Genomic DNA, 126,299 nt, shown 5'->3' on the forward strand with positions numbered 1-126,299 from the left:
AATTATGTATGTAATGCAAGCCAATCTTCTTAATTTCACAGTCAGTACAAAAATAAACCTTGTTATTTTTACTCTTTTCCAGTCAGTATTTCAAAACACCAAACACTACAATACCCATGAGTTATTTGCGCCCCTTGTGGTGCATTGTGGGAGCATTGTGAAGAACCCAGTTTAAACTAGTTTGGACTGAGCGCCATCGAACTTGACCAGAAATTTAACGTGAGGACCGAAAAATTCAATAAGGTAAGAATAAAGGGGTTTGTTCTTCTTTTTTGCTTATTGTCGACAAAAGATTTAACCGGATGCTTTTCGTGTTATCTTAAGATACCGTACTTTGTTTAGAGCCAGGCAAAGGAGCTAAGTTACACGACTTGCTAACACGGTGTTGTGGTGTGTCCTGCGCAGTTTTAATCAGAGACGGTCACCTTGCTTAAGTTTATTATTGAAACGGTCGTGACTGGTGACTGGACCGTCCTCACTAATGTAACTGTGGATACAACGTAAATCATGCCGTCCTCCTGCTTCCGCAAAATAGTTTAATGCGCGCAGCGCGATTAACTGCGAGTCGCGGCATTGCACAATCAATAATCAACTAATAATAATCAACCAGATCCAGTACACCTGACCGGATGGAGTGGAAAAATTTACAATAGAAAACAAGCGTGAGAGCGTGAGATTGAGGCTGAATGCGGCCAATGCGTGAGAGTTGGCAACCCTGACACACACACAAGCTAACATTGTAGGATAATCAAAGGCCGTTTCCCGACGTTTGCCCCAATCAAAATAGAACGTGAGTCGCTACCGACACAGTGAACGGGAGCACACAGACAGCTGACACTCTGTGTATCACCGTGAATACAGACGCCTGAAAACGCCTGCTGCTTCCCTTCACTGAAAACACGGAGTTATAAAGACCCACGGTAGGCAAAAAAATCAAAAGATGCATTTTTGTTTTGTTGTCCATGCAGCTGTCCCTCTCCCGCTACCCGGGACTGGGGAATACAGCACGTTAAAATATTAGTAGATTAATCTTTCCCTGGTAAACCTTGTGCCCCACCGTAAAACTAGAGCGTTTCAATATGTAAAGAAAAAGTTCGACCGGCCAAGAGGCCTGTTGCTCTTTAGGAAATACAAATTATATGATCATAATTAGAGAAAGAACAAGGTAATAAGTATTTGCAGCTGCAAATAGACCTACCGTTCAAAGCAGAGAGAAGCAAAGGTAAAAGACATCAGCAACAGAATAATAATGAATTGGTCTGTAATTGTAGGCTAATAATCTGTTGTGTAATTTAATTGGTAGCTGAAATTGGCTAATTAAATTGCAAATGCAAGACTACAATATTAACAAGAGGCACTAAAGTTACCATTAACCTTACAGGTGAGCAGTGTTAATTTCATCAGAGGAGACTAGACGAAATACATTTGTCAATGATGGTTTTTTGAATGATTTTTTTCATGACGAAAACGAGACGAAATCAGTACCCTTAAACACTGACTGTGACGAAATTAACATGCATTTTTGTTGACGAAAAAAGACAAGACCAAATCATTAAATGAAAACTTAATAAAATGTCTTTACTTTTTCGTCACAGACTTTTAAATTACAATCCAAAAATTGCATTCATTGGATGCCCGTTTGTTTTTCTCCTGTGCTGCTGTGTGTTTGTGTGTGTTTGTGTGTGTGTGTGTGTGTGTGTGTGTGTGTGTGTGCGAGAGAGAGTGACTGAGGAGCACACACCCACAGGTGCTGTCTGAAGCACAGCGCAGCTAGAACAAAGTTAAAACAGCAGTGCACTGACATAGATTGTGTAACAAAGTGAAGAGTTGCCACTCTGCTGTATTTTCACTGGCTAACAGCAGCACACTGGCTTAGCTTGTCTATTCAGAGAAGAGGTATCACTTCGGCTTATTTTTCAATCTATGTTATCGCATGCACGCTACTGCTCGTTCATTGGTAGCTGAATTGTTAGGTCTGTTTGATAAACTAGTTAATTTTTTAAAATAATAATAATAATATAGCATATTGTTAAATTAAAAAAAAAAAAAAAGCCAACATGATGCGGGTCAAAGACAAAAAAAAAAAAGACTATTGACTAAAACTAGACTAAAATACTTTGCCAAGAATGAAATGTTTAAGTCAGGTTGTGAATGATATTTAAACAAAAACATCTGCTACTGTGTTGGATTCTTTTATTGGCAAGTTATTCACTGTGACATTTTATCTCTATCAGGTGGTTCTCGGATCAAGAAAGCTGCACTGATTGAAGGTATGTTAAAACACTTGGTTAATTGTAGTGGAGAAAGCGGGGCAACAAATTCATTAAATTAGTTTATGAGCCACAAGACAAGGCATAATTTCAGATGTCCAAGGTTTTGTTATCCTAGGTTTACTCTATGAATCCATGATGAATACATTCTAATCTACTCCTATTACCTGTGGCAAATTATCAGTGTGTTTACCTCTTGAGGTTGTCCAAATAGATTTTATAACTTTCCCTGTTAAAGGCTGCCAAATTTAAGCTCTCTTTATTTTCTCGGTTCTTCAGTTTCATATGCTCCATCAAATCAAAAACACTTATGTTTTTGATTATTGTTTTACATAGAGAACTGATTAAATGACAAAAATATCCCATTGTAATGTATGTTGTGTTTTATGCTTCAGTTTAATCAATATAGATATGGTTAATAAGTGTGCACAGTGGGACATATGTGTGAGTTAAACAGCTATCTGTATATTTTGCTTAACTTAGATCTTATTCTGTTGTACTCAGATCTTATTCTGTTGTACTTAGATCTTATTCTTTATTTTTATTTTTTTTATTTACTTAATCTGTAATCTGTGGATACTGCTGAAAAAATGCGAATTTCCTGCGGGATGAATAAAGTATCTATCTATCTATCTATCTATCTATCTATAGGCCTAACAGTAGACTGAGTTAGTGTGTATTGGATGATGGAACATATACCCTCCTCTCGCATCATGCTTGTGTCACGCTTTTGGAAGAGTCCTTGTAAAAATTGGTTGTGTTGTGGGTATGTGTGATACAAAGATTCCATACAGATTTTTGTAAAAATCATACAAGGATTTACACACTCTACAGACATAGTCTACAGTTTTAAGATTAGTTCCTGATTAAAGTATAAATTAATCACCATCAGTGGTGAAACAATAACTGAAGTTCACAATTGAAACAAGACACATTCTGGTATTGTAGCATTACCATTTTTGTAGGCAATTCCAGTTTTGAAGAAGCAGGGCAATTAGCATGTTGACAGGAGAAATTTCCTGTGGGTCACGCCTTTACCTATTGTGCAATTGACTAATGTAAATGATCTACAAGATAAATGAGCACGTTTTTTTTCTCGCTTTTCTCCCCCACTATTGAGGTCAGACGAACAATCAGAGGAGGTTTAACGCTGTTAAACAGAAGCCGAGCTCCTGACCGCAACCTGGATTCACACAGACGGAATAAATCTATCAGCTAACCTCCACTGGAGAAACCACAAAATTTGCTTCTCCTGGACACACATGACATGGATTTGCAAGATCTGTGCCTTTGTTGCCCCTGAAGCAAATGAACTTTTGAGGCACTACAGGTTAAGGCACGACCACAGCGAATTTCTTCCCTGTTTACATGCTGATTGCCCCTGCTCCTTCAAAACCTGGAATGCACTTAAATCCCATTTGTCAAGGAAACACTCAACTAACAAATCAGCAGTAGAAGTAGTTAGTTTCAGTTGTGAACTTTGCAGTTCTTGTTTCTCTGGTGAAAAGGATTATTTTCAACATCTTGGAGTTCATCTAAGGAAAAATGAAACTGTGCACTGTGTCTTCAGAGAGTGTGATTTTTCCACAAATGTTTATGGAACGTTTGCATCACACAGATCCCGACAACATGAAGTGCATTCTTTAAGCGATTTCCGGGCCCAAATTCTACATGAGTCTGTAAATCAGTCAAATATTACAGATGATGTTGCTGTGGCACATTGTTCTAAGGCATACGAGTGTTCAGAAGAATATGAGTGCTCAGGCGAGTATGAACCTGAAGAATTGAAAGAAGAAGAAATTGAACAGAAATTAGGCCACCTTTTATTAAAATTAGAGAGCATTTATAATGTGCCAGGCAAGTGCATTACTGAGGTAGTTGCAGAGCTCCAGTTTATATCCACAGCAGTGTCAGGTTCTCACATAAAAAAGACTGTAAACTCATGTTTAAGGAAGCATGACTGTGTTCTTGATGACCACGTCGTGTCAGATTTAGTCAAACAGTTGAGTGAGTCAGATCCCATTAGCACAGCATTGAGAGCTGAAGGCCCTCTTTCCACATCTTATAAAAGACGAGAGTTTTTTAAAAAGACATTTAACGTGATTGAGCCTGTGGAATACTTTCTGGACAAGAGGGAAGGTCGGACCTTACAGTATGTTCCCATACTGCCATTATTGTCACAGATATTAAGCCTGAAAGACATACAGGACAAAGCTTTCAACTCTTCATACACTACTCAGGAGGGACAGTATAGAACATTTCATGATGGAACTCATTTCAAAGAAAATGCACTTTTGTCCAGTGAAGATATAACTCTCCCTCTCCTTCTGTACATTGATGATTTTGAGATTTGCAACCCGCTGGGAACGTCCCGAAAAAAACATAAGATCACCGCAGTTTACTGGGTATTGGCAAATGTCCCACCACAGTTTCGGTCTACACTGAAGTCAATTTATTTAGCTGTGCTTAGCAAGGCTGTGGATGTAAAGTCATATGGTTACAAAGCAGTGCTAGAGCCACTCTTAAAAGACCTTGTTCATTTGGAAGAGGAAGGAGTTTTTCTTCCTGTCTTTGGAAAGAAAATCAAAGGCACAGTAGTTAGTGTAATAGCAGACAATTTAGGTGCACATTCAATTGGTGGTTTTTTGGAAAGTTTCTCTGGGTCTTATGTCTGTAGGTTTTGTTTGGGAGGGCTTTCTGAGTTTCAGGAAAAAGAAGTAAGAACTGGATCCTTCCGTGCCAGAACAAAGCAGGAACGTTCTCTTCATGTGCAGGGGGCTTTAGAAAGCCCTTCTCACAAACACTGCTTTGGCGTGAAAAGGCAGTGTGTCTTAACTAATGAACTGAAATATTTTCATGTCTTGTCTGGGTATCCACCAGACTTGCTTCATGATCTCTTCGAGGGAATAGTACCCCTGGAGTTGGCTTTGTGCCTTGATGTTTTCATAAAGAAAAAATACTTCACTTTGTCTCAACTTAATGACCTAATCAGAGCATTCCCCTTCAAGTGGACCGACAAAGCTGACAGCCCGCAACCTGTCCCACTGAACTTCACCACCAGAAAAAGTGTAGGTGGAAACGCTCATGAAAATTGGAGCTTATTGCGTCTGCTTCCTTTCATCATTGGATTCAAAGTGCCACAGAGTGAACCAGCATGGCATCTTCTAATGGATCTTAAAGACATTGTTGAACTGGTGGTTTCTCCATTTCACACAGATGACACAATTAGATACCTTGACACCAAGATTTCAGAACACAGGCATAGATATAAGCAGGTTTTCCCACAGGCGACATTTCTCCCAAAGCACCATTTCCTTGAACATTATCCACAACTAATCAAGGCTTTTGGACCAGTTGTAGCTCTGTGGACAATGCGCTTTGAGGCGAAACATACATTTTTCAAGCGAGCTGTTCGACATACAAGCTGTTTTCGCAATATTTTACTGTCTCTTGCTGTTAAGCATCAATTAATGCTTGCTTACCACCTGCATGGCACAGACATTCTGAAACCTGCCCTAAGTGTCTCAAATCTCTCCAGAGTTCATGTTGATGTCCTAAAGGAAAACCTACAGGAAGCAGTACAAAGAAAATTTCCTGGAGAGACATACATTCAGGTGGCCAATACAGTGACCTGCTATGGCACCAGTTACTCAGTGGGAATGATCTTGCCCTACGGATCCACAGGAGGGCTTCCAGACTTTGTTGAACTGAGTCTAATCTTTATTGTGCACGGCTTACCTGTATTTGCTGTGAAGTGTCTAGGGTCATGGTACATTGAGCATCTTCGGGCTTTTGAGTTGGAATCCACAAGACAAGTGACAGTCGTCCAGCAAGAAGAATTAACAGACTCAAACCCTCTTGCAGCATATATTGTTGAGGGAAAGCGATATGTCACTTTGAAGCGTCACATTCCCATGCAGGATTAGGTACTTAAATACTGTAAATGTTAATATGTTTTTAATTCTTCCTTTTTCTTCTGTTCATTGCTATAACTTTGCAATTCAGGTGATTTTAAAATTTCCCAGAATTTGAAAAAATGCAAAAAAAACTACTCCCAAATGTCACCTAGTTCCCTCCCTGAAAAGTGACCTGTTTGTGATTTGTGTTTTTTTTTAAGTGATTTGAAGTTTGAGTCCCTGCTTCAGTCTGACACACAAAATTAACAACAACAAACACCTCTATGTCTGAAGGGTGGCTGTTGTACTTTTGTTAGTATTATGAACTTAGTACTTCAGAAAAAGGTTTTTCATTGTTACTGATATTAACCACTTCTGTGTTATTAATAAGATAACAGATAAAGCATATTTTAGAATAGAATCACTACAATATTTAGCCTTTTTGATAAGGCTGCTTAGAAAATTAAAACAGTTGCAACTAAATTTACAAATTCACTTGCTCCTGTGATGTTATTGAAAACATAAAGCCTCTAAGCATCGCAACTTTTACCACAACTTTTGAAAAACCTTCCACAAAAATCAGGAACTTAAGTGCCTTTTGTTTTGAAAGTACACAGACAGTACTTCCGGGAAATCATCAGCAGACTGAATAAAACATCTAATAGAATGGTTAAAATGTTCAGTGTATTAGCACCCCTTAAACAGGCATATGTCCTTATGATGTTTTGGAAGAGAAATAACACTTTGAAACATCAGTTTAAGTGTTGACCCGTCTTTCAGATGGATGTAAGAAAGCAGCAGAGGAACTAGTAGCATTCTTGCCTACGTTTGCAGGTTGAGCAGGTGGGGATTGCGTTGGGGTGGTGGGCTGCCACTCCATTTTTATTATTTTTTTAATCAGTTTGGGTTTTATTTTTTTTTCTAAAACAGTTGTCAGGGTTGTGGAAAAGCAGCAGGAAACACTGAGTAAAGTTGCAATGACTGATTAGTTATCAGCTTTTATATTACTCTGCAACAGTTTAGCTTTGGGTCAGTGCTTAATTCGTTAGGCTTTGTTTCAAACTAAAATCATAAAATTGATAATTTTTCACATTGTAATAAGATGTACCAGTAATCTCATTTCCCTTTTTTTTCTTTCTACAGACTCAATATGTCTGCCAGACTTCGGGTCATATTTCAGGAACAAATACGCAAGCTTAACTTGCCTTCTGGAATCCCCCAGACCGTGGAGGAGTTGAAGAATATTGTACGAGAGACATTTGAAATTGAGCAAGATTTCAGTTTGCAGTTCCAGGACCAAGAGTTTGATGGACAGTTTTTCACTCTCTTTGAAAGTAAGGAAATAAAGGACAAAGACACCATCAAAGTGGTTCTTTTGGAAAAAGAGGTCATCTTAACATTTGAAGATTGTCTGCAGTCTCCAAGGCTCCGAGAGAGCTTTGGAAGCAGTTCTCTTGATTCATCAGAAGATGCTGGTCCCTGTTCTGCTGCATCCAGTGATGTCACAATTCTGAGTTCTTCAAGAAGCACCTCCTCCCTTCGTTCTGAGTTTTGGCCTGCTCAATTTGAGATACCTACCTTCTCCCTTGACACTGAGCTTATTCTACGAGCTGCCAATGAAGCTTATAATAAGGATGGAACTCTACTCAGCAATCCTGCTGTTAAATCCAACATTTTGGACAAACTAGCAGAGTCCATCTTTGTCTATACTGCCTATCCTTCTCGAGCGCAAAGGGAGCAGGTTGCAGAGGCCCTGGTCAAGAAGCACCCATGCCTGAGAGACCCAGTGTCCTTTAATGGTTTATATGCTTGGCACAACAGCTTGAAGTACAAGCTCGGCAATTACAGAGCAAAGGTTAAAAATCTTGGACTGCCAGAGCTAAATGTAAACTGTCTCAAGAGAAAGTCAGCTACTGATAAGACTCCAGCAAAGAACTTAAAAAAGGCAAAGAAATCTGAGGTTAACTACCTCCCACCCCACCCTCTAGGGGAAACTGATGAGACCCTTGAAAAAGAAAGAGTAGAACTTCTCTATGAGTACAAGAAGAGAGATAATGACAGAACCATCAGTGAGAAGATGGCAAAAACATTCTCTCTCCGTCGAAATGACATCATCCTGAGTAAACCACATGTGATTGACTTTAAAGCCCGATGGCCTGCCCTCTTTGAGCCTTCTCAGGTATGAATATCTAAATAATTTTGTCTCAAAGTATTTTTGTAAACCATTTGGAGGCAAGTGGCTTAGTTGGAGGTAGCTGCATAGGATTTGCATATATGCATGTATCCATACATGCAAATACTTCACTTGCTGAAACCAAATGGCTAAGAAAACTAGTCTGACCCCATTAAATGTTGCCATTACTGTTGTTTTAGGGTTAATTTTTCCACCTGTCTTGCCCTGTTTTTTCTGGAGTTCTTTCTGTATCTAATGATATTTTTTTCTATCTCCCTCTTGGTCTCTCTTCCAAGATTGAGGAGGAGTTCCGAAGAATCACACTGAAGCCATTACAGTCCACATTCCTGGGGAAGTTGGACCAGCACTCAACTAAACTGCTCAGCCTGTACAGGAAGAAGGGAGGCGCTGTTGGGAAGAAACTGAATTCAACTCTTGACATGTTAAATGAGGCAAGTACTTAAAACTATTTAGATGTTAGTTATATGTTGTGGCTTTTCTGATGTTTATACATAACATTATCTCATTTTTTGTAGGACAACAGCATTGAGTCCCGAAGAGAAGCTGTCATAAGAGGCCTTATTCTCTATCTTGGAGAAAAGATGGAGGATTTAATCAGTGACTACAAGGTAAATGGATATATCCCTGCCATTGTTCTGGTTTAAACAACAGCCTGTATGAGACAAGTCAGTGCCTTCTAGGATACCTGATGGTGGTTGTGATGAAGATGTAGCTTGGATTCTCTGTGGTGTATTTCACAGATTTATGATGATGACGATGCTGCAGCTGTCCAGGAGGCCCTTCCTACATTTGTCCTCAACATCTTTGTGGTCAGCAAAGCTGGGAACGAAAGCCAAAAGCAAGCTGGAATAGCCATTGAGGGAGCTGAGGTACTTTTTGGTATCCCCGATGTGGCACATGCTTGTGCGTACCTCATGGGCCTCATCTATGCCCTGGAACTACAGTACCCTAAGAAACTGAAATACACCTTTGAGGTCTTTCAGAAGATTTTCCTGGAGCAGGAAGATGGGAATAAAAAAGTCTCCTCAAAGGTACATGATCTCAAGATCAGTCTTCTTGCCTGAAAGACGCACAGAGGTCATAGACGGTAGAGGGTTTGTGGGAGCTCCCTGTAAAGCTTGGCACCTTTTGGCACTTTTTGGTTTTATACTACAGTTTCTCAGGTTATACTATATACTAAGACTGGTGTTTACTTAACGTTGTGGAGTCATTTTTTTTTTTTTTTTTTTTTGCACTTTAAATGGCTCCAGTCAGCTAAACCAAAAAATTTTTTATTCTGCTTTATGAGACTTTCTAAATGAGACTTTCTAAACAGTAAGACATTCCAGCAACAGGGCTGGGCGGGCTGTACTTCCACTTGTATGGTCACGATATTGTCTCGACTTTGGTAAGATCAACCAGCAAAGTCTAGGAAAGTGGAAAAATATGCCATGTTGTTGGAGCTGAAATGGCTAAAACATCCACTTTGGAGGTTTGTTGGTTTTTGTCTTTGCATTATACTGTTAAGATAATCCTCAGTAAAATATTGGATTTTTATTGAGGACAAAAGCACAAAATGAGTAAACAACAGGTGCAGCTGAAGAATTTATCAAGCGGTGACAGGAGGAATAAAGTGCTCTGATTGGCTCATTCCATTCTTACATGTGAGAGCAGCTTTTTAATTCCCAGACACTTTTGACTGAGGAGAAATCAACCAAAAGGCCTCTCTCTGCAAAAAAAGGACTTCAGATTCATGATGTTTTCCACACCCAATAATGACAACAAAAATATTTCAGTGAAAAATTACATATTTTAGTTTACCTTCCCTTTTAAGGCATGTTTTGTACATGTCTAAGTTTCAGCTGTATTTTCTATAGAGCTAGTATGTAAATACCTGCTTCTAGCATCAGTCCTGCACCTGTGAGATCTGACCGAACCTTGAAGCTAAACCAAATTTCTTTTATTCTGCTTTTTCATATATATATATGGTCCTTGTGAGCCTGTTTGTGTTTTAGTTTGTAAATACATTTAGGCAATGGACTTTTCACAATTGAAAAAAAAAAAAAAATTGTTTGGAAAAGATTTTGTCATATTTTTTCCATTGTGCTATTTTGAATGGGGGAAAAAAAGAGCTGACAAAGTTCGAATATTGGCTGGGCTATGCCTTTAAGATTTTTTTTGCTCTCAGTTAAATTGATAAAATTTAAGTTTTTAATTGGTAGCACATAATTCATGACTAGCCCGATTTTTTTCAAATTTTTCTTCTAAATGTTTTACAGTCTCTGCTGTTTGTTTAGCAGTGTAGACAAAATATATATTTCATATTTTCTAATGTGTTTGAAAAAAATCAGTTGTAGCCTGAAAACCAATAGAATCTGCCGAGCTCATGTTTTATTGTCAGATTCACCTGGTCCCTCCTCTGTTCAGGCAGACAACAATTCTGAAAAGATTAATGAATGTCGAGACAGGAATGCAGGCTTTTCAACTGAGTGCAGTTTTATAATGTACCATTTAGATGTGCATCTTTTTCTTTCTGTACTCTGTTAATAAAGCAAGATGTGGTACAAAATAAAGTGAAAAATGTTTTTTTCTTCCATTTTATTATGCTGCAGTATCCACAACCCCAGGAAACACCAAGGTAATGGCTTTGTGCTTGTCAACAGGCATTGCTATTGGCACAGGAATTAACACTTAAATAGTAAATGTTATGTTAAAAATAAAAATAATGTTTGAAAAATAACTATATCCCACTTCATGTAATAGGGAAAGTACTTGATATGAAAAATTAAGCTTGATCTACATAATAAAAATCAGTTGACCTTACTTGCAGAATTTATTTCAAATATATAAAAAAAACTAGTACATGCAACAAATAGTTATGCTTGATGTACATTATAAAAATTAAGCCAATTGTACATGGAAGTTTCATTAATTATGTTTAAAAAATGAAGTATGTTAAACAAAAAATAGTTTTGTTTGATCCACATAAGATCAAGCTTGTTTTACTTGAAAATTTCATTTCTTACATTGAAAAAATACAGCAGTTTATACAAAGACTAGTTTTGTTGAATCCACAAAATAATATTAAGTTTATATTACATGAATTTTATTTTTCATGTACAAAAATAAATGAGTAGTTTATACAAAGAATATCCTGGCTTGATCTACATAAATAATTTATGCAAAAAGTTGCCTCAATTTTTTTAAGTAGATGTAGTAGGATATTTTTATCAGTGTGTGTGTTTCAGAGGCACTGCAGCTTGTTACCTGATGTAAAGCGACATCAGCTCCCACCGGCAAATCTGATGCAGCGATTGAAGAGAGCCCCTACGATGAACTACGTCGGAGTCTCACAGGTGGCGAAGACTGACATCTCTATCTCAGACGGCGACTATGAACTTCAAAGGAGCGCTAGGCAATTTTAGAGCGAAGCTTCATCTTTGTGTTTCACCTGAATAGGCTTGACGAAGCTCCCCTTTGTCCTTGGACTTTCGTTTTTACCCGACAGAGAATCTAATCCCACTGTCAGTCAGTCTGGACCACTCAAACGTCAGCTTTTGTCTCGATAGCCAGTTGTGTTAGCTTGGCTTTCCTCAACCATTTTGTTAAAGTTAGGAAAAGGTCTTTTAGGAAAGGTTCGGTCGTGACGGTTATGGTTAAGAAAAGGTAGTGGTTAACAACACCATGTTCACTAAGGTTAATTAGTGTGGAACATTCTTACTGAACTAACATAGTTATTTAAATGACTTGCACTTGCAGTTTATAACCTGAAGATGTAATCATTTTTTATTGAATGTCAAATGTCATTATTATTTTTAATTTAATTTTTAATGGTATAAATAGCTTCTTACTGACTGTAAAAGTAAAAAAGGCAGGAGGAGCTGAAGGTGAAGCCCCACTCTTGGTGGGGTTACTGAAGCCTATAAAATGAAGTGTAATACTAACTTGAATGAGCTTCTCCATGGACCAGATTAAGATTAAGGTGATATAATAAACTTATTCACTGCATCAGATTTTGAGGTCATTTTGAGTTATTTTATAGAAGTTACTGGACAAGAAAAGTGTGGAGAGGAACCATCACTCATCCGGCCCAAGTGGTAGGTTTATTCAGCCACGCTAGCTAAAAATAAACACAGTTCTGGCTTTAGTCAGGACTCAACCCAGGGTTCTGGAGTGAAGGTCCGTATGATTGACCCATCCCCCACCCTCACAATGTCCTTCCATGACTGACTCTGCTGGTCTTCATGCATCATGGTGCGTCTGGCTCCAGGCTCCCATCTGACTGGTTAAGACGCATTGCCAATAGGAAAAGTTGACCTTCTGACCCACCACTAACCCGTACCTGTACCTGTAGCGGCGATTATGTCCGATAACATCCATTCAGTGGAGTGATAACAGCTGAATTGGGTGGGATTTTGGTTTGTTTCTGTCTCTGTTTCCGCCTGCCCTGCAGAATATATTCCTCAAGGGAGACCATGAAGGCAAAAAATGAGTGGTTGCAGAAATATGGTGCTCGTGGAGGCAATATTCAATCACGCTATTGAAGCGACTTGTAGAATTATTGAGATGAATAACAAGTTCAGCTCTAACTTGGGAGGCCAATGATGAGAGGACGTGAAGGGGTACTATTAGCTTCCTCACTTTTTCCACAGGAATCAGGGGCCTTCCTCCAAAGCATGAGAACGAGTTTATACTTGCATCAGTAGGCCTTTAACAGGTAGCCCATTATATTATCACATGATTGAAATTTTACTGTGGTCATTTTGCATTTCAATTATTTTGCTCCATTCAAAATTCAAAGAAATTTTAGAAATGTTGCAACAATAGAACACATATTAGGTGTGTTTCCACCAGCAGTTGGGATGAAGAAGAGTTTCTTTCTTTCTTTTTTGGAGCATATGGCATAATACAAAATAAATATTGAAGCTTTCTCATGAAGAAGCAGCACCCAGTTTGTAGGGTTTGGCTTGTTGTGGCCATTTTCTTCATTTTGATGTGTCTTTTTCAGTACTTTCTTTGTGTATTTGTGCAATATGCCTTGTATGTTAAAGTCGGTCCTGCCATGTGTTTACAAAGCTTGAAAGGCTTAAAAGGGAAAGAGAATTTTCATATATTTACATGTTCCAGTGCTTACACCCAATGAATGGATCTTCTTCAGAATAAGGTGTTTGTGGGCTCTTCTAAAGCCAATCCCACCCTTTCCCAACATTTTTCTGTCACAGCACCCTTTAAAAGTATGCAAAATCTCACCTCAGTCTAAAATGTATTAAAAAAATGTACACTATGTGTCCCTCTGACGGCCAACACACACACGCACAGACCATAAGTGGTTATTGAGAAAGAGAGAGAGAGAGTGTTGAGTTAAATGTGACTTACCGTCAATGGGAAACCTGAGCCCGGGACAATGCACACAAGCGCCCTATTCTGGCAGGGATGGATGAGCGGCAGACACGGAGCTCCTGGTCCACAGCCCTCAGTCGCTCCCCGTCCTTGTTCCTGATGCAAGTTAGCCTCGAAAAGCCGAGTTGGCACAAATTTGTCATAGAAAAGGGTGTCAGAATTGCAATGGCGCTACTTGTAACTATTGGGTGCTCTGTCTCCAATGATATCCTGTCCAAAGCCATGTTTTGAAATTTTATTTTTAATGTATGATCTCCCCTGATCTCTGCTCCTGTTCCGGCAGTGGTGGGTTTTCAGAGTTTTCAAGCGAACATGAACTCCAGCTGTCACGGATCCAGTCAATTCATCATCACTTGCTCTTGTTGGCCGTGTTGATTTTTCAAACAAATAAAATCCTCTGCATCCTTGAAGGCTAATGATGGATAATTTGTTGTCAGGTGCGTTTTACGTTTGCTCAGAACCATTGTTTGGTTTGACAATTTCATACCACACACCAGGCACATAGCAAGAGGCATGATGGGCCTTAAAAAAAGAGAAACCATACAATAAATAGCTGTCATCGCGCCGTCTTTTCCTTGTCTTGAAGCTGGCCTCTATTACGTTGGCTGCTTAGCTACTGGATGATGAAGTTGATGGCTCAGATTCAGTGTTATCTGATTCTAGAGCCCGTCTTGTTTTTTAGCTTCATGCTACACTCTTGTAATGCATCACACAGTAAAAAGACATTGTAGGATGTGACGCTGACCTCGGCACTGACATTATGATGTGTGATGAGGAAAGAAAGGGTCATGTGAGACACATTTAGATGACATATGAGAAGGAAAATGATTTACATTTTCATGATAAGTGATGTAGATACAGATTTTTGGAATCTTTATCCATTTTATTATGTCAGCAACATCAGAATATTGAGTTTTAATGGCACCCCTGATGAAGCCAGAGTGCACCCCGGTTGAGAAAGGCCGGCCTGTAACTGTAACCGTGGCATAAAATGAGCAAAGAGAAGGACAGTTGAATACATTAATCACTATTATTTGTGTCATAATTATTCTCCAGCTAAAATTTCACAATCGTGACAGCCCATTTGATGTTGAAACTGACAGTCGTCATGTCCGATGCTCAAAAGATGAGAGTCAGTATATTCAGAGCTCAGACTGGAGCCATCAGTAAGTCAGTTACTCATAACGTCAGAAACTTTTAATATTCATAATTTAATGGATACAACTGGGTGAACATAAACACATTTTGTATGCATCGGTGTTCATTGGAGTTTATTTGACCCCAGGCTGTTTTAGGCTGTATAAAACATACAAGAAATATCAACATTTTACACACATTTCTTTTGATTGCTGTGGATGATACCGAGGGAACTAAAACCTGCGATTTACAATCTTCAAAACACTCCCCTCTGCTTAAGTGCCGTAACCTAACATAACCACTGATAGCTAATACAACATGGGGGAGGGGAAAACATGATTCCCACTAGTACTTTGATGTATAAGGGGTTGATTTGGGGAGCTTAAGTTTAATTTAAAGGGCTATTTGGGTCATCAAGAAACAAAGTATCTGACTCATAAACATGGGCTACAATTTTAGGTATAATAATTTTCTGGAGGTTTAAATGGCTGGGTCAAATTGACCCCAAGAATGAAAAATGTTAGTAAATTTGAAGATGACAGGAGGGTTAAATATAGATTGTGAACTGCTTGATGGTCTAATCATCACTTAATGATCCTAAGTACCAACTCCAGTTGAAATCAGATCAATGAATTACTATGACAACAACAGCACTGGACTGGAGCGGGGCTTCAGAGGAAGTACCATTTATTACACTGATGTGGGAAAAGTACAGCCACTGAGTCACTGCCATTTTCACCATAAGAATAAGGTTGCAGGCCTTGTCCACTGAGCATAATTTTTTATGTCAAGCTCCCTGACAATCATGTAGTTCTCACCATGGTCGCAGAAAGATGAAGCCCTCACTCCCATTCTGAATGGCCTCTGTGCTTGCAGGGGCCTTTTTATAGCCTGGCTCGCCCATTACAGGCTGGCATGCCTCTGTTTCTTTTTCGTAATGATGTGAGCATGAATAAATATTACAAGTGTGCAAGTGTCCCGATGTGTGTATGTGTTTGTGGGTGTGTGTGTGTGTGTGTGTGTGTGTGTGTGTATGCTTGTGCAGCTGAGTAGGTTTGTGGTTTGCGTGCGTATATGCATGCTTGCACATGACATGCGTGGGTGTAAGGAAAAGTGTCTGTGTGCGTCTGTACAATCACATTTGGTATTTCAGCCGTGTCTCTTGAGCATTCAGCAGACGCATCCGACGCTGCCCACTAGAGGCATTTTCCCAGAAAGTCTCCGTACCAGTGAAGCAAAAACTCCTCAAATCAGACTGGCTGCATTCTGTGCTCTGGGCTATGTGGCATAGATATCAAGATGACTCCAGTCTTCCCCCATGCAGCCTGTTTTCATTCACCCTCGAGCAGAGATGTGTACCGCCCAGCATGGCAAATCTCTGCTGGTCGCCTCGTGTTTTCTCATCACCATTCCTCACCTGGGGAGTTGCATCCAGCGGTGGTTGCATATGTGAGGAGAGCGCAAGAGGAAGACAGAGAGCGGGAGAGGGAGAGAGAGAGAGATGAAACTTTCATGAGGCGCGGGGCTACTGGGGGCAACACAATGAAAATGCAAAGATTGAACTTTTCTCCAGGGCTGAGGGTGGGGTGATGGGAGTCAGGACAGCCTGGGAGGGGAGTAGGAAGGGGCGAGGCAGGTGCGGGGCTGAGGGAGACGGGGAGTAGAAGTGCGGGGCGAAGAAAGCCCCTGGATGTGAAGAAAGAGGGCAGACTTATCATTGGCATTCTCAGCCCACGGTTCCTCTTGTCCTTTCTCTGTCCATATGGCCCCTCTTATTGTTTCCCCCTCCTTTAATCTCACATCCTCCATCACCTTCGTTCCTCAGTTACTTTGCCCACCAGGTCAGCTGACCCACCCTCCCCTCGTTATTCTGCTCCATGCTCTGGGGTGTTGTGGATCCGGGGACGAGAGCTCTGACCGCAGACTGGTGAAAGCGCCAGGAAGCTGGGCTGGGAGGTGGCAGATGTCTGGGTGTCACCCTGGAGGATCTGGGTCTCCACAATGTCTTCAAGTCCTTCTTTTGTATCCACACACACACACACACATACACACATACACATCCACCGGCTCCACTGTTGTCCCTCCCCACATCATCTTGTCTCCCTCTTCCAGGAAATGTGCGGTGCCGCGTTATGATCGATGGGTTGCGTTCAGAGACGGAGCGGCCCCCACTGTTTGTTTGTCTCTGTTACGCACGGCTGCAGAATGACAGCTGGGACCAATGCGCGGCTCTGAGTCTGTCTGGCAAAGAAAAGTTGGGCCTGTTTGGTTTTTCTGATCTTGTGTCGCAAAGAAAGAAAGAGGAGAGAGTGTCTCTGTGTCATTTGGCTCAGAGATGAATACCCTTGGTAAACCATATTCATTCTGGGCACTTGTGGAATTCTGGATATTACATGCTGCTAGTCGATTTATGACATCCAGACTTGATTATGCAGCAACAGAAATCAGCGTGATGTTGGCTTTGTGTGTGTATTCATGCATGTGGGCACTTGTGCATGCATGTGTGTGCGTGCGTAATGGAGTCTATCTGAGGAATAAAGAATAGAGAGAGCAGGGGCCATGTGTGTGTAATTTGTGTTTGTGTATGTGAGCGCATAACATTATTGCTCATCTTTGCTTGTTCATTATTCTAATCTCTTCTGTATACATAAGTGCTAATTAATGTAGTTAATATATGAGCATGGGTGTTTGTGCGCGTGTTTTATCTGTGTGTGCGCTCGTGTGGTTTGGCAAGGCATTAAAAAAGTGTGTTATCAGCAAACAAAAGAGAGGAGAAAAAAAAAAAAAGATGAGAGATGTATTTTCGATCTGTAACTCTAACCCAGGAAATAAGGGAGGTCTTATCTCCTGAGCTCATCTAGCAATGAATTTCGCTGTTATTACCCAAAAATGAAACCCTAAGCATTTGCTCATCATAATTCACAATGATAAACTCATTCAGTAATTCCCTTTATGCAGGCTGGTCTATTGGAAAGCAACAAAACCTACACTGGGAAACGCCCACACTATAACTCTGCACTGCAGCTTCTTTTCTAATGGCCATTCTTATGCGATCTACTGTATGTCCGGTCCAATTTGAGGGACATTTCTTTAGTGATGTGTCCGTGGCATCCTGATTTGTGAGGCAGAGAAAGATCAAGATGGATTTTTATACAAAACCTGTGAGAAATAGCTTTCAAACCTTCACTTGTGGAAACCGACAGCCTTGAAGAGAGCAGAATACCAGGGGACGATGACTCCGGTTTTGTTTTGTGTGCCGTAGTCGAATCAGTGTTCATTTAGTGTTAGCTTCTCCCAGAAACGGAGCGTATTGAACAGAGAATAACAACTGAGAAAAGGACGGTGACCCTGATTTTGCTACTGATTCTGTTCACAGTTAATTATGAGACTTGATTTCCCAGAAACATCTTCAGGCTGACGGGGTGTTTATTAAAGGATACGGCCGTGTGACCCCCAGCTTCATCAGTTTTATTACAGTTTTTTTTTTCTTTCTTCCTTCATTTTGTGATTGCCTTGGCTCATTTCTGCAGTTTCAATGTGTTCAATTCTTTGTGCAAAGAACCAAAGCGGCTTGCCAAAATCTGACTTTGGGGGACCAAATGCTTAAAAACAAAGTGCAAAACATTAAATCACAGCCAAATTTCTCACAATGCCCCCTCTGCTTTTAAGTGCAATATTAAGATATTCTACCATAGAGATTGGTTGCTGAATATTGCACATTTATGCAGTAACTTTACATTATTGTAGACATAGAGAATGTAACTGTTGCCATATGATACAATCACTGAAAATGTATAATCTGAATTTATTTAATTTATTTTAAAAATCAGTGATAACTAACAAGGACCAAATTCGGTGTTCTGGTGCATGGATAAACATGATGTATGTTTTTGTATGGTGTGAGGGATTCTGAGCCCACAGTTGAAGTTATATGCTATAGAATTTTATGTTCTATAGCATATAAAAGCATATATAGCATATAATACAGTCATGAAAAACTATGAGAAAGAACTGAACTTAGAGCAGCTTAGTAGTTTTTTTTTTTCCTTGAGGGAAAAAAAAAAAACATTGCTGAAACATTAGTATTTATTAAAAAACACAGTGAGGGGGTAAAGAGTGCATGACTCTCTTATCCTGTATTATGTAGCGTCTCCACCGCCCCTGCCCACGGAGACATCAAAGGATTTCTCATCGCAGCGGGAAAAGTTTTGAGGTTGGTAAAAAACGGACCGCTGAACACAGTTGTTGTATCATCATATCATCATCCTCATGAAATATACACAGAGAAATGCTGGCTGGCAAGCTGGCTACACACTGCTTTCATCATGGAGCTGCCTGATAGATAATGCATGATGCTACGGCATTCCAACACAATATCCTGTGATATTGATGTAAACATTTGCCTACGGGGGGTTTTATGCTGTATGCATCTTGTATGCCTGCATGATAAATACTATTGTTGCAGGGATGAGAGAGAAGGCTGAACAGATAGATGGACAGACACAAACAAAGAAACAGTTGGATCGAGTTTTCTCCAGGATCTGTGTTGCAAATCACTGTTGCCTATCCACACATACAGCAGGTTCTACTGTTTATACTGCAAGATCATAATATACAGGTATTTTTTTTCTTTTTTTCACTGGAAATATCTTCTTGCTGAAAACAATTTGTCAGTTAAAAATCCCACTAAGCTTGAAAGCAACAAATCATTACTGGCAATATTTCAATATCAACCAATAACTGACAGGAAAATGATTGAGGTGACCTGTCTGTTATTGTATATATTTTTGCATTTATTCTATTTAATGTATCTGCTTTATATTGTACAGTGTGCTTTTTTAGGTTTCCATTGATGCTGCTGTAACATAATAATTTCCCAGTTTGGGATCAATAAAGTAAATCTATCTATCTATCTATCTATCTATCTATCTATCTATCTATCTATCTATCTATCTATCTATGTCTCAATAGCTCAACTGTCAAACAAGCATCTAAAAGTAATTAATCTGCAAGTATGTGTGTTTTTATGACCAGTTGATAACAAGAGTGTAAATTCTGGAGAATTAAAATAGCTGGTGAATCTATTCCACTTCAAGAGGAGCTGCCATAACCGCAGTTGTTATTAAATAGTAAACATGCAGGAAATATGTATTCCATACGTATGTTTAATTCAGCGAGCCAGATGTTGTTTGCCAGTCAAATAGATTATAAGCCTATAATTTACATGTTCTGAAAAAACAAACAAGAAAAAAAAAAAAAAAAAAAAAAAAAAAGGAAAAGGCACACCTCAACCCCAAATAATTTACGCGGGTGCTGGTAGCCCTAAATCGAAACAATATCGCGTTCAATCATATAGTAAAGGACCGCATGGAGACTTTCCCTTTTTTAAGATTTTCCTCTCTTTGCAAAGAGAGTCTTAAACATTTTGGGCTCACGTCTTCATCAGGCTCAAAAACAGAGATGATATCCCCAAAACAATTTATATACAACACTTAGGATGAAATTTCAAGGCATGCCATTAGATACAAGTTAGTGCACTAATTATACATTTCACATCACCTGCATAGTTCACTGGTTGCATTGATTGGTTGACTGGTTGATTGACTGATTGAGTTCACTAAATAGAACCCTGGTTATCTAAAAGTGATTGACTTGAACGCTCAAATCTTAGTGGATGATGAGGACAGTACTCAGGAAGAATACTAAACAGGAAAAATCTCCGTTTTTAACTGGGTTTGCCGTCTCTTTAGCAAAATGGTTGGGCTAAATTGTTAACTTGTCAGTAGAAGAGATGAAACCAAGATGACAGTGATGACAGTTTCCATTATTTCATCCATTTTTAACCGTCATATCTGTCAGGTAGTGTTGCCCGTTGCCGAGTCGCTCATACTCTTTGCTTATTGCTGGCAGGTTTTTCCCCAAACGTGTCCTAAAAAGTGTCCATGTATCATCAGTTTAGAGGAGATAGATACCTGACTATACCTGGTTTTGGAGTTCTTCAGCGCATAATGAATAATTACATGAAACGAATTCACTGCGCACAAATAGTTATGCGTAGTTATGCATTCAGATAATGAACCTGCATATTTGCATGCGCACACATGCATGTGCAGCCATTTGCATACACACAGCACACATATTTAAACAATAAAATGTGCTTGAAAGAATATGTAAATCAATATCCTTTTCCCCTTACACACACACCCACACACACACACACACTCACACCTGCACAAGCAAATAAAGACCTCCTCCCTTGAGACACACACGCACATACTTACGCAGGTAGTCGAGTTTCCCGGGGTCCTCTGCGCACCTTTCCTCTTAACCTCGATGTTCTCTCCAATTCCCACACATCTGCTAAACACATGTAGCCCTGAGCGCTCACTTCTGCCTGACAAGAGAAGCGGGAGAGATGAGAAGAGTGTGTGTGTGTGTGTGTGTGTGTGTGTGAGAGAGAGAGAGAGAGAGAGGAGCACAGAGGGATCAGGTGTCTCCAAAGGCTCCAATTGGCATTCAGAACCACAGCTTCCAGTCCTCGTGCCCAGCATCCCGTAGAGCTGCTCTGGGCCTTTGCCAGGTACCGAGACGGGGGAGGGGGGGATTTGTCAGATGTACCATCACAGAGGTCCCTCAGTCTCACTCCGGCGCGAGAATCCCCACTGACTCATTTGTTTTCAGCAAGCAACGTTTTGGAGTTCAGGTGTTCATCCTCATTGTATTGCGTCGTACACCGTTAGATATTAATTTGTGATGCCGCATTGTAATTTAGTGTTTTTTACGATATTCACCTTCCCCCTTGTCTGCCTCCACTTCCGTCAGTGGCTCCTTTCTTTCCACCAGAATGACTTTGGACAGAAAAGGTGGATCTGCTGCATGTATAGATGTGGAGAGCGCAGCAGCATGTTGACCTTTTCCAGCTGAGAAAAAGTGAGAGAGGAGAGTTCCTGGTTGTTCAAATGCAAGCTATGGCTGCAATGCATTCTGGTCGACTGACACTGCTCCAGCACTGAAATGTGTATCTGTGCCTCTTCTGTGATGGATAGGATGGATAACATCAAAATGGTGACTCCCTAATTCCCTATCTTTGGCCTTTTATCCAGATGAAGAAGAAAAAACTACCAAATAACAAAATGGGGCCAAAAATGCAAAGTACATACACAAAGCCAATTGCGGCTTTTTTGTTTTAGTGTTATACTGATTTTTCTTGCTATAAGTGCTGCGCCTTCCTGTGCTTTTACTATGCTAAACAGGTTAGTTATGCCCAAATGTTAATATCATTGGCTAAATATATGCTAAATATTTTCCAAATGAAGTGCTCTGTTGTACTGAATGAAAAAATACCATAGATAGATAGAAGGATAGATTAAAACCTCAGTGTCTTGAGTGCTGAGTGGAACTATTTATTTCATCCCTGGAAGACTTTACCGACCTCAAAACAAGAAAGCAATAACTACAACAGTTTTGCTTTTCAAAGAAAGTGGGAACCAGATAGAAATATCTTGGGTTACAACGCGAGGCACAAACTGTGAATGTTTCTGCTATTGTTTGTTTCTGTGTGTGTGCGTGTGTGTGTGTGTGTGTGTGTGCGAGAGAGTGTGTGTGTGTGCGTGCATGTGGAGGGGGGTGTGCGTTATTGCTGAGGGCAGAAAATCAAAGGGATGAGAAAACAATACAGACAATTCTCTCCATTCTCTCCCTCGGTGGTTTTCAGAGAGACACAGCCCTCTCTGCGGAGATGCTCTTTCTTATCTTAATGTTTCCCTCCTTCGCTCTCTCCATCTTTCTCTCTTTCCCTTCCTTTCCTTCCCTCTCCCTTTCTTTTTTTTTTTTGGTCCTGGTTCCTCCTCACTCCCCCATATCTCTCTTTCTCCCTCCGTCTCTCTCCCCCTAAGTCTGTTTCCCTCCGGGGAATAAGACTGAATCTGTCTCTGCTTACTCAGGGGTTTGCAGCCTGTAAGAGAATGCTGCTTGTGCCTGTAACTTAAAATGGCACCTAAAATGAATGAAATTAATAGTGACATGTCCCCAACCCACACACATGGATGAACACACACACACACACACCATCTAACCCTTGTACAGTAGTTTCCAGAGCATCCCGATTCCAGTCATGCCCCCTTTTTGTTATAACACATCCTGAGGTAGCTGTTCCCATCTCACACACACTCGCCTCGGCTCCCGGGCCACATCAACGGCGCTCGTCATCTTGCAATATCCTCCATGTTCCCTCGACTTCCTGCGCGATCCGGACTCGGTCGCCGCTCCATCATTCTCGCACTCCGTCGCCGCGGCGTGATTCTGTGCGGGAAGGGCCTCCTCCTTGTCAAGCGGGTCCCTGTCCAGCCATTAGCGTGGCTTGCATGAGCCTAGCCCACGCGGCGTCACTGGTTTCACACTACATTTCCCTTCATTCACTTTAACACCCCATTGGGTCTCAAACAGAAAAAAAGGGATGAGGAGGGGGGGGCATAATTGCATTTTGAGTGATGTTTGTGTCATTACCTTGCTTCAAAGTCAGCAACAACACATTAATAACAAACACCCCCCCCCCCCTTTTAAAAAGTTGCAGCAGCTGGTCGGAGCAGAGAAATGAGGAGCACCGAGTTCAGTAGTCACTTTTAACGTGTTGCTCCCAGCGGCACGGCGCTAATGGAATTAGATCGTAATTGATACGGTATCTTTAAACGGCATTTAATACTGATCAAAGATCCTCTCCAGTGGATTCAACTACTGACAAGTTACCTGACACTGTTGTGGTGGTGGGCGTTTTTACAGCAAATGAAAAAAGATTTAATAATAACTGTGGGATTTATGGAACAAGCAGAAACCCTAAAGCATTTCACTACTGAAGGTGATGTGTCAGCAGTCTAGTCGGCAACATTTGAAATTTATTATTCTCATGCAATCTTCAATAGTGCAGTGTTCAGAGTGCAGTAAAGTTACATCTGAACTGCGCATAGAGACTTTTCAGAACAGCGGAAGAAAAAAAAAACTTCAGCTCGGCTCTTATCGTCGTCCTTAGTGCTTCTTAATTATTAGGCTGCTTGATTTGTTGATTATACATGAATATTGCGACTAACAGCGGAATGCTTTTTAACTTATTCTACTTTAATGGAAGTGCTGTTTTGTGCTTTGCATTGCTTATCATTTGGCTGCATGCAATATTGGTGGTACATGAATTTAGGCTTAGTCTACTGCTGCTCTTATTGTAAGTTGGTCCTGATATTAAAAATGTATTTAGGTTTGTTATAATGGGACATACAGCATTTTTTAAGGCAAAGTGGAAAGTGGAAGCTTGCCTTGTTGTAATAACCCTTCAGGGTCCTGCTCTTTTAACAACACAGCTGCAGTCAGTGTGTGTGTTTACACGGGCTTGCAAGTGCCAGTTATTCCTCAATTTCACTTTCGAAAGCTCATAAAATAATGCGCCCAATTTCTCCTCCAAAACACTGAGCACTTTACTTTCCCTGATAAATGAGAGAGTCATTTGCCAAGGCGAGAGATGCTCAGCTGGGCTGACTCATCAAATGATCATACACCAACCCAAAATAGAGCTTTGGTTCATTCTGTCAAGGATCATCTCATCTTCTTGATTTTTCTTTTGCCAAAAACACAGGGACTGGTGGCCTGCAGCCCCACAGCAACCTGGCACCGGTGCTCCATATAGGCCATCCATGTGTTCATGTGTGAACTGGTGTGTCAGCGTGCGTGTGCGTGTGCAAGTTTGCGTATGCTTTTACTGTTTCAGTGTGCTTTGCCGTGCTTTAAATGCTAATCTGGTGAGACAACAGGATCAGTCATGTCCAGGGGCTACGGACTAAGGACAGAAGGACCTTGACAGCATCGAGTGTGTGTGAATGTAAGGATGCCTCCGCCGACGTTGGCCAGCCTTTCTCACTGCGTGGCTGTCAAGACAATTATGATTGCGCCCGTAGCTTGGAATTAGATAAATAAGGCTCGCGGACATAATTGCCTGAAAATGTACACAGATGTCTACTGGATATAGGCTCAGGAGTAGGATGGGCACTGAGCAGCGACAGGGAGCAAACTTTTACATCACTATAAAAAGATGGCAAGAAAGGAGTAAGATAAACTGAAAGACAGGCAGGCTTAATTGACTGGCAGGAAAGAGAGACAGATAACAGGATGCAGGGAATACAGACAGGGTACAATAGAGAGAGTGACAGGGCAAGAGAGATAGGGACATAGAAAGATGGTGGGAGAGGCAAATGGAAAGAGCAAGAGAGCGAGAGAGATGGACACACACACACACATGCGCACACACACATGCACACACCTGTGCTCCTGTGGCTTAAAGGCAAACTCCAATTATGGCATAATAGAGCTTCACCCTATTGCTGGAGCCAAGCCACCTGGATATTGGATGAAATTGAAAGGCTGAGTTGTTCAGCTGTGCGTAAGAAAGAGGGAACCAGCACGGCAGAGAGACAGTGAGAGGGAGAGGCAAAGAAACAGGGTCTTCACATGTATATCTGTATGGTTTTCTAATCAGTAACTTCCACAAAAAAAAAAAAAAAAAAAATAGTGTGGGTCAGTGCAATATTGGCAAGTCCACACGGTGCAGAAATCACATGCATCAAATATAATAACTCTCATTCATCACAATGCCCACTGAGGAAGAACAAACTCATGCATCCAACGGTTTCTGCCAAAGACTTATTGCTTGTTGTCAGCGTGAGGGGCACCTCATAGATTAGATTCATCATCGACCTCATCAACAGCACAAAGAAAACAAATTGGTGGAAAATGTACATTGTTTGTCTTTAGTTTGACGTCTGGCCTATTTCCCCCTCTTTTGCCCACCCATTGCCACTCACTAATTTGCAGTATACAGCTGCAGGCTGGCGCACAATGCAAGGGAATTTTACAGCCCAGCTCCGACAAGAGTGTGCTCAGACTTGTATCTAGACAAACAAATCGATAAGCAGTTCACTCTGTTCCATTATTGGGCGGAAAAGTTAACCACCAGCACCAACAAGAGCACACAACAGTGAATAGTTGGAAGGGGGAGGAGGAGGAGGAACAAAACAAGACGAATTCCCAATTCATTTTCAGAGCAAAGACTTACACTGGCATCTTATTGATTGAGGAAAAGTTGGGTGGAAACTATTAGTGTTTTAATGCTGAATTCAGCAGGGCTGACACGAGCGCGCTCTCCGCAGTGGCACCGCCGCTGCCAAATTTATCAGCAGCGGCTAAAGTTATGATGATGACAGATTGGCGGCGAGTTCAGACAAAACTCTGAAAGTTGATGTGGCATTTCGCTCCCGTGTTCAAACAGATGTTGTCTCTAAGAGTGCACTTAAATATCAAGAGGCGGCGTTTATCTGTCTCGGGCCATCTGTCATGTCTTCAGGTGCTGTGTTTGATTTCATATCCCTCATCATTACCACGTAAACTCAACATGTGTACTGGAAGGCTTCTTCTGCGATACATCCTGGTAAGAAATTTCTTTATGGAGTGGCTCTCCTGCCTTTTTTTTTTTTTTTTTTTTTTTTTTTTTAAATAAGGACGGATGCAAAACTGCTCATAATATTTGAATAAGATATACAGAACATGTGAGGAAAAATCAGTAAACTTTGCAATTTGAATAAAAGTGCTTGTGGCTGTGATCTATGTGAGGCTGCCATTTGCAGTGTCACAGCCTATGCAGCCGAGGTCATTGCTAATCAGCCAAGCAGGCAAAGGCATATAATCAGTCACCTACACTGCTGAAAGTTGGGCCTCTTTCAGGGCTGATTTGACTGGCACATACTTCCCTGCCTCTTTCCCTCCCTCATTACCTCCCCACCTCTCTGTCTCTTACAAGCCCCGTCTTTTTTGTCTTTCCTCTCGTTGCTGGAGTTACTATTTTTACCATTCTAACAAGGTTGCTTGGTCACAGAGGACTGCGGGGTGCAGTTAAGGAAAGCGTGTTCGCTGAGATCGATGATGCAGACGCGGTACTTCTGTAACACCTGCCCTCAGAGCAAGGCCCCCCTAGGGCTCAGAGTGCAGCCCCTCGAGGTGGAGAGAGAGGAGAAAAAGGAAAAGAAAAGGGGCACGAGAGAGGCTACAACCTGGGGCAACGGTTTGAGAAAACTCTTAACCTTGAAGACAGATGAAAAGATTCAGCCTGAAGAGAACGGAATGTGAAGAAAATCGGGGGTTTAAAGCGGCGCTGTGTAGTTTGGGGAAGGAAAGGCGAACCTTTGAAAACGTCAAAAAGGAAAAGACTTTGATACATCTTTAGCACTGAATACATTGGTGTCCAGAGATATCAACGGGACTTTTGAACATAGTTTGAAGCTGCAGAGTGAAGTCTTTGGTTCGCCGTGGTTTCACTATCAGAGGAATCTTGTGGGTTTATCACTGCTTCACCCTGCTTCAAACAGCAATGTCTCAGATTTGTGTGGTCATGCCGAACTGATTCCATGCTACACATATTGCACAGTAGCTTCCTTCATAACTTATAATAGGTCTGTTTATATTATACTGCGATGCACCATCAAAAATGTGTATGTGCGTGTCCGTGCTAATATTGCAGAAGTGATTTTGTGGTGTATTATGTGGAGTACTGGAAGTTTATTTCAGATATTAGACTCGGAGAAATATACAAAAACACATGATATGAGTCCACTGTGGTCCTTGAGATGATTTTATTTTTCGTAGAAGTGTGTGAACAGCGTCGTACCGAAAGAGACCAGGTTGTATGGAATCCAATATCTTCCAATTTATGTAGAGGTCACACACAGTCCATTTGATAAAATCCACTGGCGTCCACGCCGTATGAATAACTCATTGCTCAGAGGAGACGGAGCAGACTCCAATATACAGAAGTCATTCTCTGTCTGTCAGACATGGCGACCCTTTCAAATCCATTTAACCGCTCTCCACATTATGTCTAGTCAGCAAAAATAGGGGCAGCCAGATCTGGGAATGATCAATTATTCAATAGTTTAATGAAGGTGCACAAGGGTAAATTTGCTCTGTAAAATGGTGCGTCCCTGTGAGAGGAAGTTCATTGAGTGACAGGGGACAAACAGAATAGCTGTAAGGTCATAGAATATCAATATTAATAGATGTAAAGACCACAGGGAGCCGTGCAAGTCCCCACATAAGTTAAAGCTATAGGTTGGTTACACAATGTGGCATCCTCCAGTCTGGCTCTGAGAGAGGGGCTGTATTTAAAGCTGCCCTCTTACTGTGGCTGTTTTTTTTTTCAGTTGTGGTGGGGAGAGCAGGGATAAGTACATCCACAAGCACAGACAGAGAGGATAGAATGTGCTCAAATCGCACAAATTATATACAGATTCCCACACACTTCCCAACACATTTGAACCTAAAGTGATTTCTTGCTTCTTTTCTCAGCTCCAGCATGACAGTTCAACCTTTTATGTGAGACAGAAATAATTTGTAATATACAAGTCTTCGCATGAACAAAGAGCAATGTGTATAGTTATATACAGAGGAGCTATAGAGACAAGCAAGAGTCGTCATGTCATGCAACCCTAACCGGGTATGAAAATGAACCGGATGATCTGCACACACAATTTATATTACGCAGTTACACATAAGGTGCTGTTACATCTCCATTTTCTGCGAAGCTGATCATAAACTCAGTGAGTCATATGATCTGGTGGCATTGCTATATTTTTTATTCCGATTTTATTTCTGAAATAATCTACAGGATTTGTTGCACCGATGATGCCTCTGCCGCATTCCGCTCCAACCTCAGCAGTGGCGTGTTTACAAATTCTCTCTGGTGAAGACTTTGCTGTATATCCATTAGATTGGCATTTCATATATAAAAAATGAACATGTTGAGTTAGATAAATGCTGTTCCCCATGATTTTTTTTTTTTTTTTTTTTTTTTAAGAACTTATAATGTTCTGCAAAATATATCTTTGGAATCCAAAGCCATGCCAGCACTGCCTTTGCATTAGTCCTACTAGAAGTGGAATTGGATTGCATTAGAATTCCTGCAGTTGGAGATTTATTTATTCATTTATTTTGCCTTTTTTAGACAAATCAAAGTGGGTGAGGGCGCATTCCTATATTACCTTTGACTTTTTTGTAAATACTGATGCTCATTTGGCTTATTATTTTTCCAAAGGTATATCTATATACCTAGAGAGAGAGAGAGAGAGAGAGAGAGAGAGAGAGAGAGAGAGAGATGCAACAAAGGTCCCGGATTTCTGGATTTGATAGGAGAAGTGGGACACTTCACACTTTATATTCCTCAGCCCACTGAGCTACCTGGACATCCTCATTTTGCATGCTGCTTGTTCTCCCTTGTTATCGAGGTGTGATGCAACCATGTGGTACAGTAGCAACGCTGTGGTTATAGTTGTTATTTTACAGCGTGTGAAAGGCAAAATTGACATGGGTGTCATAAAATCGCTTATGTTGTCTCAGTGAGTCACATTTCTCACATTTTCATGTAGGTTCGCCATCAGGCCTCTGTAACCATGTCAGTCAGTGGTCCTCCAACAGGGGCTTCAGCAGTAGGCACTGGACTGCTTCAGAAAGGGCCTACACACATCTTGAGGCTATAAATTTGTGTACAAATCAGTGGCTGAAAACAGACAATGCATCTGCACTCTAATATTCAGATATTTTTTCCCCACCTGCTTTTTGCTGATTATCTTCCACTTCACAAATCATGCGGTGGTAATGCACTTTTTGGCAGAAATGTACAGTCGCAAGCTGACTTCATCTCCCACCATCCATTTGCGGTTGCAGTCCCATTTGAAACCGTGGCTTCACACTGTACTGGTTGGTCTGGTTCTCTGGTGGCGACTTCGGCTTTGTACCTAATGAGATGTGCTGTGCTCCACTGAGATAAGCTGTTTGATGTGAGAAAAGCTCGCTATCCTGGAATACATCCATTTCCTTGCTGTGTGTCGAGAAACAAACACACATTCATGCTCGTGTACACAGGTAGAGATAGAAACCCACATGCGGGCTTTTTGTCATTTTGGTTAAGGTGGCTGACTTGAGGTTTAGAGGATTACCAAGCTCAGCTACCATAACAAATGAGTCAGTCACAACAGCAAGCTGAATGTCACCATTGTGCTAATGCCACTGTCACAACAAGGATGTGTCACAGACCATATACAGGAAATATTTTATATTCAGCACGCCCGCCCGTGACCATTTAATAACCTTGCGGTGAGATTTGACTGTGGTGGCAAGATGAAAGAAGAGCCGATTAACCTCAACATGCCCTGGTGTCGACATGTCAGGTGGCTAAAGGAACAGTTCACTCAAAACAAAGACTTTTTCACTTACTCCAAGAGCAAGCTGTCTATCTATATGTTTCTCTGTCTGATTTGGTGAGGTTTCCAGTCCACTGAGATCTTCCCTTATGAATTACACCAGCAAATTGTAACAGAAAATAGTTCCCAACAAAACTGTTTGTCCCTGAGGGATGTGGATTATGTCAGGTGTATGTGTCAGTCTTTTCAGAAAGAACTTTTGGACAGACCGCACAGGGTTTAAGTAAGAAAACATCTTTTTCTGAGGTGGAAACTTTTCCTTTAGGGCAGGGGTAATTTTAGGAGGTTCAAAGTTCCTCCTCAACACAGGTCCATGCCATCATATCTAACATTTCTGATGATTTGTAGGCCTATATGGATATAGTATTTAGGGTCTACATGTGTATAGGTGTGTGTACATAACTATGAAATACAATAAAGTGCAATTCAGCCTGCCCACTCACAAATGAAAGCATCAGTATGAGTTTCCCTCAACAATAGAAATGAAAATAAAATGCTGCTCAATACAATATTTCCTGTATATACTCCTCAGTCTGCAGTCTTTACCCTGAGCATTTATCAGTAATCTACCAATAACATAAAGTGCCTGCTGCAAAACTGAGGTAACATTAGGCATAACAAAAACACAGCAATTTTACTGGATGAAAAACAAAGTGATTATTTTGAAACAATACAAATTTATCTTTTAACGTATCTTTGGCATTTTTCTTTTTCTCCTACATTTGCTCCTCTATCTCACTGAATACAAGCACTTCCTGCTGTACAATTGCTTTGATTGGTCGAGATGGTTGCGTGATTTATAACATACAAGACTGGACAAGACATGGAGATACAGTAGCCACAACAAACACTGTAAAAATTTTGGGAATTGTTTTGTGGAATGGGTGGAACCATTACTGGGCCCAGACCTGGACCGGAGTCTGTTAATTGGCGGCGCCTGCTTTAGAGTCATCTTCTTTCACACAGTACTGCTTCACATAACAAGGACTTGAAAGCAACTCCGTGCAGTTGCCTAGAAGAACTTTGCTAAGAAGTCTGTGTCACGAGGTGGGTTTTGAATTATCTTGTGAATCCAAACATGCCTTCTGCGCTCCACGTCTTCTCTTGCATTCAGCGTCAGCCACCGGAAAATCATGTCTGCCACTTTGGTCTCTTATTGTATCGCACTGGGAGGGGAAAAAAGGCTCCGTCTTGTCCCCCGGGGCGCTGCTGTCAAGGACACCTGTCTGCAGCGGTGCTTCGCTGTGTTCTGCTGCACTCCAGCCGGCGCGCTGCATGATTACATAAACTACACTGAATGCATGAAACTGTCCAACAGTGGGACGCCCGAGGCTTTGACAATCATGATGTGCACCGCCCTCCCACCCTGATCCTTCTCCCTGCCAATCCCAGGCTCACTCCACCTCTGGCTGGGTGCCCATCCCTTTATGTCTCTGATCAGTAGACATGAGCAGGGCGGTCACACGGAAGGGTAGCATGGTGGCAATGCCAGCTTGAACCCAAGTGCATGGCTTCTAGCAGTTACCCTGGTCAGCTTGTGTGTGTGTGTGTGTGTGTGTGTGTTTGTGTGTACTGTATCTGTCTAAGTAACAGAGAGGTCGGCTCTAATTAAAATCATCATTTTGTTGCCGCGGGGAACGGTAACCATCGTCGCGGCGACAGGCAGCCCACTCAGTCCCCCTGAGCTGCAGAGCTCCGGCTAATGAGAGACGAAGAGATAGCTGGAGCTCGAGCCGCTCTCTCATCTTATCCTCCCTCTGCTCTTGTCCACAGCCCTCTCTCCTGCTTTATTTCTCTCCTCTCTGTCATGCTCTCGCTGACTCTAATCTCTTTACATCAGGTTCATAAACTGTTTTTGTGCTCTGTCTTTCTTTGACTGCACTTATCTGTCTCTCTTTGGCTCCCTCCTTTTTCACAGGCCTGAAAGCCTACGCACAATGCTTTTGTTTTCCTTCTTTCCGTCTTTCTTTTTCTTTCTATGAACATCTCCTCTTCCCTGTCCCATTTTCCAACGTCACCTCCTAGTTTCTGATTGCATCTATTTTTGTTCGCCTTTCTCCCTCTCCTTTCTTTTTTCTCCTGTTCCCAGCAGTTTGTTTTGTCCTCCCCTCTCTCTCTCCCTCTTTCCCTCCTCCCTCTCTTATTCTCCTCTCATCTCTGCCTAAATTCGCAACTTTACATTTCTTTAACCTCCGCCCCCCTCTCCAGTCGTTCCTCGCTCACCTTGATGAAGTATTAACATTTATAAGATGCTGAAATATCTTTGGAATGTCTGTGAGCGCAAAGATATTTTGAAATTCAATGCAACATTTATCTGTCTGCGGTCTGCGGCCTTATCTAAGTAACTTCGACTCTGGTTGCCTGAAGAAATACCACCATGTTAATAATTTGTGCTGCAATTCAAATGCTAAAATGTGTTAAGAAAGCCATCGTGGTATTTGTGATGAGAATACAGATTAAGCACTTGAACATGAGCAACAGAATGCTTTAGCTACATCCACTCTCTTTTGTGAGGAACTACAGCACTCAAGCTGCTACAACATTATATCCCTGCCTACCTAGCTGGATGATGGCTTGTGAAATGGGTGACATGAATAAATTGTTCCCCTAAAGCAGAGGCTGAACAGAAGGTAGCAGCTGAGTGTTCATTTAGCTATAGTGTGGATAGATATACTCTCTTGCTGTTTGTTCCAACTCTAAGTGTGCCGGGAAAAGACTAACAACACACTTAAGCTGACAATGAACAGCTATTGTAAAAGGACAAAACGTAATCCTAAAAATGGCAGGAATGCCCTAATTGCCTTGTCGACTTAAGAGCCACAAGGTCAGCTGCTCACACTGAGTGAGAATGGCCGTCTGCGTCTCCTATAAAACTGTTGTTTCGGGCTTTGCATAATTTGCTTTGTCTGTGTGTCAGTCAATGCATTCCAGGAGATGAAAAACACAGCATGGAGCTCATAATGATAACTCAGTCCAGTATGTCTTTATCAGTGTTTCAACCAGCGCTATATAATTCACCTTCCATTCAAAGGCCTGATATATGCAAAATGTTGTCTGCCGTCAAAATGCACATCTAGCAATTTTCTTGTTTTCCTCCCCCAATTATCCTATTTTCCCTTTATCCGACGTCTAACCAGCCATCAATTTGTCAGCGAGCTATAGCTACTGTCTTTGTCAGGCCTACAATCTTATTTATTCACCTCACTGGTTCGTTGCTCTGAAACGAAGACCAAAAATGGCTTCAACCACGGATAGCTTTTTTTTGAGAGTGTCAACATGCTCCTTCAACATTATTAGAGGAAGTGCTGAGTGTTCATCTTTCTTTGTGGAATTAAGTAATATCCCAAGTCCCAAAGCTCCTTTGGCCTTAGCTTGCAATTAGTGGGAGCCAGAGTTACCAAAGGTCTCACTTTAAATTTGAAACTAGGAAACAGAGTCAGATGGGGAGTAGATAAAAGTTTTTTTATGCTGCTCTCAATTCAAACATTGGTGAATTTTGATTCAGTTGTTTGGCCGGCACTCATCTGTCTTGTCTGTCCCCCTTTTTCCACCGAAGACATGTTTTCAAGTGCCAAAAGTAAACATGATAAATGATTATTGTAGGCAGTCTTCTTTCATTTACCAATATGCATAATCTGATGTGACTATCCCCTGTGTGTCAGATCTTCTGTATTAGTAATGAAAAGGACTTCCTGCCCAGCACGGCAGCACTCAGTATGAGCTTAAATTATCACTTTGATATCAGGCTAATGCAACATTAACCTTAAAAGCAAATTTTGCAGGCTGACTTGAATGATTAGGCAGCATAATGTTGCAGAATTGGTGGTGGTCTAAAAAACTTTGGCATTATAGGCATTTAGCTATGTTTTGTTAGGTCAAAGTGAGCACTTGTGGTGATCACAGCTTGCTCATGGTGTCGGTCCAGTGTTGTAGTGCGGCTAGAGTTTAAGAGGGCACACAAACTTACACCAATTGGGAAATCACACAAAATATTGACACAGTTATCGGCAGCCTTGCCATAGCTGCATTTTAAAATACAGCTATTGCCGGTGGTGCCAACTAATTTATGGAGGGAGGTAAAACACAAGGAAAGGGGGAGTTGGATTATGAAGGTATGATACAGTACATTACATAATTAGATTCATCATGACTAAATGTTGCAAAGGAAAAGCAGTACAGTTTATGTCTGCAAGATGCTAGATATCAATTATGTGAGTGGGCAGATTTAATGACATCCTCACTAGCATTCAAGATACAACATGAAGTGGACTTGGACTCGATTTGGACAAAGAGGAGTATTTCTATGAGGAGGGAGAAAAGTTCAACTGAATTCTCCAACTCGCAGCACCCATCCCCCTCAAGTCTGGCCACAGACTGCAACAGCAGCCCCAGCTGGAACACTCCATGTGATCCAGGTCACGGTACCACAGTTGTCAGTCATGCTTGCAGGGACTACAGCTTCCTCTTGGGGTGAGTCCAATTCACAGACAGCCGCAAGTCCGTCCTACACTGCTGGCAGTATGACAGACATTATGCCACTGCACCAACCGAGCCAAATCAAACATGTGTTCTTGATCTCTATCAGAAGACGCCGTCATACTAGCTTCTCCACCCCTGGTACATACAGAGTTACATTGTCTTTGAGTGGAGTGGAGAATTCCTATCACAGTTTTTGATCTGAGGGGGTTGGTGCGGTTGGGGGTGTCACATCGGTTAAAGAGACACTCCTTTAACTGGACAAGTGCAGCCTGGCAAATATCTTCCCTGCTGAGCTGTGTTTAGGCAAGTCAACTAATCCCTATCAGCAGCTGCTTGGGGTACTGACCCCTGACCTCTAGATGTGTGAATCCTGCATCTGCATCATACAGCTGCCCGCCTCTGTCCTTGGTGCTGATGTTGGGCGCTGCACATTTCACCGCCCAGACAGGTATTTGTGTAGTTTATCAAAAACCACATCTTTGGGCGGATGAGGATGCTGGTGTTTCAGCCTTGTTGGTTTTCCTTATACACAAAGAGCAGAAAAAGGTGTCATCGCTGGTCGATAACTCGCAGCATCCTCTCACCGTTTTCCACCACACGGTGGCCCTGTGTCTCTCCCGGTCGACGCTCCTCCTCGCCACCGCCGCCGTAAAGCTCAGCCTCCCTCCTCCCTCCCACCCTCCCTCCTCCTCCTCCTCCTCCTCCTCCCGCTACTTCCACTCCTTCCTCCCGTCGCGCTGCGCAGAGCCAGAGAGCCGACGGTCCTCCGCTCCACAGCCCGGTGCGAAGATGGTTGGCGGCTTGTGCGCTCGCAGGTTGGCCCGCCGGTCGCGGTCCGCCTTGATCGCAGCCCTCACCGTGCTGCTGGTGCAGACGCTGATCGTGTGGAACTTCAGCAGCCTCGACTCCGGCGAAGACAGAGAGAACGGCGGCTCCAACGTGCGAGAGAAGAGGGACCGGGTCGCGGGCAACAAAGCCACTGGCGGCGACTATTTCCAACAAGGGGTTCAGCGGCAGCGGCAGCAGCATCTTCCTCCGCCTGAGAGAGGAGCAGCTCGCCACATACAGCAGCCGGTAAGACAGAGGCGCTGCCGATCATTAGATCATTCCGCCAGTACGCGGTTGGAGTAAAGAGATTGTCTCGTTAGGATAAAGCCCAGAGGGATTGCCAGCCAGGTCAAACATCTCCAATCTAAAAGCCATCGCTCGCCTCTGTTAGAAGACGCGCACACGGCCGGGCCCTAAAACGAGCAGACGACTTGTGTTTGATTGTCACTTAGGCTAAAGGGAGGCTGCCTCATAGGGGAATGATGTGATTTCGGCTCTGTGAGGCTAGACAGATGAAAGCGAGCGCTCTTTAATCCGATATTGGGAGAAGGGCATCCGAAGCAATGCTTTTCATTAGATAGGAGCCACATTTTGCCGTTTGAATGAAAGCAGTCCAAGGGCTCCGCTTCACATGCCTATTGGCTGGGTGTGAAACCCGAACTCCCTGTCGTTCACTCCAAGGCAACATTACGGCATCGTAAACCCTTTCATTAGACAGTTGAAGGTGCCTAAATAGCAGCGTTTTCTGTGTAGTCTGGTAGTCACTGGCTGGGGTTTGTAGCCTTCGGGTCAGAGCCGATTTGGAATTTGAGTGAAATGCGCAGCAGAGCCCAGCAGCACCGTGCAAGGCCAGATTGAAACACACAACCCAGTGTGCAGACTGCATGTCTTTATTTTAATTTATTGTATGTTTTGTTTTTAATGATCACTCCAAAACAAACACCCGAGGGGGGCAGTCATTACGCGTGACACAATTAATAGCAATTTGGAGCAGAACGGCTGATCCAGATGTGATTGTGTGTTTATAAACAGACAGGCCTCCTACACAGAGGATCCAAATTGATTGAAATATCGAGGCTATTTGATGCTGCGTGAAACCAGGCGCACTCAGAGTTAACTTTATTGACTGGTGCTAATGCTCTGACTCGTTCAATTAACTGAAAAACGTGACTATGGAAATTGACATACTTATTTGTGTAGGTATTCCACACTGCGCGCTGATTGGCTCCCCTTCGCAAAGACTGGGCACATAACAAGTCAGCCTGGCAATGCATGCTGTAGGCTACCCGAGGCTACGCACTGAATAGGTTCTCTTTAATAGGGTTTTAGTGTTTGATTAATTTTCATAACCTGAGGTCTGGCATTTTAAATCCTTCACAATGGAACCTGCTGCTCGTGTGGTCAGTCAACCAGTTAGTCCGGCCTGCAGAATTTGGGCGCAATTGGCTTTGTCACAGTGTGCACTGTGCTCCCCGCCCCTCCATAATATTGGCCAAAGCTGCCTGCCACGCCATCACACTGCTCGCCCATTCTTCAGCCACCATGCAGCCAGTTGATAATTGCCTTTGATACAGTTGATACACTGTGGGCTCCGCATACAGAGTCAGTCACTCAGAGCCGCGCACTATCATCTGTCTCCTACGGTGATTTTACGGTGACTCACTCAATTCATCCAGTAGGACTCCTCGTCCCGCTTGCCTGCCTGCCTGCCTGCTCCTCCACACAGTCATCACGATGCAATGTAAAGAGGGAAAGTCATGCCAAGGATATGTTTAATTTTTTTTGACGTTGAGTTTTGTTGAAGTTTGGGATATGCAAGCCCACACTTGCCACAGGTTGTTGTGTTTTAGAGGTGGGAATTGTCTTGACCGTCCAACTCTCTCCAAAGCCTGACAGACAGATGAACCCCCAACCAAAAATAACCATAATATCCAATAGTGTATCTGTATGGCTTTACTGTATCAGTCTTTGTGGTGTGTATAGTGTTCCAGGCTCTCGTGGAATCACTGACTGTAGTACTCCTATAATATGCCTATTTATTCATTCGTTCATTTAATGGTTAATTTGTCAAGTACAGTGCACATCAATCAACAGCAAAATTATAAATGAGCCTGAATTTGCTTGAGGGTTTCATTTTCATCTGTTGTCCTTGGCCATGCACAGGCGAGATTAAGCAAAGCAACATGATGGACATGGACAATCACAGTGACACAGATTCAACAAAGGACAGTTGAATTGCACACATAAGCAGAGGTTAAGATTACAAAGGGCAAAATATTATTTCTATCATCCTCTTAAAATCTATTATGTTCAAGGCAAGTTGTTTCTATAGCCCTTTATCACCTCAGGAGTACTATAGAGCAATTCCTTTTGTGTATCAACAGTGATTTTCCTTCCACCAGCATTCTGCTGTGAAAACACAGTGGATCTGCACCCATAACCTTTTCAGTGTAATAAGCGGGGCTTTGGAGTCAAGCCTTCCTCCCTAACCTGAGGGCACTTCACATACATGCCAGTCCACCAGTCAGCGTGCCTGCTGCCTGCCTGTCAGCCCGTCTCCTCGCTCTCTGCAGCTCTAACATTCAACTGGTAGCCCTTGGCCACATAATTCCCTCAACTGGTTAATCACTGTGTTTCCATTCTCCCCTTGTGCATGTGTATGTGTGTGTGTGTGTGTGGTTTAACAGCGTAGAGTTGTTCAGCCTAAGGGTGACACATAACCGCCAACTGATGCTATATGAGGCACATTGCCACAGAGAGGGAGAGAGAGAGGGAGAGAGAAAGAAGGGATGGGAGCACTTTGATCAAGAATAGAATGAGCCAGAAGCTACAGAATGACAATAACAGGATTTCTATCTGATAAATGGTGTTCGATGGAGACATTATGCATGTCTGTGGCTGTATCATCACAGCGGGCAGGGGCCACAAGTTGTTATTAGTGATTGTCTCCCCATTGTGTCTCCTGAGGGAAATAGACACAGAGTGAGCTGTTCTCTTTCTGTAGTTCAGTAGGCACCAGAGTAATTCCCAGAGAGGAGATTATCACCTCCTCACCAAACTGCTGTCTCGCTCTCTCATCTTGCACGTATGGAGATGATTACCTGTACGGAAATAATGTTGGGAATTCCTCGTCTTCGCTGAGCCTGTGGCTACCTGTTGCAGATTCCTCACTTGGAATTTATATTCTTATTAATTAGTCTGTCATTTTTTTTGCTGACATCAATTTATTACCGGAGATAACATCATAATTATTATTAATAGGCGCTTATTAAGGTTGGGCATGTGATGGATGTGGAAAACAGTTGACGTGCCAGGCTCAAACCTATCTACCTGCTGCAGCAGACTGAGGAGAGCACTGAATAGCGTCTGGCACTCTCTCCTCTCTACAGATCTTAGTCATCACCGTTTTCTTTCCGTCTGCCGTCGTAGTCATGCCGTAGTGTCATGATCCTATGTTCCCAGTGGTTTTCCAGCTCATACGTGTGTCAAAGTGTTTCCCTATTTAGTCACTGCAGTATGCATATCCTCACCTCACATGTATATTTTTTTTCCGCCTCCACTCTGCTGTTTTTCTGGTGGTTCTCCACAGCAAACTAAACAGGTACAGTTTCACAAGCTGTCTATAAATGCATTTCAAATAAACGCTTTCTTTCCTGTGTCTTGACAAAATGGTGATACATCACGATACTAACACAAAGCCAAAATGTCCCACAATGTAAATATGTTCTTGTTAAGCTTTGCATGAACTCTTTGGGTTTAGATGATGGGCTATTATTCAAAATCTTAACCAGTTTTACTGTTTGCAAAATGTTGGTGTCCTGTTTGGTAGTGCTGAATGGTACCATGTGAGTGAGACTTGTGTGTTTCATAGTGGCTGAAGGCCTTCAACAGCACAAATTATAGTCGTGTACCAGGGCTAATGCGCGATGCATCTGTTTTGCATTTAGGAGCTTTGCTGCAATCTATTGTTACTACCAGCCTATTCTCCTACAACTACCACCACCACACTCTGATTCATACCACTGTTGTCTCTGATCACAGTGCTGACTCACACACACACACACATACACATTCACGCACGAAAACACAGATGCACACAGATTCACACACACTCACACACAGAATGATGCTTGTAAACACAGAAATAGAGGGGCAGGGCTGCACACAAACACACCTACATGCATGTACTCATGTGCACGGCTACACAGATGCACACACACACGCACGCACGCACACAAACACACCGTCCATTCTGTCACATTTCCTTCTTTCCCCAGTTAAACCACCACAGAGCAGCCACAGTGCTCAAGTCATCACTCGGAGTGGGCGTTTAGTCATAGCTAGCTAATGTAGAAGTCATAGCAACTGTGTGTGTGTGTGTGTGTGTGTGTGTGTGCGTGTGCATACTGGGGAGGGGAGTTATTGCTGAGGGCAGAAAATCAAAGGGATGAGCGTATATAAGACCAATAGGGGAGTATGAGCACCCACCTTCAGATTTTGCACGTGATCTCTGCACTTAAACACTTTATGTATTTGGCATTTTTTTCACTGTCTTCATTTAGTGATCTTGCAATTGTGCTGTCTAGAATCGTTGCATTAGCCATAAGATTATGTTTTTTTATGATGAATTTGACTTTCTTTTTATATATATATATATATATATATATATATTTATATACACAGTTTACCTGGCTGCAATCAGATTTCCCCTGGTGGGATAATAAAGTCTGACTTGACTCGACTTGACTTGATAACATTTTTAAGAGCCAGCATTATGAATATCATTTCTCATTTTCAATTTCCTGGCAGCAATTCATTGTATTCACTCTGTTACAGATCGTCTTTTGTCACCTTTCCCACTTTTCAGATGCAATCTCTCTCATATTGCCTCTTAGACAGTCTAGTTTGTTCTCGTGCCATTTTATGTGCCAGTCAGTGTCAGTGCTGGTTTTTGTATCATGGCAAATTCACTTCAGCTCTTGTAATTGGCAGTTAAATTGGCACTCCCAGAAAGGAAACCGTCTTCGAGCGCGAGTTATTATGCTTTAAACAGACCTTTGAACATGCATAATTATAGTCCAGAGAAACCTAGAGAAGCACGTTATGATTTAAAATTCCAAATGTCCCAATCATTTCATCAATAAAGTGTTATCCTGTCTGTAAAGTCTGTAATGAGAGGAAAGTAAAATACAGCTTGCTGTTCACTCCATCCATCTGTGCTTGTGATTTTACTTACAGAGCTTCTTTTTCTGGAGTGCCATAACATTCAGAGAAAGGTGGGAACATATTCAGATCTGAGAGAGGTAATACACACCTCAGACTTGAAAGAGGCAGATTGAAAACTCAAGACACTTTGATGTTGAAGTGTAATTTGTACACACAGGAGCATCTCTCGTGGAAACCCGCGAAGGAAAACTATTTTCTGAGTATAATAACATAGTGTGTCATAGCCCAAAAAACACCTATTATGAAGAAGGCTGAATTCAGTATACTCGAACCCTTTTGAATCCTAAGACTCTGGGCTAAGATTTGGGTGTCCCTAGCACCATGGACAACACACCTTGGGGTTTGGGAATTTTGCTGTGGTTCCATCAATTCTAAATAAATTCCAGTTCTAGGAAATAAAGCAAAAATATTTACCATGCCGGAAATGGTTCTGGGGATGATGGGGGAAAAGTGTATTCGCTGGAAATTAATCCATATTCCATGTAAGTATGTGACTTATGTATTGCTTTTGTATTTATGATGATCAGTCTTTTTGTTGTTATTGAAAAAAAAACCCAGCAGAACCAGGCTTTTGAAATCTTGAAAGGAACCAAACTGATCAGACTAAAACAACTGAACTCAGATTAATTCAACAACGAGCTCATTTAAATGAAACTACTTTTTTTTTTTTAATCTGGAGTTTTGACATCAAGAATGTGGCTGGAGTTAATTTCGAGCCCTTTTATTTTCAGATTTGATTATCAGACTTTTGCTCGCTTGCTATTATGACCGGACCCCTCCCTGCTAAACAGTACTTATAGTCCAGGTGCCGGATGCACTATAGGCTTCTCATGTGTGATCTCCATGTAATCTAGTTAGAGCAGAGGCTGCAGTCTCTCTCCTATTCTGTTCTCCTTGTGATTTCCTGTAAAGGAGGAATGGCCATTCAACTATTCAGTGGACAGCAGACAGTCTACTCAATAGTTGAACGGCTTTTTCTACCTACTCAGATGCAGCAGCCACGGCAGCGTGATTCACACAGTCCTGTCAGCTGTGTTGACGCTTGTTTAGGAGACAAGAATAAAGCATGCTTCATTATCATATTATATTTAATAGGATAATGCGATAACTACATCATCAAGTTAATGGTGAGCAGCATGTCGGGGTTTTGCAGCACAGTATTCTGCATCAGTATATGCTTTCAGCCATGAAGGATGCCATTACTGAGCTCTGTCTATCTATCAATCTATCTATCTATCTATCTATCTATATTTGTCTTTCATGGGTGCACACTCTCTCAAGAGTGCATGCATCTCTGTGTCTCTGTGTGTGTGAGCATGTGTGTGTATGTGTGCATGCGTTTGTGGTTTATGCTTCGCTTGACACCTTTGTACGCCTCAGCTGCAAAGCTGCAAAATCAAAGATCCTAACTACTGTTCATCTCTTCCTGTCAAGTCTATTCAAACAAAACCCACCATTACCACCAATTAGTGATGTATCCCCCCCACCACACACACACACACACACACACACACCACCCCACCCCCACCATCACAACAGTCTTTCCTGCCTCTGCTACACAGCCAGCCCTCTCATCCTCCGCCGCCGTTACAGATGGTTTCATCCCCCCCAACACGTTAATAACGCATCATCCAGATGAATGAAGCTATATAATACCTAGCGTTGCCAATAATCCCATAGGTAAGAGGCTTAGCAGACAGCCCTGAGAGACAGAGAGGGAGAGAAAGAGAGAGAGAGGGAGTGAGGGTGAGAGGAGGAGGGTGGGGGGGAGCTAAATTAGTTTTATCTAAAGACTGGCATCCATGTTGATATTCAGTGCAGGCCCAGATGGCTTTATGCTATGTCAGTGAGCTCGCATGAATGCATGTGCATACAAATACGCAGACATATACACACCCCATACTAGAAAACACACCTAGTAGAGCACAGACCTCCGCCAGCGAGGCAGATCAGGCATTGCCTCATGTCTGTGGAAAACTTGATTAAAAATGAGCAGTTGTCTGCACAAACAAAATTGACAAGAAACTGCAGTTACCTTTTTACTGATTACCAAAAACAAAAGAGAAAAGAAACAAATGAACCAGTGTTTATGTAGCTTGTCCTCACACAAATAGATGAGAATGACATATTATTAAGAACTGACACCTTGAGGCAGACAGGTGCAATTTTTGTCAAAATAGCCCATCATCTTTAAAATTAAATTAAGCTGTCGATAGGGAACTCAAAAAACAGTTGAATCCAACAATCGCTGCCTTATGTGCTAACAAACAAGTTCAATGCATCATGCTGCAAGCATCATAGAAATGCATCATATGCATCATCGAGTAATAATTTTATAATAATAATAATAAGATTCTGACAGTCAGTTCTCTCTTCTTGCTGTTACTGTTATCACTTTGAGATAGTTTTCATATCGAAAAACACCAATCACTCCTCTTCATGGCTCAAACCCATTTTTCTGTCAGGCAACAAGCTAGCCATGTGACTTGACCACTTACAGCTGAGTGGCTACAAAACCTCCCCATCCACATAATCCTGTGTGAAAGCTAGCTGGCTTTATGATGGAGAGAAGTTAGTTGTCCATCTAGACTCGTTACATAAATTCTCTGCCTTGACCGGCTGTGCTGCCACATCGAAGCGCCAGTGAGGGCTTGTTGTTTTTTTTCTCAAGGCTTTAACCTTTAACGATCTTTGCCGTGCCTGTATGGAAGTTACTCCCCGCGAGCATGCGTTGGTAGAACGGGAGGTTGAGGAAGGTTTGTTGTAAAATTTAAAAGTGAACAGTAGATGCTCTGACACATTTTTTCATGCTGGCACATTTTGTACATTAAAACATAATAGCCTCGTTTCCTGAGCATTCCTGAGAAGACAGATACCAAGAATACTCGGATCGGAGAAAGGAAGAAAAGAATGCACACACTTGGAAACCGCCTCCCAAAATGGTGTTCCACAGGTGCCAATTTGTGGAGTTTCGGAACAATACAAATTGGCTGAGAGTTGGAGTTTCTTAACTTTCAAACAAGGTTTTATATGACCAGGTATCACTTATTAAACAACGTGAAAATTTAAGCAAATCTTCCTTGGATCAGGACAAATCTTTCTACGAAGTTTCACGTAAATCCGTTCAGATCTTTCGGAGATATCTTGATAATGGACAGACAGACAGAGAGACAAGACGATTACATTACGTCCTTGGCAGAGGTAATAATAGTGAGAGCTCTGGATGTTTGGACTAGACTATCACCATATGGTCGGGTTATTAGACCGATCCCTCGCTGTTTACTCGGTCCAGGGTTATCCCTTTAAACAAATCTATTTTATGGAAAGAGATTACTGCTAGAAGAGACTGTATTTTAGTTGTACAAATTTGCCGTGCACATACAGAAATGTTGCATAAAAAAAAAATGGATATTTGAAAATTGTATTTTTCAAAGCTTTCATATAAGGAGGGCAAAGATTCAATCCTCAAACATTTGAGGGTAAACTGGGGTTCCTATTGCTGGTAGTTTTCACCAGCCACTGTGGCCAATTTTGGACATTTGCTCACTGACATGGTCCTTGTGTGCAGATTTTTCAGTAAGAGCCCAATCAAAAGGCAGCTCGTGAAAATAGCTCACCAGTGAAAAGTAGCCATAGTAGTGCTAGTAACATGTCACATTCAATTTTAGCTGAGAAAAGTTGATTTGAACTGAGAAAACAGTTAAAAGTTAACCGCGTTGTTCACTATGACATATTGAAATTGCTGCAATTAAAATTCAATCTGTGCCGGCACTAATGTTATTCATTAGAGCTTTCCCAGTATCCTAATAATGGCTTCTCTTACTTATATGCAGTGCGACAAAGTGTGAGATATGTGCTATGTTATTTATTATGTTTGATACGTTCCCATCTTACACTTCTCACACTGCATGCGTTGCCTGCAGCATGTGTTCAAATGTATTCCATTTATATTTCACCAATCCAAATTCATTAATTATCATTTGGACTGCAGAGACGATTAAAATGTTAGTGGACCATAAAAGATTTTTTTTTTTTTTTTTTTCTACTGTGGCTGGGATGTGTGACATGATGAAATGTTGCACAAGCACATTCCTATCAGGTCAGATCGCCTGTAGTGACAGCTTTTTTTTTTTTTCTTTTCATTTTTCTGCCTTAAATGTGAGTCACAGCATGAAGCAGTCCCACAGTATCTACAGTATATACCATGAATAGACTCCTTGTTAGGCCGTGTGGAGTGTGTTTGTCTCTGAAGCGCAATGGTCACATCTCGCTGCAACCACTTGACAGCCTTGTCATCGGAGAAACGTACGCAAGATTGCCCACTTACTGGCAATCACCATGATGCTGCCACATTGGCATGCAACACGCAAAATTCGCATGTTACACAAAAAAATGCACATGAACATATAATCACACCCACGCAGACTAATGACATTGAGCGTGAGCCACTTCCTTGCTATCTCCTCCTCAACATGCCATACACTAATCCCCTTGTATTGTGTTATCCTAATAAGACAGGGGGGTTTGTGACAGAAAGAGAAAAGAGAGTGTGGCAGTGTGGTGAAGACGGAGGGCGATGACACGTTGGTTGGGTGGAGATAGAGGCGATCCGGCCTGTCAGGGAAAGCTTTTGTCCCTCAGTCCCATGGAGCAAGAGTAGAGGAACTGACAGCGGCGCTTTTCTTCTTCTTCGTCCTCCTCCTCCTCCTCCTCTTTTCTTCTCCTCGCTGCTGGAGCTGAATGCCAACAGCCCAGAAGACCTGTCTCCATCTGTGATTAAGAGAGAGAGAGAAAGAGAAAGTGAGAGGCGGAAGAGAGAGAGAGAGAGAGAGAGAAAGAAAAAGGCCGACAGAGACAGGGAGAGAAAGAGAGGGAAGAGTGAGAGAAAGATATGCAAGGATGGATATGCATGACGGGAAGGAAGCTGGTGCTGAAAAGAGGGAGAAATGGAGAAAAAAAAAAAGAGAAGATAAACGTCTCATCCCTTCTACAAATCCGACGTCGACTCAAATCCCGGCGTAATCCTCAGGGGAACCCGGTTCAGTTTGAAGGCTCGTTAGTGTAGCCGGGCCTGGCTGGCAAAGACAGTGTGGTTGGAGACTGTTCCTGGAAACTAACCTGAGCCCACATAGCCGCTGCACATAGAGGGATCAGGTCTGTAATTTTCCCCTCTATTGGTGAAGTTTAGGATTTAGAAGGGAAGTAAGCCGATCCCAAGGCACTGATCAAGCTGGTTTTATCAAGCATCTCTAAATAGGAGCTCTGATCTAGGATTACAATGAATAGCACGGCCGAGGGAATCTGCCAAATAATCCCGGTTCCACACTGCCACTTAAAATGGGTTGTGATTCCATTTGTCGTATTTTTCATGCTGATGGTTGAGGTCAGGGTGTAGGACAGCCCGCTGGAGGGCAAAGCTGTTCCACTAGATACTCGCTTGTTTGCGTCAGCCCCGCTTGGATAAGATTCTGCCTAACTCTAGTGGTTGATTGATTGATTTTATTGGGTAAAAAAGCACAGATACATGTACATCCAAGAGGATGACACAGAAAAGCGTACTCAAAGCTGCCCCATGATGGAAGACAAAACAAGTCCAAAACAGTGCAGCAGCAATACATAACACATACAATATGACAATAAAACCTCAAGTAAACATAAACATACATCAGAATTATTTTAAGTGCATGTGTGTTAGAGAGTGTGCTCACACACACAGTCTAATATGCTTCGAATCTACCAGAGATGGGCTCTGAACATTTTTACATGATGCCAGCTTGATTTTCTGTGGAAGGCTGTTCCATAATAACAAAAAAAAAAAAAAAAATGGAGCTTTGAGCATCAGTGCTATTACCTCTAGTCACTATGCAGGAGCCTGCACTTGCTCTCGTGTTGTGGTCATGTTGGGAGCGCAGCAGCTGTTTATGGCTCTAAACATGAGGTTCAACTTGAGCTGTTTGTCTCGCCTCGCAAATGGAGGCGTGTTGACTCTCCTGAATATCATGAGCTCCACTGTGGGTTCTAGGGGGAGCGTTCAGCAAGTAGCGCATCATTTTGTTTTACATTACTGGAAGGTGTACATTTGGCAGGTTTTGGGAATTCAGTAGGACAACTCACATTAATATGTTTATTAATACAATGAAATGTGTATACAGACTTATATCATTGTGTCATCGAGGCTCCCTGTGAGCATGTGCCTGAGCAAGCCGGGAGACACAGGGAGTGGCAGTGTAGGTATCTTACCCCCCCATTTAGTGACCTATAATCAGAGCCTACAGGTGGCTGATGGGGTGGAGGTGGGAGAGAAAATTGCAGTGGCTGAGTAGCTGGCAGTGAGAAGCAGCAAGGAGGAGCAGAGGGTGAATAAACATGTTTTGCTGGTTTAAATAGACCACCTTATTGGGATGGAGTGTTTGTTGTGCATGTCTTGAGCAATGTGGTTTTTGGTGATGGCAGAGCGACTCGAGTTGTCAGCCTGAACTAGTTCAAAGGCTTGTTTCAGTAGTGCTGCTGTCAGGGCTGGGCAATATATCAAGATCCTATTGATATGATATGAAACTAGATGTCGTCTGAGATTTCAGATATTGTAATATGATGATGGAATAAATGTTGTCTTTTCCTGGTTTTAAAGGCTGCAGTGCTTTAAAGAAGTTCAGTTTTCTGAAGTTATTAGACTAGCTGTTTTATCGTTTGTTTGGTTGTTTATCAAAAATCTCTTGTGGGTAAGTATGTTATGAAAGCACCAACAGCCATCCATACAACATCGTCAAAATATTGAAATATTGAGTTATTTGGTCAAAGATATCGTAATATTTGATTTTGTTCATATCGCCCCGCCCTCGCTAGCTACCCAATGACCTTATTCTTCACCTGATATGAATCAATCCGGGTGTTTTCAGACCTAGTTTGCTTGAGTTTTGGTAAAAATCAGCCTTCAAGTTATTAAACTGCAGTCATTTTGTTTAAGTGGAGATTAGTTTTACACACTACCAAATGGAAAAGGGCAATGCCAACATAATTATGATGAAAATATAAATGTAGCCGAGACTTTGTGGTTACAGTTTTTAATAACACATGTAATGACATTTATTATACTTAATGATATTTATTATACTAATGACATTTCATTATGAACATACAGCCGACAGCCGAACAGGGTCACTTCTTAGTAAGCTGAATATGAAGATATGAAGGTTATACATACATATGAATGTAATAAAGTGGGCATTCCAAAAGTAACATCATGAATGCGGTCAATGAAATTTGTTATCATATCAGCACTTAATTTATTTGCGTTTCCACTTAAACTAAACCGTACCCAAGTTTGATGGGTCCTGTGTCATGACCACCTGATGATTTTGGGATTGACTCGGCTCGCAGTTCAAATAGCATGTGGCCAAATGAACTGAACTTAGGACGCACCCCGACCAATATGTCAGGTATGAAAGCTCTCTTACACTTCACCTAATATTTCACCGGTTATCGTCAAGGTTCAGGTTATGCTGAAGGTTGTATTTAATTTCCCGTTGCTGTGGTGTGACTGAATCACAGGAGGAATTCAGTGCGGCTGAGATTGGTCCCTGCCTCTCAGCAGGGGTCATATGGGATGTTGGTAGGTATGTTGAGGGCAGTTTAGTCTTATTATTTGATTCACACGCACACACACACACATGCACAACTACACACACTCAAACTCAAAACACACTCTTCTTGCCGCACCACACAAATTTCTCTAACCTTTTAAACATACACACACATACACACTCACCCACACACCCATTTTCTTTCTGCTGCTTCCCCTTGGCTCGTACATAGCCCACACACATTCAGAGTAAATAAAATCATAAACCACTCTGCATCACATGAATAACTCCTCTTCAGTATTCATGTTAAAGCACCACGTCCAGCCAGAGAGCTCACACTAATCACGGAGCAGGTGTTTCCTCCATCAAGACTGCTGCATTCAGATCTTGCCTGTCCTTCCTGTCTGTTTCCACTTTGCCGAGTGCTTTTCCCTTCGCCAAGTACCACGCAGCTTGTGAGGTCTGACACGGCCCCGCGCGCCTACCGTCACATTTGCATCCTTCTTGAGCACTTCCTCGCCCTCTTCAGCCCCGCACGCTCCCACTCCTCCTCTCCCCGGTCGCCCTCTCCCGTCTCCACTTCTTCTCCTGTCTCAAGTGGGAATGTCGTGCCGCGCCGCTGAGTCGCTTGCTGGTCCTCCAGCGCGCTGCGGGCCTCCTAAATCAGCCTCAATGAGGAGCCCTGCAGCGGCTGCCGCTGCCGGGGAGAGATTGCACTGTAATTGAGCTGCATGATAATGATACGTTCCTCTCCCTGATTTCCTACCAGCGGTGAATCATCGACACCATCATCATCGCGCCATCACACCAGAAACGCTCCGCGGATAGACACTTCCGCGCGCGCCGCCGTCGGAGTTGACCCACTCTTCCACTTGATTTTGCTTTTGCTCTTGCTCAGCCCACCCTGCCCTCCCCCCCCACCGCCTATTGCGCTCTTTCCACTAATTTTGCCCCATTTCCTCTCTGTTTTGCTTTCTCTATCACTCTCTCCACTCATCTGTCTCCTATCATCCTTTCATTTCTGTTCCATTTCACTGGACAGCATAGCTCGGAGGTATAGAGAAATTACAATGTTTGAAAAAAGTGTGTGTGCGTGCATGTGTGTGTGTCAGGGGCTGGATTGCAGCAGAAGGAAGATAATTAGGATGGGTGATTGTGTGCGCACAATGTCAAATGCCTTTTTGCTATTTAAGGCATTCATGCTAATATGGTTGGAAATGGGGAAGAGCGTTTGACTCCTGGTAATTGTTGTGCAACACAGTTTGGGTTATTAGAGTCTTTCTATTTATTCACAAAATGAATTGAATTTCAAAACCCTGGTACATTTAAGCCCTCTTTCTCCATATCTGTTTCGCCATGTTCTCATACTCATGCACACCTAATCAAACATCCCCACATACACTCAGACTTTTCACAGGGCATAAAGGCCCCTGTGTTCCCCTTCGCCACTCTGAAAAGGCTCCTTCATGCTCGTGGAAGGCAGTTTATAAAAGGTGAGGGAATGTGTGTACGTATGTGTGTGTGTGCGAGAGAGATAGGGAACGAGACGCGGGGCGAGACAGAAATAGTTTGAAATGGCTGAGAATTTTCGGGAAAGGGGTTAAGTTATGAGACGAGGAAAGAGACAAAAGAGCCGTGGCAGAGGGGGGTAAACCGAGACGGAGGGTTAATCGACACGGAGCCAGATGTAAAGCGAGAGAGAAAGGTTAAAGGAAAGAGAGAGTTTGCCAAGTCAGAGAGCTGCAGAGTACTCTGTGCATGTGCGTGTGTGTGCGTGCGTGTGTGTGTGTCTTGGGCTTCTCTTGTAGTAGGAGGGGAGTTTATACAGGGCTCTCAGTGGTTTAACCATCCTCATGAGAACTGGCTTTCCATACAGAAGAACCATTAGGAAAATCATTGACTGTTTATTGGTTTCACCACTCTCCTCAAGTCTATTTGTGTGAACATGTGTGTATGTGTGTGTGTGTTTGTGTGTGTACGTGTGTGTGTGTGTGTTTGTGAGAGCTGAAACAAAGAACAATACCGCTCTTTTTTCCCTCACTCTCCCTTCGGAATGGCCAATCTGCCTTGCAGGGGGGTTAGGGCTTTTTTGACTTCTCTCTTTGTCCTCAAGTTCCCCCTTAACTGCTACGAGTGAAATCCCTTTTACATCGGCAAATAGGCCCGCAACTACCTTTTTTATGCAACTCTCACTTTAGCCAGTAGATAGATGAATGCGTCTTTTTCACGGAGGCCAAGTAGGTTTTCCAGCCGAGGAGGTACTTGTCGGCTCTCACCGGTAACTCCGTGTCCACGCACAGGAGCATATTTCATGGTTTTGTGAGGGTTTTCTGTGGACAAGCCTTGGCGACACGTCACTTGTCTTTGTCAGGCGAGTTGGCAGAAGCTGAAATGTGAGCGCACCACACCGCACACCCTGCCTCGACGTGTACAATAGCGCTGGCAGCTTGCTGGTATACTGCACGGATGTGCTTTTGTGTGTGGCGCTAAAAGGCTGCCGTGTGTGTATGTGTGTGTGTGTGTTTTTATTGCCGTGTGTTAATTAATATCGGTGTTCTGCACGTATGCATGCGTTCCGGAGGTGTATAGGATATGCAGACATAATTGTCTCAACTGCTGAGGAAGAGATTCGGTCAGAACAAGGCAATTATAATTCAGCCAGGGCATGTCTGCTTGCTTAGCAGCCAGTCTGTTTGCCTAAAAGACACAAATGACTGCAATTTAACAACAATAGAGGAGGACTGTAATGAGTAGGTAACTATTTGCCTGATGTAGGCACGTTGCTCTGAGGTGCAGAGTATAATCAAAGGAATAGGACTATATTTTCACTGACATTATGTCCACTGGCAGCAATAGAGATTAATGAGCAGAAGGTTTATTAGCTTCTCAAATTTACTCTGGGACACTTTTTTTTTTTTTTTTTTTTTTTTTTTAAATCTCTTTCTATTTTTTCTCCATAGCAGGCTACTACAATATATCATATGTATTATTTCTGAAATGACTCCGTTTGATAGTTGATGGTGAGGATGGAGGCTTTAACGAGAGCCTGATGGATGCAACAGAATCATTAAACGTGACGCTCCAGATATTTACAACGAGCATTACACCCAGTAGCCTTGTTAAGCGGCGCACATAACCGAAATACACCCATCCTGCTGGAGATGTAAAGATCAAGCATCTATCTTAAGCCGCCGTTAAAGCCTGTGGTTCCCCAAAACACACGGGTTACAAAATCCATGACAGCAAGCATGGAGCAATTACTGTTTTTTTTTACTTAACACGATAATTTCTTTAATGAATGCATTTTTTTTTAAAAAAAAGTCTTAGTTTTTACCTACTCTCCAGCATCAGCCAGTCGAGTCTCATTTCATATGTCAGCATATTTGTGTTATTTTAATGCAAACACTTCATAATGCTGATAATATGCAGGTTATGATCTTCAATACAAAACATAATGATATGATTTCAGTTTGTATCTCAGCACATTTGAACACCAAACGATCCAAATCAGAACCCACTGGATTAAATTAAATATTCTATGCGTTTCCATCCGGTCCGTATAGCCACAGTATATAGGGTGTGTTGTTCAACTGCACTTTTGAATATTCTGTGTGTATCTTAATGCACTGCTACGCTGCGTGAATGCACACTGGCACACCACTGGCCCTGCTGTCCTGGTACCGCGTGAGTCAGTGTGTAGTGTGTTATCTTGATTTTGCACCGTGTCACCGTGGCAGATTCTTATTCATTTAATGCGCTCGAAAAAAACCCAGGAGACGGTCTGTTGAGGCCGCGTAGCGTAGGCCTACATCCTGAATTATAAATGTAGTGTGTGAGAGGCCCGAGATCAAATTGTTTGATCTCAGGTATCTCCTGTGTTTCCAGTCAGGCCGGTGCTCTCAGATACATGCAATTGTATCATGTGCAGAAATCCTGTGTGTGTTACCTTACTTATGTTTAATGGATGAGGATGGGTTGTGAGTTTGTGATGGCCTATGACAATGTATCCAGGGCCTGGTGCGCGCGTGTGTGTGTGTGTGTGTGTGTGTGTGTGCGTTGTGCTTCACACAGCATCTCAGCCTGCAGCAGTCCAATGATTCAGAGGACACAGGCTGTGTGATGTGGACTGTCTTTGACCCCGGTCTGCAGCAGCTGTTAACGTAGCACTACAGCTGTGTGTTTGTTTTTCTTTTATTTTCTTTTTTTTCAGGCGGGAGGAGGGGTTGTAAACGGGGCGACATGTGTACATTTGTTTTTCATACATTTATCCGGATTCACATGCGCTCATTGTGAATGGCATGCGCATCTGTGTTTGTGTGTGTGTGTGTGTATGCTTGTGTGTACTCGATGCCTGTTGGGTCACCCCGGGCCCTCTGCGCTCTTGCCAGTGCCCTGCTTTGGCTCCCAGGGGCCCCAGAGGATTTTTTGGTAGGATGTGCTGACAAATCGATGCTGCCGGACTGGCTAACTGCTCCTTCTGTGGCTGGCAACAGCCGCAACGTACTCCGAATACCAAGTGATGGCTGTGAGCGCTCTCTCTCTCTTTCTCTCTCTCTCTCTCCCTCTCTCTTTTTCTCTCTCTCACACACTCACAAACAATACGACATTGACAACCAAAACCAGAATTTCAAATGGGCCTGGCTTGAAGAAAAAGCCTAAAATCTGGATCACAGTCCTAATCCCTGACTCTGGGGGATCTGATCTCAGTCGCTCAGGGTCTGGCTATTGGCCATCACTCTGTTCCTCGTCGCTCTGTCCTCCTCTCTCTCTCTCTCGCTCTCTCTCTCTCTGAGTCTCTCTTTCTCTCCCTCTCTCTCTTCTGATTTGGACAGCTGTTTCACGTGGTGAGAAGGGGGGAAAATAGCTTTAATTTTGCCAATAATGCCTCAGTCTGTGCATCTGCTATGGCAGAGTGATTAGCACAGCACAGGCAGTCTTTATTATGGTGACAAGCCCATATGGTTTCTGTATGTACTATTAAGTATCAGGGCTTATCTGTCATGTTGCATTGGAACTTGTTTTATGTTGTAATGTTGTGGGTGCAGCAGCCCACGCTACACCGAGATGACAAAGAGAATGCATTTGTGAACGTGTGTGTCTGTGTGTGTGTGTGTGTGTGTGTGTGTTTGATTGATGCATGTGTGCTTTTAAATTGTCTAGGCTGCATTAACACTTACACAGACTCACAATGTGTGCAGCACTGGCTCTGAAAGCATGGTTTATAAAAGGTGGAGATGAAAGAGCCTGCAACGCAGAGAGCTCTGAGCTCTGTGCTTGCATGTGTGTGTGTGTGTGTGTGCGGGTATTGTCTAGCCAGGCTGTTTACATGTTGTGCCCACAGACAGATTTTTGGTTGTACTAGAGTGCAGCAGTCCTGGGTTTTCTGATATCACGCACACATACACCCACAAGTCTTTGCACACACTTTTCACTTTCAATAGTGATACTGAACCCAGTGAACCCCAGCTACCCCAACAAAAAGTAGTCCTCCTGACTGTATCACACACACACACATATACACGCACACACACATACACACATAGAGGGGGGCTCTGTGTAGCTCCTGAACAGTTTTCCTCTCAGGCAGAGGCCGCTCAGCTCCACTCTGCTTCAGTTTTGCCACACAGTGCTCCACTGCAGCTAACCCAGCCTGCAGCCTCCGAGCCTTCAACTGAATCAATAATCAGCAGGCCTAGATCACAAGGCAAGGCTAACCACGTAATTACTGCACTCATCTGACCACCGAATCTCCTTAGAATGCAACAGAGAAGCACAGTCCCGTCATCAGAGGGAGCTGCTTTAGCCCAAAAGCCTGCAGCAAGGCTAGCTCAGCCCTCAGTGCGGTGTGTGTGGAGGGAGCTGACTCGCCCGGCTTAGCTTTTCCTGTTCGGTCATGGATTAGCGATCCTTGAGCCTAGTAGCAACATAGCCTAGCTGGGATTCACGCTGGTGGATCAGCAGCTAGTATATGGCCAGCAGACCCGGTACAGCAGCGGTACAGTATGAATGGCTTGGCTGGCTGCTGCGTTGTGGTAGGAAAGTCTGATTGGTGGTAGTTGGACTGTGGTGGAATGGGATCTGCTGGCATTCCTCTGGAGGACTGGAGAGTCGCTCTGTCTGCAGGCTGGAGCTGGAGGAGGGAGGGGTGCAGACGGGAGGGAGGAGGGAACCGGTGAAGGACGTACAAAGACTAATGAGTGGCACTGGGTGTGTGTGTGTGTGTGTGTGTGGGAGTGGCAGGTGTGTGGCGGCGCGCATGCATGTGTCTGTGCCTCTTTATTCTGAAACTGAATAAAAGCTATACATGTGTGAAGTGATGTGCATGATGTGAATTTCCCCTGCTTACATCCTGTCCCTATACCAGGAAGAGAAGAGGCAGACGAAGCTCAGCCAGGAAAGACTTAAATGGAAGGTCAGTCAGTGCACTCATTTGTGAAAAATCAGGACTTCCTACGCTTTTTTTTTGTTTTGTTTTGTTTTTTCCTGCGCACATCAGAGAGTTCGGACGAGACTTTGAAGCATCGAAGATCTGAAAGAACTGGATTAGCACATCAACTAAATAAATAAATTATTCCTGTTTTTCTTCCCTGCGCTTTATCTCAATGTCGGACTCATTGTAAACCATTGGTTTGCTTTCTTTCCTCGCTGGAAAACGCCTTACTGGAATCTCACTGCATAATTGATCATGACGATAATCCACTTTGCCTCTTTTCTTTTAGCTTCTAATTAGCCGGGTGGACGTTAAACGACTTCCACACTGTACAGTATTGAGCTTCTTTTTTTTTTTTTTTTCCTGTGTTGCTCTACAGTCCTCTTGAGCTGCACACCTAGTGACTGATCTCAGGGTCTGGTGAAAGAGAATTGGAACCAGAGGGGTACCGCTTCAGAGCTTAGTTAGACCCCTAAAGTATTTAAGTCACAGCAAATGCCCCGCTGTGCTAATGGAAAAATGTGTAAAAGATTTTGCCTTGTCAGATGCTTTGTAGAAAGGTCATTTCCTCTTGTTTGCACCAAGGATGGAGATATGCCAGGACTCCTGGTGCGTGTAGGGACATCTTACATGTTGTACACACTTCTCTGTTAAAGTAGAGAACACTCATAAACACATACAGTGCGCACACACAGAAACATGCCCATGCAATACTCGGTGTTGCTTGTTGGAGCTCAGAAGAACACAAGAGCATTCAAGTGACGGCTTGTAGGCCAACCTGGAAATTACCTCAACCTTTCTCCACATTGATTTCAAAAAGAAAACGTACTGTTTTCACAAACAAAGGTTTATGAATTTTCCAACATGACATGCAAAATGTCAGGTTAAAACAAACTTAACCCTATAAAGCCGTTTTATCATATATGATACACATTTTCAATTCCATTTTTCGTTTTCAGTTTAATCAATACTTGACCAAAATACTGTTGTATACCTTTGAACACTTCCCCTATTCACCCTGGACCACACCATTGGCACTTCAAGTACTGTCATATATGATACACCTGAAAGGTCGCGTAATAACATTTTTTTTATTATTATTATTTTTTAGTATATATATTTTGTTATAGGACTAAATAAAGGGTTCATTTTCAAAAAACTGGAATTTTCTGCCAATTCTTTCATAGTTCAGGCTTTATAGGGTTAACCCTTACCACCACATTAACTTAGTTAGTCCTCCTGCATTCAAGTAGCCGGCTAATCAAAACCTAAAAATTCCCAAATGTGCAGAGGAAAAGTTTGACGGAAGCAAACATGGATCGGAGCGGAGCAAGAATGTGATTTAGCATGTCTGACGTAATGACATGTCATTTTTACAATGTTTCAGTGTAGCAACTTGTCAGCAACTTGCCTTTTTAAAGTGCCTAATTGTTTAAAACTTTGCAGTTGAGATGTTAACGGGTCTAATTTATGTCATAGAACAAAACGTCAGACTCTCGTGGGTTTATTATACTGGGAATCTGTCCAGGGAAGCCATGGCTCAAAAATACTAACTCATGTCTGGGTTCAGAAATTACAAATTTCAACAGTATTATGCATGCTAAAACCACATGCACACACACATATATACACACAGACATGCATGCAAACACACATACAAAGACTTTTCATATCAGTTGTCCCATTTATCTATCCACCTAAACAAATCTCCCAATTTTCCCCAATCACGGAGACACTGAAAAGAGATTTATTTATTTAACCCTCCTCTTTTATTTATCTCCTTGATTCAATTATGTATTTACTTCTCCATTATTTACTTTTAGGAGCAGTGGGATTCTGAAAAACCACCATACATCGTTAGTGAGAGAGCCCACTGAGCAAAGCCGCCAAGCACAAGAATGAAAGGAGAAGACAGACAGACAGAGAGAGAGAGAGAGAGAGATGGAGAGAGAGTGAGAAGCAAGTGACAAATATGGCGAAATAAAAAGTTTTTCGAACGACACTGCGTGGGAGGAGATTTGGAGTGGCCTAATTAAAATGTTGGAATCCTGAGAGGAATAAATTAAGAAAATGTCAGTTAGGCTGAGCCGGAGGAGGGGAGATTAAGAGGCGCAAGCCCGAACACTGTCTGATTTCTCCTCCTCTTCCTCTCTCTCTCTCTCTTTTTTTTTTTTTTTTTATCACTGCTGCCTAGAACATTGGCCTTAGATTTCACAACATAGCGAGCCGGTGCTGCCTTAATATTAATAATGAGCATTTTCTGTAACCTATGTAGGCGAAAAAGCCCTGTCTGCTGAAAAGAAGTAAATGGCACAATATAGATTAGGTAGTTTCAAGGTGTGGGTGTATTGTAAGAGAGGTTGACTAGACTAAGACCGGGCTTCACAGCGGCAGCTCTAAGGCTTTAAGCTTCCTGTGGAAACTGTGATGTGAAAATCTCAATTGAGAACAAGAACGAAAGCGAGACGGTTCAGAATAGAGAAGCTTCGGCGGAGGAGATAGGAGTCACATCTTCCCAGGAGGAGGTTTCGATCCATGGACGAGCAGCCAAAGCTACGTTACCCGCTATTACGGCACAGTAGCGCTATAAACTCCGCCGGTCTCGCGGCATTATTGAATCAGCGTCCTTGCTGATTGCAGAGTCCCAAAGTCGTCCCAGCTACACTCCCCCTGTGGCGGCGCTCCATATGGGACCAACATGTTTCTGCTGCGCTGGGCAGGACGAGAGCATACGGGCGCTGTCGGGCTGCATGTAGCGTGTAATAGAGCAGATGACGGAGATGGCATCGTGTCGATTGTCAACGCAGAAGAGGAGAGAGATGAAGGATGAGAGGGGAGCAGAGCAGGGGGAGAGCAGAAGAAAGAAAGGACAGCTGGTATCAAGATTGGTGTTAGTTAAGGATGACTAAGTGACATGTTGACAAGAGACAGATAAGAGGACTCTGTGGAACAAAGATGAGAAAGGCAAGTATCAGCAAGCCTCTGATGCCAGTGTGCTTCTGTTAAGAACAAAATCTTTGATTCCACTTCCCTTTGAAGTGATCCATGGAAATAACACCATGCGGCATGCATGAATTTCAGCATCAAATGAGAAAAGAAAAAAAAGTCCAGATCGGTGCACCATCCTCAAAACTGGAGCTCTTTGTTGACTCGCGCGGCCACGGGGTTTCCCACAGATCCTACACGCTTCGATATTACGAAGATAATACAGCGGCACACGCGCTCACACAGCGTGCACAATGAGTGTTTTCATGAGTACGTGCTACAGGGCGAGGGTCCATTTACGTTCAATCGCAATCAATTCAAGAAGTTGAAATCGGTCGCAATTCATACGGTGAGAAACTTTTCCGATGCAAGCGGCTGTTAACATCCAATCTGTTGTACAGTAATCACTTGCAAATGAACAGCAGTTTCAGTTTACACGTTCAAGTGAGTTCAAATGAGAGTGAAATGCCCCTCCCTGGCACTCTAGCGCTCTAACCATCACTACATAATCCATGCTTTTTCCTTTTTTTTTTTTTTTTTTTTTTAATTTTTCCCCTCAGAATGCATCCATTTCTGCACTGTACTCCACAACAGCAGGTCATTTGTTTCAATCTAAGGAATGGTCGGGGAGGGAGGACAATTATTGTGTTTCTTCCCCCTCGATTCCCCCCCGAAGCCTGCAGTTAAACAGGGGGAGGCACTCCATAATTTCTGTCATCATTCCTTATCCTCGTCCTTAAGTCTCCTGTGGACTGTAGGTACACAGGGCTGCTCTCTCTCTCCCAGGCTTTGGTTATGGTTACGGTTAGCGTGAGGAAGCGCCGCCTTACAGGCAACTATCAGAGGCAAAAAAAAAGGCGCCATGGGCTGCTGCACTGGACTCCGCTGTTCTGCTCTGTGCTGCATTGTGTGGCAGTGGATCTGCGCTGGTGATGGTGTAAAAATGGCTGGAGGGCAATGTCTACACTCCAGTAAAGCTGTCACGCCTGTAATGAACAGCAGAGCCCGGCATCGGCCTCATCTGTGTGTGTGTGTGTGTGTCTGTGTGTGTGTGTGTGTAAGAGAGAGAGAGAGAGAGAGAGAAAGAGAGAGGAGGCTGAGGTGTGTCACATCAAACCTGATGGAAAAAAAGCTTTGACTGACTGCTGTGAGTGAAATGGATTGTGGGTCATCATCTGGGCCTCAGTCAAAAGAGGTAGTTGTTGTTTCTTCTTTTTCCTCTATTTTCACTCGCTCATCTCTACTTTATATTTCTGTCTAATTTCCGTTCCTCTTCTCACTAATCTTTACCCGCAATTTTTCCTCATTTGTGCAATTCTCCGCTTCTCTTTCCCTCCTGCCATTTGTCTGCCGTCTTTCTTTTTTCCGCCATCCGCTTTTATCCCCTTCCTTATTTTATTATTATTATTCTTTTTTTTTTTTTTTACTCCCACTTATGCACTCATACAGTAACTCTGTTGCCTCAGCACTTCTCCCACTGGGTGTCTGCAGCGCCCGGTGTGTGTAAGTGTGTGCGAGGATGTGTGTGCCTCTCTTCCTAGTGACATTTCCGTGCCAGGTGTGACAAATGGCAGGCAGAGAGGAAACATTTATTCCCTGTGGTGAGCTTAATTAGCCTATCAGCTAAGCTCTGGCACCAGCTTGTTTTGAAAACCACACACACACACATTCATCCTCAAGTAAGCATCTACCAACCGGCATGTGCACGCTCGCACGCACGCACGCACACACACACATATTCACACGTACACACAGACACAAACACTTCAGCGCGAGCTACACAGATAATTGGGCAGTACAATTAAATGATGTCTAAATCGCAGCTCCAGCCTTTATTTCTCTTCTCAGGCTTCGTGTCCAATGGGACTCAGCAGCAGCCAACCTCGTGCTTTCTCTATTAAAAGGTTAAATCATTGACAAATTACAACTTTCCTACAGTAGCTGGAATATAACGGCTGTACAGTACGTAGGCTGTACAAGGCCAGCACATATGACTGGCAGAGAGACGGTGGATAGAGGAGAAAATGTGTGTTTGACATTATGTACCAGGAGTGTAACGATTCAGTCCTTTCACTGAGGCATTGATTCCAGATTCTGCTGGTTCAGCTGCACCACTCTGAAGCAAAAAGAATGAATCACTCTGTTTTTTTTGGTGTTGGTAGTTTAATTTTTGGAATGAAAAAATAAGTAATTCTGTTTTCTATTTTTTTTTTGTTTTTGTTTTTCTTTCATATTTCATAAGGAGAAGGATAATCTTACATTATTGCACACGTTAAATTTAATGGATATAAAACTGTGGCTGGGAGTGCTGAGTCGAATCATTGACCCAAATCCTGATTTACAAACTCGAGTCAATTTGAGTCATTCCGAGAAAGTAAAATCACTCTTAAAGTCAGTCGTGAATTGAAATGAATCTCTTTCAAGCCATCTGCCTGTGTGTGTGTGTATGTGTGTGTGTGTGTGTGTGTGTGTGTGTGTGTGTGACAGTGCCAATGTGGAAACATCTGTCTGGTCCTGTGTTTTAGTCCATTATGCGTGCCAAGGCCAACATCTGTAGATGGAGGAGGAGATTGAAGCCTGCGGGACAGCCAGTGTCCCGTAACACTGCAGCCAAACAGGCGGACTCCTGCGGCCGCTCGGTACAGGACAGCTGCTAATTACACACACACACACACACACACACAACACACACACACCCAAATACATGAAGTTGCTTTCAATTGGAATAGTGGTGTCTGAGGGCCTGTGGACAAATTACAGACATTATTGGCTGTGAAAGAGACTCCCTGTCTGCCTCCCTCCTGCCTCCTTTCAGGCGAAGCCGGGGCCTTGGCTTGTCCCTGCGCTCCCCCACTGCGACAAAGGAAATGAAAGCCAAAAATGTTGCTGATGTATCTTACTGCAAAGCGTTGGGATTTTTGGGAGGCTTTGATACCAGCCAGGTGGTGTGGGGAGTATTAAAACTACCTTGTAAAAAAAAAAAAAAGAAAAAAAAAACTGTGTGTGTGTGTGTGTGTGTGTGTGTGTGTGTGTGTGTTGGTGGGGTGTGTGTGTGTGTGTGGGGGGGGCATTCTGTACATTGTAATTTGAGCAGGTTGTGTTGTGACCTGCTCTGGGTGTGGCCTCGTCTGGCAATGGGTGGCTTTTGATGTCAGGGGTTAAAAGGTTTGCTGGGCTTTTTGGAGAGCCGGTCTGAGGTGGGATTAAAGGTTTAGAGTCAACAGTGGGAACGGAGGCATAATATTTGTTGTTGTTGTTCACCAGCGCCTCACCAGTTAAGCTGATTAGCTGTGATCGCTGGTATCAGACGTGAGAATTAAGAATTATGTCTCTGGTAAATGACTACTTCAAGACATTAGTATATATGCTTTTTTTTTTGAGTGCGAGGTTAGAATGCGCCTGGGTTATTCCACAGAGCCCAATTAAATATATAAACTTATGTTTTTATGATTGTTTATTGAACAAAACCACATGTAATGATGAGAAAGGAGCATGACCTGCGTTGTAAGTTATGTTATGTAAATACAGCAGCATTTTTTTTTATCTTTTGCCCCCACGCCTGGATTAGAAGGGGTTAAAATGATGATGTGACCCACGTTTGATGAAGAGAATCCGCTTTATCCAGACGGGGCAAGGTGTTAATGAGAATTCACCCACCCTGCCCAGGGGATTTAAAGCCATGATAGAGCCACAGAGGAGAGGAGAGGGAGCAAGGCCGACCTTTGTGGCTCCCTCGGCCCACGACAGTGACTTGACGGCCACCTGGCCACTGAGGTAATAATGTGCACCTTTTGTGGCTCTGCGAGTGTGGAGGGGTGCGATGTGACATGTGATAATGTATTCCACGTGTGTGTACGTGTGCACTTGTCTGTTCCCACATGCAAACGTATGCTCGTCTTGTAGGGTTTTTTTGTTGTTTTTTTTTTCAGCACAATGCAAAATTACAGGGAACGCGTACAAAGACGTTCTGTTGCCGCCGTGCACAGCTGCATTCACACAGGCTCAGGCGCTGTGGCACCGTGCCACAGGTTTGTGCCGAGGTGTGGGCGTGTCACTACACGGCCCGTCTGTCTGCCGTCTGTCTGCCCGGACTGTCTGCCGGCTGCACAATTGGCCAATGCAGCGTGATGTCGGGTTACGTTGCGGCAAATGATGACTCTGGCTCAACTTTTTGCCAGATGCCGCTATGTTTTTTGGCATAACCCGCTGCAACGAAAACACACGACGCCCATTTAGAATGCGTTTCTGCTGCACAGCCTGATCCTGTCCGAATGCGGCCTTACAGATCACCGGCAAAATCTCCATTCAGTATTTTATTTTCTGTTGAATTGTCTGTATATGTTGGTACATGTAAATAAAAATAAAAATGTTAATCCTTTCAAAGCCAAATCATGATACAAACTAATCTGAAGTGCTAACCGAACTGTGAAAAAGTCCAACATTTACACCCCTCGTGTCTTGTGTTCATGTGTGTGTGTGAATTTGTGTGCATACCGTACGGCTTGGTGCCTATGTGCCGGTGTGTGTGTGTCAGACAGGCTGCTGGGAAACGTCCGCGGCATGGCTCATTCAGTGTACGTCATCTCAGCCTGCCTTCCTCTCATTTTCTGCTTGATTTAAGGCCCATTTGGGTGAGTTCAGCGTTACAGGGTAATAAAAGCAAAAAAAAAAAAAAAAAGATTACTCATGCTAATATTTTATTTAACCTAGAAGCAGGGCTGTGACGATAACCACAATACCGCGGTTAGGTGATGTCTACCGCGGGCTTGAGCTCATTACCGTCATCATTTTTTATGGCCCAAAAGTCAATTGAATGTGTGTGTGTCCAAACGTTACATCCGTGGGACGGAAAGTCTTAGAGACACGGGACAAAGGCCGGTGTGTTCAGTGTTTGTTTGTCTTTTAGCCGCTGTCAGATGTAGTGGTTAGGGTTAGGGTCATGTGTGCACAGCCTGCTGGTTGTATAATAGGTACATAAAGAGTATAGGCATGCACTCACTTCCACTGTGGTTCTACATATTCAATCATGGTTAACCTGCAGACAGAGCACTTAGACCCGCAGCTGATGGACTTCAACCTCTGCCTTCACGGTATCTATGTGAAAGCATCTGTAGTGTGGCTCTACACATGCACGGATGCTTCTGTGGCAGCCTGTGTTCACCTTCATGAGCAAAAATGAAATTCTTTTGCAATCAGAAAGTGGCTTCGTAATCCCAAATTGTCAGCAAATGAGCTGAAAACAGAAGCGTCTCTCTCTCTGCCTCTCTCTCTCTCGCTCTATTTTGATACTTATCAGACGAATGTGCTGAAAAACAGTAGGAAATTGGTGCTGTAATTAATACCAGGGTGAAGGTATTAACCGTCAACCGTCAGCATTGTTCTGGACAGGATTAAAAATAGTCAATAACTAGAGAAATTAATCCGGTCTGAATGAAACTATAGACATTTTTTTTTTTTTTTTTTTTTTTTGCAAAGCCAGGTCATATTTAAAATGTTATTGCAAGGCCAGCTCATACATAAAATCTTAACTCAGACAACAGGGTTCATCTGTTCATCTGGTCATGAGCGATCGATTTGAGTTCCTTAAAAGCACAAAAACTCCTGGAGGAAGGAAAGTTCCTCCTCTGCTTAACCTCAGCCCCCTGTCCCAGGATTTTGCTCCGCTAGGCAACGCATCCTTCCATCATTTGGAAGTTTTAATGATCTCGGTGTCAAAGCACAAGATCGTATCGTCCTTCTCCCCACTTGTTGCTGCTAGCTGAGGTGCTTAGCTCCTCACCTTCGCTTCTCCTCCTCCCATTTTCCCTGTTTTTCCTCTGATCTTTATCTCCTTGTCATTCCAGCAGACAGATGACTCTGTAGACTTTTTGTGACTTCAGAAAGCTACCACATTCCTCTGGAATTGTAAACAGGAGCTTTTTACTTCATTTCTCTTTTTTTTTTTTTATATGCATGGTGGCCAAGCATGATTGGCATGTGTGAATAACCCAATAAGAGTGTCCACAGCTGTTTTGGAGAAAAGCCATTAGTTGTTTGCTTTTGTTGTTTAAATGCAAATCTGACCACATGATTTGACTTCCAAATAAAATGATTATAATCATTTGGAAAATTATATTCGAGACAAATGCTGGGCTGCTCAGCATGCAGAATGCATTAAGTAAATACAGCAACTAGACTGTTCTCTCATTTTTATTTATTTTTTTTTTTTTTCAAAAGGAAATTTTATGGCATTTCTGCCTCAGTAAACACTTTGCAGCGGAGAACGACAGAGGATGATTTGTGACACAGGGCATAAGCCACATTTGAGCCCACAAGACTGGAGATAGATGATATGTGCCACAGTCACCTGAGCTACCAGGAAGCCAAGAAGAGTAATTTATAGGGGCTTCAAACTCACATGACAGCAGAAATTTATTAGGATTTTTTTTTTTTATACAGTCAAGCGGATGACTTGGGTGTAAAAATTGAAGTTACGTGTTTTTTTAACTTCTCCATAATAAGAGTGTTACACAATAATGTGTTTCTGAAGGCTGTTTTTTTTTTTTTTTTTTTTTTAGCCATCAGACTTTGTGGGTCGCATTGTGGAACTGAAACCAAAGATGTCACTTCAGTGGGATATTTGTGCAGCATTAGCACACTTCTCTCACACAAGGCACATGAGTGACTAAACCAACACACACACAAACAAACATGCTGTATACCCCTGCCCCCATACAGTCACACACACACACACACACACACACACACACACACACACACACACTCCCCTGCACACACCATACAAGAGCTATAGCGATTAAATGGATCTTGTGCAAAGCCTGCGATTTTCCTTCCTTGTGTTTCTGTGACATGACGGCCCGAGGAGAGCCGGTTCTTGCTGACCTGGGGGTCGGGGTCACATCGGGGTCAGGCTGTGTCACATCTATGCTATACATTCACATGTCGCTGCCACCGGCCAAATCAGGCGAAAAAGCGACAGAGGGTGGGGCCCACATCCCATCAGGAATCTCTGTCTCTCTCCCTTTTCCTCCCTTTTCTCGTATTTTATCTGTCAGGGATGGGATGATGTAGGATTTATAACGGATTGTGATAAAAAAAAAAAAAAAAAAAAACACTCACAAAAAACCGGATTGTGGTAAGATTTGTTTGTTATCGGGACAATTGTGAATATCCTCACATGAGTGACTGGAAAAAGCTGTCTAGCTCACACACGTACAGTTCTGTATTGCTGTAAAATTCACTAAATAAAACTGTGTGTCCTACCTGTGCTGCAATAATTATATTTGTGTCTTAACAAATTCTAATTGCTTCCAGTAATGCCATTAAGCATATTTTGATGATTATAGGGGTAGTATGGTGAATCAAATTATTTTTGCCAGGACAATCATGGCATGTTGTCCCATGCCTACTCTGTATCTTTTCCCCTCCACCGACCCCCCCCAATCTCTCTCTCTCACCCCCTTTTCTCCTGTTTCTCAGTTGGTTCTCCTTGCCCCGTGTCTTTGCACTTTCAGGGCCCCCCTAAAAAAGCTGCGTGGAGGGCCGTCGCTCCCTGCTAAACACACACTCACACACACACACACACACACACACACACACACACACACACACACACACCTCCTTTTCCCACCCCTATAGATCAGCTGTAGGATCCCACTGACCACGTAGCTTCAACACACAGAAGAGACCCTCTGTAGTGGTGCCTTTCAGTGGGGGCCCATGATGTCATCACTCACACACACACACACAATCACACATACACACACACAAACACACACACACACACACATCACACACACACACACACAGACCCAGCCCTTCCCCCGCTCTCTTTTCTTCTCATCGCCGTGGTGAATGGAATTGCATGGCTGTGCAGTTCAATCACTGTCAAGTGCGAAGAAAAGGGGCCTCTTGTGCAAAATTTCATGATTCACAATTGATTAAATAGGGGTGTCATTTCATGGCCATTGCTGCGAACAGGGAGGTGTGCGGAGAGAGGGGAGGGAGGAGTTTTTCATGCCCTTGTGAGATATGGCCCAGAAATCGTGTGATGGGCCTTATTCAAAGCTGGAGATGTAAAGTTCTTGGGTTTATTCAGAGAGAAAATAAGAGGCCTGCATAAGAATAGGAGGGCCGGGGACACAGAGGGGGGAATTGCCCGTATCTTCTCATGGCCCGTTAAAGCGCTTTCATGCCCTTGTGAGATATAGACCTAATATAGTACATGTTAGCCATATGATTTAGATTGCATTTGTCATCTGGAAAGTCCCAAGTAGTGGCGAGAGTAGCGGAGGGGAAGAGGGAGGACGGCTTCGAAGGAGGAGCTGGGCATATTCACTATGCATATAATGTGATTTTATTCTACAAAGGGACATGAAATACAGCCATAATGAGGTTTGAGAAAAAATATCTGAGCACCACATTGTGCAGTGGTATACTGTGAACCATGAGATCTGAGCCAAATGGCATTTACAAACATGTTTGATGTTTCGCCTTAGCCTAATAAGATCTTAATCTCAATCAATATAATACAATTAGAGAATCAAATTAAGATCCCTTTTTTCATTACTGGTTAACCATTCCAAAATTGTGTTTCCTGCAGGTCAAATATTTAATATTTATCCTGCGTTTTTCCTTTTTTGTCGATTTTGTCATTAACATTTTTTTCCTTAGTAATTGGTTAGAATTTAATTTTTTTTTTTTTTTTACCTGGAAAATGTGCAGGTAAAATGTTTTTTGGGGGATTGGAAATGTGGAAAATGAGCCACTGCTCTGATTGGCTGGATGCAGGCAGCGGGGGTCGAGCCCCTTCTCTCGCCTCACATGTACACATTTAGCCCATGCTGGCATGACTGGCTGCAGGCCAGTTTTAATGAGGAGTTATGATGTGTTCAGTTTGAAGCCTGAACACAGGAACCTCCCTACCTGGTAGCTTATTATCATAATGTTTGTATGTTCCAGTGGTCCGGTTTAGCAAAAACATGAAGAAAAATGGGCAACAGTTTCTTTCTTTAACCAACAATATGTCTCAGCAGCTAATGTGTCTGTGATTTTTAGCAGGTTAAACCAGTGACCGCACACACACACACACACACACACACACACACACACACACACACACACACATGCATGCACAAACACCACATTCTGTTTTCGTTGCTGTGTTCATAGTTTAGTTGTAACATTAATATCATGAGTACTATCATGTGTTTACCCTGCTATTTCATGTCAAAATGGCTGCTGTGAAAACGGCCTGTAGCTCAGCATAATAACATTGGCATTACACAACTGAACTGATTAAGGAACATAGCTGAAAAACTGGGCTGAACAATTAATCGAAATATTATCAAAATCACAAAATGGCCAACGGCAATATCCAAATAGAAGCAGCTAAAATGTTTTGATAAAGAAATATGAGACCAAACATTGTTGTAAATGAAATAATGTGATGCTACAGAGACGCCATGGCCTACAAATTTTATTTTACAGATGTATCATTCAGCACTACTAAACAAGCAACAGCTAATCACATAGTTCTTCTTCTTCTTTTTTTTTTTTTTTGTATCAAAGGTTGGATATTTCCAGTTGGCTCCCAGATTTTTGGTATTGCCCCCCGTTTGAGCAATAGTCTTCTCATGAATCCGACAGCGCATTCAGCTTCATTCATAAAGCATAAAGGCAAGTGAGCAGAGCGCATTGTGGGGACGGGCTTTTACTGGAGCATTATAAATTCAGTCCACTCCAAAGTCCTGCGTCTTTGGGAAGTTGACGCAAGAACTTGAAAGCAGCCTGCCACTGAGCGGTTCGCATTGCACCGTTCACTTGGCGTATTGCTCTGATTTCACCGATCGCTGTACCTACTGTATTTGTCCAGTGCTCAAAAGGCATGCTACACACACACACACACACACACATCCTCAACATGAAATAGACAGCAGACATGCCAACATTATGGCCCAGTAGTCTTCAACATAGCATCCTTTACGACATGTAAGCCGTGTCATTTTTATGCACATATTGTAAAGTGGTGGAAAGGGAATATTTTCAAAAACTAAGACACATGAAAATTAACTCTCTGTGGGAACAGCGGGCTGTGAGATAGGCACGTTGCATATTTAGATCTGACTGATTAATTTCTCATGTCTACATGGACACTGAGGCTGCAGGTTCACACACTCAGAGCTCTGGCTGGTTCTTCCAGTAGCACACACACACACACACACACACACACACACACAGGATCCAGGACAAGTGCAACTGGCACCAAAGTCGGTGTGTGTTTGTGTGTGTGTGTGTGTGTGTGTGTGTGTGTGTGTGCGTGTGTGTGAGGGAGGGAGAGAGAGAGGAGGGGTTTAGGGTCGAACTGATTAACCCTTCCCAGAGTCTGATTGCAGGGCAGCAAGGTAGGTGTGTGTGTGTGTGTGTGTGTGTGCATGTTTGGTAATCCATCTACGTAAGCCGCTGGGGTGCCGAGTAAAGAGTTTTCCGAGGGGAGAAGGCAAACCTCGTGAGACTCAGGCAAGCAGGCTTGACTTTTCGCCACATGCTTTGGGGATTTTCGCTCTAACATTGCACCCAGTGTGAGTTCCACTGTTATTATTGCTGCACACTTTAGACCGAACAAACCTTTGAGGTTATTTCAGGCCGTCTCAATTCTGATTCCCCTTAAACCCAATGTGGGGCAAAGTGTCAAAAAAATAATATCTAAATATCAACAACCTATTTTCCCACTATATTGCAGACTTCAGTTCATTTCCACTACAGTGGGCAGATTTTAAATTAAGCTGTGCCCGGTTAGCTGACTCATTTACATTTAACATCTCACATATTGATCTAAGGCTTTTATGATACGTGCAACAGCAGCATTAGTTTGATCTCTCAGATTGATACAGACATCCAAAACAGCCAAAATTAACGAATTTAATAGTAAAAAAAAAAAAAAAAGTGCCCAAGCAACATTACATAGCAAGTATTCCTGTGTCCCTAGAGTATTCATGTGTAGTAGTACTTTGTAAGGAACTTTTTACAATACATGAACAGGAGGAGTGAGGTGTTTAAGTGGCGCTGAAGCCAGACAGATGGTCTTGTACACTGAGGACGTGAACAGCCACGAAATATTTCCCAAACTGCCCCGGGCTGAATTAGAATTACCCATGACCCTCTCTTCATTATTCTAAAATAGGCTGGGAAGGCCCCTCTCCGTATGGGTGATCCCCCACTGTTAACAAAGTTCCTCACATCTCGATGCTGATCTCTTCATTACGGAAAATGAGAGGCAGTTTGCTGAGTTTAGAAGTGTTGCTTTTTTTTTTCCTTTTGAGAAACTTCACCTCTCCCTGCTCTCTCTCTCTCCCTCTCTCTCTCTCTTTCCTTGTCGCTCTGATTGTGAGTGCACATGCCTTCGTTTTTTTGTCTCCTTGCCCAGCGTAAATCCATGCATTCAAATATAGTCAGAGTAGAGTAGTAATTGCAATGTAAGTATATCAAGCAGATAGAAATAGAAAATCAACAGCATCTTTTGAATTCACCTCTGGCCTTGGCCCTGCGGAAAACCCACACATCTCAGCCCTGGATCAGTGTTTCTGGAAAACTTTGAGCTCCTTTTCTGTTTTTTTTTTTTTTTTGTGTGTGTGTTTGTGTGTGTGTTTGTTTGTGTTTTTTGTCTCCAACCTGAACTGGCAGACAACAATTATTTGTCAGTTTAATGAGATGCCCCGAGGAAAGGTGTTTTTTTTTTTTTTTTTAAACAAGCCTTTCTGCATCTTCTTAAAACGCTACATGGCTCGGGTTTAAGAGATCACTCCTTTAAATGACATTATCTCAGTGTAAATATTGAAAGCTATCAGGTATTTAATATTTAATAACTTGACTCGACGATGTATTTACATATGCATGGTTGGCTGTCACTGTAGGTATACATATTTGTTGCACATTCGGAGTGCATAAAAGGACCGCACACACCGTTTCCACGGGTGTAACACACACACACATGTGCACACAAATTCGCCAAGACACACTCCCTTTTCAGCAATTTCGCTCCAGGGCTTGTCGCAGGGCACACAACAAGAGGCTTCTGTGCATACCAAAAGCAGACTGTTCTTTCGGCAGTGCCACTTACCGTGCGTTTGCGTACACACACACACACACACACACACACGTACACACACTTCTACATGTGACCAACATTCCTCCAGTTTTAGCCTCTGGAGGAGAAGGGGATTGGAGGGATTGAAAGAGGGATAGCGAGAGAAAAAAAAAGAAAGGTAGCTGTAGCTTTGGAGATGTTGAAGAGTGAAACACATGATAGAAGTGAAAGAGCAGCCAACACACAGTAGCTCCACAGTTCTGCTCACAGACGGCCTCTGTGAGACCCATTGGGGTGTGGCATCAAAAAAAAAATGTGTTCTCTATATTAAACAAAAATAATGCAAGAGTCCTGAGAATATTGTGACCGCACTAGGCCCTCTAATTTGGTAATTGCTTGTAAATACGGCTGGGTCGGGCACAATACAACACATTCATGGATCACGATATTATTTGTATCACAATACATTGCAATTGACTTAAACTGTGTCAACAGAACTCAACAAGCCAAACCACTTACAACCAAATACATAACATCTGGCTATAAAATATATAGCACATGATAAATCAGGTGATAAACTGGAGCAAATCAATTTAATTTAAAAGGTTCCCACAGCGCAGTGTACTTACTCAGCACAAATCATATGAAAATGAAGTGCATAATGATAAACAGGGCTTTTGAACTGATGCAGAATTGCCCCAAAAATAATATCTCAGTGCTCTGCTGGTGCAATTTCTTTTTGCACAGTGAACTTGTTGGTGGAGGAATTGAATCTCACTTTACTCCTGCACACTCGGTGCGGCTTAGAGGGATACGAGTGTCAGCTAAATGCCTTAAATGTAAATCTGAGAACCTCCAAAAGAGCAGCTGCTCCTCTGCCAACCGCTCGCGCTGATTAGCCGCGATAACCTACGACTTCTAAGAAATCAGCGAGCGCCGGGGTCCTGAGGTACTCGAGCAGCTGTGAACCGCAGTAAGTCTGTCAGTGTGTCGGCCTGCCACGGCGTCGGCGTGCCACGGGCCACGTCTTGCTCTGAGCGTCGCAGGGATTCAGTCCAGGTAATTAATCTGAGCTCATTAGCCACGCGGCAGGCGGGTCCTAGCCGAGGCTGGCCCGCACGCCGCCTGTCCACTATATAGGAGGCTCTGCTGTGAGGTGAAGGTCTCGCCCACGGCTGCCCACTGGCTTCAACGAGGCAGCGCATGCAGATCTGTTGATTTCCCTGCCATGAACAGGCACTTTTCACAGTGCCAACCTGTGTGTGCAAGCGCAGGTGTGTGTTTATGTACATGCTGGTTTATTGCGTGGGTTTTCAGCCGTACAGACACCAGATTATGTTGACAGAGTGCAGTGCGTCGGAGGCACATGCGGTAGCTTTTTCCAGCCAGGCCCCCATAGGAATGATGTCTTTTAAAGCAAGCAGTGTGTGTGTGTGTGTGTGTGTGTGTGTGTGTGTGTTGGGGGGGGGAAGGGCTGAAAGTGATATGTGCTGCTACCTTACTCGCCCTAACATCTACCGTGGGACTGCGACATTAGATGATGGCATTACAGAGGAGGGGAGGGGGGCGGAACAGTTGAACTGTTTTCCCTCCTAGAGCGAGGGATGATACGAGGACGAGGGGGGTGGGAGGGGCAGGGTGGTGGGTGGGAGGGGGGACGCGGGGTGAAGCCAGACAGGTGCTGAGAGAGAGATATGTGCTTTCTCTGTTGCACTGTAGATAGAGGGAGGGGAACAGAGAGAAAGGAAGGGAGAGAGAGAGAGGACAGGTAAAATATTTCCCCCTGTGGCTGAGGAAATGAGGGAAAGTGGAAAGGGCCAGCTCTGTATGAGAAATGGACTAAACCATCCCTGGAGGGTGGGGGGGCTGAAATTCCCTGCCCCACAGGCCTCACTCTAAATGTACCTACCAGTGATGGATGATACTAATGTTTACCCCCTCTGCTTTTTCCTCACTCCTCAGTCGAGCTCGGGGAGCACTATTTGTGTGTGTTTGTGTGTGTGTGTGTGTGTGCGCGTGTGTGCCCACGAGCACGCCGCATGCCAGGCAATCCAAGCTCGGCCTCCCCTGCGCTCCCAGGGAGTAGAAAACCCATCCCCTGTGACAATCGATAGCCCAGCTACCAGCCACCGTCTCCAGTCGAACACACAGCCCCGTCTCCGCTGGCCTCCGCTGCCATTAATTCCGCGCCCCGCCGTTTCCTGCTCGGAGCCGCCGACGCGGTCCAGCACAGGCCGAGATTAAAGAGCAACACAGCCACTGAAGTCCTTTACGCACAGGAGGGGGGCAGCGACAAGGAGGGAGGCGGGGGCAGGGTGTGAAGATTGTTTATCCATATGCATCTCCTCAGTGCCAGCTTGCAAACACTCCCCTCAATCCCACTTCAGAGCCACATGGGGCGAACCAAGGCTTGTTCTTATCCATGTCACTTAATTTGCACCAAAACAACATTCTTTTTTTTTCCCCAGCGTTTCTCCCCAGAATGAAACAATTAGCCAGCTGGGCTATATTCAGAAAAAAAAAAAAAAAAAAAAAACATACAGCATTCGATCCTGTGCTACACGCAGAAAAAGAGTGGGTTTAAAATGCCTCTTGAATGGTTCCACAAAGAATCATCAACTAAGCAGCCACTTCATTCATGGATAGTTCTTAGATCCAACTGGGTCAACCAAGAACTATCTGGAAAAAGGTTCTTCAGAGAATTTTTAAGTTTCCTTATTTATTTATTTTTTTTCTTTAGGTGTTTATTTGTGGCGGTTAAAGATCTTTGAGGAACCTCGAGGAACGTTCTCGATCAGTCTTTGAATCGTCTTCAGGATTTCCTTGAAGAATCATTCGAAGAGAAAGAACTGTGGGGCGTGAAAGTTTCGTTGTGGAATCAGAAATAGCTGTCCTATAGCAAAACTATGAAGATCTATTTATGGTTCCAGCTGACACCTTTTATTTTTTCCTGTAAGAAAGGAGAACTAACTGCTACTTCCATGTACGTTTTCTCTTCCGTCTTCTTTCAAGGACCGTCGCTGGTTCCTCTAAGAACTGTTTTTTGTTTGTTTGACTCTTTCTGGCACCTTTGAAGCATTTAAAGAAACAATGGACTGAAATGTTTTTTTTGTTTTGTTTTTTTTGTGGAACCAGAAAATATTTTCCTATGGCATCACTGTAAAGAACCGTGCTTGGTTCCAGCTGGCACCTTTATTTTTCTGTGTGTATATTCATTCACTGGTAAGCCCCACTTGGCCCCTCTGTGGAAATGGGCCTGTTTGCTCACAGCAGAATTGAGGACACCGTCAGATTTTTCATAATATGCATTCAGCAAATTGGAGAATCGGAAGAAGGCTTGCTTCAGCAGTTGGGTGGTGTCTGCTGCAAGCCAAGTGCAATTGTCTCATGGAGATGAAGTGAGCAATATTAAGGGACTGTTGTTGTTGTCGTTTTTTTTTTTTTTTTTTTTTTTTAACATTTGCTCAATTGGGCTTTCTTCCAATTTAAGCGCGCCCCCTTCTTCAGTTCACATCTCTCACAACGGGGCTCAAAGTGGGGGTATCCGTTTCTCCGGGGCAAACACATGCTCTCTCTACTTTAGTTGCACTCTTCCCCTATTAAACACAGGAACACACACACAGTCGAACACATTAAAAAAAAAACTGTCTGTGTGTCTCTCTCCTTCTTCCTCCCTCTCTCTCTCTCTCTCTCTCTCTCTCTCTCTCATGAGCTCAGAAAATCATAAAAGCACACAGACTCATTTTACCTCTGCAAACATCCAGTGACTTGCACTGCATGGATTAGCCCCCTAAAGCGTTCCCTTTGAAACCCGGCAAGTAGGGATTTCTTTTTAGGTGATCAGTAGCCTAAGCAGCTGTTACATGCAGGATTAGCAGGTTCTGCCATTCATACCAGCGTCGTCTGTTTGAACTGGTGGGGTGAAGAAAGGGAAGGAGAGACGGTGGGGGGGGGAGAGGAGGAGGTGGGGGAGGGAGAGGGAGAGAGGTGATGACAGGCGGGAGAGAGATGAATTCGCGAGAGGAGAGGGGAAGTGGGTGGGGTGGTGGGGGGGGGGGTGAGGGAGATGTGAAATGGGGAACAGATGATGAGAGAAGGGGAGTGAGATGTGGAGGCAGAGGGGATGAGGGCGGGGAGAGCGGAGGAGAGAGGTGACAATGGGATGTGTGAAGAGACGTGTGGAAGAAAAGGAAGGAGCGGGGAAGAACGCAAAGAGTCATGGGAGGTTGGTGCATGGAGGGAAAGGAGTGAAAGAGAGAGGAGAGGAGAAAGGGAGAGGAGAGGGGGAATCTAAGAGGCATTTAGCGCTGTGAGGCTGCTGCCAAGGAAGAGGCTTTAAAGAAGTTGACTACGAGAGTATTGTTCCCACTGTATTTTTGTCTCATTTTCTCTCTTTTTTTTTTGGCTTCCATTACACCATCCCCCTCTCCTCTGTGTTTGTGTGTGTGTGTGTGTGTGTGTGTGTGTGTGTGTGTATCAGCCAGCCAGCTCCTGTAATTGCACTGGTACAAGGTGTTTGCAGAGAGGAGAGGTTGATGGGCTGATAACAGGCCTGGCTTTAGGGGCGTACAGACATTTCCATGCCGAGCGGGAGGCTCACAATAGCATCTTTCTAACATCTCACTTTCTTCCCTCGGATCTCTCACCTGTCTCGCTCCTTCTATCCCCTCCCCCTTTTCCTGTCCCGCCTTCTATTCGGCTGCGTCTTTTAAAGGAGAAACACATCAAGCAGCCCTCTTGTTATGAGCTCTGTCTTTCCTTTGGCTGCCGTTTGATCTCCTCTTCTCTACCCCCTCTCTCTCTCTATCTCTTTCTCTTGTGTGTCTAGCGAGGTGTACAGTAGTGGCATGGCAGCCAGGCAGCTCTCCCAGCGATCTGTTTGATGTGCCGGGACACATTTCACTGGAGCGAGCCGGCGTTTCCAAGCAGCGGCGCAGCTCATGTCTCGTGTCAGCGCTCCTTCGTCTTGAACTCTCCTCTTTCACTCATTACCCCTTTTCCTCTCGCCGCGTTCACCCCCTCCCTGTCCCCGAACGCCGGGCCGTGCCCCTCCCTCGCTTTCAGCCTGTTCTGGTGGAAAGATAGGGAAATTGTTCTCCGACACAAACACACACACACACACACGCTATCGCACATATGCAGATACACAACATGGACAAACACAGCCCCTCCAGTCACAGGCCTCACCAGTGTAATTTCATCACGTTCTCATGTGACTCCGGTGAAAAAGGAATCAGAATCGTACACATGCCTGCACGCACACACACATACATACACACATACACGCAGTCATATTCTGGTCCTTTATCCCCTCTTGGTAATCTGTTTACGGAGTGCTGGGCCCATTTGAGGGAGAAGTTAATTGAAACCGGGGCTAATCTGATGATGGCACGGAGCAGCAGAGCCCTCAGCCCTGCATCGGCTCTAGTCAGGTTGCACCTTGTAGTCCCCACATTCAATACCTTGCTACTTCATTTCATGCCTCATAGTTCCATGCGGTATTGCCCAGTCATACGTGCCACATTGATTGTTAATCCGACATTTGATATGCACCTCACTCGCTCAGCTCTGATCTTGTTTTTCTTGTTTGTGCCCCCCCCCTCCTCCTCCTCCTCCTCCTTCCCTGCTCATCTCCCCCCTGCTCTCTCTCCCACATGCTTCCTTCCTTTCCTCCCGTTCTCCCCCTCCTCTGCAGGATGGATATTACTCCCACCGGCCCAAGGAGAAAATCAGGGTGGACAGCAACAACGAGAACTCGGTGCCCAAAGACTTTGAAAACATAGACAATAGCAACTTTGGCGCGCGCTCACAGCCCCACCGGCAGCCTGTAGGGGGCGCTGGCGGCAAACAGCAACGGGGTCGTCTCCAGGAGAAAGCCCATGCCCAGCAGCAGGCCTGGAGGGACAACTCCCCGGGTCTGGGCCGCAGCTCCAACGAGGTGCTGCCTGTAGGCAACCAGCCGCTGGCAGTCAGCAACAATGCCTCCCACACAGGTGGTCGCCACGGTGCCACGGGAGGGCCGCAGCTGCACCGCCACACCTCGCAGCCTCAGCAGGCCCAGCCGCAGCACCGACACAGGAAGCAGGCGACGGCGGCGCCGCTCGAGGTGACCTACGACCAGCCTCCCAAGTGCGAAATCAGCGGGAAGGAAGCCATTTCGGCTCTATCCAGAGCCAAGAGCAAGGAGTGCCGGCAGCAGATCGCTGAGGTGTACTGCAGACACAAGGAAGGCCAATTAATGCCTGAGAAGGTCACCCGCTACTGCCCCCTTGAGGGTGAGTCAATCATTATAATTAACTGTATTCGATTTCAATTAATGGAAACGATTCTATTACTGTGGAGTCAATAGGATCATTTAGTAGTCTTTCCAGAAGTTCTGCGGGTCAGTATCAAGCTTTATATAGTGGAGACTCCTGACTTACAATCCTGGATTACCTGCATCATATCATGTTATGATGCCGCACAGAAACATCAGGATCTCATGATTTTCAGTAGCAGTAAAGCAGCACTTATCAGACCATTTTTAAGATGACATATTGTGATAAAATTGCGACTATAGTGATTTATTTTTGAGAAAGCTTAACAGTAAGGATAATGATGAATTTTCATTGTATTTACATTTCTAGCATGGTAGCAGCTCTCCAGCTGTGGAAGCCACTGCAACTAAATAAATAAAGTAAAGTAAAAAGCAAAAACAATAACCAGTAGAATCTGAGTGCAGACACCTGGCGATTTTCAAACATTTTCATAGGATATGACTGAGTGATATGGCTGTTTTTGAAGATTTGTGTATGTAAATTGTGATGTATGCCCTTATATGTGAATAAATATTACATTTATCTAGAGTTATTTATTTATTTCAGTTAAACAGAGCCAAGGGTAACGAGTAAATAGAGGGTTTTTTGTTGTAGTATCATTTCTAGATCCAGTCCAATCCAACTTTATTTATATATAAAGTGCTTTAAAATAACCACAGAGGCCCAAGGTGCTGTACAGAAAGATAAAAACATAAAATACATAAAAACATAAAATACAGTACAATACAGAAGATACAGAATATCAAAAGAAAGTGATAAAAATTATTTGGAAAAAAAAAAACAAAAGTCGAGTTAGTGGTTCAGTTCCCACTGAGAACACCTTCGCTAAATATGCATGATGCTTTATGGCATAAAATGATAGATGCGTCATCCAAAAGCCATTTTACGCGAAAGCACCGGTGGAAATAGGTGAGGAACGCTCCTGTGCTCTTTTGACATTTTGTTAATCTTGTATCACTTAAAAAAAAAATCAAAAATAAGAACATGTATTAGCACATCTGTCTTTTCTTTACATAAATCATTTTTTCTTCCATTAAATGTACAGATCCCCCCCAAAAAATACCTGCCAGAAATAATACAATCTAAAATATATCTGGCAGCTTGTCACTGGTCTCGCTTGAGGTAGTTTGTCATTTCATTTTTTTCACATTATTTTCTTGTTCTCTCTACTGTAATATGCAATATGAAAAATAATATCCGAGAAGCTGAGAACAAAGAGCCGAGTCTGACATGTCAGGCTTTAGAGCCCACTAACATATTTCCTGTTCTTGTAATTGCAATTCTCGTCAAAGCCAAGAAATGTCTTTTCTGCTGATGTGTAATTGGTGAAATAAATTGTCGGAGAAAACAGGGGATGCTGCTTGTATTCTCTCCAAATTGGTTTCCAATTTTCATTTGCTCAGTCAGGCTGGCCACAGAACACAGGTTTTCCTTTCTCTCTGTCTTTCACTTACACGCACGCGCACACACACACACACACACACACACACACACACACACACGCACACACACACTTTTTTCCAAGAATTGCTGGACATCTGCAGTCTGGCTGTGGTTTCTGTAAACAAAATCTGTTAGGTTGCCACCATCGGTGAACGGCATGCACCAGCAACCATGTTTAAGCGAACGGCACATGCATGTACATGCCCATGCGCATGCACACACACACACACACACACATACATATGCACATGGGTGTGGAGTGCATATGGAGAGCAGGGCAGGAGGAGACATCTGGCCTGTTCCAGTTGGACACTTTGGCTGGCCACAGTCTTCTTATTAGAACTCAAAGAGGCACAGTGACTTAGCAACTTTTTGTGCATTCCCCTCCCCAAGAGCACAAGTATCGTTTGTCTGTGACTAAGCCCTTGTCATCTCACAGGGCGACTCACCACCCTACTCAAACTGACAGTTTGATCAAAAGAGACAAAGAAATTGAAAAGGGCTTTCCCCTGGTGGCTCGGCTGTAACAACACGACAGCTAAATTAAATCACTTTTCTTTTTTACTCTCCGTCTGCCTGCCTGCCTGCCTGCTGCCTGCCAATGTGTTATCTCTTTCCCTCCCTCTCTCTCTCTGTACTCGGCGTTCCTCTGTTCTGAATTCAAGTCCTAACCTTGTTAGCAGAAAATTGTCCAATTTGATTTGATCGGTATTCTGTCCTTGAGGCCTCGGCCAGATTAGCATTTGTGTTAGCTCCGCAGCGTTAGCGTCATTGAATACGAGACGAACATATTCTCCGTGCTAACTCGGCTAATATTAGTATGGCCGGGCTGGTGCGGCCCAGCGGGGGCACGGGCTGGCAGTCAGTGACCTTCTCCCCGTGCAGCACAAACCAAACGGCCTCTCGCTGACTCCTTTTAGTCACTAAATGAATCTGCAGGTCAGAGTTTGTTCGTGTCAGAAAAGCATCGCAGTGAGTCACATTACAGGTCCACTCTCACGACCGCTCCTAAACCCTCTCATAGGATACAACATTACAGAGCGCAATACAACACAATAGAACAGAGCAGAATATAATGGAATAGATTAGAGAGCAGAATAGAACAGAACAGACTAGACTACAACATTATAGAATAGAATAGAATAGAATAGAATAGAATAGAATAGGATAGAATAGAATAGAATAGAATAGAATAGAATAGAACACAACACAGCACAACACAACCTAATAGAATAGAATAGATTAAATAGAATATAACAGAATAGAATAGACTAGAATAGAATAGAATAGGATAGAATAGAATAGAATAGAATAGAATAGAATAGAACACAACACAGCACAACACAACCTAATAGAATAGAATAGATCAAATAGAATATAACAGAATAGAATAGCATGTGTTCACTGCAGGTTAAAAACAAAGACAATATGAATCTTTCTTACACATTCTGTGTGTACGTCACACACCTTTATTCACATGAAGCATGTGATTTGATGGTATATTAAAATGAATAAACCAATAAATGAAATGAAATCTCTCCCGTGAGTTGTTTTGATGGAAGGTGGGTAAGAGCCTGAAGTTACACAAGATGATAGAGGAACGGAGCGGGGTGATAGTAGATGAGGGAGAGGCAGTTTAAATGATTGATGATGATGGGACAGATGATGAAGAGAAAGGAGTTCAGGATTTTTTTTTTTTTTTTTTTTTACTCTCACAAAAGACCAGACATGTGTGAAAGGACCGTTCTCCTCTGCAGACATATTGTAACACCGACACTCACCAAAACTGACTGTAAAACGTAAGTTAACATTCACACACACACACACACACACACACACACACACACACACACACACACACACACAGAGCAGTGCTCATTAGTTCAGCTAGCTAGTATAGCACACACTCTCAAAGTGCTTTGTGAAGCGACTGGCCAATTATCCGTGTGCAAAGCAAACCAGTGAACCTTCTTAGCTGGCCACCAATTACTGTTCAATCTGATACGGCCCAGAGTAGATTTCCCCCTGCGCTGTCTCACACACACACACACACACACACACACACACACACACACAGAGAGAGAGAGAGAGAGAGAGAGAGAGAGAGAGAGAGTCAGGCATTTCACGTATAATAGTCCCTAGTACCAATCTTCATAGTATGTCCCAATTTCAGCTAGAAATAAGTATGAGTGACTGACAGGAGGCACGGCCAATTGGAGTCAGGGGAGCGTGTTATTACCCTCACCCCTGCAGTCACTCCTTAGATAAAGCCATGTTGGACACCTGCCCCTTAAATTTGAATGACTGACAGGAGGTTTGTCAAGCAGGAGGCTCTGAGGCCTCTTTCCCGGTCCCTACAATGAGCGTTTAAACAAAGACATTTGCCCTTAAATTTGCGCAATTACAGGACCTCAGGGCCAGACGGGACAACAGGCGAGATGGGTGTTTTGTGGTCCCTGCGGCCCAGAGGAAGCATACCCTAAGGGGGACAAACAGCCCCTCATGCAGTATTCCCTTTGCTTGCCTCACTTCTCCACCGCAGACAATGCTTGTCCCAATGCCCCCTGGGAAATGAAGTCCCAAATTATAGTCATTATCTCCTTAAGGCACGTTCTGTACACAAATAGGCCTATCTTATGAGCCGTGTGTGCATCCGCTGTAATAACTTTGGATTTAAAAACAAACACTTGTCTGTTACGATGTTGTTATCTGTGTTTGTGGACCAGACAGAGCAGAACTGCTCCGGGGGGAGTTTTTCCTGGAGGAAGTTTTTTTTTTTTTTTTTTTTTTTTTTTTTTTTATCAAGTGTTTGCTTGAGAGAGGTTAAGGGTGGTACAAAACCGCACCATGTAGTTACGTGAGGTTACCAATGGCTCTCCCGGGATGGTTGGAATTGTTTAATTTGATAGTGGCTTGGCAGGCCAGGACAGTGGGTGTGTGTGCTTGCATGCTTGTTGTCATTTGTGTGTAATCCAAGGCATCTTCTGGGAGTTTTGCCTGAGAGGAGTGATGGCACATTGTCAAAGCGTGCTCCACCCTGAAAGCCCCAGAGGAATAGCATATAGGATTGCTGTCTGAATGAGGATAGTCTTTACACGGTGTGTGTGTGCGCGGTGGGTCTGGCTGAAATTGTCGCAGCTCCAATTCAGTCACGTAAGAAATGGATGAATGGATGATTCATGGCTTTGCGGTTCTGATGTTGCTTGCCATGCCCAGGCAGAAGTGGCTGTCTGAGTTTTTATTTTATTTTATCTTATTTTTGAGTATATTTTTGGTAAAGTCTCAGAGGTAGCGTGGCTTACCATCTTTGTGTATAACCCTGCGCAGTTTTGCTTCCTGTAAACATCTGACTCTGATACAGATTGCAAAACTATATTATGGCCTGTCTATGCAGATATATTTCTAAGGGATCTAGTGGTGTTTCACTGTGTGTTGCATTACTCAGTCTCATAATATTTCCATCTCCACAGTTCAAATCCACTCTTGTAACTAACTATTATAAAAACCACATAAATGCACAGCTGTGACATAACAGTAAATTGATTATTATTAACATGTTACTCCGCACTCAAACTGGTACTTATGTGTTGCTTAGCGAGCCCTGTGTTTAGCTGTTGCTATAGAACCACACTGCATGATGGAGGAATAAAACCAATCATTCTTATTTAGCTATTTTTTAATGAAAATTAAATTATTTAAACATGTAGAAGCCTTGCAGTGTTAGTATTTATTTATTCATTCATTTATTTATTACATCATGTGCCTAGCAATGCCCCTTGCCCAGCTTCTTGTTGCTATAACAATATCAAAAATAATATTTGAGTTTGTAGTCAAACAATATATGTGAAGTATGACCAGAGTTTTTGATAATGGTTTCAAAAAATCCACATTCAAATATATACATAAAAAACACAACTTTTAACATTCACGTGTATGAAGAAGTAAACACACACCTGTTTCCTGTCCAGGTAAAGCCAATGCTAATGTCCAGTGGGATGAGGACTCAGCGGAGAGCGTTCCTTCAAAACCAGTGCGCATCGCGTTTGTCCTGGTGGTCCATGGACGAGCCTCTCGCCAGTTTCAGCGCCTCTTCAAAGCCATCTACCACACCTCCCACTTCTACTACATACATGTTGACCAGGTGAGCCGGACACAACCTACAGACATGATGTATTTAACGTCAAACCTACAGACATGATGTATTTAACGTTTTTTAAAAATCCATTGATGTCAGAAAGAATATTCATTAGCCTGTGATGCCTCTTTTCCTCCCAGCGCTCCAACTACCTGCACAGGCAGGCTCAGGCCCTGGCTGCCCAGTACGCCAACGTGAGGGTGACCCCCTGGCGCATGGCCACCATCTGGGGTGGTGCCAGCCTGCTGACCATGTACCTTCGCAGCATGGCCGACCTGCTGGCCATGAGGGACTGGAGCTGGGACTTCTTCATCAACCTCAGTGCTGCTGACTACCCCATCAGGTAACAGAGGGCCTCAGAGCGAGGGGGCTCCAGTGTGAATTTGGATAGGTTCACCTGAGTACAGGAAGGGAGAATGATCGTAGAAGGTAATGAGGTGGAGAAATTCGGGGGCAGTCGTTCAACTTCAGTGGCACATCTCGGCGTTGGATGTTGCTTCTCCTTAACAGGGCAGATGCCATCACTGCTGTCACACCTTACCTATGGATAATCAGCAGTGAAACACTCTCACTTTAGCCAATAGGAGGGAAATCCATTACGCATCAGCGTGGCCCCCTGTGGTTGAGTGTGAGCTTTAACTAAAGAGTCACTCCAAACCAAATAAATCAATGAACTAGAACCTCTGCTTTTCTCAAGCACTATTCATTCACACACTCTCTTCCAAGTGCCCCTTTCCTTTTCTTCTCACTCAACTGAATAGGTTACATGGTGAACTGATTACAACTTAATTGCCCAGGGTCAATACCTATTGACTTCCCAGGCTGTTGTGTTCTGTACAGTGTAAAAGTCATCTCTGCACGCCAAAACAACCTTTTAAGAACCCGTGAAAGATAATTAAAAGCCACAAAGTGGAGATGGAAATGGACATGATGGGCCTATTGGAAGAGAAATTTTGTGACTTGTATTTTTTTTTTCCTCTTTTTTGTTCTGTTTTTTTTTTTTTTTTTTTTTTTTTTTTTTATGTGTAGTCCTTCCGAGACTAAAGGGTCTGCTGGGTATTTGATGTTTCTTCTTTGCAGCAGCCAATTAAAATCTCCCAATTCAGAAGAGAGTTATCTCCTCTATGCAGCCAGATGTCCAACAGTACAATTTAGACAAAGTGTAATAGCCACTGAGCCATGGATGGACTGTGTTTTACAACGTCGTGTGCATGTCACTCATAAGGAGGTTCAGTCTCGTGTTGACGAGCATGGATGGGAATGAATGCGTTTGGCCTTGCGTCTGCGTATCTGTGTCTTCTGCTTGTGCGTTTGCACCTGCATGCGCATGTCTTGAGTTAATGTTTCGCCATCTGCATCGTTTGAGCCTCTCTCACCACCTGTCTTTGTACACATGTGCATATTTATTCTCCCGCATATCTGCCTCTCCGCCTGTCGGGCTGTCTATTTGTCTGTCTGTCTGTCGTCGTATGATTAAAGGTACATGCGAGTGTGTGCGCCGAGACGCTGTTTTCCTCCTGTCTCCTGCCTCCTCATTTGCATGTGGGTGATGTTGTTGAGAAAAAGGGCTGACAGTGGAGGTTTTAAAGCCCCATCTGTTGGGAAACGAAACGATTGATGGAGCGAAAGAGGAAGCCGAGAGGCAGAAATGACAGGGAGCGAGAATAAGCAGTTAGGGAAGGGGAACGAGAGGGAACTGCATGTTTTGGATCCGTGCAATATGGAAATATGTAAATCCCGCTCTTGTATCTTTGCTTAGCAAGTGCATTTATAACCACAGTTTGGATTGGGCCAAGTTTGTGCGCTGCATATTTACTCGGGTGAACTTGCAAATGTGGTTATTTGGGCAGGGGGATGGCGCTGTGATTAGGGAGACTGTGTTTCAACCAGAAGGTCAAGACCGAGGGTTCAAGCCCCTGTCACAGTACGCACCCACCCTGCCGGAGTGTCACTAGGCTCCAGGGACTGTGTTCTGGCTCACGCCCCTCTCTGATCCCACTGTGGAGGGGAGCAAGGGGAAAGTTCTCCTTTGGGAATAAATATATCAGTATTCCATCATCATTAGGGACTTTTGTTTAATGCATTAAAATCAGAGTTCACATGGAGGTCCGCACCGCCTGCTGCAGTGCAGTGCTGAACAACATTGTGGGGAAAAAGCATTTAATAACTGGTGTTTGTAGGATCTTTTTTTTCCCTTTCTTGTCCATTTACTTGCTAGATTACTGTTCTCAGACTAGTGTTAGTAATTTAGTAGATAAGTTCCTGCTAATAATCTGCTGTGAGCATAATGCTGTTATTGTATCTTGTAACTTAAGAAAGGTCTGCAGACCAAAACCTCGACTTAATAAAAATACAATCATCACATGCAAGCTTAATGCCTCTTTTCTGTGGCTATACTGCAATTATCCTAGCAATTAGCGCATCTTCGGTTAATCGCTTATTTATAAATTATAACCTATTAACCCCTTGAACTCCAATTTTCCCTTAAATTCCCCTAGTTTGAAGTTGGAAAAACATTCTTTCCATATTTCATAGCAATGTCACACACATATTCTGTATCCGCTGGTTGCAGGGCTTCATTGAAGTACGTCACACTTATATTGAGTGGAAATATTAAATCCTAAAATGCCATTGTTTCATGGCTGCACCATCAGATCAAATACAAAATATGCAGATGTGTTCTGCATCATTTTATCCACATTTCCCCCGTAATTCAGCAGGACATATTTGGTGTCTTTGGAAACTTTAGGATCTCCACTAGAATTTCAAATAACGTTCTGCGGGTTTGCACCAAGCTCAGCCACGCAGCATGCATTTGTGATGACAAACCCGCCCATGGGAGCAATGGAGCTGAAGCGGTTATTGCTATTGAGACTAAAACTAATCCATCGACCTAAAGCTGAAAAAAATAAAATAATGTTTATTGTATTTTCATTTATAATTTTGGTTTGCAGACCTGGCCCAAATAACACCCTGTTCTGGTGGTGCAGGCAGGAATGCAGGGTCTCCACTGCCCTGCCCTGCCCTGCCTATTGCTGTTGTTATCAGTGGAGCTGGAGACAAGCATTATTTCCCCTCTAATTCCCTGATAATGTCTGTCCTGCCGCATGGATAACTCTCAAAGGCAAACCCAGAGCCCCTCACACCAGCAGGGGGGCTGTGTGTCCGGGGGGCTAGCTTGGAGATCTGTGAGTGTGTGTGTGTGTGTGTGTGTGTGTGTGTAGGGGCTGGAAATAGGAGGAGGGTGTATGTAGAGGACTGGGAGGGAAAGGGTCGATGTGTGTGTGTGTGTATGTGTGTGTGTGTGTGTGTGTGTGTGTGTGTGTGTGTGCGTGTGTGTGTGTGTGTGTGTGTGTGTGTGCGTGTGTGTGTGTGTGTGTGTGTGTGTGTCCAGAGGGCCAGGGGATGAGTTACACGCTTGCTTTGTCAGAGAGTAGAGCCCTCTTTCCCAGCTTTTATCTACACTGTCTCCTTGCCTTTACCTTGTTTTTCTTTAAAAAACCCTTTTCATGGACTTTACAGCTGCTTTTAAAAAGTCCAAGCTTAAGGAGACTGTGATTAGCTGCAGGCTTTGTATCAAATAAACACCTTCACCCTCACCTGGAACTACTGTATTATAAGAGCCACCTCTCCATTTGATGTTTTTTTTGGTTTTGTTCTATAAGGGATAGATGACATTGTTCCCTATGTGCAAAAACTTCCTCAATTAGCTGTGCAAGCAAGCCAACTCATCTGAAAACATAAAATTACAAAAAAAATCAGAGCGAGAAACTTATTATAATTGCATAAGTTATGGCAGTTTTTGGAGGTTTTTCCAGGACACGGATGATGAATGTGTGAGTCTGATCCTTTCATCTGTTTGAGCGTTACAGTGTGCATTCATAACCTGTCAGCCATGGCATTCAGCTATTCCCCTCTGGAATGGCATATTAAAACACCCTGGTATAAAAAGGCCATGCTATGATTTAACCTTAAGAGCATGAAAGTGAAACAAGGGCACAATTATGAAGCGTAATTGGCTATGATATTGAGATGGTGTGCTTTTTTTTTTTTTTTTTTTTTTTTGGTAGGCAGGTGGAGTTGAAAGTCAGAGCAGTATGCATGTGTGCACGAATGCCATAAGCCGACAGACACAGAGCCACGGAGAGGGCCGCCATAGGGCTGAGAGTGAGCAAACTAGACCCGCTGGATGACCTGAGCACTCAGGTGGCAAATCTAGAGATTGACGTGAATTCCCCCTGCTGAGTGTGTGTACTAGCATGTATTTATGTGTCTATATGCATGTATATTGTGAATGTGCATGCAAGCGTATGCGCAATGTTTTTGCGTGTCCGTGTGTACGTGAATGCGTGCATGTGCATAAAAGAGCAACAGAGAGACCACATGTGTTTATACAGTGTATCATCAGTTGGGCTTTATGGCTGAGGACCTCCTAAGATAAGCCCCCCAGGCTGTGAAATTGCTCCTTCAAGAGAAAATGACAATAATATGCGTTTGTCCCTCCCCCCACTGATCCTCCAGCCTTTTACCAGAGCCTCGCTGCTCTTTCAGAAAGGCAGACCAAGCCGTCATGAAAGGCAGACACAGGCTCCACCGCAGATGAAATGTTGGAGTCACTGACTGGGGCAGAGCCTGCAGAGCAAAGCTTTTAGCCCGTCTGGCCTGCGTATGAGCCCGTCGACTGCTGTACAATGTAATGCCAGCATGAAGTCATTCATCAAAATCACAGATAGCGCCGTCTTTTGTATAATGCTGAACTGTTTTAACGGCTTGAAGGGAGTGACTGGCATTAAGAGCAGCGGAGGTCTCGAGTCCCTCTCTCTCGTGTAGAGCCTCAAATGAGCTTGTCATTGTAAGTAACAGGTGGATTCATTTGGGTAATTTTCATGTCAAGCTTTTCACGTTGTATAGCATGCACTGCAAAATAAGAGTTTTGTTGTTTCACTGGTGCTGCAGTGAAAAAAAGGGGAAAAATATGCAAGTACAGTGGGATGAGATAATCCCACTTGTTTCCAGCGCTCCTCACCTTGTTTCCAGAATCAAGTGTCATTTTCTTGATAGTAGTGGATTGATCTTCCTTATTCTTCTTTGTTTCAACATATTTATACTTAATCTCAGAAAAAAATGAAGTGAATCTGCATTTTTTTTTTTTTACTTGATTTAAGAAAACACAAATTTAATACTGAATATGTAAGACAATGGCTTGTGAAAACTGAGATTTTTGCAGTGAGAAAAATAAGGTTGTACCTCGAGTCCCCCAATTAAATTTTGCTTGTTCATGATTAGCTAATGCAGGCGATTTTTTTTTTTTTAGGACCAATAACCAGCTGGTGGCCTTCCTGTCCAAATACAGGGACATGAACTTCATCAAGTCCCATGGCAGGGACAATGCCAGGTGAGACGCACACACACACACACACACACACACACACACCCCAACACGTACGCCCACTCACTTTCTCCTGCCAGCACCGTGCAGCTACTGAGTCATAATCCAATTAGCTCCCATCTGCGGCTTCATTAATTAACCTTCTTGGTGGGGTAACCTAGTGAGGTTGTTGCCAGCCTGCCCATCTCTGCCGCCACCCTGCTGTCTTCTTTCTGTCCTCTAACACTCCGGTGGCAAACCAATCATCACCCCGCACTGCAGGCAGAAACACCCCACCTCTTGCATGACTCAGTGTGAATCGAGAATTGTGGCCAAAAACTCCAACTTCTGCAGAGGCGAATGTGGAGAGAGGAGGAGAGCGAGCGTGAGGTTGTCTTCAAGACGGGGCAGTCGCAGTCTCTCCATCGAGAAATGCTCTGAAATGCCGGGGCTCTTTACATTTACCCAACATGAAAAATGCATGATATGCTTGATAAATCCAGAAATGTCAACCAATTAATAGGAATTTTATATGCATGTGTGTGTGTGCATGTGAGTCTGTGTCACTGTGTGTGTGTGTGTGTGTGAGCACAAGGTCAAAACACCGACAGCCTCTGTCTCCTCTGCAGAACACACAGAACCGTGTGACCTGGCTGACCCGAACTTGACTCCTACCATCTAACACTTGATACATTCACACGAGTAACACCATCCATTATGCATGTGGGGTGTCACTCTCCTCGCTGCTGATAAAAGTGTGTAGTGACAAGTGTGAACTGTACAGTTGTCTATGCATTTAGGGGCAACGATAGAAGACACATTCCGTTTTAATGCGGTGGAAATTAAATTTAGTTTTGCACCATTTGCGGTGGTTTCCTGGCTAGAGGCACTGATACATTTTCCTTACATTTATTTCTGAATCTGTAAAACCACAGAGGCCATTTGTTCACAATAACTATGCAAAAACCTAAATCTATATCGCCTCAGTACATTTTCAATGACGGTCTGTTTGAGAGTGATTGCATAACGTTTTGTGTCGTCTGTATTTTCCGCGCAGTAACCATGTCCTTGCGTGTGTGTGTTCACCAGGTTTATCCGTAAGCAGGGTCTGGATCGCCTGTTCTATGAATGCGACACCCACATGTGGAGGCTGGGCGACCGCAAAATCCCAGAAGGTATTTCAGTGGACGGCGGATCCGACTGGTTTCTGCTCAACCGCATGTTCGTGGAATATGTCATCAACTCAAAGGACGACCTGGTGACCAGCATGAAGCGCTTCTACGCCTACACCCTGCTGCCTGCGGAGGTAACACACTCGCACAGACACCGCCTTCACACCGTCAAGTGTTTCTTAACCCAGCCTGTGTTGACTCCCAGGTAAACATGGCTTTGTACTTTGTGCTGCATCACTTATAGAAATAGGATGCAGTGTTCTCTTTTCATCAGTGAGCTGGATGTAAAAAAAAAAAAAAAACAGACAAATCTGGAGGCGGACATAAAATCATAATGTGAAGGCGCAGATGTAAAAGAATAGAGTCTGCTTCTCTGACCGCATGAGGATTAGATGAAACTTGAATGATCTCTGTGGAGAAAATGGGTGCTTTTCCTAAGCTACCAGATCTCCATTCTCTGCTGTTACACAATGAATTGTATGGTGTAAATAATAAAAAGGTATACAGTTTTCAAATCTCTCTCTCTCTCTCTCTCTCTCTCTCTCTCTCTCTCTCTCTCTCTCCTGTCTGCAGTCTTTCTTCCACACGGTGCTGGAGAACAGTGCCCACTGTGAGAGCATGGTGGACAACAACCTGCGCATCACCAACTGGAACCGTAAGCTGGGCTGTAAGTGCCAGTACAAACACATCGTCGACTGGTGCGGCTGCTCCCCCAATGACTTCAAGCCGGCCGACTTCCACCGCTTCCAGGTACCACTAATGATGTAATGCTTTAATGCGGAGACAGGCTTCTTTCGCTCGCCCTCCTCCGTGATTCAGTGTGTTGCTCAGCAGCAGACACTGGCCAACAATGTGGCTTGGACCCAGAGGCTCTGGCTGAAAAGTGCCCTTTCCAGTTGCTAGGCAGAAGTGTGTAATGTAGTGTTAGACCAGGGGTATAACAATGCACTCAATTCAGGATCCGGTTTGATTCACGATGCAGGGCTCACACTTTGATGTTCTCACAACATTCTGAACAAAATTTTAAGGTAGGAAAAAAATATGATTATTTCTTTGGTGAAATTAATGCAAAACAATTGGTTCCTCTGGTCCTCATAACATTTTAAACAAATGTATCCTTAGACCCCTGCTGTAGAGAACTGAACGCTTCAACACAGGTATAAAATGGGAAATTTCGACCCACATTGACACAATAAATTTCAATTTTAGCAAGACTCAAAAAAGCAAACAGAAATCACAAGTGATACCTTAAATCATATCAGCAATGCAAAATCACAAGGATGGGGCTCAATCTCCAGGTGATCATTTTATAGTCTTACTTTTATTTTCCTCCAGTTTTTGGCTGTGCACTGGATGCCCTGCTCTCTTTTTCCTTTCAACACTACTGATATATAATGTTTTATTATAGATATAATATTTTTTTTATTACGGATAAGTGTTTCTAACAGCCGAGTCAAGACCCCGCTGAATACTGTAAAACTTAAATTAAAAGCCAAGTCAGTCACATAAAAACAGTTATGCTTCAGGTTATTTAACCTGTTTTAACCCCCGTTTGTTGATAGATTATATGAGCGTCTGACATATTTTACAGTGTTTTTCTCCCATAAGCAGCAGGCAGTGCCATGTATTAGTTTGTTAAACAGTTTAATAAACTGAGTGCAGCCCTCCACAGTGTACATCGTGACATCTGATGATGCACATCACCACATTTTTGCATCATGAAGTATCGTGACACAATATATTGCTACACCCCGATATTAAACACATACAAACCAGCAAATGTAGGCAGATAGACATACAAACACACCAAAATTGAGGCAGGCCTGTAGTCATCAGGCTTTTTTTTTCCAAAATCTTTTTTTAATCAGTTATTTTTATTTTACTTCACCTTATTATATTTCATTCTAAATTCTCCTAAACCAAATGCTTTACGAACATGAATTTGCACATTCACCAAAATAGTCATATGTGCAGTCAAAATTATCTATGCGTACTCTTTGCATGTGTTCAACCTCTATAGGTAACCTGCCACTTGTTGCAATTCCAACAATTTAACAAACCTTTTTTTATCAAATAGAAGTTAAATAAGACAATAAGTGTGAAACATGAATTAATATTAAATCGTAGAAGCATTTAAGTTGACAAAACTGCAAAAATAACATAGTCATCCTCTTATTACTGGATGAATTAGAATTGCATATGGAGGCAAACATTGTGATATTTCATGTTATCGGATATAAATAATATAAGTCAACAATATATCATTTTGGCAGTACCTCTTTACAAGCTTGCACGCCCTAATATCCGGTGGGCATTCAGCGTTAGTTAATAAAATCCACTGAAATCCACTGCCCTTGGGATCCGTCCTCTCAACACCATCATGCACCCTCATTCTCCAGCTTTCAAAATCAATACGTACAAAATTATGCCTCGATTAGTATGGCCCACGTACAAAAAGAAAATACTACTAATTAGGTCTTCTTTGCCTTGGGTAGCTGGGGGAAAAGGTTGAGGTTTCCGAAATGAAAGTGAACGAGTAGCATTGACTCCAGGACCCTGAAGAAGTCGATAATGCAGTTTGACTTTTAATGAGCTCCTAAAAAAACTGAAACATGCACTAAAAAGTGGAAATGTTCTGACACAGTTAAATATCACTTAAAGTCGTTTTTTCTTTTACTACCCTCACTCCCTGCGTCTCCTCTTGCTCCTCGTATACAATTCAAAGCCGCCGTGCTGACCTCAGTGTTCCCTTGTGCCAGACCGGTCTGCCTTCTGTCTCGCCTCGGTTGCTGGCAGCCCGGTGCCAACACATTACCACAGGTCCTTGGCACTGCCGCTGCGTCTGCTTGGCACCCTGGTATCAGTGAAGTCCAATCCTGGGAACAAAGCAGCCTTTCCATAAGCCAGCCAGGCCTCGGTATTAATAGGACTTAATATCCCATAGAGCATGCTATCTGAGTTTCTCTTTGAACGTCACAAGGGGAAAGATAGGCAGCGCGTTGTAAAGTAAAATTCATTTGCGGCTGAGGAGAATAATTCACAGTATTGCTGTTTAGTTTCCTACTTTGGGATTTTGAAGAGCTTATTCTGTGAAGGAGAATGTGGACAAAACAAGCTCATGTGCCTTTAGTGCACTGTTGTTTAGTAATGCACTCAGAGGGAGATCCGTTTAGCAAACCTGTCGGAGAGGCAGGCTGTGGCAGGTCAGCGCTCTCAGGAACAAGTCATAACCCACTAAATCTGAGAACCCACAGTGAGCAGCCAGCTAAAATCTCCCACCTCATGTCTCACTTGTAGCTGAGAATGGAGGGTTAATAAATTGCCTGGTGCAGTGTGAAGCTGCGCCGACGTCTGTGAGTCACCGGCCCAGCATGAGAGGACTCCCAGGAATGGCCCACAGCTTGATTAGCACTCCTTTTTTTTTTTTTTTTTTTGCATTAGGTAGCACGGAGGTGTTTGGTGCATGGGCATCTAACAGTAAATAGTTTTGTGTCTGGAACTTGAAAAAGGCGTCTTTGTGCGGATGCCAGCTTCTGGAGGCGGCAGATTTCATGATGCACCATCAACCACACAGCCAACAGTGCAGGGCAGAGGGAGACAGAGGGTGAGAAAAAATATGGGGGGAAGGGAGGGGTCGAGGAGGCCAGACAGCCAGAGTGCTAAATAAAGACGGAAAGAAAGTGTTGCGAGGAATGAGGAGAAAAAAGAGGAACGAATGGATGAATAGATACAGAAAGGACACCATTCACATCCATTGCCCTTTTGGATGTGCAACTATCTGTATGTTGATGCCAATTAGCCATTGTTGAAATAGCTGATGAGGTATCACTTTGTGCCTCCAAGTCAGGCACAGTCATGCATCTTTGGCTGTTAACACCGATGGTAATCTCTGCTATGAAGCAATCTATGCCAGAGATGAGCGGCGGCTCCAGCTCCCATGTTGATCAGGCGTTTCTCCCACCCAAAATCCTTTCATCAATAGTTGCACTGCAATGTGTACTTTAAAAAGAAAGAAAAAAAAAAAAACTCTTCTACTACATAATTTATTTTCTCCCCAACATCTCCTAGACCTCCCCTGTTCCTCCTCTGACACCCTACCCTGCATCTGAAATCTTAATCACAAGCCCTGACTAAGTCCCCGGAGGTCGTCTTGCCAGAGTTGTGTTTTTAAAGTATTAAACTGAGAAAACCCAGCGCCTTTTCCCTGCTGCGCTTCTTGTGGGAAGATGGAGGAAATAAGTCGAGTAGTTCCTCTCCATTGATTTAGACATCATAGCCGGTCTGCGGTGAGTTTTTCCATTGCCTTTATGGGTGACCGGCTGATGGGCACCACATTCAGAGTCCCCGGCTTAATGCATGCAAACCGTTTGTTTTGCAAGAGCGCGAAATAGAAAAATGGAAGACACCGCTGTTTTGATTTAATATTCGTTCGCAAAGCCGTACAGAGCTGATTTACCTCTCTCTCTGTCTCTGTCTCTCTCTCTCTACCTGTTCCCTTTCACCGCCTCCACTTTCTCTCGCTATCTACTTTCTCTGTCTTCCATTTGCCCACACACACATCACTTCCACACTTCCCTGTCTTCCTGGCATGCCACTACTTCATAATCTCTTTTTTTTTTTTTGTCTTGTCTTCATCTCAACCCTCCCTTTTTTGCCCTCCCTTTCTCCTCTAACTGCAGCAAACAGCGCGGCCCACCTTCTTTGCCAGGAAGTTTGAAGCCAGCGTCAACCAGGAGATAGTGAACCAGCTAGATGCCTACCTGTTTGGGCCGTTTCCCCAGGGGACGCCGGGCCTCCAGGCCTACTGGGAGAACATGTATGACGAGGCAGATGGCGTAGCCAGCCTGTCGGACACACAGCTCACACACTACCACTCGTTCTCACGGCTGGGCCTGGCCAGGGCTGCTGCCTCGCTGCAGGGAGACCCGAAGGATAATAGCTGCAGGTAAGTTCTGTAAACACCGGATGAATACACACACACACACACACACGCACGCACGCACCCACACACTGAAAAACAAATTCATCCATGCACAGATTAACCTATGCAAATACTCCTCACACACACAAACATCATGGCATCGTCACACACACACATACACACCTGCGCCCACATCCACTAACAGGTGCAGTTTGTTCACATGTCTTCAGTCTCATGAGCTGGACACACCTAGGTTAGCATGAGAAGCCCCAGCCCACATAAAAGCCTTTGTATCTCTTCTCACACAATGTCCGTGTCTGGCATTGTATGTCAGAGCGATACATCATTAGGAACAATCGACGGCAGCTGGGAACTCTGGGTAATGCGGTGTATTTTGTAACACGATATGACATCTCTGTCAATTAAGCCCTGAGGTGATGAGGCTATGTAGGTCATAGTGTTGGACTCTGTCTCTGGACACCAGCGTATTACTGGTGGGACTGCGTGATGTGCACAGTGCCACTAACATCCAGTGTGTGGTTAGCATGAAAGAAGAGGGAAAACCACACATTTTCATATTTCATGACAAAATGGAACATATTCTTCGGCTTGATGTGCCTCACTAAGGGTTACGGCATGCACTTCCAGCAGCGTCTGCTTTAGGAATCCCGGTTAAGGTTTTGATTTGTTCGAGTTGATTCACACTGATAAAACATCAAAGTAAAGTGGGGAAAAAAAAAACAATGTAATTCATTCATTCAGAACACAGTGAGAGGAGGTGCAAATTACCAAAGTGTGCGGGTGAGATAAAGCAAAGCAAAACAAAACAAAGCAAAAAACAAAAAAACAGGAAAAATAGAGTCTCCCATGACATTACATGGTGTCATACCAATCAGTGTTCATGGGAGCATTATCTTGTGTGCACTCCATTTTTCACATGTTCTTCTGTCCAGCATCTAGATTTTTTCATTTGGATGTGTGTGCTTTTGTAAACCTTGAGATTTAAAAAAAAAAAAAAAAAAAAAAAAAGCATTTCTGTTTTAAAAGCACTTCACATCAGAACAAAAGAAAACAGAAACAAACGAAGCAATTATGGTAATGACAAAAATCAAGCTGACAAGCCAAGCCGCGACTGGTCTGCATAACACAATCTCTGGATTCAATAAAGAATAAAGTATACCAACATAATTGCTTCATTTCAGCACACTGTATCTGCGTTAGCTGCCACGTGCCAGTCTTAAACAGTAGCCAGTTATTCATGAGTTTATTTTTGAGAAGGCTGCGAAGTCAAAAAGCATAACCTAAGGTTACCTGATGGGATTATTGAGCGTAACTCTACATTGCAGTACAAATTGGTCACTTCAGCTGGAGTGCAGTGCATGTCAGATGAGACAGTAGCCGCTCCACGTATGCAGGGCTCCAGTATAGCAAAGTGCCCGGTGCCAGCGCTCCCCCCTGCTGCATTGTGGGTGTTCTGCAAAGCCCTGTGGGTGAAGCCGAGCCGAGAGAGGAAGCGTGTTTCCATCTGTCAAACCTCAAAACCACTCCATCTATCGGTTACAGCTGTTTCTACTCATACCCTCCATCTGTTAAAAAGTGAGCAGGCGCAATGGAAACGGAGGGTTACGTGCATTTGTGTGTGTGCGTGCGCGTGCGTGTGTGTGTAAAAGTGTGTTTAAGAACGTGAGAGGGTCTACAAATCTCTGTAATTGCCAGATAATGAGCATGTGAGAAAAGCATTTACTTTGAGGGAACAAGCAAAGCTCTTTCTTTCACACATTCTGTAAAAAAAAAAAACATGAGACAGCCGGGAGGCCGAGGGTCATAGGCAGGCAAATAGAGAGCTAATGTGTGTGGATGTGTGTGTGCTGTAAGTTGTGTATATATGTACGTTTAAATGTGTGTATTTTTATGCATCTGCCTGAGTGAGGACGGTCGTCTGAGTGCGCTTGCAAATGTTCCTGCTGGTGTCTTTGTGTATTTGTGCATTTATAGGTGCCCATTAAGCATGTGTTCATAGACTCATGTGGACCCTTGTACTTTTGCATGTGTGTGTGTGTGTTTGTGCTGTGTGTGTATGTGTATGGGCACATATTTGCATGCATATATAATTCAAATGTGTTTCCAACAGATGGTTATGGCAAGCACTGGTGTGAGACTGCAGCAAGAGCGAGGGAAAAAAGCAAGAGAGAAGGATTCAGGTCTTTTAGCAGCCTGCTGTGACGAGGTTGAAGAGAGAGGGGTGTAAAAGCCTGAATGGAGCTTCTGTGCAAGCAAAGCCACAGCCCCAACCCTGTACTGGCAGCCCCTTTTCTTCTGGGAAAGGCAGGGCAGAGGAGGAGGACTGAGGGAGGAGAGGAGAGGAGAAGAGAGGAGAGGAGGGGAAACGGAGAGGAGGAGAGAGGAGGAAAGATACAGAGAGAGGGAGTGGGAGAGGAGGGAGTGTGGAGTGCTATCCTTGTGGGTGTAAATATTTGCTGTTCTGCTTGTCAGACTAGCATTTACCGGGACGGGTTGACTCCTGGTCCTCAAATGGAATACTGATGAGGCCATGGGCACCAGGGAGTAGGTAGGGAAAGTGTGTGTGTGTCTATGTGTGTGTGTGTGTGTGTGTGTGTGCATCCTTGCATGTGAAAAAGGGGAGTAGAAGTGGAAAAGGCGAGAGAGGTGAAGGAGGCAGAGGAGAGGCAGGGTGAGTAAACTGGGAAGGAAGGAGACGGGGCGCACATGTGGAGAGAGCAGCTGTGGAGTGTTCCCCAGCAGTGCCCACCCCGGCCCCTGTTTATTTTCCCAGAAGTCACTCGGGCTGCCTGCCCTGAGGGCCGGCCCTCTGCCACGTATGAAGCAGCACACAAACAAACAACAGACTGATCAGGGGTGCAAGACCTTCATTCGGCTTCAGCTGACTGGATGACCCAGTTCAACTTTGTTCAGCAGCTGTAATGTGTGTGGATAGATTTGGCGTGTGTGTGTGTGTGTGTGTGTATATATATATATATATGTTCAGAGCTCTGACTAACTCTAATCTATTACCAGTACAGCCCATGACTATTCTATAATTTAGCTAGCAAATTGCCGTGGTCTGGCCTTTCTTGTGTTTTCTTTGCCCGTCCCATCCCCTTCAAAACCAGAGCACATGTCAGACTAACCAGCATGTCTTTCATTATAGCAGCAATATGGAACCAATAAGAGCGTTCTTAGCCGTACGGGTAGGATGGTGCCGCAATCGGTACGAGTGCCCAATCAGTAGAAGTGCCATCAGCAGCACTGAAGTATCCAGAATCACAGTGAAGAATGCTGTCAAACGTTTTTTGGTTTCAGTACAGTGTTCAAAAATGCATATCTTTTCTTAAGTAATACACATGTGCATGATAATAAAAATAAGCAAAAACCTTAAACCTGACACGATCCAATGGATTCAGTTTGGTATTTGTTATAAATAGTGGCCAATAGTAGCATGTTATGAGCCTGGACAGACATGGATGTAAAATGCAACCTGACTGGTTGGCGGAGGCACACAGCCATTATGGTAATTGGTTTATTAATTATGGACAAATTAATTAAGGCCTGTTTTGGGCTTCAGCCGGGATCAGGACCTCAACCTCAACCTGTTATCTTTCAGCTTGAGGTTTGGGCAAAACTTTATCAAGCAATGGTCGAGTTGGGCTTGAAAATGTGGGTTTCGCTCCACTCCAGGTGCCACGAGAGTATTTGAATTACCAGCATAGTCAGAACATGCCTTTGACCACATTGATTGCTTCGCTGAAACTATCAATTGTATTAAAGGTCACTGAATTAATGTCCACCCTGTCACGCAATCATGGAGCACACTGACACACTAACCTTCACTTTGCATCAAGACACATTAGCATTTCCAAGGCCGGTCCCATCCAGATGAATCTAGATATTCCTCTCCTCTTACACAGTTGGCTTTTAAACGCAGCACAGTAGGTAGGTCAGCAGGTATCAGGTGTGCTAATGGATTCTTTCTCTCAATGCGATGTGGGTTGCCAGGTATTTTCCCATGGGCCACCCGGTGTCGGTCCATCTCTACTTCCAGTCGGACCAGTTCCAGGGATACCTCGTCAAGCACCATGCCACTAACTTGGCAACCAGCAAGCTGGAGACCCTTGAGACGTGGGTGGCACCCAAGAGGAACTTCAAGCTTACCAGCCCTCCCAGCAGCACTTTCAGCCGCTTGCAGTTCGCAGAGGTGAGTCAGCACATTGCCGCCTGTCACCTAGTGTTCATTTTTTATTTACATTGCCATACACTGAAAGTCACCCACTTGGTGTGAGTCACCAATCTGTCAGGCATCCGCAATATCAGTGAGTGAGCGCCATTAAAATTAAGCACCACAGAGGAAAAAAATGTACAGCTTATAATTAGAGGTGAGATATACAGCTCATTGCCATGGTGAAACTTATACTCATCACTATGGCGACCTTGCCAAGACTCGTAGTTGCGCATCTTCAGGTAATTAAACGAGGGCCTATAATGTCCTTGTAAAATGTAAATTGATTGAATTCATCAGGGTTTATGGGGATGAGCGCTCCATGTGCTGCTTATTTGTTGCTTCCTAATAGAACGTCTTCTCACCTTCACACTGGAATGCTCCTCTTGATTGTCTTGTTATGTTAATCTGTGTTTCTGTTTACCACAACGCCTGTTTAGGATACAGCAGCCTGGCTGAGATGTGACAGCCAGAAAGCATCTCTTACAAAGAGACAATTAACTCAGTGAATATAAAATGACCCTTTTCCTGGGTTTATCATGCTTTGATTTGTAGGGGGCAGAAAAGCCACTCAATCGTCATCAAATGTGTGAACGAACCGTTTTGTTCGGATCACACTCACAGAGCTGGTCAGCATGTTTAAATATGACCTTTGCACGCCTTGACCCTTTGACCTTTTTTGACCTTTTTAAGCAGTGTCAGATTGAAGTCTACTGTTAAGGCAATCCAGACGTACAGCTCCCAGCTCTTTCTTTTTAAGCCTTATTTGTCTGTCTTGCCTTTGAGCCAGTGAGTGACAGAGAAGTGATGTGAGTTGTGACTTTTATCTGGATGCTCAGCCTCAGAATGCAGTCACCGTCTGGCACCGTACAGCGACAGTCAGTCAGTCTGTCTGTCTGTCTGTCTGTCCATCTGTCATTTGAAATGAGACTGGAGAAAGGCTGAATAAGACAGCACGGGGAAGCAGCAGCCGCTATCTGCCTCTGGTCTGCTTGACGGATATGACCTATTATGTTAAAGCAGTACATTGGAGTTTGGAGGCTAGATAAACCATATGGCACGGCTTAACAATGACTCCCTCCTCTCTCCTCCTTTAGATATAAAGCAAGACAGATATGTCTTTCAGCTCTCCCCTCCACTGAACCTCCTCCCTGCGATCTTTATAGGCTTCTTTACAGAAGTGATTTAGTGCAGGGATACTTAAAGAATGCACATTTACAGCTAGTGTTTCACTTCAAGTGAAGCCTGGCATCCAGAGTTTCTGTCACACTGTGTTGCGCAAATCCTATCCAACTTATGTACACATATAGACACCCACATTCACATTGCAGTAGTTAAAGGAATGGTTCAACCAAAAAAAAAAAAAATGTCATTATCTTACGCTGTATCACAAGTGAGGTTTCTTTGTCCATACAACCCACAGGGAAGTAGCAAATACAACTCTGTAAAAGCCTTCCCCAAACAACTGAAGTCAATGAAAAGGGCCTAAAACGACAAGCAAATGACTCTATACAGCTTGTGCAGTGTGGCTCGTGCAGTCTTCTGAAGCCAAACAATTCCATTCTGACTAGAAAATATCTATATTTACACCATTATATAGCCCGAATCTTCCTTTTAGCCTTTGGTAGCAAAACAGCAGAATCTAAACGCACAAGGCTTGGATGCATGTTTGCGTAAAACATTTTGCTGTTAAAGGCTACAGTGGAGCTTGGAGCTAAATAAGTGTAAAATAATCTTCTTTATCAGTCAGAATGCAGTCACTTGGCCTCTGACGGCTTGGACCATTCTGGACAAGCTGCACGGAGTGTGTTTTATGGACGAACACACTTCACCTGTGTTTAAACTGAGGATAACGACAAGCTTGTGATTTCTGGGTGAACTGTTCCTGTAAGCATGATTCAGCCCATCAGCCCATCTCAGTGTATTTGCCTTTCCCATAAAGTTCTGTATGATTAAGCATTATGTTAGAGAAGTGGTGAGCCACAGACAGACAAGGTTACAAGTTGTCCCAATTATTAGTGGTTGCTCAGTCTGTTTTTGATGTATCACATAGCATGCACTTTTACAACATGGCCTCTCCATTCCTTTCCTACCAAATGTCTCTCTCTCTCTCTCTCTCTCTCTCTCTCTCGTTCTCTGCTGTCCACCTTGACTCCCTCCTTCATCCGTTGCTCCACAGTGTGTCTTTATTAGCACGCATCCATCCATCTTGCCCATAGTCACTCAGTAGTGTAAATGGCGCCCCGGGGGAGTCGTCCGGTGCTGCGGTGAACACCTGCGTTTGATTACGCCCACAAAAAGTGCCACTAATAAGTCTCTGAACGGAGCCCTAGGGGCCTTTGAGCCCCACGGTTATAAACGAGGCCAGATGTAGGCCCGGACTGTCCGCTCCACTGCCTGATCAAATTGACCTGTGTTGTTTCATGAGGCTGTCAGACTCTGGGCGCCGGCAAGCTGGTGACACAGGGGGAGAGGGCTAGCACAGTTTGCAGGGCTGCAAGGTCAGCAGTAGGAAATACAGTCGGGATTGTGAGCTGCAGTGGGGTTTTTTTTGTCTTTCCTATAACATCAGATTTTAAAGTAGAGCATCAAGCAGAGTCTTGAATACGAGATTTAAATAAGCAATTTGTTTAACAGTCAAGTAATGACGCATATGCAAGTGGAGGAAAAGTAATATGAGTAAAATTTACGGTGTAGGAGTCATTAGCAGATGTTCTCACTGCTGGTCTCTCCTCAGGATTGTCAAGTCAACAGCAGAGGATAAATGAGTGTAAAATATGCTGGGATCAGTTGCAGTTGTCAGTAATTTAATTATGGATAGAAAAAGCTTTGCATTGGTTCAAGTCAACACAAAGTGTGAGTTAGCAGCGTAAACAGCTTGGGTTCCCAGGTGAGAAAAAAAAAAAAAAAAAAAAAAAAAAACGATGCAATTGTACTTAAAAGGTTAGGATGAGGCTGCCAGATCAGCACAAGTCCCCCAAATGGCACGTCGTCCTAAGTAGAGCTGCGAGAGACGAAGGTCGCCGGCGTCAGACTTGGTGAGAGGTCTTAAGGCGCGGCGGAGCAGTGGTCTTAAGCCACAAGCTGATTGGTCGTAGCAGTAAAGGACAGGTCGGGTGCGTGGAGGTCATCGTAAGCCACAGGCTGAAGCTGAAATGGGCCAGAAGTTAATCCTTTTTTGACCCACTTCCGTGTTGCAAGCAAGCATTTCTTCCTTCAGCGGGCTCGCTCTGCTACCTGCAGCTAAAACCCGGAGTTAATCGCCAGAAAAAGAAAAGAAAAGAAAAGAAACCCGAGCTGGCCTCAGCGTTGAACGTGGACATTCATTTCTGGTTTGCAGTGTTCAAAGTCCTAAACTCTGTGAATGTAGTTCAAATGTTTCAGCAAACTTTGAGAAGGTGTTACGGTTGTTTGTTAACGTGGAAACCATGTGTATGCGTATGTGGACGACAGGGCCCAGCATCTCAAACTAAATATTCAACAGGTCTATTCCTATGTATTGTATTCTTGGCTCCTCTTCCTGGTGAAAGAAGGCAGTCCCTGAGGAGAGCCAGGAGCAGTCCAGCTGGTCAACAAGGTGCATATGCGCCTAATTAACCTGTGTGTGTGTGTGTCAGTGTGAGTGTGTGAGTGAGTGTGTGTGTGTGTGAATTGCATGAAAAGGCTGCTCCTGCACAGTCTGTTAGATTGAACCAGGAAGGCGGGTGTCTGGGGGGGTTGACAGCCCCTCCCCACACTCTCCTCCTTCGTGGTGCATAATTTATTTTGTGCTGAGTTTATGTTTGGTGCTGAATAAACCACAGGCAAAAACCACAACCAAGTCTCCAGGGTCCTTCCTATCCGCAGACTCCGAGCATTGTCAGAATACTCCTCTCTCAACTTCTCTCAACTTTCAACTTTAAGATGGATGTCTCCAGTCTTTTTTTAACACCAGCGTGTTACAGTGAGATTCCTCCGTCAATACTGTTGTCGTTTTTTTTTGTTTTTTTTTTCTGAGGCTTAGAATGAGACCCACTGCCAATCAATTGGGGATATATATAAGTGCCAGTTAGTCAGCCTTGAATAAGGTAATGAACTGCCAAGGTGCCAGACGAGAGACTTGATCGGTATAGGCTGTTCAAGATTGAAAGAGAAAGAGCCGAGGTCCACTGGACAGAAATGCCAGAGGTCAGTCCGATAATTGAGACAAAAGTGAGGTATCGTTTATAGATGGGCAAGGTTGTCAACACCTCTCTGTCCCTCTCTCTCTCTCTCTCTCTCTCTCTCTCCCTCCGTCGCTCTCTCTCTCTTTCTCATTTATGCAAGGAGGGTCTATTTATACATCCGTAGATTCATTTCTCACTCGGTGTAATATAGAGCCAGTTCCAGTCAGCCATTGATCGTCCAGCAGGGTGAGACTGTGTTAATCAGCTAGCATTGTAGGGATGAGCGCTTCCTAAAGCCGCCATCCGTCTCACATTTCTGCTAACACCCTCGGCAGACATCTTTCACTTTCAGCGTGTTGTGTGTGTGTGTGTGTGTGTGTGTGTGTGTGTGTGTCTCACTGTCCCGGTCATCAATCTTGATCTTTCAATCTCTCTCATTTTGCACATCAGCGCTCGATGTCACAACCTCTGCCCCCCCCCCCCCCCCCCTCTAAAACACACATCACACCTCTTCAGTTACAGTCTTGACCGCAGTGAAGACATTAACGGCAATTAGCTGCACTTATATACCCTCCCTCCACTCTGATGTATTCTCTCTCTCTCTTTGTCTCGCTCTCTCTTCTCTCTCTCTCTCTCTCTCTCTCTCTCTCTCTCTCCTTCTCTCTGCTTCACTTCCTTTTGTGAATTAATTTCAGTTCTTTCACTCAGTTTCAGTTCAAGAAGCATGATTGGATGGTTTTTATATTGTCACAGCATTAAGTGCAAAAGAGCTTACAAAAGCTAAAAAATTTTTATGGGAAATAAAACTGTTAGCCGGTCTCATTGTCTCACTGGCTTTCAGGCTTCCAGAGTTCGGTAGGCAGGTGTATATTTTTGCAGGCGGCGCTGTGTGATAAATCACCGAAGAGATATTTTAGGCCGGCACAGTCTGCTGTGATTTCAAATTCACAGGATTTCTCGCTAAACGTGTGGGAGAATCTGCTCACACATCTGTGTATTTGTCACCGTGGAGGAGAAAATGCAGCTGTCTCCGTCTCTTCATGCGAGACGTTGCCTTTCCTAACTGGGCATGGGAGCGCTCCCACCCTTCCTCCCCTTTTTTCTGTGGGAAGGCTGTGGTCACCGTGTCTGCACATAGTCAATGTCTTTGTCTGTTTTGAATGTTAGAGCGCTGTCAGGTGGTAATCCACAATGTAGTCTCTCTCTCGCCTTCTCTCTCTCTCACTGTGGTTTTCCCATCCGACGCCTTCCTCAGGCTGCTTCTCACGTTCCATATTAAATATGTGCTCAGGCATAGATGCGATGCCGTGCCAGATACTGTGAACAAATAATTTCAAATATGCAGGACCCAAACTATAGGATTTGGGATCAACTGCACATATAGCACTATACATCTCTGCTCTGTTGAGGTTTGGGTTTGGAGGGTTGAGCTGCATGTTGAGCATCTGGAATGAAAAATGCATGCTGACTATTATTTCCCATGGTGATACAGCGCAGATATGAATTAACGTATTGCCTCTTAGTCAATTGGGTCAGATGGTGATGCATGTATGGAAATTGTTATTTATTTATATCTACTATACATTATACAGCAGAAGTGAATTCATGTATTCTGCTCTCCCTTTCTTTATGTGTTTTTTCTGTTATTCGCTCTCTCCCTGTCTCTCTTCTTACCTCATTCTGTCACTCACTCTTTCCTTCCTGTCTATTTTTTTCTCCCTCCCATTTTCCCCTTCTTGCCTCTCTCATATTAACTCCCTCTTCCCGCTTGTCAGATTGGCACCGAGTGGGACGCCAAAGAGCGCATGTTCCGAAACTTTGGCGGCCTGATGGGGCCCATGGAGGAGACGGTGGGCATGCAGAGGTGGAGCAAGGGCCCCAACGTCACGGTCACGGTGGTGTGGATCGACCCCACCAACGTCATCGCAGCCACCTATGACATCCTGATCGACGCCAGTGCTGAGTTCACCCACTATCGGCCGCCGCTCAACCAGCCCCTGAGGCCTGGCGTGTGGAGCGTCCGCATCCTGCACCACTGGAGCCCCGTGGCAGAGATGCGCTTCCTCATCGCCCCGCTGGCCTACAGCAAGCACCAGCCCATACGACAAGGTGAGAGAGGGCTTCAGATGGCTTCTTGATTCCAATCAGGAAGCCATCAAGTGCATCAGGTAAAGGTATCGATTTACCAATCAGTCACAATCTTCATTTGAACAATCTAACGTCAGCCCGTAAAATCCTGAAATCAATATTTTAATCTGTGCCTTTTCTCAGATTTTTACTAGTATACATCCCATTTTACAGCTGTCATCTTTTAATGTACTACGCTATAAAATCTCAGTTGACCAAATCACGTTTTGAGCAAATGAACAAACAGCTCGCCCACTAAATCCAGCACCATCAAGCCTAAAGCCCAAAGGCATTTTGGATTTAAAAAAAAAAGAAAAAAAGACTTGTGTAAAAGCAAATCTTTGTGTAAGCTGCAAAACTGGTATCGTGACTGAAATGTCCCCAACTGAATCCAGTAAGGAATCAATTTTGAATCCAAATGAGAGGAGCTGGAACCTTGTGGACTGGAATCCAGTCAAATCAGGAAATCAGTGCCAACACCCAGCTTGATTTATAAGTACAGGACAACTGAAGCCATAATTTCTGCTGCGGCCCAAAGAGCCCTTAAAGGTGCGCTGTGTGAAATTGCATTGAACTGAGAGGCCTTTACGCTCAGCTGACAGAATAAATAAATAAATTAATAAATAAATCATCGCCCTGACTCAGTGATAAAATATGTGCTTATTCCACATTTTTTGTCAGTTTATTCTAAATGGCTCTTACCTCATTCAACCTTCAATTTTGCATAGTGCACCTTTAAAAACAGCTCTGTTACGAGCACTTCTGTTAGTATTAAAGCCACGTGGCACAGGTTTGTCTTAAATTTTAATCACAGCAACTGCCCCTCTGCATCTACCACAATATACCGAATGCTGAAAATCCTGGGCACAGTGTCAGTATGACTAAGATGAAAGATATAGTCTGATTTTATTAATATATGAATATGGAGTCCAACATGTGCATGCACTTAAATACAAAATAGGCAAATGAATGAAGTGTCATTTTGCCATTGAGGGAACTGGGAGAACATCGCTCTGTCAAGTCGTGATTGCCATTTTGGGTGTTCTAAAAAGTTCACACACACACACACACACACACACATATGCACACAGACACAACCTTGTATTTGCAGTGATGCCCTTTCTAATCAAGCCTCTGGGCCTCTGCAGGCCCTGGTTGTTTGTCATCAAGTCACCCCTAATAACCCAGCGTGCTGCTCATACATACTAAACAGAGTGTTAAACAACAGTGCATTTAGCCCTCCAAAAACAATGACACAATTAAATCAATCAGCCAGCATGGATAAGGGGCAAGACTCCATTGTTCTTGTCCATAAGCAGTCAGTTTGCTCTGAAAGTCACATGAGATTTGAAAAGCTAGCTCCAGCATAATCACGCCTTGCTCCGTTTAATAATCTCACTGAGGCATTTTAATTATGAGGAGAAACAACAAATAAAGTTACAGCTTTTCTTTTTTTGCCCCGGGTCTCAGTGGGATTGTGGTGGATCTATTGTGTTGAGTGTGTGAGTAAAATATTCATCATTGGTTTATGAATGTTTTTGTTTGTTTGCTTTGCTCTGTGTTCTAAATCCTCATAGATGGGTGGAGGAAGCTGCATGGTGCATCTCTTAATTGTCTCACCCAAACACTATGCTGTCTTGTGGCTTAGCTATGAAGTTTGTGATATGTCATTTATATTTCCAACCTGTTCTATGTGTAGAAGCTAAAATACTTGTGCAGCAGGTTATATATTGTACTGCAGAGACAGGATGTGTGGTTAAGCCATATCCTTTCTATACATTGTTACAATGACAGAATGTCAGAATATATAACACTACCATAGTGTTATCAACCTCCGCATGGGTTTGGCTGGAGTCTATAGTCATTATGTAACAGTTTTTTGTATCTTTAGCTCAGTGTGTGTGTGTGTGTGTGTGTGTGTGCAATGTGTGCTTTAGATGTCCTAGATGTTCCATCCACCCTCCTATAATTTACTGCCATGACTGGCACCAGGTTCCCCTCCTCCATGCAGGCCCAGTAAAACTTTATGACGTGGCCCTTCACACACATTGGCAGCAACACATACACATATACACACACACACACTCACACACACACATAACTATAGACATTCTCACATTAACACATACGCAAACACTTACGCACACGGCTACCAAAGGCGAGATGGCATCGGCAGGGCATCCCCTGGCCTGGCACAGCACCCAGTTTCTGACTCCGTCTTTTGTCACTTGCCCATGAAAAGCACTGATGTCTGCTCACATCTGGGTGAGAGACCAGCGCCGAGAGCGCTTGTGTTCCACAGCCACGCTCAGAAGAGACTGCTAGCGCCCCGGTGTGAGGACCGCTGAGGAATTTACAAATTGACTGCAGCTCAGGGTGGAGAGGGTGTTTTAAGGAGAAGCTGCATCTTCATTTTGTGCGTCCTCACAGAGCTTGGCTTTCATGGGAAGCAGGAACAAGGGTGTCTGAGCATTTCTCATCATTTCTAAGATGTCAGTATCGTAGTGACTTGCCATATCATCACATCAAAGGATGGGATTTAAAAAGCCCAATTGGGAAGATCAGTCCAAGCAAATTAGTAACCAGTTTAAGCTTTTCATATTATAAAAAAAAAAGCAGGTCACGTCCCACTTTTTTGGACCCGCAAGAAAACGCTTTGATATCTGACCATCTGTGTCTATATCTCTTTTTTCTTTCTTCCTCTTTTTCCCTGCCTTTTTCTCTTCTACAACCCATCACTTCTCTCTCTGACCACTGTTTACTCCTCTCAATCCTCCCTCTTCATCTCTCTCTCTGTTCTCTCTTCTCTGTTTTTATCCACTTTTCTCCAGAGGATACTCTAAAGCTCCACAACGGCCCGACGAAAAACAGCTACATGGAGCAGAGTTTCCACGGCCTCAACCCAGTGCTCAACATCCCAGTGAGCCTGGGCTATGTGGAGCAGGCCAAGAGAAACGCTGCGCTGACGGGCTCCGAGCTGGAGCGCTGGCTGGACAGCCTGGTGGGCGAGCTGTGGGAGGCGGCCGACATCTGCGCCGTGGGCCCGACCGCCTGCCCTGTCATGCAGGCCTGCCCCAAGACACCTTGGAGCTCCCTGAGCCCGGACCCCAAGTCCCAGCTGGGAGCGCCACGCCCCGACGGGCGCATCAGGTAGCACGGTCTCCAGCAGGACAGGAGGCCAAGGCACAGGAGATTCTCTTTCGATTTTATTTATTTATGGGGTTTGTTGCAAGTTTGGGTGGGCGGGTGGAGGGATGTGTGGTCGGGGTGTTCCTCCTCTATTACAGAAGAAGAGGAAAACAAAAGAAACACAGATTTTTCTTTTTAATTGATGAGAAACCGAGGAGAATGATTTTGAGACCCTCCCACAGGGTTCCTCTGTTTTAGGGGATTACTGCTGGCTTTGCAATTTCAGTTTCTCAGTGTATTTATTTTCATCTCATGGCTGCGTTTTACTGTGATCAAACGTTGCAATTTTAAGCATTTAGTTTGCTGCTGAATGAAAGAGTACTTATGAAGTCAGCTTTTAGTGCGCTGCGCAGGGCACAGCGGCCCTGTGAGGGTGAAATAGGATTTTTGACACTGATAGTGGACCAAGTTCTGCTCTCAAAGGCCTTAGCTTTAAGACCTATGTATAAGGAGGTAGCCTGGTACTGATGTAAATGATGTGCCTCATGAACAATAAGACAAAATCTGAACGTTGAGATACACCCAAACAGCTGAAAAGAGTATTATTTTGATATGACTCAAATGCAGCACCATTAAAAGCAAAGTTCCCAGTGTATATGAAGAAATTAAAAAAAAAAAAATAGTGATTTTAGCAATGCTTAAGCTGACAAATTAAAAACTCTGAGCCTCACTACGCAGTATTCTAGCAATCGCTCAGTGATTCAGTGCTTAAACTTTATAAATCAGTCGAGGAAATCAGTAACAGCAGCACAACTTCAGACATTCAGTCAGTGCCTGATCAGGATGTGGAAATGCTGTGGCTGGGCAAAACATCTGCCCAGTTACTGTCGGTAAATATGGAGTCGTCTGCAAATATAGGGGCCTTTTCAGAGTAACTGAAACTACTTGGATTATATTAGAAATTTAGTGTAAACATTTAGCGTTCCAAGTGCATCATTGCTTCATTTATGGTTATTGTAGATTACTATTTCTACATCTAACATCCAGTCATTGTGCTTTTCTTTTATGAAACAAAACCAGATGTTGTGACAGACAGAGCATCAAGAAAGACTTGTTTTGTCCATCGTGGTCTCTCACCAACTAGCCTCAAACTTGAAACCGAATTATCTCAAGCTGTCCTTATTAAGTCTCATTCTTCCTTTTCAATCTCATCTTGTTCTTTTCTTCCTTCTCTTTTTTAATGACACTTTATGTTGCACGTAATTATACAAGAAGTCTCAAAATTGTGTGAATGGCGAAGTGAGTCCATGAGTCGCTATTTATTTATAAGTTTATATAAACACAGATATTTTAGTCAATGACTAAATAACTACCACGCTGCCTTGGCAGCATGAAAAATATTTTTTTGTAAAGAAAACTGCCTTTATTTACAAAGGCCAACACCCCAAACTTATACTGTACCTTTTTACGGCCCGCACCTGTGTGTTAGTCAGTGTTGTCCTGTCTGAATAGATCTTCTTGTCTTGGTTTCCTACACGGCTGTTTGCCAAGTGCATCACAAGAGGAAGCCGCCCTGACTTCTGAGGTCAGAAGTCAGCTACCTAACAACCTCACCAAACAGAGAAGGTGAACAAAAACACTCCTCACAAAGAACACATTGGACAACTTCTGGATCAGGAGAGAAACTGTGCATTTCGGTGTTGTGCGGCTCTCGTCAGTTTCGGAATGATAGTGAACGATAGTGATCTTCATGCTGTGACAATAATGTGCAATTTCAAGTGACTATTATATTGTATCTTGATTGCAAATGCATAATTTATTGGATCAGGTCCGAGGCACCTTTTCACCTAAGTCGACATGTGAAGTACCTTTGCTGCCATCAAGACAATCTATCATAGATTCAACTTGATCCCCTTGTTTCGTTATGGCTAGCACTGCACCGCCCTACATCCTGAACAAGAGGTATGGTCACATATTTGTTTGAGTTTTAAATCAGTCTCATCGGAAGCCAATTAAGGGTTCAATCTGTGATTGTCAACATTATTTAGCTGCCACATGAGCTAAGTGAGTGTTTTTGCAAAGGCTAATCAAAAGTCATTACTGTTCATTAATGTCAAGTTCACCTTGCCTCTCTGCCGGATGTGTCTATCCTAATCGGTATCACTTCCTCTCTCTCAAATCTTAACTGCTTTTTGGGGTTGGGTTACAAAGGACAATTTTGTTGTTGATTGGCTGGCTTCTGTCGCCCGGCAGTGTGCCCCGTCTTTGAACTTAAAACGCCACCGTGCTCAGAACACGTACTTCACACAATTGCATATTATTCTGTAAGTTCAGTGATAATTTTGGAGAAAGGTGAATTAAATAAATGTAATTCAGTGTGAAAGTCCTATTTTGTAACAAATGATTAACGATGAAGAAAATGTACATAGGTATTTTGTATTGAAAAATTGTTTAAAAGGTATTGTATATATAAATACAGATGTGACAAAATGATTATGACATTGAATTATTAAGAGTTTTTGAAGTGTCAATAATTGGGCACAAAGAGTGAATTAATGGTGTTTATTGATCCAAGTACATAACGTGTTTCAGTGTTTTGGACAGATGTGACCACAAGCTTGTCCTATATGCCTCTCAGAGAAAAATCTCATGCCAGATTGTTGTTGTTCTTGCTGGAATGTATTGTTGAGCAACTGTTGCACAAATTTCTCTGAACTGATGTTTCCCCTGTTGTTTTTCCGGGGAGGCTCTGTGCCTTAGCTGACTTTTAGACCCTTCTCTGTCCGTCAAAAGAAATCCTTATTTCATCATTTTGTTTTGACTTTTTACCTTATGTGAAGAATACCATGAGTCTGTCTGAGTGATTCAATGGTACCGTAACACCAAAAAGATGTCTGCTGTTGTATATATCATGCCTTCTGTCTTTATTAGCTTTTATTTTCTTCCCTTTTGGGGGGATTTATTTTGTTTTAATTGATTGGCTTGTTTTACTTTTCTCTGACTGCTTTTTGGAAATAAAATTCTATGGAAAAACAGCCTTTAATGGAGTCCGTGCTACAGCAGTTATATTCTAGTCATCTTGTTATGGTACTTAACAAACCGGCAGGCCTATTGATTCATCTTTCCTCACTAAGTCCTTACTCTATTACTCCCTTGCTACTTGGTAAATATGCACTGCTTCTCAGATATGAATTAAAGCCCCAATCCATTTAATTTGGTAATATAATGCATTTAATATGGTAGTATATTTGCATTCACCCACTGGGATCATTAAACTTTAATCTTAATTTATCCTTTTAAATTTTAGTGATACTTCCTTGGAGAAAGCTTTTTTTAAAAAAAAAAAAAAAAAAAAAAAAACATTCATGACCTTGTAGAAGTCAAAATAGCGGACCTTCATACTTCATGGCTTATAGAACAATGCAAGCCCAGCGTTTCGAGACAAACCGTCTCATGTCAAAAAAGACATTTTCCCCTCCAAAACAATTTATGTTGACTTGAATGTTTTCGAGCTGACCTTCAAAGTCGTATCTCTACGCCGTGTCTCACAGTTGGAAGTCATTTTAGGCTTTAACCATCACTTCATCCCTTAAGTATTTTCCTTAGACAAGCTGAGGTAGTCAAACTGTTAACTGCGGGTACATCTAGTTGTTCCCATATGTTTTCCACCAGCTTTGCCTCAACAACTGTCCTCTAACAGGGATTCTCACCCAAACCTGCCTCCGTCTAGCAAAAACTGTGCTCTAATCTGTTGTTACAGGGAACATTAACTCATTTCAGATGGATCAGTGACTTCCAATAGTCTTATCAATCCAAATAAACACACATACAATATAAACATATAGCAATTACACATGCCAAAACATACAGCCATGTGCAAAACGTGACTCAGAGCACATGGCATCTTAAACCAAAATCAGAGATTCGCCACCGACTGTAGATGTTGAGTGACACAAATCTTTTTGTTTCAATCTTTTATATGTGTGTGTGTGTGTGTGTGTGTGTGTGTGGTGATTATGTGTGCAATCCCCCAGTGGCTCCCCCACACAAGGCAGCACTGTTGAGTCTTTGACAGGCCGAGATCAAAGGAACACTACAGGACCAACAGATCCTAACTACTGTCCCATAAGACCCGGGACAGGCAGCCTAATTAGTCCTGGCTTATTATGATGTGTGCCGAGTTGGTGAACGTGTGTGTGTATGTAGTGTGTGTGTGTGTGTGTGTGTGTGTGTGTGTGTGTGTTCTGAGTGAACGGATGAGATCGTGCCTGAATGAGAAAACAGTGTGTGTAAATGTGTGTGTGTGTTAACAAAGACTGTTAGATCTGAAAGGAAACTTGCTCTCGTTCCTCTGCAGTCTGCTACAGATGAATAATCCCTCATCCCTAGCAGGTCATATTACAATTGTTTGACTGCAGCATGAAAAACTAAAAGCCATCCCGCTGATGGTGAGAAAATGACACAGATTAATGACAGATAAACACTCTGACCATCATTTTCAGCTTTTAACCTCAGCTTGCTCCATGCGGCTCCATCAGTTATCAGCTCTGTACTACAGTACTCTGTATTGTCTGTAACACAGGGATCCAGCCCATCACAAGCAGGGAGAATGATATACCGCTCGATATATTAAAGTTTAACATCCCGCCAGCCCTTTATGTGAAAGATTAACTCATTGAGTGGTTTATATTTCAGCGTTTCTCAGTGGTGTACCGTGGCTTTAACTGTTACAACTTGAATAAAATGATGGATGATAAACAACTTTTATCATTCTCAGTTACATTCTGTTTTCTTTGCCCTATTCGAGGTCAGGGTGCCATCAGGATTTGACAACATTTGCGATTTGGCCACAATAGCAGGCGCAGACGGATCCTCCTATTAGAAATCGGTGATATTAAAGCCAGATCAATATCCAGTGGCAATCAAAATTATTCCTGGAATGCCTCTAATTTCACTCATTCATAATAATATGTGCCCTTTCTTTGTTGGATATGGACTTTTACGCATAACTTGTTTTAAGAAGCAAATAATTTAATGTTTCATCTTGTACGAAATCTCGTGAGTTTGGGATTCCAACATTCTGGCAGGACAGAGTACCGTTCTTAGATAGCTATAGTTTTTTTATGCATCTGACAATCAGCAGCCTAAACACACGGAGCAGAATGAGGGGATAAACCTGATAATAACTAACTATAACTAGCTGAGACACAAAAGACATGTTGCTTCCAGAGAGCCAATATTATTCAGACTCTAACAAAGACGAGCTCTGCTAGCTGTCAATCCTCTGAAAAGCCTTTTTGCCTTTGAAACAATGAAGAATCTCCCTGTGGCTTGGAGGCATTTAACCATGAAGCTATCAGCCGAGTCGAGCGTCAAGCTGAGCAGCAGCACACCAGCAGACTTTTCTTCTGTCTGTCCATAGATAAACCAACAACTCATTTAACCAACGTCCTTTTTGTCAAAATGCAAAATGCCTTGTCTCCTCCTGATACTGTGTTTTCTATCTCCACCTTGCCTCCCCTGACTGATTGAAATCATACACCATTTACTCCTTTCGTTCCAATTAAATTACATCATTAGCAGAGCCCATCATACCAAGAATAGACACATGAACTTAATTTCTGCCCTGGTGTGTACCTGATGTGTACTCAAAACCACATTTCAAAACAAAACCACTTTACCTTACACTCTTGCGCAGTGCAAATGTCTGCCTTCACCATTAATACTAAAGCATGGCTGGTGAGGAGGCATGTAGAACCTCGCTTAACCCGTTAATGTCCACAGTGGAATTTTTCAATTTCCTTTACAGCACTTAAAGCACAAGCTGAGCTGAGATGAAATTTTTCATATCAGTCAAAGTATGCACTACCACAAACGTCTGGTCACATGAAGTTGCTTATTTTTTTTTATTTTTCACAAACACTGTTGTGGAAGAACTGGTTGCTCTATTCACATGTTGAGAAAAAAAAAAAAAAAAAAAAAAAAAAAAACATTATGCACTTAATGACCAGATAGACTCAAGTAAGAATTAACTTTATAAAAGATTTTCCACTGCGTGTTTAGGGGAAAATGATGAGAAATGTAAATCCATGACCATGAGTTTCCATGCATTTCTATGGGTTTATGGGCATGGCTAATGACCTCTGTTCATTTGTGAGGGCTCCCAACCACCAACTCTCTCTCTCATACACACAGACACACACACACATAATAATGTATGATTTATGTCAAAGTAACAACTTTAAATAAATTAATAAATGAATGAATTTAAATAAAATAAATATTATTAAGTTCAATTACAATGTTATTTTTATTTTCTTGGATTTTCATACCAAAATCCCATGACTTTCACTGTCCAGCATATTTTAGTGGTTACCTAATCAGTTTGCGCTCATTAACATTCCTTACCGATAATGCCATCACAGATTTTGAACATCCCCCTCTTTGCGCATGCCACCAAAAAAAAAAAAAAAAAAAAATCCACAACTACTTTTAACATTCATCACTACTTTTATCAGTAAAATGGAGTGGCAACATGGTGTGCTGGTGCATTTTGTGTGTTCACACCCTGTTTGCTACATGGTCACATCCTGGTGGCTGTAAATAATTTGGAGGACCTGGCATTTGTGATAGCTCCATTTCACAGTGGACTGATTCATCCGCTGCACCAGCTAAACGACGGCCCTCGCCGCCTCTCTGCCTCCACGTGTTCAGGTCCTACCTGCCCACGTTAGAACAATCCCGTCTACAGCATTCAGCTCCATTCAAATGCTATTTCCGTTCGACTTGAAAATCTACTGAGGGTGGCGAGACACTCAAGTTGACATGAGAATCGAGCTGAACCTTGGATTGCTACCATTAGCTACCGTAACAGCCCACTATCAATAGCCACTAAGAGATTCAAATGCAATGGAAATGACTAGAACTCCATCACAAGCAGCCAATAATGACACTTATCTCTCCTATCTTCCTTCCAGTGGATAGAATAACGACATCATCTTTCAGGACCGACTCAAACTTGAAAGCCCTGTGCTGTTATATATGCCTTTGCAATTCCTCCTCCCCACCCTAACAGCATGTTCCTGCCACACCGTGGAGAATACAGCAGACACCCCAGCATGTACGCTGATCATCCAGTCAGAGACAAACACCTACAGCATTAAAGCTTTATTGCGAGCTCCTCCACATTCCACAAGTCCAGCGGTGACTTTTACAGCCAAGCCAGTATACTTCCAGCCAGGCAGAAGAAGGGGGAGAACATGTTTGCAGACTGATGCGAGTGTTAAATATTTCATCACCAGCTCACAGACAAGAGACAGGGAAACAGGGGATGTAGCGAGGCTGGGCGCGAGACGCTCCAGGAGTAGCAGAGAGGGGTGACAGGTTGGCACTGGTGTTACATGAGGAGGTGTCTGGAAACAGCCGCGATCGGCCTGATAACAATGCCAGAAACATTAAGAGCAAGAAGTGGGCTAAGGCCACCGAGCACACAGATCAGTGAACCAGGGGAAAGCATCCGCCGAGGCTCCACTTACACCTGCTGGTACAAGGTGTGTGAGTGGTAGGGGGTCTGCAGGAGCAGAGATTTTACTCACACAGACAACGTGGCCACGGACAGGCAAACCTGATTAGGAATAATGCAAGTTTGCACACAGCAGACATACATATATGCATGGAGCAGAGGGATGGAAGATGTCCTGATGCCTGTGAGTCTACATAAAATCCACCAAGTGTGGAGAAAGTGTTCAAACAGTCAGTGGACTGAATTCCAGGTTTCTCTAAAGAGATTCAGCCTCATCTGTCAGGTTCTATCACGGTAGCTGATTCGATACTATCCATACTTTTCTGTTTCTGAAACCAAAACCATGAAATTCACTGGAAAACCACTGAGGAAAATCCGTGGTAAGGTTGTACCCCCTACATCCTCGTAATTCACCCACAAGAGAGGAGTAGCTTAGGAGCAGAGTTGGCCATGTGCAGCCCGTTCAGGCCCGGTCCAGGCAGCCCACAGTGTTCACCGTCAATCACACTCATCTCTGCGTGGAAAAGTTTATACATGCATCATCACAATGGCACTACAGGAATTCTTGGGCCATCTAAAACTTCCGCATTAATACCCAAGGAAGTTACTTTTCATATTGATCCTCTGTCTCCAGGAGCGGTGAAGGCTAGACTGCAGAGTTATGTTTCCCAGACCAGGGATCATTAACCAGGGTGAGAAGACTTATAGCAGCTACACTGTCTGGACTGTTGTGCACTATGTTAAACCAGAGGCTTGCAGATACAGCATATGACACCATGTCGACACCAACAGAGTTATCATTTGTGCTGTGCAGGTTATATTACCATTATAAGCGGAGGCTGCCACTAACTGTCCATATCCTGACCTGGACAGGAACAGGATAATTATCTTGGTGGAATATTAATCAACACCGGGAACAAATACAAGAGTCTGAACATTATGCAGGGCTGTATTTACATTATCTATTATGTTAAAGCTTTATCTTTAACAGGTTTGGCCCACAGACTATCACTGCATTGAGTTGCACTCATAAGTCAGAAGGTTCAGAGGCAGTGTCTCCGAGCTCCAATCTAAATGCATTCTAGTGAAAAGCCTGGAAATAAACTTGGACCTGCACATTGACACTGACTCACCAAATTACTTCTGGAGAAAGCTATAGCAGTTCAAAACTATGGTAATTATGTGGTAACATTGTCGTGGCATGCGAGGTCTGCCTATCATTTACGTATATCTTAAAAAGCCATACATCAGGCTGTGCTTTTATGATAGGCCAACTTTTTGAGCGATATATTTTTGAACTAATTATAAGGGACCTTCCACGACTACACACCACCACACGCCCAGGACCAATTTTAGTTTTTTTCTTGTGCAGGAAATATGAAATCTGAACACATATCCAGCCAAAGAGATCACATTTAACCATCAGGTATGAACACGCCACACTGCTTTTCTGGTTTGCAAATTTCAGTGATTGAGGTCCCATGAAATGACAGGTCTGACAAACAAACAGTTTAGCAGCTACCATTCCCCATTCTGGCAACTTTCATGTAGAAACACTGAGCAGAAATCGGCAAATATGTTACAACAATGACAACTCTCATAAATATATATATAAAAAAATAATAATAATAAAAGGTCTAACTGAGTTTTATCATGGCAATTTGATGCACATGGATTTTTGTTTACTACTCACTGTGTGCCACCATGCTGCTGTGATTTGATCGATCTTGCCCCACATCTGACTCAAAATTCCAAGTTGGGTATTAATGCTGAAGTTTTAGCTTTTCAAGTCGAGCTTTTCATTCCAGCTGGGGATCTTTTTTCTTTCGAGTACAGTGGAAGGCAGCTTATCTACTATGCCAGTCATTTTGAACTAACATCCTTCTAAGAATAGGAAACTCTACTCATAAGACTAGCTGGATTCTGGCAGCTAACTATACTGGGCAAATATATTAATAAATAATATAATAATAAACTACCTGAAAATGTGGAGTTACAGGCCTCCACATTCTTCCATTTGTTTTCAAGTGTTTCTTTAATGTGGAATTTGTAAAATGATACATGTCCGTCCATTAACTGAGTGTGGCATCAGCTCAAAATGGCCTTTGTGGGAGTCGTGTGGACTGTGGTGGAGTTAGTGTTTCACTAGAAATATATGTTAAGTCTCTGAGTCAAGTTGAAATCCAAATTTATTGGCTAAAGAATGAAGCAAACTGCAAAAAGGCAATAACAACAATAGCTATCCAGAGAAAATAACATCACGAAATCAACATCAGTGATGCACAATCTGTGTCTACATGGCTACTGATGAGAGATGCACAAGTGAGCATGTCAAAAAAGCAGACACAGTGAGAATATGTGTGTGTCCAGTCAAGCATCCACAAGCAGAATGCAAACGGAGCACGCCATCCTCCTGTCATGGCGGCTGTCCCGCAATGCATTGTGCATTTTCCACAATGCATTGCCCCCTTCACCTACAAACCAGCTACGAAGAGCATTCTCTGTTGAGAGCAGAAATCGCTTCTTCAGTGGAGAGGGGGTAGAAGCTGCAGGCGACTGTGACAATACAAAACCCAATATAGCAGATTGTACGGTGGGGGAAAAAAGCTATACACCTGTAAAAATGTCACTGTATATTAGACTTAAATACTTGTACAGAAAATAGACAAGGAGTCGTTTTATTGTAAACAGGTTTTATCCTGAAGCAAAAGCAGATGCGTATTTTCTCAAGCTCATTACCTAGCCTTGCTCTGCTGAATTAACACATTTGCATTATCCAGGCCCACACTAATACAGCCATTGATTCACTTAGAGCAGAGAGCCCGAGGCCGATTTTAAAATGCTGATCAGCTGTGTGTTTGAGTAAAGTTGTACAGTGGAAATAAGAAGGTAGAGGAGCGGGTTTAGGAAAAGCCAGGGAGACTGAGAGGTGGAGACACCGAGACCGGGACGGGGTGAGATTGCAGGCAAAGGCAGAGGAGTTGAAGTTGGGGGGGATAGGAGGGGGGATTTGAAGCGAGGCAGGAGAGGAGAGCAAGTAAGAAAGAGACAGAGACAAGGAGACAGCTCCCAGCAGAACTCTAAAACAACAGCGTGTCTTGCTGACGGATGATGCGTGGAGGCTGGCTGGCCAGCCATGCGAACAACCCATTCCCTCCTGAACAAGCCTTCATAGAATAGGATCCACATCAGCACACAGACAGCGAGGAGAGGAGAGGAGAGGAGAGGAGAGGAGAGGAGAGGAGAGGAGAGAACGGAGGAGGTGACATGATAAGGGAAGCAGATCAGAGGAGAAGAAACAGGAGAAGGTGGGAGGTGAAGTGAATCAAAGACGCCGGGAAGATTTGAAAAGGGCAGTTAAGCAGACTTTCTCAATTATTCATCTGGAAATCAATACAAGCACCACACTGCAGCAGCAGCAGCGATGAGGGACGTTGGAGAAAGAAAATCTGAGGAGGAGAGGTGGATGACGGAATCTCCAGTGATCCAGATTTATTTTGTGCTAAATTATTTAGCCATTGAAGGTTATGACTGCAATATCCAAACAGTCTTATGGTGCTACGCCAGCAGCCGTCCCAGATATGCAGTGTTACTCAAAGAATCTCTGAGCAAAGGAAGTTAATATTTTGTAAGGTCAGATTGCCCTAATAGCTATGTTATTGCAGATGTGCACTGGAGACAGAGTTTACAGTCACTAAATAAAGCTGCTTGAGTGCTGGTCAAAGAATTTGCTCTTAAATTACTTGCCTGGTTTGGGAAAACATTTTACAATAAAAGTTTCAGTAACAGAGTAACCACTAAGGCTACAACGTCTGTATATTTTCATTCTCAACTGATTATTTTTGGGATTATCCCTGAAACTCTGGTCTGTTTTTTTTTTCTTGCAAATTTCCCTGTAAATAGCTTCAAAGAAAAGAAAATTTCTTTTTTCCCAATATCTTTCAACAATGTCATGTACATACTCTATCTGCTGGTTGCTGGTCTTTGTTGAAGGTACATCACACTTCATTTCACTGAGTGAAGCATTCAAACCCAAGATACCATTGTGTTACAGCACCATTACATCAAATAGAGAATATCTACCCACCTTGTGTATAATTTTATCCACATTTCCCTGTAATTCAGCAGGACATACTTGTTATCTTTGAAATTAAGAATTTAAAAAGAAAGCTTTGTGGATTTGAGCAAAGCTTGGCAGCGCATCAGTGACAGTTCCACCCATGGGCCGAACAGTTGAAGAGGTTAATCAACTAATCATTTTGTCTATAAAATGTTGAATAAAATTTCAATTTCCCACAGCCAAAAGTAATCAAAATGCCTTTCTTATAGTCTCACCGGCTGCCAAAAAAAAAAGTATTACTTGTACAACAACATGAAAAGGAGAAAATTCTTTCATTCATTCAACCCTCAAGTATTTATACTCAAGAGATCACTGAGGAGTGAACCTGAATACCACAGTTTGCCAATAAAAATGATTCAAACTTTCCATTACGGAAGGGCAGTTTGATAGATGAATTAAAATAATGAAAATAATTAAACTCTAAAATAAAGCACAGCTTTGTAAAATTAGAGAGTAGAGGTTGGATTTAAGTTCAAATTTCTAAAATGGCCAAAAGATATAAGAGTATTGACTTTAAAGAGTAAAGAGCATGTATGACACTATGACTAGTGACTATTTACATATTAATTTGATACATTATTGTGATAATTAATTGATTATCAAAATTATAACTGATTTGTCAATTGACTAATTGATTTATTCAGTAATCGTTTTAGCACTAGTAACTACCTTCTTGAGCTGACCTTCCACAGTACACCGTCCCCTCTCGTTTTGAAGAGATATGTCTTGGATAGCCACAGACTTGTACACAAAGATGAAAGCAGCTGTTGAAGTGAAGGCAATATCATTTCTTTGTGATTAGATCAAACCATTAAACCTCCCAGCGTGTCAGATCCTCGCAGGGCTCTCCCTCTCCAAACTTCCTCTTTGCGCAGTGTATTTGTGGCCAGCGCGTTGGGCAGTGGCAGAGGCATGGAGGGACAGATCTCTTAAATGTCATGAAGACTGATGGTGGGTGTGTTAAAGTGTGGTGACATTACTGCCTCGACTCTCCCTCTTCCTAATTCAGGCTTGTCTGCCTTCCGCTCTGACATTTCACCGGCTGTGTTTACGTGGGACTCGCTTGGCCAAAATGTCACTCCAAGATTTATAGCTGTGAACAGTGACTGGTAAAGCAGAGAGAAGGTGTGGGCACCCAGGTATAGAGGGAGAGAGAGAGAGAGAGAGAGAAAGAGAGAGAGAGCAAATGAATTTTAGCCTTCGCTGATTCTTCACTCTCTCTCTTTTTTTAAACTTTTGTCTCCACTTCCTCCCCCGCTATCTACTGTCAACTCCTCTGTACTGTGAAATTTTCTTCCCCTCTGGTCTTTTTTCCCCTTTCAACAGAATCCCTTCTTATATTGTGGATTTTCTCTCTTCTCTTCTCTTCTCTTCTCTTCTCTTCTCTTCTCTTCTCTTTTCTTTTCTCTTCTCTTCTCTTCTCCTCGTCCACCTGTCTTCAAGACCTGATCTTATAAACTGACTGCACTCGACTGTCTTTTCATGTGCGTCATATTTTTTGATGGGCCCGGCGAGAGTGATGAGAGTGAAGTTGCGATCACAGCGTATCATTGTTCCAACTCAAACCCCTCGTCGTTCCCTCTGTTTCTCTTTGCCCAGATATGGTCCTTCGGGGAGGCTTGCAAGCCATAGGACAGGAAAATCTAAAGCTCACATTTACGATGCAACTTCGCTTTTGCTTTACACACTATTTTCCCCTCTTGTTAAATCAGTCTTGTAACATTCCAGGTTAACAAAATAAGATCTGACTAACAAAAAAAAAAAAAACAGTCTGTGGGAAAATGTGACGACCAAATGCCTGGTAGGAATGGATGTTTTTCTCTTTTTTTCATGGTTTCAATGTTATGAGTGTGTACCATTCAACTCTGCATGATGATTTCCTGCGAGACAACAAGTTACGTCTCAAGGGCATTTGTGTTTTATTGTTTTGTTTTTTACTTTATGGACTGCGTAAAAAATATCCTCTCTCCCTTGGTCCCACAGCATGCTGTGTGTGTCCCACATAAAGCAGTCAAAAGGAACAGCGGCCCTCGCCTATGTGCTTACTGTGTGTACACACATCATATGTCACCCAGCACTGAGTGTCATCACTGCATGCTGGGGACATCAACATCCTCCGTGGGAGCGGCTGTGCTGTATAATGTGTAGGATGCATCATTCCTCAACCACTGCGCCACGCACCGACCTCAAACCTCCTGCAATCTCTCAGCATGAGCAAGCGATCTGTCGAGCCTGCAAGGTGGTGCAACCAGTCTCACTAATACACTGTTTCTTTACGTTAGGAAATAAACCTGATTGATCGAAAACACCGTTATCATACGTGAGAATATAGAACTACACCAGTGCGATCTCATAGTATGTTGCTCCTGTGTGTTGCTGCATGCCTATTGTATTTCCATACTGCTGCGACCACAATACATGTCATGCTGCATGAAAGTGAAAATTAATCAGTTTTAGAGTGACATGTTTAATTTATTGTCTGTAGATTATGCATGGTTCAGATTATGTCTTGCAATGTGCCAGTGTGTGCTGAGTTCTTTTGCTAGTTGTCAGTGTGTCATTGCACTTACCTAAAAAAATTCATTCATTGATATGGCCAACAAATTATTATAATTCTTGTTGTTACTGACCCCTTGAACTCTTCATTCCCTCCTTACGTAGGCTCAAAGTTAGGGGGGAAAAATCCATATGTCACACACATACTGTATTCTGTATCTGCTGGTTGCTTCATTGAAGCCATGTCACATTTATATTGGATGAAATATTCAAACCAACGATAGGTTTTATGGCTGCACATTACACCAAATTGATTTTCTAGTCATTTTATACATTATTTTATTCACATTTCCCTGTAATTCAGCAGAACATATTTGGTATCTTTGGAAATCTTGGGATCTCCACTAGAATGCAACATAAAGCTCAGCGGGTTTGAACCAGCCTTGGCTGTGCAGCATCTATTTGAACAAAAGAAACTGGCAGGGTTGGATGGGCTGGGTTTTATTCATATTTTGATGCTATTATATATTTCTATTGTCCATACCATCCTGTTTCTGTTAAGCTCTATTACCAGATCGCCTGGCTGCCCTTGTTCCAGCCCTCTAAGTAAAACAGATACCTGATATCTGACATCATCCGAGACCAAGCCGTGTCCTCTTCGAGTGCTGTGAGCCTCCCTCCCGCTCCCCTTCCAGATCTCCTTCGCCCCCCCCGCCCACACCAGGCCCAGCTAGCTGCAGGCTCCTCTGCCAGTCCTGCCTCCTCTGCGCACTCGCAGGCCGAGCCAGTCATGATGAATGTGGAACAGGGCCCAGCCCGGCTCCTGCCATTACCCCCTGACAATTTATTACCCTTTATCTGTAGGCACAATTAACCCAGGCCCAGGAAATAGGGACTTATCAGTCCTTCATTACCAGGACCTGCCCATGTCCCCATCCCTCTCTGTCACCTGACACACACACACACACACACACACACACACACACACCATCTTTGTCAGTTTCTCTCTTTCTATATGGCTCTCTGTTTCTCTCACCAGCTTCATTACAGATTCTCTCTTTCTGTCTCCCTCATACATTTTGTTCTCTTTCACACAAACTCTGACTTTCTTTGCCTTTCTTTTCTTTTCTTTTCTTGTTTTTGTCCAATTGTGAGATGGTGAACCCAGAGAGACACCCCTTGGACTCTCCCTAAAAAGCAAAAAGCCACATTTAGCAGCTATATTGCCAATGGCACACACACACATTAGCACTAAAGTGACACAACAGCACACTGATATGCTTCACGTTAGCTATGTGGCACATGGGGGAAAATGATAATATTAGTTGTAATACATTCTGTTGATGAGGATGGACTAACACCACATCAGTAACCAGTTTCCCAACATGAAGGTTACACAGTCTTGTAGGAGTCCCTTTATATGAATAATGGGACTAATCCTTCTACATTACCAACGCATGTCAAGGGTTTATCCTCCTTGTGCGCATCCAGATACCAGACAATAGCCTACAACATAGACCAGGTTGCCATTCAGGCTCATTCAAAGCTAATCACTGCCAGCCTATGAGTGATTGCCATTGGCACCCACCACTGGCAAGCTGCAACATTAGGCTGGGCTGCTGTATTGCAAAATGGAGGATTTGTGTAAAAGCCACAGTCAATCAGGTACAAGGCTAGCCAGCTCTCCTGCAGTCAGGGCCCCAGCCAGACTTCACTGCGAGACTGTCTCTCCAGCCATATAAACTGCTGCTTGTAAATATTATATAAGAGTATGAAGTTGACTAATGAATACAGGCCCTGTCCAGTTTGCCAGGAGCCAGAGGATGATGACAGCCAGGCCTAACACTATGGACATTTAGGAGAACTAGTACATGTGTGCATGTGTGTGTGTGTGTGTGTGTGTGTGCATGTGTGTGTGTGTGTGTGTGGGAGGTGTTGCGTATTCCACATTTGCTGCCTTACAGGCTTATAAAGAGAGCAAGAGTAAATGCATATGTTACATAAATCAAATATGGAGGTTGATTAATAAAACTCATCCACCCTTTGTGCCCCCCCCCCCCTCTCTGTGCACCTCCCCAAGCTCCTATGTACATCCTATAGGTGACATAGACCATGAGTGTGTGTGACATTGTATGTCCACATGCATTAGAGGTGTGTGCTCTGGTGTGCTGCTGTATGCCGGTTGCTTGTAGTGTTTGCATGTGGACTGCATATGCTTGTGCCTGTGCATTTCTACGTGTGCAGAAAGCCACATACTGTATCTAAATCCACTCTGACAATGATAACTTGCGTGTTTAGCGGGTGGTGGGCTGATTGAAAAGCCTGGGATCCTCGGTCCGTGCAGGAGCTGACGATGGAGACACAGGGTTGCTAGAAGCAAAGGAGAATCAGAAGAGCTGCTGCTAACTGATAACAAAATAAACAAATAGTCCCAGTCATACAACCCCCACACCAGATCAGTCCTGCCTCTCTGCATCTCGTATCCAGCTGTGTGAGGTTTGCAAAAAAAAAAAAACAACAACAACAAATTGGAAAATTCATGCTTAAAATTGATGCATAAGGGATATATCAGTGCAGCACAGCCTACAACAATGGCCCCATGCACTGATGCACACCCAGACGTAACATACCTACACATGCTAACATCCACTTGTAGCCACAGCAGCTCAATACTAATTGACCGGATTGACGGCCTTAAACCAACTCGTTCGATAAAAATGGAATTACGGCTTTTACGCCTTTTCTTGTCATCTGCTGTGGGCTGCAGATGGAGACAGACGTGATCTAAGAGCGCAGGCAGGCAGTCAGCTCAGTAGCATGAAAGGATGAACTCAGCTAGAAGCACAATCAACCCCTCTAGGACATGGAGTAGCAGCTTGTTAGTCTAACAGAGATCTTTCCTCAAAGATGTAGTCTGCCGGATGTGAGCTCCGGAAAAAAAATATCTCAAATGCCATCATGAATCGAGCAGGATCAATAAATGAAACTCCTCCGTGAAAACCCCTGCGTAGTAGGGCACCGCTTTTCCCGTCTACACCACTTTGACAAATCTCATATCTAGACGAACACAAGAGAAGGATCTTACGGCTCATAATTCCATGTCCCAGAGGCGCATCACTAAAACTGTAGCATCTTGTGTGTAACTTGGTGATCTACCCAGAAGGAGAGAAGGTAGCTGGCAACAAGGCATCCTCGAGGCAACATGCCCAAACAAACGTCCATTGGCAGGCAGCGCTTTCGCTTAAAAGTTACAAACTGCATCTTTAAGCAAAGATTAGCTCAAGGATTACAGGGCTGGATGCTTTTAGCTCCTTGAGAGTGCCCGATCTCTATCCTCAGAGAGTTATCCTCCCTCCCTTTCCCCTCATCCTCTATACTCATTAAACAAAATGGAGATGTGCGATAGAGCAAGAGAGAGAGAGAGAGAGAGAGAGAGAGAGAGAGAGAGAGAGAGTTAGATTCTCTGACATTCTGCTAATTGAGCGATCTCCTTTGTGCCTGGCCCAGCCTGCCAAGTTTTAATTAGCAACTAATCAAATCAATATGGAGCCTGCCAAGCGAAGAGCAAGGCACCTAGATTGCAGGATGCCTGCCCCGATCACAGCTGCCCCTGACCTTTGCACTTGCAGGTAGTTCTCCAAGGCTGCAAATGATGAGGGCCAGCCGTGATGGTGGTAGGTATCTCTCTTTGTGAGAGAAGGAGGAGGAGGAGGAGGAGGAGGAGGAGGGAGTGACTCCAGGAGAGGCAGGCTCTCTTAAGGGTAATGATATCTGGCATTACCCAAATGTCTTCATGGTAGAGAGAATTGAACAGAGGGATAAAACAGTGAGCTGATGTTTCAAATGTAATGGTTTCTATCAAAAGGTAAATGTTCATTTGCATGAGGGGGAAAGATAAAAGCAGTCTTTTGGATATCGCTGATTTTTTGGATAGCAGCAGTGTGAACCCAATCACATTCACAAGCATAAATGCCAAGAGCATTTTTTACTTGAGTGAGACAGCCATGGAGAGGATATAAGGAGGCACATCTGCTGTGCGTGCACACACACTTTTTGCACCATAAATGTGCCATTCCAGGGCATTCACATGCACTGATGATGCATGCCCACACACACACACATACCTTTCACCTTCCATCAGATATACCCATATCCTTTCAGTAAATACTACCGAATGTGTTAATTACAAAGAGATCTGATGTGGCGTGCCATCATCAGAGCCATCCAGAAGTGGAGACAAGAGGCAGTGGTGCATCTGCCCTAGGAAACAGTCAAAACATCCTGACCTCCCCTGCAGGCGTCCAGCTGGGTCTGACGTCTTCTGCAGCCTTGGGGCCCCTGACTCCTACAGCTGCTGCCACTCTCTCTCTCTTATACACACAGACAGTCATGTACACATTTACACTGAAACACGCAAAACATGACAACACAAACATGCAGTTGAGCCCCAGAACATTAACATCCTTTCAATTGCGCTTGTACACATGAATGAATACACACTTTTTGCCACATGGGCCCTCAGACCACTGATGTTCTTCGCTCTCACCAAAAACAAAGTCAAAGCTATCACTGGCCTCACTGCCCCCAACATTTATGTGTTTCTTTTGCCTGCAAAGACAGAGTGATGTAATCGTGAACTGAAATCATTTCACAAAGGGCATTCCCTTGTGAAGTCTCTCGCATTGAGAGGGCATCAACACTAGATCAGAGGCCACATTACACAATAACTGTAAATGTAAAAACTGTTTCTTGCAGAGACTGAATGGCAGCTGTCTGGCTGACTGGTTAAAGAAACGGTCCCCTGACTCAGGATCATAGTCAAGATGTGTCCACCAACAGCCATGTCTGCTGCCAAAGACAGTTCAAAAAGACAAACAACTCATATCTATACGCTCATTGTAAGCCCCTGAGGATAGTACCCTAGCTCAGTGACTGAAACTGTAATTATGATTTTTGTCATTTCAGAAGGACTGTTCCCAATTACAGACACTATAGAGCATCAAGTGTGACCATAACACAGTGTCCAAAACAGAGATAAGATAGTGCCAAAGTTAAGACAGGAAACCAAAGAGGGATTAAGCTTTGCCTTTGTAGTGGAAAAATGGAAACTTTTTCTCATCTTTGACTTTAGAGATAACATCAGATGGGCAGTTAGAATTTTACTCTGTTACGGCCCAAACGGCTTGGAGGACTGTTGAAACTATTACAACATTCTTAGTACATTTTCTTATGGACCATGTTGGTTGCAGACAGCTCTGCTTTATTGGAATCAATATTTTTTGTAAACTATTAAAGTTCATGCCTAGAGTGCTTGATCATATTTTTTTGAGATGATGAGGAATACACAGCTTTAAAGAGAATGATTCACCACCTGTGAATAATGCATTCTCAGTTGGG

The 126,299-nt window shown here is 43.3% G+C and overlaps 2 protein-coding genes across 3 annotated transcripts; both read left to right on the top strand.

The window, feature by feature from the left end:
• Nucleotides 1–159: 159 nt before the first annotated feature.
• Nucleotides 160–10,425, top strand: LOC115364458 (uncharacterized). 2 transcript variants are annotated; one of them, XM_030059039.1, is made up of 6 exons: nt 160–243; nt 2,235–2,270; nt 7,310–8,345; nt 8,636–8,791; nt 8,876–8,968; nt 9,101–10,425. In XM_030059039.1, the coding sequence occupies exons 3-6, from the start codon at nt 7,317–7,319 to the stop codon at nt 9,422–9,424; spliced, it is 1,602 nt and encodes a 533-aa protein (XP_029914899.1). In that variant the 5' UTR covers nt 160–243; nt 2,235–2,270; nt 7,310–7,316; the 3' UTR covers nt 9,425–10,425. The 2 variants fall into 2 exon arrangements, with proteins under 2 accessions (XP_029914899.1, XP_029914908.1); XM_030059048.1 differs by lacking the exons at nt 160–243; nt 2,235–2,270 and adding an exon at nt 5,880–6,196.
• A 25,003-nt stretch (nt 10,426–35,428) lies between these two features.
• Nucleotides 35,429–109,793, top strand: xylt1 (xylosyltransferase I). Its single transcript, XM_030063870.1, has 11 exons — nt 35,429–35,713; nt 75,469–76,048; nt 81,502–81,674; nt 81,809–82,011; nt 86,983–87,063; nt 88,126–88,342; nt 88,782–88,958; nt 92,888–93,153; nt 97,144–97,342; nt 103,284–103,617; nt 106,467–109,793. The coding sequence occupies exons 1-11, from the start codon at nt 35,429–35,431 to the stop codon at nt 106,787–106,789; spliced, it is 2,838 nt and encodes a 945-aa protein (XP_029919730.1). The 3' UTR covers nt 106,790–109,793.
• Nucleotides 109,794–126,299: the final 16,506 nt, after the last annotated feature.

The sequence above is a fragment of the Myripristis murdjan genome, chromosome 1 (genome assembly GCF_902150065.1).
Source record: "Myripristis murdjan chromosome 1, fMyrMur1.1, whole genome shotgun sequence".
NCBI classification, from domain to species: Eukaryota; Metazoa; Chordata; class Actinopteri; order Holocentriformes; family Holocentridae; genus Myripristis; species Myripristis murdjan.

Coding starts and splice junctions, on each gene's coding strand:
- LOC115364458 (XM_030059039.1), top strand. CDS start 7,317: ATGTCTGCCAGACTTCGGGTCATATTTCAGGAACAAATACGCAAGCTT. Junction 8,792..8,875: donor CTCTTGACATGTTAAATGAG/GCAAGTACTTAA, acceptor CATTTTTTGTAG/GACAACAGCATTGAGTCCCG. Junction 8,969..9,100: donor ATTTAATCAGTGACTACAAG/GTAAATGGATAT, acceptor TGTATTTCACAG/ATTTATGATGATGACGATGC.
- xylt1 (XM_030063870.1), top strand. CDS start 35,429: ATGGTTGGCGGCTTGTGCGCTCGCAGGTTGGCCCGCCGGTCGCGGTCC. Junction 82,012..86,982: donor GCTGCTGACTACCCCATCAG/GTAACAGAGGGC, acceptor TTTTTTTTTTAG/GACCAATAACCAGCTGGTGG. Junction 93,154..97,143: donor CCGAAGGATAATAGCTGCAG/GTAAGTTCTGTA, acceptor GTGGGTTGCCAG/GTATTTTCCCATGGGCCACC.